Raw genomic sequence first — 128,229 nt, 5'->3', positions numbered from 1 at the left:
AGGGGTAAAAATTACTATTCCCACTCCAGAGAGTGTAACAGTAGGGAAAGTGTTGGATAGCGTAGGGGTAAAAATTACTATTCCCACTCCAGTGAGTGCAACAGTAGGGAAAGTAATGATTTAATATATAAATAAAAATAAATTAATTATCAATACCAATAAAAAATTAATTACCAATTACAAAATATTTAATAATGAATTATTTATAAATGCCAATTAATATTATCTATTAAAAATTAATTACCTATTATTAATTAATTAAAACCAAATTAATTTTCAATTGCAAGAATTAATAAAACAATTAATTGTTAATTAACAGTAAATTAATTACCAATTCACAAAAATAATTACAATAATTAATAAATTACAATTAAATTACTTCCCACCCTATTCACCAATAACCCCACAACCCGCTCTGAATAATTGATTAATACAATTAATATAATTATCAATTAAACAATGAATAAAGCTTAATTACTGGGGGCGTGGCTTGGCGCCAGTGACGATTCCGCCTAGCAGGGAGCTCTGCCGGAGCGAAGGCCCAAACCCCCTAAAATCCAGCACATAATCCTCAGGCAGCGCAATAAAGAGGTGGGAGGACCACGAGGTGTAAGCAGCACCAGGATTTTAAACTCGGAGACTCTAGGACGCCTCCGTTCTCACTGTGTGCCCGGTGCAGGCGACAGCGGCCTGGGGGGACTGGGAGCCTAGTGATGGAGGCTCCCTTCAGACGCCTACGCAAGATCCCGGCTTTGAGGCTGGTGGCGGCGCATGCCCTCGGGGGCGCGGCCGGGCCTCGCTGCTCCCACAAAACCCACCAAAGTGATCGAAGGGGTCACGCAGCGGGCCGCGGCCCCTGTGTATGAGCATAAGTAAGTGATGGGAGACACTGCAGCTTGGAGGCTGGGAGATGCCTCCAACATCATGACGTGACCGGTGCCTGCGGGGACAGCCTGGAGGGCATGTGGGCCTGAACACGGTCACCCCTATCTGCCGCATATGTGACGGCTCATAACTGAGGACTGCGGGGGAGCCCCGCTACATTGAAAGGGGGCCGCGAGGTGGGCCGCGGCCCCAAAGGCAGCAGGGGAGGACATTGCCATCTGGCTGCTGGAACCGGCAGGATCTGCAGGTGGCGACTGTGTGGAGGCTGCGATTGAAATCATGTGGGAGCTTTGCAGAGTGGCGCCTCGGGGCACCTGATTGGCAGCCGATCCTGCTTGGACCGTACCACCCACCTGAGCTCCAGAGATCTGCTGCCTGACGGGCCCTTCCCCGGAGGGAGGTGCCCCGGAATATCTAAGGCTTCGGGAGGGTCTGCCAGAGGTGGCTCCCAGTGGCCCACATGCCGGAAGACCCAGGTGCAGAGGCGGTTAAGAGAGTGGGGTTGCCCGTGACTCGACGAGGGAGCTGGGCCTTGCCCAGAAGCGAACCTTGCTACTGCACGCTGATCTGAACGAGCGCCATCCCCTCCCCCCCATGGCGGAAAGGGGCCAACTGAGGACACATCTGATATCCCTCTCTGGCTGACCCAAACGTGGGCTGGGGGCCAGAGGCGGGGAAAGGAGGCCCGGCTGTCGTGTGAACACGCTTGTGATTGGGGAACAAAGGCCCGCGGGCCTGCCAGTAAATATCGCACGGCGACCAGGCCAAGTGCCCGAAGAGACTATGGCGGCGTGTGGTACAGTGACACCAGGGTATGGCAGGACGACCTGGAGACTGCTATTAGTACTGGCCTGCGAAACATCCACGAGACGGCATCACAGGACCTCGGGGGAGGCCAGCTGGTGGCGGCCCAGACGACGGAGATCGCAGAATGAAGCCTAAAGGTGCTGCGGTGGCCCAGGTGAACAAGCTCGACAAATATGTGGTCCCGATGACAGCCCCGCAGACCGAGGGAGTGATGGGGGACCAACCTGCACAGGCTGAGCCATCCTTGGCTTCCATTATGGCGGCAATCTAAAATCTAGGGACCACCCTTGAAACAAAAATCGACAAGATGTCCATTGAGATGAACCTTATACGTGCCGATCTCAAAAAGACGTGAGATAAGGCCAGGACCAACAAGACGGACATCCGGAAGCTCCAGGCCTCCTCCAAGAAGCTCGAGCAGAGGGTTAACGAACTCGTACACCAGCACCGCCAGGTAGCCCTGACGCTCAAGGACCAGGAAGGGTGGGCCCAACGGAACAATATTCGCGTGGTGGGTGTTCCAGAAGGTTTGGAAGGGCCTAGCATGGACCTATTCCTTGAAGATTTGATCCTCAAGTGCCTGAAACAGAAATGGCTTTCTACTATGTTCACCATTGAGAGGGCGCACCGAGCGCCGATCCCCAGGCCCAAGTCGGGAGCTCCACCGAGGACCATCATTGCAGTTGGGAGACCTACAATATGAGAATGCAACGGTCAGATTCTTCCCAGACTTTACGCTTAAAGTGCAAGGGGAACGGTGCTCCTTTGATGGGGTGACAGCGGCGCTTTGGGAGAGGGGCATCAAGTACATGATGTTCTTCCCTGCAAAGCTCAAAATAATTGGCGGCGGGTCCCTCTTCTTCACGGCACCTTCGGAGGTGTAAGATTGGCTCGACAGAGGAGTGTCGCAGGAGTTGGCTACTGCTACCGAGGATGGATGGAGAGAGACGCTAGTGGACTCACATTGCTTGGAGAAACTGCACTCTTGAACCTCTACATGCTGTACTGTAATGTATAAATCTTTTCTGCATTATTAGGGGTCGGGACTTCCCGGGGCGGTACCAACTGGGAGGAAGGTGTACTCTCCCCACCAGAAACGGGCCAGGTAGGGCTAAAAATACTTCCTGACTTTGATTGTTTGCATTCCACGAACGGTCTGGTATGGCCGGCCACAAGACATTGCTACAGACATTTGGTGGGGGGCAGGATGGAACTGTGGGTACCATAGGGGTTTATTCGGAATTGTGTGCATATGCTTGACTAGCTATTAAATGCATGGGGGAATGCGTTCTGCAGCTGGAGTTTCCCCACCTCACAGTTTTTCGGGGGGGGAGGGTTCATCTCTCTTTCCTTTTTGGGGCGAAAGGCGCTCTGCTAGTTAAGGATGTGGGTTGTTTTAAACCTACGTGGCAGGGAAGCAGGGAGGGGCGAGTTGGGGGGACAGCAGTTACAGGGTTGTTTATTGAAGGTTGGCAATGTTTGGGAGGGAGGGGATGAGGGCTTGAATTGGTCACGCAGGAAATGTACGTGTGTGTTGGTGCGATGTTGGAGGAGCTACAGATTGCATGCTAAGATAGCTTCCAGCGATGGCTACAAGGTGGGATAAGAGTCTTAAAATCCTGAGTTGGAGCATTGGGTGACAAGCTCAAGAGGAGTATAGCTCTTCAATTTGTTAAACGGCACCTCCCAGATGTTGTCCTCTTGCAGGAAACACACCTTATCAACAACACCTGTCACGCACTCAACAAATGGGGGCTATACACTGGCGACGCATGCTGGATTCACTTCGGGGTTCTGCGGGGTGGGCATTCTGTTGCGCCGTAACTTCCCATTTGTCATTGAGCACTCGGAGACAGACCCGCTGGGGAGCTATGCGATGCTCTCGCGGAGGTGGGAGGGGCGCATACTCAACCGGGTGACGGTTTATATCCCCCCAGGTCTCCAGACTCAGTCCTACCATGATTTGGTGAACTTCTCCATTCCCTTCCTGAGGGACAACTTCTTCTGGGTGGGTACTTCAATGCAGTTGTATCAGGAGGACTGGATAGGCACCCGCCCAAAGACCTTATGACGGGGCAAATGTGGCTCTCCAATGTCCTGGACGCATTCGGATTAGTGGACCTCTGCGTATGCGCCACCCTAATCTACAGCATTACAAATTCTTCTCAGGGCCGCATCAAACTTTTTTGAGGATAGATTACATCCTTGCACCTCTGCAGCATGACACTACCATTCGAGAGATTAAACATCTAGCACGGGGTATCTGACCAATCTCCTATATGGGCACACCTCACTATTGGGGAAAGGAAAGTAGGCTGTGTTGCACCCATAAACTGGTTCCTTCATAATCCTGAGACCAAGTAGAAGATCACCCGTTCGTGGACCAATACTTCCAAGATAATGTTGGGATGGTGGAATACCCTGTGGTCCTTTGGCAAGTATTTAAAACTGTACTGAGAGGTGAAGCCCTCTCCACAATTTCCGGCCAATGCAAAGAAAAGGAGAAGCAAATGCTTGCCATTAATTTTATTTTCTTCGTTTTATTTTGACTTGAAGTGTATTTTGTGCTGTTTTAAAATGTAAATATTGACCAAATGGTGGTAAGCTCCACCCTTTTATGATTTTTTTTTAAATCAAATAAAAATATTATCAATCAATCAAACCCTTGAGAGTGATCTTCTCACTATATAGGGGCAGCGCAAGTTGACGGGAATCCGGGGGCTTTGCATCAAATACAGATCAAAGCGGCTGAATATAAGGCGTTAGCCATTGATGCCGCTAAATATCTAGGAAGAGATAGGGATGGCCGGTTATATGAGAGTTTGCAGCACATTTCAAAAACATATACAGTAGGGGGTCGGAGCGGCTGAAGGAGGTCTCTTCCTCACTTTTGGCCGACGTTAAGCTACCCACCCTTTCTGACGAAGACTGAGAGGTTTTGGAGGGTGCGCTCACCACTGAGGAGCTGGCCAAAGCAATTAATGAGCTCCGACCTGGGAAAGCTCTAGGACCCAATGGTCTTCCTATCGTGCTGTACAAGCTCAAACCCGACTGTCTGGGTCAACACTGTAAAAATATGTTTGAGGACTGTAAAGCTCAGGGGAAACTACCAAGAGACCAACGCATAGCCACATTGGTGGTCATCCCTAAAGAAGGAAAACCCAAAGAGCTGTGCTCCTCTTACAGGCCAATATCTCTGTTGAACGCTGAACCCAAAATCCTAGCAAAACTACTCTCCAATATGATCAAGCCGATAATTACCAAACTGATCCACCCAGACCAATCGGGCTTGATGTCGCACCACAACACCGCGCTTAACTTACGGTGACTCCATGGAGTGTTAGGACGCTGCCATACGATCCAGGAGGATGCGGTGGTGGTCTCATTGGATGCCACAATGGGATTCCACACGCTCGAATTGCCTTATATGATGGTGGTCCACAAGAAGATGGGCTTTGGTCAAAATTTCATTGGATGGGTGCGCCTCCTCTACACAGAGCCATTGGCCCAGGTGGTGGTGAACAATAGGATCTCAGAGATTTTCACACTGGGGAGGGGAACGCGACAGGGCTGCCCCCTCCAACCCCTGCTTTTTGCCCTATCCTAGAGCCTCTCACGGCTTGGATACAAGAAGACCTCTCACTACGGGGGCTCAGATGGGCAGATGGATGGGAGGACCGGATCTTGCTCTATGCGGATGACATACTCTTGTACCTTGCTTCCCCCTCCAAATCCCTTAGAGTTGCCCTAGATATATTCACCAGTTTCGGGAAAAACTCAGGTTACAGCATCAACTGGGGGAAATCATTACTGTACGTCCTACATGGCGCTCCCCCTTGAATACCGCGTGATTATCCGATCAATGTGGTCGCAGAGGGTTTCATGTACCTCGGAATTTTCATCTCCAGGGATGTGACGACCCGATACAGGAGGAATCTCTTACCACCTCCTGCAAACATTCAAAAGGGAAACCACCATTTGGAAGAGGCTCTCACTGTCCCTACTGGGCCGGGCAGCTCTTTTCAAGATAATGGCGCTGTGGCATTTCTTATATGCCCTCCAAAACTACTCAGATTTAGTCCCACAAAAGTATTTTGCAGATATTGAGGCCACCCAAAGGGACCTGTTGTGGGCCGGAACACCACGCATTTCACTCCAGAAACTTATATTAGGGTGGTACGATGGGGGTATAGTACTCCCTGACATTCGGAAATACTATAGGGCAGCACACCTCTCTGCCATAAATCAGGGCACATACAGCGGTGGGGATGATCCTGGTTACGGGATGGACAGGTGGCTCCTTCCGGGGGGGGGGGGGACTTTGAGGCAGCGCTCTATTCTAAACCTAATAAATATCCTCTCACAGGACCTACAAGCACTCTGTTCAACTCTGGCATATTGTGAACTGCAAACTGTGATCTGCTGACAGACTCACTTTAGCTACCCCGCTCTGGGTCTCGGAAAGGTTGGGTACAATGGGTCGAACAAAAGGGTTCCGCAACTGGGACCTGATAGGGATCTCCCGTATAAAGGACCTATGGGGACCAACTGGTATGGTGACATTTGCCTCACTACAGCAAACATATGTCCAAGCGCAAACGGAATACTTTTGCTACCTACAGATTAGGCACTCACTACAGGCTAACATTTCACCCAGAACAACGCTCCCGAGTCCTCCTCCCTAGAGGACAGATTGCTGGACGGCCATCTTCCGGAGAAGGCTATCTCCCTCACATATAAAAAAACATCTACACCACACCCCTGACCCCCTGCTTGCACTCAAGAGAAAGTGAGAGACTTACGGTCTCGAGATTGATGACGAGGAATGGAGGGAGGCACTCTCTTCCCCCAAAGAAGTGGCAATATCAAAATACTACACTGAGTTTACATCTCTGGTACACGACTAGTATTGATGGGTTGGAGTGTGGACGGACTTTGTAGGAGACAGTGTGGGGAGGAGGGGACATTTCTCCACATACTATGGGAGTGCCATCTAATACAAGACTACAGGACTACTGGAAGCGGGTGCACAACTGTATGCGTATGGTCTGGGGGGTTGACCTGCGACCTGAAATTAAAAGATGCCTTTTGAACATTTGGGAGCCTGCAGACTTGTCTGCAAAAGGCAGAATATGGGCGACACTCGGACAGGTAATTTCAAAACGCAATATAGCGCATTTATAGGGAGCCGGAACACCTCCAACGCTCAGTGCATGGAAGAAAGACATAGACCGGTGTATGCTGCAGGAGAAAACAGTTTATGTAGCCCGGGGTTGTCCCCGGAAATGGATGGCAATTTTGTCCAGATGGGATGAATATCGCGGCAACTTGTGAGAACCTCCCCGATCCCCTCCCTTGACGAGCCATTAATGCCTTAAGTGTTCTCTGTATTACTACCACCTTGTGTACTATGACATCAGAAGTAATATGTTTCTGGGACAATCTGTGAATGCAACACTGTAATAACTGTAAATCGCTGTGTAATGACCAACACTTTTCTATTTGCAATAAAAAGAGTTATTACAAAAAAATTACCAATTAATAAAATGTGATTACCAATTAATATTTAATTAACAATAAATTAATTATCAATACCAATAAATAAAAATAAATAATTACTTAATTACAATCAAATTACTTCCCACTCTATTCCCCCATAAACCCACAACCCGCTACAGAACTAAAACGCAAATGTAAATTAAAAATAATTAATGATTCCTAAAAAATTATATAAATTACTTCCTACCCTATTCCCCTATAAATCCACAACCCGCTAGGGAATTAAAATATGGAAAAAGTAAATAACTCAAAATTCATTACTTAAAAAAAAATTCAAACATACATTACAAAAATATTACATACTTTTAAAATTCGATATATTTAATAACTATATTATGACTGTCGATATTACCAACTTCGATATTATGAAAATCAATATTTCTTACCTGAATTTCAATATCCAGCACCACTATATTTTTGCAATTCGATATTCTGTCCATTCTATATAAAAAAACTTGATATTCTGTCCAGTCGATTTTTTTCTCTCAATATTGTATCTAGTCACCGTTGGGTCTGCAGCCAGATATTAGTGCTTCGGCATCATCTATGAAAATAAATGTGATCTTGCACACACTGTTAACATTACCATTCCCAAAAATGTTCTAGGCCGTCAGCCTGACGCACAAAAACACACACACAAACACACACAGTAAAGAGTTAATGCTCTCATGCTGGCACACAAACAGGCCTGACTTGTATGTAACATGTATGTATTACCAGGAACGCCCTGCCACACATGATAAATCAATGTAACATTACATAGCATTTTAGCATGTGCTACAGGCCGCATTCTGCTCTGTTGCTCATTGCCCACACTATGGTCCTATTCGAAGGCATGACCAGCTTCTGCATATGATTGTTTAAATTGATGCTTTAATGTATGCTTTATAAGTTAATGAAAGTAGAGGGCGCACAGCTATTTATTGTAATGTTTTTCTCCTTTGTTTTTACGTGAAAAGTTTTTGGCTTGGGTGCTCCTTAACAGGTAACGTGTCCGTCCAACACGTCTCTTAATAATACACCACGTGTCACCATGAATCTCATGACGACATCCCTGAAAATAGGGCACTCCTTGGGGTTCCCAACAAACGAGATTCCAAATATTCAAAACTGAATTTTATTCATTCATGATTTGTTTGTCAATTATTTGTGAAGTTCAACACTTTCATGTTTTGCAACGAATCCATTCAATGACAATACATTTCCATGCTCCAATGCATTTCGGGCTGTGGTGGGCCCTTCATCAGGGAGCCTCTGCGAATTAAATGAGACATAGCAATCGGTATAAAGTAGTACAGTGTGTGAAAATCATAATTATCAATGTTGATACTTCTAAGGTGACGGTGATAGCTTTAAGGCCCAACAGACATGGTAAAAATAATATGCGTGTCCAGTGCTCACCTAGCCATGAGAGGAGAATCATGAGTGAAAACTTATTAGCATGCATTAATGGCAGCGTAAGTGTAACAAGCCTGGCGGTATCCTACAACATCTCGTGGTGAAAGATGTGCATGCCTAATTTGTGAATATTATCAGAAAGCAGATAACAGCGGGATCACGGTGAAAACTCAAAAGCGCGTAGTGCGCAAATAACCATAGCGTGAACAAACATGCTTAAACAAATCGCGATAAAGATTTGACAACGTGTGAATGAACAAAAGCGAAATCGCGGTAAAAACTTAAACGCGCGTAGTGCGCCAATAATCATAACGTGAATGAGCATGCTTAAACAAATTGCGGTGGAGATTCAGCAGCGTATAAACATGCGGTTTAGTTAGCAGAGCTGTGGGTACTCACGAAGTATCTGTGTCGGTACGCGTGTAAAGACGCCGGTGTCGGTGAGACAGGAAGTTTGGTGAAGTTAATGGACATTCGAAAGTGAGAAATCAAAAGTGGACTAACAGACAGGTAGCCCAAATGTTCAAGAAAACAAGGTGGCCATCATGGAGTGGTGAAATTACAATGATAACGTGCTAAAACAAGGTGGCCATCTTTGAATGGTGAAATTTACAATGTAAACACACTACAAAGTAAAGGTAATCAAAATAATAACTTCTAGTAGCATATGGCGGAGCAGGGTAAATACAAATGTGACTCAGGTTTATACAAAGCATGCGAATTCCAAACGATCATTGAGACCAGCCGGCCTCATGGTTTGCATGCGGTAAATCCAGGCCATCTCTCTCTGAAGTAAGTGCTTAGAGTTGTCAGTTCCTTCCCTTTTCCGCACTTGTTCCAAAATCAGAAATTTGAGTTGAGAGATATTGTGTTTGTGTTCGTTAAAGTGTACCGCTACGTTGGATTTGGTGTTCTGAAGTCTGATGTTTGACTTATGCTCATTAATGCGGATTTTAACCTTTCTTTCTGTTTTCCCTACGTAGCATTTCCCGCAGGGGCACTTGATTAAATACACAACGTTTGTTGAGTCGCATGTGGCATCCACATTTAGTTTGATGGGGTTACCTCTCATCGGGTGACTGATTATAGTTCCAGGAATTATGTTATTGCAATTTCCGCAGTTTTTACACGGTCTGGTTCCTTTGGAGGGCGTTTTATCTTGAGGTTTGTTGGTTAAAAGTTCCTTCAGATTGGCACTGCGAGTGTATGCAAACAGTGGTGGATCCTTGAAAGTCATACCGAAATCGGGTTCAACACTTAAGATAGGCCAATGTTTCAAGATAATTTGCTTGTAGGTGGTGCTTATGTTGGAAAATTTAGATACCAATACCATTCTATTACTGGTCTTTGGGGGAACCTTGATTAGCAGTGATTCTCTGGAAGTGTCAATGGCTTTCTTTTTGGCTTCCTCAATGAGTGTAGGGGGATAGCCCCTAGCTAAAAATCTTTCACCCATTTCTTGCAATCTAACCAGTGTTTGATCTGGATTGGAAGTAATCCGTCTAATTCTCAACATCTGTGATGCTGGTAAATGTGTTATCAATGAACCTTGATGGTGACTCGAGAAATGCAATGCATTATTGCGATCCGTTTTTTTTTCGAAAAAGGTCTGTCTCCAAACCATTTTTTGTAATGGTAACTTTAACATCCAAAAACGTAATGGATTGATTATCTATCTCCCAGGTGAACTGTATGCGGTCATTCGCCAGGTTCAAGCTTGTGAGGGCCTGGGATAACGATTCTTTAGTGTCTTTCCATACGATGAAAACATCGTCAATGTAACGTGCATACATTATGGCATTATTCGTCCAAATGGGATTGTCATAGATCTGGGTCTGTTCGAAGTGTTTCATGTAAATGTTGGCGTAAGTGGGCGCCGCACAATTACCCATCGAGGTTCCAGACAGCTGTAGGAACCAGTCGTCCTCAAGTTGAAAGTAACTCTGGTATAGAGTAAACATGGTAAGTTCTATAAGGAAATGTTGCATATCCGATGATAGGTTGCTTTCCAAGATTGATCTCTCCATAGCTTCAATTCCACCAGCGTGGGGGATCGAAGTATATAGAGAACAGACATCTGCGGTACATAATAAGATTTGATCATCTTCCACGATGTTCAGTTCAGACAGTTTCCTCAGGAAATCAGCAGTGTCCTGAATATAGCTCTGCATACTTTTAACGCTCGGTTGTAAATACCGGTCAATAAACTTACCGACCGGTTCATGGAGTGAACCTCTGGTGGACACAATGGGCCTGAAAGGAGGATCCTCCAGGCTCTTGTGTATCTTCGGTATCAAGTAGATAGTGGGACTTTTAGGAAATGGTGTCAACAAGTATTTCCTGGTTCTGTCATCTATAGTGCCATGCTCAAATGCTTTTTGTACTATGTTAGTCAGGATTTCTTTAATTTGCATTGTTGGATTTCCTGGTAATTTCATATACGTGTGTTCATCTTGTATGTGTTCTAACATTTTACGATGGTATAAAGATGAGTTCATAATCACCAGGGCGCCGCCTTTGTCAGCCTTTATGCATTTGATTTCTTTGTTGGTTGACAATCTTTTTAAGGTATCCTTGTCTTTCTGAGTGATGTTTCTTTGGTTCTTCTTCTTGTAATTCAATTTCAAAATATCCTGATTCACTAAGTTTTCGAAGAGATCAATGCTCTTATGGCTTGTGGGTGCCTCAAAAGTGCTGGTCGGTCTAAGGCCTAACAACAAATCTTGTTTAGTCGGTAAAGGTGGTAGAACATGATCAAAATAATGGCGTAGCTTCAATTTACGTATAAATTTATAAGTATCAACTTGAAGTTCAAGAGGGTTAGTCCTGTAAGTTGGTACGAAGGACGTGCCTTTTGACAGTAGGTCCATTTCATGTTTGCTAAAAGTGACATCAGAAATGTTGATGATCAAATGTTCTGTTTCTTTTTCTCTTTCTGTGTGCTCCGAGTGCTTGGATGAGTAGACTTTTTCTCTTTCTCTCTTTCCTTTTCTAAGACCCCGCCTGGGTCGTTTGTAGTGTCCGTATTTTCGACTAAAAAAGGAACCGCAGTGGAAGGACCTGGTTGTTGACTTGAATCAGTTGGTTTGCTTGTGGCTGGTGGTACTTTCCTGAATGCGCGGTTAGATGTGTCACTCTCAGAGGAAGATGTGTCAGTTTGTGAGGTGGGTGGCTTGTTTCTCCTACGCTGGGCATACACATCAGCCCACGTATACACCTCTCACAGTTTATAATCTTGGGTGTCTCTCCTAAATTTTCTTATCTTCCTCTCGTTAATTTCACGAGTGTATTTTTCAATCTGTACCTTGGTGTCTTGTAGTATGTCATTCCATTCTTCGGTGCTTGTCATTCCAGACAACTCCCCTTCAACTTCCTTTATTTCTCTTCCCAACTCATTAAGAATGTTTGAAAGTTCCTGGATAATAAGTAATATCAAGTCCAAGCTACACTTATTCAACACTGCGTTCCATTTATCCTGAAAAGACTTGGAGTTCTTACACAACGACGGTTTCAATGCTATGCGCAAACCCCTCGGGATACGCTGGGCGCGATGGTATTTCAAAAGCGTGCTAGCGTGCATTTTTTGGTTCATTTCCCTCTTGGATAAGTACAATAATTGTCGTATACACTGTTCCTTGGTGCGACTAGAAGTGCTAGATGCTATGTCCTCATCAATTAGTGCATAGATACGGGCTGTTTCATCAGCATCAAATGCCAAGACATCCGCCTTGGCTTCTGTGGATTTGCTAATTTCATCATATTGCATGTTAAATCGATGCGTGCTGCCCCCTGATCGGGCGGATCAAAGGATATATAAGTTAATGAAAGTAGAGGGCGCACAGCTATTTATTGTAATGTTTTTCTCCTTTGTTTTTACGTGAAAAGTTTTTGGCTTGGGTGCTCCTTAACAGGTAACGTGTCCGTCCAACACGTCTCTTAATAATACACCACGTGTCACCATGAATCTCATGACGACATCCCTGAAAATAGGGCACTCCTTGGGGTTCCCAACAAACGAGATTCCAAATATTCAAAACTGAATTTTATTCATTCATGATTTGTTTGTCAATTATTTGTGAAGTTCAACACTTTCATGTTTTGCAACGAATCCATTCAATGACAATACATTTCCATGCTCCAATGCATTTCGGGCTGTGGTGGGCCCTTCATCAGGGAGCCTCTGCGAATTAAATGAGACATAGCAATCGGTATAAAGTAGTACACTGTGTGAAAATCATAATTATCAATGTTGATACTTCTAAGGTGACGGTGATAGCTTTAAGGCCCAACAGACATGGTAAAAATAATATGCGTGTCCAGTGCTCACCTAGCCATGAGAGGAGAATCATGAGTGAAAACTTATTAGCATGCATTAATGGCAGCGTAAGTGTAACAAGCCTGGCGGTATCCTACAACATCTCGTGGTGAAAGATGCGCATGCCTAATTTGTGAATATTATCAGAAAGCAGATAACAGCGGGATCACGGTGAAAACTCAAAAGCGCGTAGTGCGCAAATAACCATAGCGTGAACAAACATGCTTAAACAAATCGCGATAAAGATTTGACAACGTGTGAATGAACAAAAGCGAAATCGCGGTAAAAACTTAAACGCGCGTAGTGCGCCAATAATCATAACGTGAATGAGCATGCTTAAACAAATTGCGGTGGAGATTCAGCAGCGTATAAACATGCGGTTTAGTTAGCAGAGCTGTGGGTACTCACGAAGTATCTGTGTCGGTACGCGTGTAAAGACGCCGGTGTCGGTGAGACAGGAAGTTTGGTGAAGTTAATGGACATTCGAAAGTGAGAAATCAAAAGTGGACTAACAGACAGGTAGCCCAAATGTTCAAGAAAACAAGGTGGCCATCATGGAGTGGTGAAATTACAATGATAACGTGCTAAAACAAGGTGGCCATCTTAGAATGGTGAAATTTACAATGTAAACACACTACAAAGTAAAGGTAATCAAAATAATAACTTCTAGTAGCATATGGCGGAGCAGGGTAAATACAAATGTGACTCAGGTTTATACAAAGCATGCGAATTCCAAACGATCATTGAGACCAGCCGGCCTCATGGTTTGCGTGCGGTAAATCCAGGCCATCTCTCTCTGAAGTAAGTGCTTAGAGTTGTCAGTTCCTTCCCTTTTCCGCACTTGTTCCAAAATCAGAAATTTGAGTTGAGAGATATTGTGTTTGTGTTCGTTAAAGTGTACCGCTACGTTGGATTTGGTGTTCTGAAGTCTGATGTTTGACTTATGCTCATTAATGCGGATTTTTACCTTTCTTTCTGTTTTCCCTACGTAGCATTTCCCGCAGGGGCACTTGATTAAATACACAACGTTTGTTGAGTCGCATGTGGCATCCACATTTAGTTTGATGGGGTTACCTCTCATCGGGTGACTGATTATAGTTCCAGGAATGATGTTATTGCAATTTCCGCAGTTTTTACACGGTCTGGTTCCTTTGGAGGGCGTTTTATCTTGAGGTTTGTTGGTTAAAAGTTCCTTCAGATTGGCACTGCGAGTGTATGCAAACAGTGGTGGATCCTTGAAAGTCATACCGAAATCGGGTTCAACACTTAAGATAGGCCAATGTTTCAAGATAATTCGCTTGTAGGTGGTGCTCATTTTGGAAAATTTAGATACCAATACCATTCTATTACTGGTCTTTGGGGGAACCTTGATTAGCAGTGATTCTCTGGAAGTGTCAATGGCTTTCTTTTTGGCTTCCTCAATGAGTGTAGGGGGATAGCCCCTAGCTAAAAATCTTTCACCCATTTCTTGCAATCTAACCAGTGTTTGATCTGGATTGGAAGTAATCCGTCTAATTCTCAACATCTGTGATGCTGGTAAATGTGTTATCAATGAACCTTGATGGTGACTCGAGAAATGCAATGCATTATTGCGATCCGTTTTTTTTCGAAAAAGGTCTGTCTCCAAACCATTTTTTGTAATGGTAACTTTAACATCCAAAAACGTAATGGATTGATTATCTATCTCCCAGGTGAACTGTATGCAGTCATTCGCCAGGTTCAAGCTTGTGAGGGCCTGGGATAACGATTCTTTAGTGTCTTTCCATACGATGAAAACATCGTCAATGTAACGTGCATACATTATGGCATTATTCGTCCAAATGGGATTGTCATAGATCTGGGTCTGTTCGAAGTGTTTCATGTAAATGTTGGCGTAAGTGGGCGCCGCACAATTACCCATCGAGGTTCCAGACAGCTGTAGGAACCAGTCGTCCTCAAGTTGAAAGTAACTCTGGTATAGAGTAAACATGGTAAGTTCCATAAGGAAATGTTGCATATCCGATGATAGGTTGCTTTCCAAGATTGATCTCTCCATAGCTTCAATTCCACCAGCGTGGGGGATCGAAGTATATAGAGAACGGACATCTGCGGTACATAATAAGATTTGATCATCTTCCACGATGTTCAGTTCAGACAGTTTCCTAATGTATGCTTTCTCTGCGTTACTTCTAAAATTTGAGGAGGCCTAACTGCAGACAACCCAATTTCCCATATGAGCTCTAATGTAATCTGAGAAGTATAATTTTCTGTTAAATTCAACTTTATAAAAAAAAGCAACTTCCTATTAACCCTCTCAGGCCCCTGCCCTGTTGAATTCTTGGATTGTGCCATCTTTCACAAAAGAAGTGGCTGAGTGAAACACTGAAAGGCCTCAATCAGGGTTTTTTAAAGCATACTCACCTGTTATGGTCTCAAGGCGCTTGGGGGTGCGGCGAGGGTGGGGTGGGGGGGGGTGCTGCTCCGGTCATAAACTCAATTTATTATTATTGTTTTATTGAAAAAGAATATATAGGAACATCTTAATATCATAGCAAGACAAACTATTAGGCAATTTACCCAGGTTTTCTCCTGTGCAGTGTCCATAATATGACCCAACAGGCATTTAATTTACAATCCAAGCACGCTTTTTCCTCTTTTTATTCTAGCTCTGCCCCTCTAGTCCAACCACCAACTTCTACAAAGTTGTAATATCCTGCAATCTGGGGATTGCTGATTTTAGATTTTAACTTTGTCATTTTCCTAGCAAGTGGAAGGTTTTTTCCCAATTTAGTGCAACTTTGAAATTTGTGACATGGCCTTTCTACTGCCAGTTGGTCTTATGGTGGACAAATATATTAAATATCAGTGGAGCCTGAAATGAGCCCCTAAAGCTTGTGGCAGGCTTCTTGTTGGCAAAGGTACAGAATGGGTACTTCCTGATCATTAAATTATACTTAATTTTGACAAAAATGACGAATATATTTTCAAATTGAAAATGTGTAAAACTAAAAAGAGATTAAATGTTATCAAGCAAAAAAAATAAAAAGTACCTTACCTCTATTTGTTATCACTCAGGACACCAGGTTATTCGCAGTTACCCTCTATAATTCTCTATATAAAAATATGGCTCCCTGTTTTCCATTTTTACTGCTTTTAGAGCTAAATAGAGACAGAAAAACATTTATTTTCATACCTGTATACTTTTTTGGATACATTCAGAAATAGGGTAGCTTTTCGAGTTATTCTAAATACTGTTTGCCTTGACTAGCAGGCCAATAGCTGTGTGGATTGATAGGTAAGGGGGTTAAAAAGAAAGGATTTTGAGAAAAGAGGCTTAAACAGCAGTCGATATGCATAAGGCTGATACTGAAATTAGCATGAAGACGTAGATTCCCGGTCCCTCCCTCTTACCTCTCTGCCTCAGTGGAGCCGGTGGAGCAGAGCAGCCTGGAGCTCCGGCGCGGCCGCACGGCTCGGGGGCTTCTTCGAGGCAGGCTGGGCTGCGGCGGGGGGGGCTGCTGGTCATCAGCAGACCCCTTCGGTTCTGTTCAGCAACCCTATTGGAGGCGAGAGGAATCCTGGAGAGGATCAGGTGAAATACTGCACTGAGGTGGAGGTTTGCCGCATCCCCACTTCAACAGTGGATCTCACAAGTAAGGTTGGGGGGAGGGGGAAGACACGGAGACAGATAAGCCCAGCAGTGGGAAAGCCCCTAACAAGAAACCAACCTCAAAGAGCGTGAGCAGGAAACGGGGGAAAAGCCAGAAATCAGGAAAGAAACTACAAGCCCCAGAATGCCCAGCTATAGAGGGTGTTAAGCTTGGGGAAGGAACTACTACTGCCAGTATAGAAAGCAGTAAAACTAATCAGAGGGCAAGCAGCAGTAGTAGCGGTAAGGAGGTGGGTAAAGGCACCAAAACCAGGGGTAGTTCTCAGAAGGGGGCTAACACTAGATATTCCAATAGCGCCACCGGAAGGATAACCACCTCTTTGCGCTCATTCTTTAAAGTTTTGCCCCAGGTGTTGGATTTGCTACCTGCTACAGTTACAGATACATCTGTTCACTCGCCCACAGTTTTTCCAAATACACCTAAGCCTTCAGGCCCTCTCACTGACAGCACCATCACTACTACCCCCACACTAGCTTTAAAGATGGCTGTGTTACCCCCTCTCCCTGAAATGGGAGTTGAGGGCGATGCTGGCTGTGAGCAAGCTCAAACGGGTCAAAAGGAGGGGGCTGATGCGGATGGCAAGAGTGGGAAGGCAAACAGGGCCGGGAGCACATTGGAGGCACTAGTAGCGTCAATAGCATCTATGAGGGCAGAAATCAGGAATGATTTCCTGATATCTAAGACCAATCAGAGCGAGATACGAGCATCATGCGAGGTCCTGGAGAGGAAAGTAGATGGGCTGAGTGAAAGGACAGAGGTACTCGAGGGCTCTGTGGGGCTTTTGAAGTCTAGTCTAGAGGTTGCTGAATCCAAGATCCAAAACCTACAGCGAGAAGGAGATGCTATGAGAGATACAGTTGAATCGTTGGAAAACTACTCACGGCGGAACAACCTGCGACTTCTGAAGATACCGGAAGGAAAGGAAGGGGGGGATGTCAAGGCCTTCGTGATCAAAGTCCTGAAGGACTCACTCAATCTCGAGGAATCCATCGAGGAGCTTGATAAAGATATCCAACGAATACATCGGGACCCGTTCCGCTTAAACCCTGGCAGAACGAAGCCTAGGAAGATTCTGATTAATTTCCTTACGTATACACTGAAGGAAAAAATCTTAAATCTTTCATTAAAAGCAAAATCGCTAAAGGGCCCGACTTCTCTTTCAAAGTACGGTCTGATCTCTCCATATCGACTCTGGACAGACAGTGGGAACTGGGCCAGAGGATGGACAAGTTCAGGTCTTTCGGTGCAACTGTACAGATGAGGTTTCCCGCATTTTTGCGGGTTATGTACAACAACAAGATGCACAATGTTAGATCCCCTTTGGAGGCTGATGAATTGTTGGAGTCCATTAGCATTCACTCTCAGGGTGGAGTTTAGCGGCGCAACACTCAGATTAGGCTTCAATCTTGCTCCCATCTCCTCCCTCCACGGGTAGGATACATTAGTTGAGCTATAATTATCATGTTTTCTTCAGTCATTTGACGCCCAGATCCGAAAATCCTCTGAGCTTGTACGGAAGTGGGGTAGAATATATAGTGTTGAGGAGACAGAAAGGGAGAATTAGGGGTGTTTTAAAGGCACGAAACATTAATATAAAAAACATCTCTTTTCTCTCTTGTTCACACAAAACAGGGTGATGCATTGGGGTTTAAAAAAGGGGGAAAAGGGGGGGGGAAGTAGGGGTTTTTGTTTGGGTTCTCTGAAAACAATCCAACCGTGTTTGTTTGCTCCAAGAGGGTTCAAGGAGTACTAAGCGGTGCAAAAGGGGAAGGGTGTCGGAGGACGCAAATCCGGCTTTACATCTGGTCGGAGTAAGTATGGGAGGGTTCTTCAGAAGTGGGGAGGAGGGAGTGGGGGGTGGTAAAAAAATAAAAAAACCTCAGGAGTCAGACCTTCTTATTTCAGTTCTGTGTCCTAGCTGGGTATACTTTCAGCCTTGGGAAAATAAGATTATCAGGAGGAAGGATATGGGGAGGAGGACGGATATCAAACGATGACCTCTGTTCAATTTTTGTCATGGAATGTCAATGGTTTTCACGTGGGGAGCAGAAGAGAGCGTATTTTACAATATCTAAGAGACTCCCCCGCGCAGATCGTTGTCATTCAGGAGACACATCTTCTAAAAGCAGAGGCCACCATACTCCTAAAAAAGCAGAGATGGGTAGACAAATTTATATGCACTGACCACAATGCTAATATAAGAGGAGTACTCCTACTCTGTAAAAAATCAGCGAAGGTTCAGATTTTGGACTATAATGAGGATCAGAGTGGGAGATGGCTCCTGGTGAGAATCTCCATTGATGGTTGGGTGTGTATATTGGTTGAGTATTACGGCCCAATATTGATGACCTGTCTTATTTGGAGACTTTAAGGAACCATTTGATAACCTCCCAAGACCCTATTATTTGGGCGGGGGACTTCAACATCGTGCTTAACCCAAAACTTGATAAATCTACCAATTCTAGAGCCTGCACGTCTTCCAAATCCAGACAGATTCTCATAGGAACTATGATACAGCAGGGTTTGGCAGATTTGTGGAGGGAAAGGGCAGGTAATAATTTTGGGGTTTACTTCAGGAACCTCAAATATAAGCACAAATCAAGAATTGATTATGCGCTATTCAGTTACTGCCTTAAGAATTCCTTGTCTGGGATAAACTATCTTCCCTCCCACCTCTCTGACCATTCTGCTCTCTTATTCACTCTTAAACTTGAAGCCCAGATCAAACATCCATCCTGGTCATTCGACCGTACTATCCTATTGGAAGAAGAGGAAGTCAGTTTTCTGGCAATTGAGACCACCTCATTCCTGGAGACTAATCTAGAATCCGCGACACTAGTTACGGTCTGGGAGACACTGAAAGTCTTTTTGCAAGGATGTATTACAAACAGAGCCTCCCACCGGCACAGAATTTATCGGGAGAAGATTAAGAACCTGGAGCAGGAAATGGAGTCGATCGAGCAGAGGCTTGGGGCCTCAATAGGGTCGCCTGACGAGCAAAAAAAGCTGGGCGAGCTGAAAAAACAATTGGAGAACATCCTTCAAGAAAGAGTGACTAAGAGATGGGAGGCGAGTAAGATCTCCCATTTCGAGTTTGGGGTGGCAGCGGGCAGGTTATTGGCATGGAAGGTTAAGGCAGACCAAGCCCAAAATTATATCAGAGAAATCATGGTCGAGGGTGAGAGTGTAGCCAGGATGTCTAACCAGGAGATAGGTACTGCTTTTAGGGAGTTTTTTGAGGGGATCTACAGGGAAGACACCCCGAACGATCAGCTAGCAAGGGATACATGGTTAGACCAGCTTCCCCTACCATCTCTCTCAACAGTACAGAGCAAATGCCTGGAGATGGAAATGTCTGAGGCCGAAGTTAGTAAAGTTGTCAGGCAACTCAAGCATGGGAAGGCGGCAGGCCCTGATGGGTTGCCAGGTGAGCTATATCGAGCCTTGGGTGATGTTATCGCCCCTACACTGACAGCCCTTTTTAACGGGATCCTTAGGAAGGGGGAAGCACCCCCAAAATCTTGGGGTGAGGCGACCTTAGTTCTGATCCCCAAACCAGGGAAGGACCCAACTGAGTGAGGGTCCTACCGACCGATATCACTTTTGAATAGCGACTACAAGATCTTCGCTTCCATCATGTCAGCGAGATTGGGGTCAGTAATAGGGGAAATTGTCCACCAAGACCAGAGGGGTTTTATTAAAGGGCGTCAGCTATCTGACTTTACGTATGATCTGGTGGGGGCAATAGATATTGCTTCAGCTTTCTCTCTTCCATTGGCCACACTCACCTTAGACGCGACTAAAGCCTTCAATAGGGTCAATTGGCCATATTTGGCTGCAGTGCTGAAGAAGTTTAACTTCGGCGAGAAATTTTGTCGGGCCGTCACTCTTATGTATGATGCCCCATCGGCAAGGCTGCTGATCAATGGTGCCTTGACAGAATCTTTTTAAATCATGAGGGGCACGAGGCAGGGCTGCCCGCTCTCTCCCCTTCTCTTTAATTTGTACATCGAACCGTTTGCTCAGCTCTTACGGGAAGATGAAAACATTCCATCATTCAGATTTGGGGAGTGGGAGAGGCGGGTCGCACTTTATGCAGACGATATTCTCATCCTAACGTCTGATCCGGAGGCATAATTTCCTGCGGTTATCAAGAGGGCTGAAGAGTTTGGTCGCATTTCAGGGTATGAGATCAATGCCAGCAAAACTGATATCATGGCGTGGAATATCCCTAATTTACAGCTGGATGTGACCAACTCTATGCACTATCCGGGAATTCGGGTGACTAAAGAAGTAGGTGACATTGCTCAAGCCAACTTAGAGAGAGTTTACAATGAATGTAGGAAGTTACTAAAATCTTGGTCCAATCACCCACTTACCATACTGGGCAGGGTGAGTTTGATAAAGATGTATATCCTCCCCAAATTTACATTCATTTTCAATACTATTCCCCTGGCCTTTGATGTTAAAACCTTAGATAAGTGCCAGAGAGAGATAAATTCTTTCATTTGGAATTATAAATCATCGAGGGTGGCATGGAAGAAGTTGAGGAGGAGGAGGGAAAAGGGGGGGCTTGCTTGCCGGATTTGCAGTACTATGCATGGGCTTTTCAGGTGTCCCATTCTATAATGCTTTTAAAAACACCATCGAATGCATCTGCTGGGACAATGTTTAAAGCCATGTTGGTAGGAGCTGCGTTACCAACTGACGGATACCTGTTTAAATTTGGGGACCAACATTTTTTTTAAAAAATCAAGTTAAAAATTCTTCTGTCCCTGGCGAAAGCCTGGGTACAGATTAAGAAAAGATTAGGTTTGCCGTATTTCTCTAACTACGCACCTGTGTGGGACTCCCCGGGCCTCCCACTATGTCTAAAAGACAGGCTAGCGATCCCAGTGAGGGATGGAGGGATAACAAGATGGGGAGAATTGTTGGCAGGAGGGTCGCTGAGGTCTTGGGAGGAGCTACGGGAACAGCTGGGCCCTGGGTTCTCTAGATTTAAGTACCTACAATTAGACAGCTGTGCCAGGGTCTTGTGTAGGAAAGGGATACCACTTGGAAAGAGTAGTAGCCTGGAACAACAGTTGGTGGAACGACAAGGGGGGGGTAAAGAGGTGGCCCAGTGGTACTGGAGTTTGTTGGAGGAGGCTGATGGGGAGTTTACTCTTCCCAATGATCTGTGGGGGGAAGAGTTAGGCGCCCAGTGTGTAGAAACTTGGATAAGATCTTTCACCCTCCTATACAAAATTGTTATACCAGCATGGCTGAGACGTAACCAGCTGTTCACGACACACCCGGCCTACCTATCACCCCTGAGACTGTCTAAATTCCTCCCAGGCAAGAAATGCAACAAGTGTAATTACATCGAGGCCTCGGACGTGCATATGTTCAAGGACTGCCCTTAGATCGCCCGGTTTTGGGAGGAAGTGAAAGTAACCTTAGACTCTATCATAAATACATCTTTGTCCATCACACTGCCATTAATTATCTTTGGCTTGGACGCTAGTATTACTGGTCAGGCAAGATCTTTTCTGTTTTATGCAGTTTTGCTAGCCAGGAGACAAATATGTAAAGTCTGGGCGGAAAACACGGCGCCATCACACGCAAGCTGGTTGTCGTCAATGTATGAAACATCTAAGGTGGACATGGCCAGAACTTGTAGCAAACGTAACTTGGCTTTTTGGGACCTGTTGGTCCAGTGGAGATAGTGTCCGGGCTTTTTTTTTTTCCCCGGTCCTATGATTATGCCTATTCTACTCCAAGGACCCCCTCCGTTCCATCGTCGGTCCTACAGGTTATAAATACCAAGATGGAGTAAGTGCAAGCCCATTCCCATCCACACCCTCCATCTCTCAAGGTCCATCTACTGCCAATCCTCATAAATCGTCTCACCGAGCGGGTGATAGTTAAAATCTCGAGTATCTCGGAGTGCGACACGCTAGGTGGTTGGCGGTTACTTGAGAGAAAGGCAAGGCAAATGAGGAAAAAAAAAAAAAAAGAAAATGGTTTGTCTATAGATATAATTTAGTAAGAAAATTGATTATTATTTAAGGAGGATGTGAGTCGTTCCTAAGTAATAAGTCGGATAAAAGAAACAGCTTCAATAATTTAAAACTGTCCCCCACCATTGTAGCTGTGGCACAGAACAAACAGGCTTAATTTTGAAAATTGTGCAGGCATTTTACAACACTAATGGAGTCAAAACGTCTAAACACAATACAACCAAAAAAATCTCACAGCCAATTTCTAAGGATTATGAAAAACAATAATAGGAAAAAATAAATCAAAACCACTACAATCCTATTATGGGGGCAGGAGATATGAATTTAAAAATATTTGAAGACAAAAAAGCACCAAACAACAGTAAAGTGTTCATCAGAAATCACTGTTCATGGTTTACTGGGACGTAGGCACAGTTTCAGGCTGATTGTGATGGGGCCAATCGGGTCAGCCTGCTCAAAGTTTTTACTTTCTATCTTGGCCAATTATGCCGTGTTTTAGGAGTCAGAGCACATACACTCGAGAGTGAGCAGCAGTGCCTTAGTACACAGAGCTAAGGTTGTGCGAGTTCAAGTACCAGGATGATCAGCCCTAAAAACATGGGGGGACTGAGCAAAAAGTGGCATGTTCTCGGACATTTGTATTTTGTGGACATGGTTTTCCAAGCCTTGGCATTTCTCCAAATGGAATGTAAGTAGCCAGGAGACGTTGTAGTGGAATTTTCCATTTCAGAGTATTATCAGTTTGACGTAGGCCTGTCAAGCAATACTGCTTATAGCGACAACCAACCTCATGGCAGCATTTCTATTCCCTTTTATTTTACTTACGCCATTTATAAAAGAGACCAATCTTACGCAGACAAGTCAACCCTGCTGCGAAGCTGCTAGGCCACATACTCTATGGAATAAAACATCTCCAGATTCATTTTGTGGTAGTGAAAATACAATCTATAAGAGTTTATTAGATATTTCCATCACAATATTTCCCTCTTTTCTCTAAGTCTCCTAGCCATGTAGAAGTTCTGTCTGGCATGGGGGTCAATTGTCTTTGCCAGCTTTTTAGAATTACCATTCTGACTTGTGACTAACTCTACTATCGCTGCCCATTTAATCTCCATAAACAGCCCCAGAATGCCACTGATTCTTCTTTTTCCTACCAAACCTATTAAAGCCACTGGCATTACACACAGCTGATTTTTTCCCAGTCCTGGAGACCTCTAATTGACACCAACGTGACAGAACTGACTCTGTCCCAAAAAGCCAGAATTTTTGAGCCCCCAAGACAACATATACCTGAATTCTCCTGCTTCCTCAGCCTTTGAGAGGCACTCTAGTGTCATGTGACTGACTCTACCCCAGGCTTAAAGGGTCTTCAGTAGCTGCATCCGGCGGGGAAAGCTCTCAGTTTCCCTGTAGACTGGTTGGCCTAATGGGCAGTGAAAGCAGCACCTCACCCCAGTCCTGTGTCTGTAGAATGAACTAAAGCACTTTTATTATAATTTCATTTTGCCCCAGGCGCTGATTGACTCTGGTGCTGAAGACTATGCCGGAGGTCTGAAGGAATGGAGGAGGAAAAATGGAACAAACCCGCTGCATGGTGACTGGGGATTCCGGTGCACTGCCTGCAAATACGTATTCAGCTTTTTGGAAAAAAACGTGGCTAATGATCAGAGCGATGTGAGTGTTAAAGCATGAGGCTGTGCGTGAAGTCCCCAAGTCCCCTCAAAAGCCCAGTCGTAGGAGTGCCTGAATGTATCCCATCCCTGAGTCACGCAGGCCAACGGTGACTGGCCCTGTATTCCTGTGGACGCAGCACAAGGATTTTTGTGGGGTTTGGAAAGACACATTTCACAGTTTTTTGTGAACCCTTTCTGAAGAAGAAAGTTTGTTTGACATCATGGGGACTTTCATTAGTAGTAAAATTATGAACAGAGAGCCCCAAATATGTCCTGCCCAGGGCCCCAAAACTTGTTAAAACAATACTGGTTCCAAGTGTGTCCCCAGCTTTTGCAATACAACAATAGCCGTGTTCCGACCCTGTCAGCCATACAGCCCTATAGGATATAGGTCATATGTTCTGTACCACAGGACCTTGGGCTCATACAGTCTAGGAAGGCAGGCTCTGTTCACCTATATCAACCCCGGAGCAGCAACATTGTTCTAGAGGTGACTTTGTAACCCAGGCGCCAGTCACTTCAGCAATTCAGTCCAGGGTCTACCTCCCTTCTCTTAATCTTAGCCCCAGCCCTTTCAGTGTGCAATAAATCAAATTCATATTTCACAAATAAACACGTGCATTTGATTAACCCCCCCCCCTTTTGTTTTCTGTCTCCTTGTTCCCCCGACTCCCCCTCACCTGCTGCAGGAAGAGATCAGTAGGGCACTGGACGATTTGTGCAACACAGTATTTTTTTTAATTAGGATGCCCTGCAAAATGGGGATCAGAAGATTCAAGACTGCGATTATGAAGGCTTTCAAGGGCCACCAGGATTCAGCAACATTCTGTGCCAATGTGCACCTGTGCAGCAGAGCAGGTAAGCATCATTCCGGGGCCTTAGAAGTGATTCTCCTCCAGGAGTCAGAGGTGGGTTACTCAAAACATTGACCAGGTGGATAGTGCCACAAGCCGATGTCTCTGAGGCAACAGGTGCCTGTGTTCTTTCGCTCAATTTCTAGGCATGCTAACAACAACTTAAGGATGATGACAGAGGTAGGTGCAGTGTGCACACATATCTTCTCAGTTGTCTTAAACACTGCAAAACCTCTGGGTTCTGATGACATTCTCAATATAAAATCTGTTTAACCAATATTAATCAAGTCAGTTTTGTTGATTCAGCTTTACAGAAAAGCCATACAATAATAAAACATACAATACAAGCTGCAATTAATGCCCCAGCTGATGTAATCATTATAAGATTCATTTCCTCAATAATGCAGAAAGCTGAAAGATAAAAGGACGCTCCTGGGCACAGAACACAAATGTGTTAAAACAAGGATATTGCTCTCATACAAAAGGGATTTAGCCAAGGAAAATCTCATGTAACTAAGCAAATACTACTAATAAGTGCTTTAATAAGTCTAATAAGTAGTGTTAAGACTAAGTGGCCTATTACGATGTAAGGCAAAAGGCTACCAGACAGCTCATTGGTGCGGTCCACCCAACATCTGCTGCTGCGGCCAGACAACCGCATTACGATGCGTGCAGGAGGAGGCAGCAGTTGGAGGGACCGACCTATGCTTTCCAACGGGCTCCTTAAACCAATCGGACTGTCGGATGGACGGTAATCCCTACAATAGGGGCAGCGCCTGCTCAGGCACCGCCGTAGAGCTTATGATGTCCCTTTCCTTCTGCCTTTCTATGGTGGTCCAACCACCAAAGAAAGGCAGATGGAAAGGGACTTTGGGGGCCGCTAGCAGGGTCCCTTTCCCTCCAGGGCCTCCGTTATGGGCCCTGACGGGCACCTGAGGTACCCCAAAACATGGATGTATCATGTGGCAGGCACCGCATGATGCCTGCCACACGGTGCATGGATGTTTCAAAAGTGTATTTTTCCTATCATGGTTTGTGGTGCGGCCCGCAGCACAAGCCACAATAGGAAAGATACACTTTTTGATCACCTTGAAAATGGTCACATCATAATCAGGGAAAGGGGACCTCCGACTCCTTGTCCGGTGCTCCCGTTACTGAAACAATGACGATCAGATGCTCGTCTGACCTGCATAATAAGGATTTCTCAGAACCTTTTTGCGTATTTCATGTCAGTTGCGTATTGCTAGGTTTTCCAAGCCTTGACACACTGGGTTTGTATCGAATAAGACATTTGTAAGATTTTCGGGCTTCCATTAGTTGTGCCTCACCCTCCTGTATTCTTCTTCTATTTCTGAGGGTGACGGTAAGTGCTTTCTGTTTTTCAGCACATTTGTCGTCATACCAGTCATGATAAGAGTCTTGGACTACAATGCCTCTACTGGCTTTATGTTTGAATAGTACTTGCTCGGTGATTGTGAGAAATGATTTGAAGGATTCAGTCATTGCAAGGCCATCGGGTGAGAAGCTGTGCCAATGCAGCTACTATGTAAACCTTTTGCTCTTATAAATCTTATAGGTTTTTGGTTAAATTAATTTTATAATTCCAGAACTGCTGGGTTTGAATGGATCAATGTGCTCCTCTGTGAAAGGGCATAACCCAGGGGTGAAATGCTGAACGCCCAAAAAGACACATCTATAGGCTTTAGGGAGGGATACTACTAAGGTGATATTCACAAACTGCAATTTGAAGTATTTGAAGTAGTACTACACATATACTTCGAAATGCTAGTAACATATGCAGAGATCTCCTTCAAGGCGGCGAAGATCTCCACACACCTAAGGGTTTAATTTACGTGTGAATGCGGGGAGTGGTGGAAAAATGAGAAATAATTACTCAAAATATGAGGACTTTAGGGAAGCATGAATCAAAGTATATTGAGGGAGATGTAAATATAAACACACTCCATAAAAGAGTAAGACCATTGCGATTCACAAACTACACTTCTAAAGTTACTACAGTCTGAAAACAAGGTGTAAATATGCGGCAGTCTAGCATTGAGTTAGGTCCAGCAACACACATGACTGCTCACAGGTGCTGCAACACACTCCCATAGAAACTAATTGAGTCAGGGACTTGACATTCAATACCATAGGAAATAGGGCTAAAATGAATAAGTTTTGCAATTTTTAAATGAAATGATTATTTATTTTTTTACTGTTAAAAATTATATAAATTAATAATGAACTATTTTGAAATGTATATTGTTAAAATAGGCACACATTAAATATTATCAAGGAATAAACCATGTATGCAGATGTGTAGAATCTTCACCTCTCACAAATCCTGGCTCCTCCCCACACTCAACAATGGTAATGAACAGCGTATCATACTCTACTCATCTGCATATTGTATTTGAACCCGTATTTCACAGGGATCTGAAACGTTTGGTAAATATTTCACTATTGTCTGTGAAATAAGGATCCAAGACCACTCTGAAGAGCTTCAACATTTCTAGAGGTAGTAGGATTATATTGTATGGAGGACCAAACTTTACAGCAGGTTTATCAAAATTATGGAGCAAAACATGAAAATTATGTGGTACATTTTCTGTCAGTTTTTTATCCATTTGAGATAGATACAAAATTATGGTGAACTTTCCAAATTTGGCAAATTAAGTGGCAAACGCATTGAATCCATAATTATACAGTAAAAAGCTACAGCCACAGAATCACCTACATCCACTAACTAGAACCTTTACCCACTGATTTATTAGAAATTATTCCAATAAAAGTAAACAAAGCCTGAATATTCTAATTCCAATAAGTGATCGTTGTTAGCTATACTTTGAAAAAATAGCTTTTTAAATCTAACCACCCCCTAAAAAAGCAGTTAATAAATATATAACAGGTCCCATGTATACTATGGTTCTATATTGCCATGTTGGGATTCTGGTGGCATTTACAAACAAGTAGTCCTTTAACCTTGTGGGTTATTATCATGCCATCAGAGCCCCTTTATGGCAATATTGATCCATATTACCACATTGCACATGTATCCATTATGCATTCTCTCTCTCTCTCTCTCTCTCTCTCTCTCTCTCTCTCTCTCTCTCTCTCACTCTCTCTCTCTCTTTCTTTCTCTCTCTCTCTCTCTCTCTCTCTCTCTCTATATATATATATATATATATATATATATATATATATATATATATACATGCATATATATATAGACAAAGGTGAATGGCAGTTGCCTGTGGGCTCCAAAACACTATTGGTGCTTGGTGAATTGCGAGACTCCCACCAATGCCACCAAATATCCTGAGTCTCTTGAAATTTCCCATAGAGAGAAATTCCTTTATCCAGGCCAAAGTACAAACATTGATGTGTTTCGGATGCAACTAGACTTAGTCACAATGAGTGACGCCATTTTCCCTTGCTGTATATACAACTTTAGTGCAACATCTATCACCTTGTATGTCCCTACACGTCAGCTACGTTCAGCTCAATCTCATAACCTGGTGATCCCCAGGTATAAGAAAAGTGCCTGGGGTGGTAGACGTTTTTTGGTTGGGACAACTAAACTCTGGAATTCTCTTCCCCAAATGTTAAAAGACGAGAATCACCTGTTGGCTTTCAGGAAGGTACTAAAGACTTGGGGCCTCATTTATGAGAAATGACGCATCGCTGCGTGAAAGCAGCGATGCGTCACTTCTCAGTGCGCACCCCTTGCGACATACCTAATGCCTCATATTTAATGTATGACGCATCATGTTGCAAGGAGTTACAGATACGTCAGTATTTCTGACGTATCTGTAAGCGCAAAAATGACGCATTGTTGGAGTGTGTCACAAAAGTGACGCAACTCAAGCAATGCTTCCTTTCACATGGGGCAAGCCCCATGTGAAAGGGCTTGCGTCAGTCTTACGCCTGCTGTGAGGCAGGCGCAAGATTTTGACGCAACAGTGTCCTAGAAGTGACGCAGTGAAATCTCATAGATTTCACTGCGTCACTATTACGAGGCTTTTTGCGGGGGAACGCCCCCAGTGCATACATTATACCTGACGCAGGTATAATGTAGCGCAGGGGTTAACAAAGTGACGCATCTGCTTAGATGCGTCACTTTGTAAATAGTGCGCAACAGGAGGCATGTTTTACGCTGCCGATGCGTCACAAAAAGTGACGCATCGGAAGCGCAAAACTGACGCAAGGCCTCATAAATGAGGCCCTGGGCTCCTTAACCTCTGACTTTAGCCAAGATCTTATGACTTTCATTTTATCTGTTGAGACTAGTGCCTTGACACCTTCGGGTAATTAGTTTGCGCTTTCTAAATCTCTTTTTTATTTAATTTCATAGACATAAAAGGCATGCTTCCTGCTCCGATAAATATAAAGATAATTCATCCTCCAATATGTACCTTTCAAAATTGTATTTCATAAAGTCAATCATAATTGTCTTTCGGTTGTCAAATTTATGATCGCTCAATCATTTGCAGGGCAATCCTCCCATGCCAGAATCACATATAAGGGTAACTTGGATTCAAGAGCTCCCACTAACTCCTATATCACAGGGCCAATTAATTAAAATCATGCTCCGTAAGTATCATACTGACCATTTTAAAACAAAGTGGCTCATGTCTCAAAACATTGAACAAAAATAATGTAAAGCTTTGTAAATTACAATTGCTCAAAAATATCTATTTGTACATTGAACTTCTACATCATGCATTTAAATAGTGCACTTCCAAACTTCTTCTTTAGTTCTCAATAACACCCAAAAGGGCAAAGAAGAAATATATTATTTTCGTTCAATGTTTTCAGACATGAGCCCCTTTTTAGGTCGCGCCTGCGATTGCAGGGGCGAAAGCCCCTGCTGTCGCAAAGCGATCTATTGTAATCATTTCAGTCATTTTCCCTGTCAAGGACTAGGCAGAGACAACAGACTGTCACGAGCACGCAGCCGGCCGGAATCGGATCAGGTCACGCGCTCCGATCCCGGCCGGCTGTTCACAACACATGCACACGCAGGCACAGGCAGGCACACACGCAGGCACACGCAGGCACACACAGGCACACACAGGCACACACGCAGGCACAGGCAGGCACACACGCAGGCACAGGCAGGCACACACACAGGCACACACGCAGGCACACACAACACACACACACAGACAGACGCACGCACCCCCCCCCCCAACTCACCGGGCTCTTTTAGTGTGTTCCGTGTCTCTGTCATCAGCCAGGGGGTCAGTCTCGAACCTCAATCTCCCTCCGCAGCGCTGGTCTTCACCCGGGCCCCCTCCTGGGACCCGGGACTTCAGATGCCGCACTCCTCTTTGGTGCCGGGGCTTGGAGCGCGCACGCGCGGGCAGCTCCCGCCCTCTCGCGCTCAGCCCGGGCTGCTTTCAGATTGTGGCTTTTTGTCAACAGGAAAGCTGTGAGGCTACAACAGAGGCCAGCTAGTTACTCAGGCAGCTGAGTTATTACAATCATTTGTACCTCACAATTTGTTTCCGTACCGGTGTGGCCATAATATCTGCAAAGTATTTTCAATGTAAGGTTCTGAAAAGTGCTGCGGGCTCAAGGGGGAGATGGGTGCATGTACAATTGGTATTATACTCCCAGAAATGTGTTACATGTCTAGTCTAAGGGCCAAATGTTGATGTTCTGGAGGTATTGGATATGCTCTCCTTGGAACGGTTTGATTGGGTCAGAGAATTGATTAAGGTTATTTTAATTGTGTAATGAACTATTGCATTGATTCTACTAATCGTACCACTACCCCTCGTATGCCGAGAAATAGGGCCTTCTTTAACGACCTGACCCAGGTACATGGGCTTTGTGATGTATGGAGGATCTTTTATCCAGCCAACCCGAAGTATATTTTTTATTCATGTCCACACAAGCACTACTATGGGATTGACATGGATTTTGCTGGGAGGTTTTTAGTAGAAAGTGCAGAAATAGATGTAAGCCCTTGGATTGTTTCTGACCATAATCCAATTCTATTTTCAATCAGCTCTACTGAGGCTAGAGCTAGCAGTTTACAATTATAATTTCCTCGTCATCTTTGGTCTAATGGCGACTAAGGGAAGCATGTCTCAGTTTCCCCCAGCCCCTCCTCCCCTACCCCCTCCCCCCCCAATCAACGCAGGTACAGCGTCACCTCCAGTAGCTTGGGATACCATGAAGGCATACATATGCAGTATCGCACTTAAGTAAATTCTCAAATAAAACAGAGCTGCTTTAGAGGGTGCTTGTTTATTGCCCCAAGCTATTCATCCGCTTGAAGATCATTCAAGGAGTGGCAGAAGAGCATATTATTTATTTTCGGGTAATTAAGAAACGAACCTTGCTTGAACGTGGGGTAAAAAAAACAGATTATGGAGAAAAGGTGTCCCCTGGACTGATTGTGGGCTACGCTAGGCGACAATTGGATAGATGTATCAAACTGGCTTAGGCACTATATATACACCCCATGTATATAAGACTCCATGTGTCAAGGTGGCGTATGCTGGGTGGTACTCGCTTATTTCAGATCTGTTGCAGTACTTGACGGGTACCTGCTTTCTCCCCTTTTATTTGCCCTGTATTTGCAATTGCTTTACATGAACACAGGTATCCAGCCTTTGATGTTTGGTGGTCATAAGCTTCATGCATACGCAGATGAGGTTTCGTTTTCTTTCATCAAACCTGTTAGCAGCACTGGGACAGTTTGTTAATGAAGGCACTCGCATTGGAATGTTCTCGGGGTACAAGCTCAACTTATATAAGACATAGGTTCTCTTGAATTGTAAGCCAGATTCTCCAACTCCAGAGGTAACCTCAACTGCTGCATACCTTGGTGTCAAATTGTGCTCCGAGGGTGGGGATATAATTAAATGGAATTATGAACCTTCACTATTATCAGTTATTTCTGATGAAGTCATGGAATAAACTTCACTTAGAATTATTGGTCGATGTAATGTCTTTAAGATGAATATCTATTTGTTCAAGGCAATCCCACTGCAGGTTACGGATTCTTTTTTTAGATGGTACTATCAGGAGTTTCATCTAGAGTTACAAGCAGGCGAGAGGAGCAATTTGCTTTATGAAACTCACGTTTAGCAGGGCCACTGGAAGTATGAGATTGAGCGGCAGCTGCGATTTTCATATAATTATAGATTTGCCGTATTTGCCACATAGTCCACAATCTGCTGAATCATCTGCAGATTTTAACCCAAAAATCATTTTGTTTCTAGCTCAAACGGTTCAAAAGTGACTAAAACTGCAGTGACATGTGTTGCCCCACAGTGGAAGGCCCTTTGCAAAGCTGGACTGGTCACCTTTCTGTTGCTTAGTGTTCTATTTGGATTTAAACTGGTACTAAAGAGGTGCAACTAATGTCCAGATTGTGTTACCAAGTTTAACAAGCATTGGCATAGCCAATAGGTCTCGCCTTTGGGACCTAATAGGTTTGCCATGCAGCAGATACGTCCAGTGGGTTTCGCAGTGGTAACCGGGACAGACTGCTTCCCTTGAGCTCCGAGGTGTACAGTGCAGAAAAAATGCGTGCGGCCTCCCCAAGTGTCCGCCATGCTGTGTGCTAAAGCATGGCTGCTGCCCATAATAAAGCATGCACAATAAAGCGCATGAAACCGATGTGTAAACATGCATTAAAAAAGCAATAGGTCTCGCCTTTCATCAAGTTAAAGCCATTTGCTATACAATACCATTAGTAAAGCAAATGGCTTTAACTTAATCAAAGGCGAGACCTAGTGCATTTTCAATGCTTGTTTATGGTTGATGTTGCACTAAAGCTGGATATACACCACTGGAAAATGATGTCACTCATTGTGAACAAGGCTAGTTTAGCTGAAATGCGTCAATGTTTGTACTCCTTGGCCTGAATTAATTATGAATTTACTGAACCACTTCTGGAGTGCCGGTGTTTCTTTAGAAACATTTGAGAGAAACAGTAAGTATGTACATCTATCTATCTATCTATCTATCTATCTATCTATCTATCTATCTATCTATCTATCTATCTATCTATCTATCTATCTATCTATCTATCTATCTATCTATCTATATCATGTGATCAAGGCTCGAACGAGCCGAAACGCTTAATGGCGACGGGAGAATAAACACACTTTAAAAGCACCTACTTGGGTCTGTGTCCGTACTGTGGAGCTATCTTCAATATGCAGTGGAGAAACTGCGATATATATATATATATACACACACATATTTTAATACAGTTATGTTCAATTAGTTTGTGAAATGTATTAGCTTACTTATGTTTATTTTTGCCAACTATATTCATCTATACTAATATAATAGAGAGCCCAAACCTTTGAGGCGGGTAATCTCAGGAACCACAGCACCAATCACAACACCCAATACAGCGTTGGAAAGGGCAGTTGCAGCAGAAGGACATAGGCTATGCAGACCCCCACCATATACATTTAAAAGGTAAAAGAACCATGCCAGCAAAGTAGTCCCTTATGGGCGTGTCTGCATTGTGCTGTGGGCGTGTGCTGGGGGCGTAACAAATGCTGGGGGCGTGTGGTACGTTCCGCCCTTCATGCCATGTCTCATATTTTGTGGGCGTGTGCTGGGGGCGTGGGCGTGTGCGGGGCGCTGGATTACGGGGAAAAAAGCGAGTGTTGTGCCCAATATTTCATTGTTTTTTCTTCCCAGGTTCTGTACATTCCAGCTCCGGGTGTCCACCCTGCTCCCTTTAAATACCCCTGCACCCCATAATCATAACCCACCCTTACTCCTTAAAATACCCCAACACCCTTAAACACTAACCCATCTTAACCCTATAAATATACCCTGTACCCCAAAACCCAAACCTATCCCTAAACCCTAAAAATACCCCTGTTCCCCAAAACCCAAACCTAGCCCTGAACCCTATAAATACCCCTGTACCTCAAAACCCAAACCCACCCCTGAACCCTAAACCCACCCCTGTGCCCCAAAACCCAAACCTAGCCCTGAACCCTAAAAATACCCCTGTACCCCAAAACCCAAACCTACCCCTGAACCCTAAAATACCCCTGTACTCCAAAACCCAAACCTAGCCCTTAATCCTTAAAATACCCCTGTACCCCTAAACCCAAACCTACCCCTGAACCCTAAAAATAACCCTGTACCCCAAAACCCAAACCTAGCCCTGAACCATCAAAATAACCCTGTACCCCAAAACCCAAACCTAGCCCTGAACCCTAAAAATACCCCTGTACCCCAAAACCCAAAACTAGCCCTGAACCCTTAAAATACCCCTGTACCCCAAAACCCAAACCTACCCCTGAACCCTAAAAATACCCCTATACCCCAAAACCCAAACCTAGCCCTGAACCCTAAAAATACCCCTGTTCCCAAAAACCCATACGTATCCCTAAACCCTAAAACTACCCCTGTACCCCATAACCCAAAACTATATCTGAACCCTTAAAATACCCAAACACCCCAAAACATATACCTCAGTACCCCAAAACATGTACCCCTATACCCATACTTACCTTATCCAAACATTAAAAAAAAACATGCTTTTACCATTCATGCATTTACAACGAATTTCGTTGTAAATGTATGCGTGGTAAAAGCATATCAAATGTAATGCCATGCGTTATAATGGCATTGCGGAGTCATGGTACTTTCGTAATGAAAGTATGCGGAGTGATGGTATGCGGAGAGAAAGTTGCGGAATAATGGGTGTTTACCCGCCCCCGGTAAGTACATTGGTGGCACGGCGGCCCACATCTCCAGCAACATACTCATATTTTTTCACCACCGATTTGAAAAATGCACAGGTCTCTCTCATTGATGGCCAGCACTGACATACACTTTTAGACACACTTCCCGCAACAAGTTCTAGAATTGCGAACTTTAGAGCTGGGGAGCTACGTTCGAATCTCGGCATCAGCTTAACATCCTGTGATTCCAGGCAAATTGCTTTGTCTCCCCCTGCCTACCACAAATGAATGTGTTCTTCTGTATTGTAAATTGTGCTCATGCCATGTTGTCGAGTTTGCGCTATATAATATTGCAAGGAGAAATAAAGTAGGGAAACTCGAGTTCACACACTACTGAACGCGCACTCTTAGTGCATCAGCAGTGCACTGTGAATCGGAGCGTTTCACAGGCCTGTCACAGATAAGAAATGCTATCAAAACAAAATCCTACAAAACAATATACTACTGGCCGGCAGCAATTCATACCCGGACAACGTCGGGACGGGCTGCTTGTACTATATATAATAATGCTGGGGCCGATTCACAGAACTAACTTAAGACAAAATCCTAAACTTACTACTTTTGGTATTCACAGAAGTTAGGATTTTGTCTTAAGTTTGTCTTAAGACAGACTTAAGACAGACTTAAGTTAGGATTTTGTCTTAAGTCTGTCTTAAGACAAACTTAAGACAAAATCCTAACTTCTGTGAATACCAAAAGTAGTAAGTTTAGGATTTTGTCTTAAGTTAGTTCTGTGAATCTGGACCGCTGTAAGCATTCCGTACCTTGATACTTAGGATCTGACTTGGGGATCGGTGGACGGTTTACTCCATCACAAACGTGCCAGATATCCTGTCTGCCGAATTACAAGTGTTATTGTATATAATGCACGTGTAATTCGACGGACGGGATTTCCGTCAGACTTCTGATGGAATATCCTATCCGGCGAACTCTAAATCAGGCCCATAGTTTTAAAACTATGCTAGCCATCTCACCTCACCAATCTATGTATCCTTATTGCTGCTAGATAAACATTTCTGATACAGGTCTTCTGTTGTTAAATAAAATATTAAATTAATTTGCCTGATAATCATGCTGTTTATTCCTGTGTCCTCATTCGTGGATCGCTTATGCGTGTTCCTTTCTGTTTTGGCGCAGAGGAAACTGATGTGGAACTCTCCTATCAGGAGGACCCAAAGCTGTGCATGCAAGGCTCCGAATACTGGTGCCAGAGTGAAGAGACGGCCTCACTATGCAAGAAAGAAGATTACTGCATGGGGCTCTGGCAGAATGTCCCTGCAGAGGTAAGTGTTAACAAAATAATTCTCATCTTGAAAAGTTCTGTTTCGTTATTTTTTCATTTGGCACAGAGGCTGACTTAAATGTTTTGCAGAGACCAGTGCTTAATTTGAGCCACTGGTATCCGGTACTCAGCACCAGCACTTAATCATCGCACTGGTGCTTTTCATGAGCAGTTATGGACATATTTATAGTAGGCAGGGAGCAGTAAGTTATTTGTCCAGAATCACAGGATGATGAGCCAAAACACAGAGTCGGCAGCTCTGGCCATTACGCCACACCCCCTCCCAACCGTCATGGTTAGTAGTTTTTTTTTTATGGTGCCGCTAACAGGAGAGATGGGCTGGTGCAAGTTGCTTCCTGATGAAAGCCCCAACACATTTTTTTTTTTACAAATTAACCACTGGCACAGATGTATAACGGGCTGTTGTTTTTTGATATTTTATATGGTCATTCACAATTTGTTATAGTGACGTCTTTTTTTCATGTGGTCTGATTTAAGATGATGGTCAATTAAAGATTCTGACGTGTTGCCTACTCTGTGCTGCTTGTGAATGAAATGCAGTATCACAAAGGAAATGGTCTCAGAGGCATGAAAAAGTACTCCTGTCACCATTATTTGTCAAGGTGGGAATACTTCAAGATGGCGACCAAAACTTCAAACGGTAGTCTATATGTAGGGAAATATGTCAGAGATACACAGTGTGTCCTGGACAAGTGCTTTTTTTTGGCCTTACTATAAGGTATTAAATGATCAGGCAATAGATTAAAATATGTCATTCTTACATTAACACCTTGAGTGCTCATGATTGCTCCAGGCCGTCATGAATCACGCTAGTCATGTGCTCATGACAGCTGGGAGCCGTCCGAACGTTGCCGCTCCACCCACGCGTGGTTAATTCCCCGACTGTGTGGGAGAATTAATCAGTGGGCAGAGTTCGGATGGCTCCCGGCCATCATGAGCACACGACTATTGTGACTCCTGACGGCCGGGAGCCGTCCTCAGAATGGCAGCGCCACACCCAGCCACGCCCCCTCCCGCACCGTGGCGGAATTTGCTCTGCAGCGAAGGGGTTAACAATAATGGCACATTAAGCAAGTAACAAAGCATGCTACCATTTTTTTCACATTTTGCAGTCATAGGCACAAAACAAGTACTGTTTGATTGTGGCATGCCACAACCATATTCTTTTGAAAGCCACTGCCGTCACAAGCTGCACGCTGAAGTAAACCACTGGCAATATTCAACAGAATTGCTTTCTGTTTATTTTCATGAAGCAATTTATATGGCATATGATGCATTAAAACTTTCTAATGAGCATAGCTGACACACTGGCCAAGGAAATTCTTTAGGTCTCGTGCTGGCTACGTCTTTTCGATTTTACCAAAATGATATGTATAATAAACTTACTTATAGGGACTTTCAACCAGCCTTCTTCATACATTGGTTTGCTGGTGTGTCATTCACAGTTTCCTTCTGCCCACTACAGCATGGGGCAGTGCGTCAGCCCACTGGATCTATTGTCTAACAGTGTGAGTGACAGCATTCTGCCTTTTTACAAAGAGCACTTCCAAACACACAAAGTAGTTCCCATAAATGCCAGTGCCTGCTACGACAACAAGTTCTCTTTGAGCCCAAAAATGTATTTTTGCTGTTAACCAATGTGTTTATTTTGTTTTAGATTGACAAGGGCCCAGCAGCGTACCCCACAATAATGTTTTGTAAAAACCATGACAAAACAAAACTAGCACTGACTAAGCCATTAGGTTGACAGCCAAGCCCAAAACCTTTTGCCTATACCAATGGTTGTTTTTCAATATGTTTCTTAGAATTTGTATTATAGTGCACAACTTTGATAAACTCAGCTAGAATGGATTCTCTAAATGATATGCAGCACACAAAAAAGTCATGCGTACAGCATTTAATGGGAATAATAGGTCCCTAGACAACAAGTCATCTCAAAAGTAACACGACATATACATCCAGTAGTACAATTCTTGAAGAAAGAAGTACATATCAGTTAGAGAATTCATCCAGTTAGAGTCAGTCCATGGGGACCAGTGTGCATATTTATCTTAGTAACTTGGGGTCCTTGCTAGAATCAGGCTGGTGCTGTCATATTTCCCTCTTTGACTCACCACCTATGTTTTTCTTTTGTTTTACCCATTTGAATATGTGGTAAAAAATGCCTCTGTAAAATCACTTTGGAGGAAGCACATATGAGGTCTTGTTATGAGATGACCAGTAACTAAACTAGGAGAATGATCAATTCCAGGAAACAACCCAACTCCAGCTATCTTCCGTCACAAATTGCTGAACCCAGAATGAGGAATAACATTGCTGGTGCAATACCTCATACGGTTCCCGCCTGAGGCCCTAGAGCATTGCTCTGAGGTCAAGAGAGAGCCAAGTCCCTAAACTGATAAAGTCCATAAACTTGGAAGTCAGTCAACATCCAAAGTAAGATGTAACAGTTCCAGAGAGATTACTCACCATGATGATCCAATGAGTCTCCCTAGGCACCAAGGGGCATATTATCAAGCACAGCGTTAACATTATTGCCGCTTTAGCGGCAGTTAATGGGCTTGATAATATGCCGTAGAGAATTCCCATAGAAGCCCATGTTCACACCAGAACATGGGCTTCTATGGGAATTCACAAGGGCGTATTATCAAGCCCATTATCGCCGCTTTAGCGGCAGTTTTCTGCTGCTAAAGCTGTGATAATGTTAACGCCGTTTCTTGATAATATGCCCCCTAGTCTCATAGGGATTACATTTAAAAATGTCCCAGCGGCACATTAGGCAATGGAAGGTCTGAAGGGAAAGAAACACGTTTGATGAGCTTATTTAGGGCTTTGTGCCTTACAAAGGAAGTGGCGTGTGTAAAAAATATGATTAGCGATGCTGGCATCCGTTGCTTACCTATTGTCTTACCCGGAGAGGGATCTAATGACAAAGGAGCTGTTGCATAATATCTTGTCGAGAAAGGTGGAGACTACAAAGGCACATTCCTAGCAAGACAAGGGCAGGTATGGAGAGCTGTGTAATATATCACTTTGTCCACATGCACACAAGATGCAGACACAGGCACAACTGCTCACACAGCGCAAACATTTCCAACCACCCCCTAGCACTTAGGGCACGATTTAGAAGCAGAAAAAAAGAAGTTGTACATCTGCACCCCTAAATGTAATCCTGCTCACGGGTACACATGTATAGCTTATGGGAATTTACACAAGTTCCCAGATGCAGATCTGGAAAGCTGTACCAGTTAAAGCTTCACAAGTGTAGTACTTTGATAGTAATATGGCATTTTTAGGTTTCGTATTTCCAAAGGTTACCAGCATCTATGTGAAATTGTTCCGTAATTACTTGTCTTGATTTTATCGTAGATGGAAACAATTTTTCATAGTGTAGAAACCCCTTTCCTGCATCACCATGCAGCTTGCGGGTGCTCGGCCCAAGTTTATGAGATTACAACGCAAACATTTACAACGCAGTTTTTACATCTCAACTACCATTACATTGCATGATTTTACAACACATGCCATTATAACGCATATTTTAAAGCTACCATTACAAAGTATTCCCTTATAACACATACCATTACAATGCATACCATTACAATGCATAATACTTTTAGGGCAACAGTGGGGTAAGTGTTGGATAGTTTGGAGGTAAAAATGACTATTCCAACTTCAGTGAGTGCAACAGTAGGGAAAGTGCTGGATAGTGTAGGGGTAACATTTTCTATTCCCACACCCGTGAGTGCAACAGTAGGGAAAGTGTTGGATAGTTTGGGGTAAAAATTACTATTCCCATGTACCACAAAACCCATTCCCACCCTAAAACTAAAAATATCTCCATTATTTACTTTATAATGAATTGTAATGGCATGCGTTGTAATGGTATGCATTGTAATGGATTGCAATGTAAGGCAGTCGCATTGTAACAGTTGCCTTATAAAGGTAGTGCGTTGTAATGACTGCGCTGTAATAGATGTTTCCCGCTCTGTACCCTTCTTACCCTGTAAAGGGACATAAGTAGTCTTTGACCATTTTTTGGGTGAGAAAGGGCTTGAGAAGACCTTTTGAATGCTTTCAAACTTTGAGTATTGGGCGTCCACAAAGTTGAATCGCGCCCTGTGATATTCGCTTTCCACCCCTCACAGACTAGCTATTAACGTGTTATTGCATTTAATTATAGTGTATTTATATAGCGCTTACTCTCCTGACGAGGCATTGAAGCGCTTTACACTGGGCAGCACACTGCTCCAGACCCAAGGTTAGTGGCTATTCTAGTGGTATTGGTTATTGTTACCTACAGAAGATTTAAAGGATTTACACCTCTATTGTGTCACTTAGCAGGCATACATTCAGCCATTTTCAGCTTCATATGTTCATGACCAAAAATCACTTGGCCAATCGGGCTCATTCTGTACACTGATCTGAGTGAATCTCTTCAGAGAGGTGTGTGCACACCACCACTCACTATACATGAAGGGGATCAGAGAGAGAGAAGGCCAGTGAGTGCGGAAGATATCTTAGGCCCTTATTATGAGTCTGGCAGTCCATAGACTGCCAGACTAACGGTGGTTGTCTTCTGACCACCCTATTATGACTAGGGCGTCGGGCTGCCCTGGGACCAGCGCAGCCGTCACAACCGCCAGGAAACTGCCATTCCCTGCCGGTTGTGCTGGTGGTTGCGCGGCGGTCCTGAGGCGGAAATATTCTTGGCGGGCCGCTATGGCCCGCCAAGCATATTGCGAGTTTCCTCACTGCCACACTTTTCATGGAGGTGCGACTGTTATGAAAAGTGTGGCGGTGAGGAAACAAAGGTGGTGCCTCATGCCATGTGTAAGCACACAGGGGGGCACATCATGCACATCAGTACCTGCACGGCGGGACTGCAGTCCATGCCGTGCATGTACTGCCTTTGACGTTGCCATTGCGGTGCCTATGTCAGTTCCTACATGGGTTTGTTGGTGCAGGAGTGGGGTGGTGTCACTAATACACTGCAAAACTCATAATAAGGACCTCAGGGTGGATTGGATGGGAACATTCCTGTGAGAAAAAAATATCTTGTGCCTGCATTATTCGTTGCAATTAGGTCAGACTATAAGGGGCAGGGCCCTAGTAAGAAGGACCCTAATACAAGTTAAATCGGTCTGGAAAGATTGGAGACTGTGTGCATGTGACATATCCAGTTCATCAAGTACAAATTGTACAAGTGTTAAAAAAAAATGCATGACAGGGTCCTGTACCGCATAATTGCCCTTCACCCCAGTTCCTCCTTTTTAGCACGCCCTCTGATGTCTGTAAGGGGTTATTTACTAATGTGTTGCGTTTGGAACAAGTGGCAGGAATCAATGAAAAGTGATGCGAACCATTAGGGCTACTTACAATTAAAAGCAAGTTCCTTGTGCAGCACTTACTAGATCGAGGTCCATGTCTCATTGATTTGAACTCTTCTTTCCATCACTTTCCCAGCTCGAGGCCTCTTCACATGGCGCTCCTGAAGATGCTACGGAGGAGGAGGAGAAAAAAAGGAAGAAGAAGAAGAAGAACAAGAAAAGGAAGAAGGACAAGAAAAATAAGAAAGACAAGAAAGGAAAGAAGGGGAAGAAAAACAAGAAGAGAAAAGACAAAACTGACGTTAAATGCTCAGGCTGCACCCAGATTGTGACGAACTTGCAGAAAACCGTTGGCGAAAACCTTGATGACGTGAGTGCCCTAACCTTGATGTCAGACAGATCTGGGCTCGAGGTCCAGCTTAAAGTAGACTAAAGCATATCTTTTCATTTCTAACACTGTGTCCTTTGTGTTTGGAGGCCACCCCCACTAAGTGCACCAATCCGCCTATACAACCCTTTTCTCTGTAGTTTATGATAAGTATTTTTCAGTATTTTTGTCAGATAGCCCATTATCTATGTCTATGCCATTACTTATGTCTATGACTATTCCCTTCTTTGTTGAAAACGGCACAGTACTTATAAAATGTCCAAAGTAATGCAGCCTAATATAAATATCAAACTTTGCAAAGCTATCAGCAGGGTCTAAAAAACAATTTTGAAGGTCGCCATGAGATGTCCCATAAGGAGATTTCTCAAGAAACCGCTGAACGAAAATCCACTAAAATTGAAAGTACAAAGATACCATCCTCATTCAATACGTTTTTCCAATCTGCTGATTTTCAGTTGGGTCATATGTGATAAGAAGCAAATAAAGTAGCTGTTCAATACACATGCATGAGTTGTAAATCTGCAATAAATGGCCAAAGGTGGGGGAAATCAGTGACAGATTGATAGGTAATGTGAATTGATGAGTTCTGATTACTCTTTGTATGTTTTCCCTCGGTCATTCTTCACCTTGTGGAATGCCTTTTATACACATCACATTTCTTTTCATTTGTGTGTTTACCACATCTTTTGTTTCTATAGGACACGGTCAACGGAGCTGTTGATTCCATGTGTGATGAGGTTGATGAAAGTATCTCTGAAATCTGCACAACCATGAAGGAGAACAACAAGGATGACCTTGTAGAAGCTGTGAAGAATGGGGATAGCCCGAAAGACATCTGCACACAGATTCAGATGTGTAAGGGCCAAGAGTTGGATGACAGTGAGGGTAAGGCCATGAGATGGGCTTCCATCAGCATTTCGAGGTGCTATATCAAACCTAGACCCTAAAGTGATAAGTAAGACCCATTGAGTGCTGAGCTTCTCACATCATTGTGCATTTCACCTATCGAGCCTGGTCTCCAGAGATATGCCATTTACTATAGAGGAATAATTGCAAACACAACAGTGATGGACAGAATGTGGATCAATGTCACACATTCACCCCAGTCCAAAGATCTGGGCCCAAATCCATCGTTTTTCCACTCCACACCACCCTGGGTTAGACAATGGCGATATGCAAATCAGCGCTGACCCTGGGTCCCAGGCACTCCACACCACTTGGAGTCAAGCTAGCCGGGCTGAAGAGAGGTGTTACCTCGAAACCGGTCCGGTCCTCGGATGCTTGATTCCGGTCTGGGAAAGATATGGCTGTTGTAGTTCGGACTGGACTGTTCCCATGGGGCAACAGGGTCAGAGCTGATTTGCATAAAGCCATTATCTGACCCAGGGTGGTGTGGAGTGCAAAAAAACGATGGATTTGGGCCCAGATCTTTTGACTGGGGGAGTGTGTGACATTGATCCACATTCAGTCCATCACTTGTTGTTTTTTGCAATTGCCGCCCTAAGTGCGCTGGGGATGCCCAGACGTGGGTCCCAGGCACTCCACACCACTTGGAGTCAAGCTAGCCGGGCTGAAGAGAGGTGTTACCTCGAAACCGGTCCGGTCCTCGGATGCTTGATTCCGGTCTGGGAAAGATATGGCTGTTGTAGTTCGGACTGGACTGTTCCCATGGGGCAACAGGGTCAGAGCTGATTTGCATAAAGCCATTATCTGACCCAGGGTGGTGTGGAGTGCAAAAAAACGATGGATTTGGGCCCAGATCTTTTGACTGGGGGAGTGTGTGACATTGATCCACATTCAGTCCATCACTTGTTGTGTTTTGCAATTGCCGCCCTAAGTGCGCTGGGGATGCCCAGACGTGGGTCCCAGGCACTCCACACCACTTGGAGTCAAGCTAGCCGGGCTGAAGAGAGGTGTTACCTCGAAACCGGTCCGGTCCTCGGATGCTTGATTCCGGTCTGGGAAAGATATGGCTGTTGTAGTTCGGACTGGACTGTTCCCATGGGGCAACAGGGTCAGAGCTGATTTGCATAAAGCCATTATCTGACCCAGGGTGGTGTGGAGTGCAAAAAAACGATGGATTTGGGCCCAGATCTTTTGACTGGGGGAGTGTGTGACATTGATCCACATTCAGTCCATCACTTGTTGTTTTTTGCAATTGCCGCCCTAAGTGCGCTGGGGATGCCCAGACGTGGGTCCCAGGCACTCCACACCACTTGGAGTCAAGCTAGCCGGGCTGAAGAGAGGTGTTACCTCGAAACCGGTCCGGTCCTCGGATGCTTGATTCCGGTCTGGGAAAGATATGGCTGTTGTAGTTCGGACTGGACTGTTCCCATGGGGCAACAGGGTCAGAGCTGATTTGCATAAAGCCATTATCTGACCCAGGGTGGTGTGGAGTGCAAAAAAACGATGGATTTGGGCCCAGATCTTTTGACTGGGGGAGTGTGTGACATTGATCCACATTCAGTCCATCACTTGTTGTTTTTTGCATTTACTATAGAGGAAGCGCATTCTCATGGACGTTTAGCTATCACGTTGACATCTGCTGACTGTCGCTGAGAATGGGTGCTCTTATGGGTTTTTCACTGCCAGCCTGTACCCAGTGTCTCTTCTGGAGGATAGGGTTCTCTTAGATTTAGGACTGTCAACCTGGCCTCTGCTTTCTTCACCTGGGGAAGAGGCTCATATGAATCCAAGACAGCTAGCTCATAACTATTTCTCTGCTGTTTAGGTTGTAGGTAATGGCATCAACATTACTGCTGCCTCCATAGTCTCTGTTTCCTTCTCTTGGAGGTTTAAGGATGCTTTTCAAATGAAGCAGGGGCTTCCCAGGTGATGTTTGATCTCTGATTCTGTCTGAGAGTGCTTTAATAAGGCTTTTTGATTGGTAGCCTGACCTCGGATCCCTTCTTCTGGGAATAGATGATCTGATAAGGATTTATGACCACCATCTTGGTCTGTAATCTTTGCCTCTAGATGAGTGTTCTCCTCTTGGAGCTCCAGTTGGATGCGATCGGTGGTGGTGTCCAAGGCCTGCTCTGGGAAAAAGATGTTCTCATGATGTCAAGAACTAGTAGCCTCTTGTGTAGATGGTCTTATTCATGCAAGGCAGGTTCTCTAACATCTGCTTGACCTTCATTATTTTCTGGTCTCCAATGATTTCTCAGCAAGTTGGAACTTATGAATGTCTACTGAACTAGTAGCCTGGACTGCTATGTTCTGACAAAAATAGTCGCTGGCTGACAAGGCTTTGTTTGTAGGTGGTTCAAAACACTAAACAACATTCAGAAATCACTCTGCCCTCCACCCTCAATATCGAAAGTCACTTCTAATGTTCACCTGATCCACCTCATCCTTAATCATTGATGTCCCCTTGTATTTTCCTTCTAAGTACCATGAGATGCACCTGATTTTTTAAGTGGAGAAATTCACTCACCTGTGTTCATCCTGACCTGTACAAATCTGAACTTAACACCATCAGTGCTAGCCTTGATGATGCCAAGGTGCTATCAATTCTTAATTATATATCTTTGGATCCAAATAAAGCATTTGTCCTACCCAGTCAACACATTATTTTCCCTCCCTGCCAATCATCCTCCACAGACCACCATAACCTTATCCAACATCTTAACCTCTTGGCTAACTACTTTGCCATGTATTTCAACAATAAGATCACAACTATCAGAAACTTTTTGTCTGCACTACATTGTATGCTCTGCACTTTAAGCTTCACCACCACTACGTGCTCTAAAATGATACTTCTTATCCTTAAAACCAAGAACCTTTCTTTGCCCTCTCAGATCATCAAATCTGTGACTCTTTCCTCCAGTATCTTCAGTTCTCTCTAAAAGGCTAAAGTATTCAGTTCCTTTCTCCTCACTGGTGTTTACACACAGTGTTTCAAGAAGCCTTTCTGCTTAAAATACCCTTACCTATTTCTCGAATAAAAAACATAGCACTCATTTTGAAGATGTGGAGATTTGTCACCATTGTCCAAAATATTTGTTTGCCAACAACATGCCGAAATTTTAAGCCTTGAAGATATCACAGGATTTTGGTGAATATCTTTTTTTTAAGATAAAGGAGGCATTAGAGGGAAGTGGTTCAAGTACTCAACATAACTACTCTAGTTATATATTGGAGTGTTATTGTTACTGGGACCGTCACTGAGTGAGATTAACACAGTGTGATTGTCGATATTACATATTTCTTTTATTAAGGTTCACATAACTTCTAACCTTACCCTTGAGATGGTCGCCTTTAGTTAGAACTGGGTGCATTAGCCAACAAAACTTTGGATTCTTGGTGAATTATAGATTTGTTTTTATCTGTCTATCTGTGTAACTTTCTACTCTTGACCCACAGCCAAGTGATTGAGGTGATAGGCCATGTTAAGTCTGGAGCGCCTTCCAATCCCTGCTCGCCTAAGTTAGGTCATGGTGTCGCGGATAGTCTTGCCCCAGCTTTAACAACTTTGTTGAACATAATAATTACGGCAGGCAATTTTCCATCAGAGTGGAAAAAGGATTCGATCTTTCTTATGCTAAAAAAAAAAACCTTGCTGGACCCTAAGGAGGAAAATAATTTCCGTCCAATTTCACGGTTACCCTATTCCATTAAGCTTCTGGAAAAACATACTAACCCTATTTAATCTAGCTACCTGGAAAATAACAATCTGGACATTGCACAGTATGACTTCAGACCAGACTACAGTACAGAGACAGTTTGGATAGCGGTCTCTGAAAAAATCAGATCCATTAAGGACAACTTAGGGAGAGCTGCGGTGGTCCTCTTGAACCTCTGCTGAGCTGCGGTGGTCCTCTTGAACCTCTGCTGCTTTTTATATGGTCAGTTGTGTAGTTCTGTTAGAGGGCCTGACAAAGATCAGAATCACTGCTTCAGCATTTGATCTTCTGCCATCTTTCCTGAGGTTTAGGGAGCAGAATGTGACACTTGGGGAGTTTAAACCGAGGCCCTTCTCCCTCCCCTGTCGGATCCCTCAGAAATCATCGCTTAGCCCGCTTTTATTATTTACATGGTAAGGCTGGCTAAGCTGATTCACTCCTATGGGTTCGCCATAGTAGCTTATGTGGATGATATCCAGATTGTAGTATCAGTTTCGCGCAAGATGGAGGAGGTTGCCGGCAGATTCAACAAAGAATATAAATGCCTTCGTTAACTGGATGCCCACTAACTGTCTGAAATTAAACTCAGACAAAATATAGATTCTCATTTTTGGGAAGTATACTAGCTTCTAGAATCTTTCATGGTGGCCGCAGGCCCTCGGCCCTCTTTCAGACCCAGACTTCAGGGTAAGACATCTTGGAGTTGTTTTTTAATGCGGAATTGTCTGTTAGAGAACAAATTAACAAACTGGCATATTCATGTTTCTTGATGCTGAGGTCTTTGAGAATGGTGCTGCCTTTCATTCCCTTCCAGCCTAAAAAATCAGTGGTCATTGCTCTTGTCCTCTCCAGGATTGATCATTGTAATGACCTCTATATGGGCATCAATCAACTGGCACTCTGAAAGCTTCAGATATGGTAGAACACAGCTGCTCACCTTCTAAGAAAAACTTCCCAAACACGAGTCAGTGTCAAACCCCTTGCTGGAACTTCACTGGCTGCCTGTAAAGAAAAGGGACTCATTTAAGGCATTCTGTGTGGCTCACACAGCCTTATATGGCACAGGACATGTCTATCGTGCAAGCCAATTCAGGTGGTATCAATCAAACAGAAGTTTAGAACTGCTGCTTAATTTTCAGTTTCGGTCCCTCTTGTGGCGGCCTCAGCTTTGCACACACCACTTGCCAGGTATGGAATAAATCCCATTACATTTCAAAAGCCAGTCAAACCATTTCAGTTTTCGTATACAGTTGAAATCATGGCTGGTTTCCTCATCTCTTTAGCCCCAAAAACTCCTTAGTATGTTGATCTTATGATTCTACACACAGGAGCCCCCTCGGTTATTTGTTCGCTTTTAGAAACTTAAATCTATCTATCTATCTATCTATCTATCTATCTATCTATCTATCTATCTATCTATCTATCTATCTATCTATCTATCTATCTATCTATCTATCTATCTATCTATCTATCTATCTATCTATCTATCTATCTATCAATCTATCTATCTATCTATCTATCTATCTATCTATCTAACTATCTATCCTTAGCTATGTACATATCTATCTTTCCGTCAGTCAATAGTTACCTATAATGTTTTGGTATATAACTATGTAGATATCTACCTATGTATTGCTAGTTAGCTATCTACAGAAATACATGCATAAATACACACACACATACTTCATCTATATATATCTATATACATATATCTAGATAGATAGATACATAGATAGATAGATAGATAGATAGATAGATAGATAGATAGATAGATAGATAGATAGATAGATAGATAGATAGATAGATAGATAGATAGATAGATAGATAGATAGATAGATAGATAGATAGATAGATAGATAGATAGATAGATAGATAGATAGATAGATAGATAGATAGATAGACATAGATATATAGGAAAAAGACTATTCAATGTAAATCCTCATGAGGCCACTTGCAAGGAGGGGACCGGCCTTGTGGGCAGTTTCTTTTTTTTTACAGGATTTTCACTTGGAATGGTCCTTATGTCTCCTGTCCCAGGTGTTCCAGTTCCTGCTTCAAGTGTTGGTCCGACATGCATCTTCTGCCAAGAATTCATCAGCTTTGTGAAACCTCTGCTTACAGACAACGTGCACAAGAAAGACACTGGGTCGGTGCTGGCAGATCTCTGCATGGAACACTTTGGCAATTCGACTATGGTAAGTGTTGTTACTAGTGTGTTCCCTTTCAGTATTTCAAGATAAATGGGATTGTTGGAGGTAAGTGATGGCTTGACGACTCAATTTGGGAATAATTCCTCATACATACAGAATGCCACTCATGTTGTCCATATGCCTGTTAGACTTGAGATTTCTCCTCTTGTGGGGAGTATTCAGAGAGTAAATGGAATCTGTAAACCGCAGGCCAGATAGTACACATCAATGTTCAATTATCCCATTGAGAATGGTTTAATTTTAATAGCCATCTAAAAGCTTTTCACAGAAGAACTATGGTGTGTGATAAGTTCATTCAAAACATATTCCTACTGAATAACTTTGAAAACCAAGCTTTTTCTGAATTAAATATGATACAATACTTTTAAAACTTTTCATGAATAGAAGTGATATGCTCTACATAAATATAAATGTATAGATGTACATAATACACAAATATAAAGCAACAAGAAATACCCACAGACATGAATTTGAAAATCTGAAATTGACTAAAGAAGTCTGAACAATACAGGGGCAGGAAGAAATAAGGAGGAGATATGAAAGCTATAAAACAGATTTGTCTAGGAGTACTCTGGTGGTGAGTCTGAAAACTCTATGGAACCATGTTAGAACATCATAGACAGTGTCCTTCCATTTAATCTGGTAGTCACACTACAACATCCAAATCTGTGCATAATAATGTCAATGGGTTTTGGCTCTTGTATTAGCATTAGCAAAGTCTTCATCAGAACAATGAAGAAAATTAAGTTGCATGTAAATGTCTGGTGAAAATGCCAAAGTTAGATGTTTTGGTACTTGAGGAAAACGCGTCCACAATTAGTGTCCGCTGTAGTCTTTGGATACCACAATATTTTTCTGCCTAGAAGAACCTGAGAGTGGGGAATAAAACCTCTGAACAAAGATAATGATTATAGAAACTTGTGTTAATTTACTGGGGACTTGGTCAGGATTAGTTACCGTGAGACCAGGGAGTGTACTTTGAATAAGTGCCTCTTGGGAAGGCCTTAGAAGGGGCCCAAAGATGGGCAGAGTGGGCTAGGATAAGGAGTTTTTGAAAATGGGTAGTCAGTAGTCCGAATAAGGAGCTCTGAGCCGGGCATGTATGTACAGGTTGTCGGGCATTGATGAGGGTATATGGGTGTCACAATAAGAGTCTATGATACTGAGTGTGTGGTCAAGTTGAAGTGCTCTGAGATGGATTTCTGTGGGTAAGAGTAAGATCTTCTGACATTTGGGTGTGAGGTCAGGTTAAGGGCCTCTGAGATGGGTGTGTAGGTCAGAATATGTTACTCTGCCACTAGGATTTGAGGCCAGACTGAGGAGCTCAGACGATGTGCATGCTACAGAAAGGACAGGTCAGGAGACTTGTGAAGTGTTGTTTAACTGAGATTCACTGAATCTTTAGTGTGCAGTTAGACTTATCCACTGAGTCCCTCCATGTTTAGCTGTGTATATTACACTCTTCTTGTGCTTCTTATGTATATAGGTTCCTCTATTTGTCTCTATACTAAGGTTACATTCTACCTCTTTATGTTTCCCCAACAGTGCAACAACTTCCTGTCAACCTATGGCCCGATAGTGAAGCATGTCCTGCTAAAGCCCTGGGACGAAGTCACCACCTGCCAGGTGAGTGGTACGGCCCAAATAGGGGGCAGCATGGCACTGGGGTATGCTTTAGATCTCTGGAACCCCAGAGACAATCAGCACGAGGGAATGGCCAGTGAGTTTCTCATTATTGATTAAGCCAACCTCAGAACCATGAGCTGTTATGGAGACTGCCATGGTGGTCGCACCTCCCAAGCAATGCATCATTCATCTGTAACTAAGGATCTAGCCACAATTTCAGTGCTGTTTACATTTCCCAGGCTGCTTGGATCAATAAATCAAACCTTAGTGACTTTGGGGACCATTGGCCTGGAATGAACGGTACCTGGAGCTTGAGATGAAAGGGTGCTTAGTTATGGCATAACATAAGCACCCTGGAATCTGCCAATTAACTGACCAGAGACTACACCCTATGAAATAGATCTACCAGTAGAGGCTGCACTCTGATCATTATGGAACAAAGAGCATACCTTGGTCCATGTGGAACTGAGAACTGATGTGTTCCAGATATTGTGATATCTCCACCTTGCATTTGATGACAACAAAGTCATTCTCATATTCCCCAAATCTACTGTGGTAACAACCATCCTATTGACTTTTGCTCATGTGGGGAAGGGTATTAGGAACCAGACAAAAGTCTCAGAGAATCTCTTATCTTCGGGTGCAAATGTGGACTCCCTGTTCCCACCCCCAAAGTCAGTACGTATACCCAAATGTTTTACAACAAAGTGACATTATGTGTTATTCTATGGTTAACATGAGTGACAATCCTTACCATATCCATTAACAGGTAAGCATATAAAATGAATAAAAAAGGGAATCCTCATTACACCTTAGTGACATTTCATCACACACCCCTAAAGAATCAATCTAATCCTAACCTATGTTATAGTTTGCTGAGGAGTTAGGTGTAAATGGACTTTTGCTGCTTGGAAGCTCCCTTGTGCCCCGTGAGTCCTGCTTACGGACTGTATTGCTGGAGAAGCTGTGCCAAGGAATTTCCTGATTACGGGACTGCGAGGCCCACCAGGCTGTGCGAGCAACACCGAGCACACCTGCCGCCTCTTCCCGTAACCCCTCCCCTTTGGCTGACTTCCTGTATAACAAGTGAGGCTGCAGCGCGTTAGCGGGACACGCGTGCGGGACCTATCCCGGGACAAAGCCCGGACTAAGGGCGGACCCTCTGAGACCCTCCGAGAACCGAGGAGCCCGGCCCGGGCACACCCCCTTGCCCAACAGGTACTGGTTCTTTCATCATTGCCCATTCCTGAACTCTTGCACTGCCATCCGTCTGTAAATGTCTACTGTGATTATAGAGCAGCCCATGTCCGACAAAGCGGGTGTGTTGTTGAATGGTACTTTAGACAAGTATTTCTCCAAGTCCTCCCCTGACATTGCAAGGGAAAACATCTTGGCGGAGAAGCGAGCGGATCGTCGCCGTTCTGTGGAAAGTATGAAGAATGGGTCAATTCTCTTGCCATTATCTCCCGCAATAGGGCTGATTGACATTGTTACCGAAATGACACCTAGCGAGTCGATTCATTTATTAGATAATCACCCCTTGGACCTAAATGTGGTTGTGCTTACACCTAACATGTCAACTAAGATAGATGTGATTAGGCCAACCTCTACTCCCAAAGCAAATAGCGCATGTATGCCAAATTAACTGACCAGAGACTACACCCTATGAAATAGATCTACCAGTAGAGGCTGCACTCTGATCATTATGGAACAAAGAGCATACCTTGGTCCATGTGGAACTGAGAACTGATGTGTTCCAGATATTGTGATATTTCCACCTTGCATTTGATGACAACAAAGTAATTCTCATATTCCCCAAATCTACTGTGGTAACAACCATCCTATTGACTTTTGCTCATGTGGGGAAGGGTATTAGGAACCAGACAAAAGTCTCAGAGAATCTCTTATCTTCGGGTGCAAATGTGGACTCCCTGTTCCCACCCCCAAAGTCAGTACGTATACCCAAATGTTTTGCAACAAAGTGACATTATGTGTTATTCTATGGTTAACATGAGTGACAATCCTTACCATATCCATTAACAGGTAAGCATATAAAATGAATAAAAAAGGGAATCCTCATTACACCTTAGTGACATTTCATCACACACCCCTAAAGAATCAATCTAATCCTAACCTATGTTATAGTTTGCTGAGGAGTTAGGTGTAAATGGACTTTTGCTGCTTGGAAGCTCCCTTGTGCCCCGTGAGTCCTGCTTACGGACTGTATTGCTGGAGAAGCTGTGCCAAGGAATTTCCTGATTACGGGACTGCGAAGCCCACCAGGCTGTGCGAGCAACACCGAGCACACCTGCCGCCTCTCCCCGTGACCCCTCCCCTCGGGGTCCACCTTCATAACGCCTCGCGGCCCCCGCTTCGCGGGAGCCGCTCGCCGAGGAGTTAGGTGTAAACGGACTTTTGCTGCTTGGAAGCTCCCTTGTGCCCCGTGAGTCCTGCTTACGGACTGTATTGCTGGAGAAGCTGTGCCAAGGAATTTCCTGATTACGGGACTGCGAGGCCCACCAGGCTGTGCGAGCAACACCGAGCACACCTGCCGCCTCTTCCCGTAACCCCTCCCCTTTGGCTGACTTCCTGTATAACAAGTGAGGCTGCAGCGCGTTAGCGGGACGCGCGTGCGGGACCTATCCCGGGACAAAGCCCGGACTAAGGGCGGACCCTCTGAGACCCTCCGAGAACCGAGGAGCCCGGCCCGGGCACACCCCCTTGCCCAACAGGTACTAGTTCTTTCATCATTGCCCATTCCTGAACTCTTGCACTGCCATCCGTCTGTAAATGTCTACTGTGATTATAGAGCAGCCCATGTCCGACAAAGCGGGTGTGTTGTTGAATGGTACTTTAGACAAGTATTTCTCCAAGTCCTCCCCTGACATTGCAAGGGAAAACATCTTGGCGGAGAAGCGAGCGGATCGTCGCCGTTCTGTGGAAAGTATGAAGAATGGGTCAATTCTCTTGCCATTATCTCCCGCAATAGGGCTGATTGACATTGTTACCGAAATGACACCTAGCGAGTCGATTAATTTATTAGATAATCACCCCTTGGACCTAAATGTGGTTGTGCTTACACCTAACATGTCAACTAAGATAGATGTGATTAGGCCAACCTCTACTCCCAAAGCAAATAGCGCATGTATGCCAAAGGGTGACGCTTTGCCATTGGTAACAACATCCCGTAACAGGGTCACAAAACAAATACCCCCCGAGAAAAGCTATGGTCCACCGCCTATCAAGAAACAGCGGAAAAGGAGGGATCCGCTACAACCCAAGTTGAGTTGTCGAGACTTTGGTAAAAAGGCGATCACTGCCCTGAAGGTATCCCATACTCTTCAAGTGGAATCCGAGGGGATCTCTACATCGCCTTCATCATCACTCCAGCCTAATCCAGTGATAGATAATGAGGACAGTATGGACACCAGTGGGGTTGTGAATGTATCAATAGAGACTAAGGGCTCTGTGACACTATTAGATATAGAGAGTTTGATTAAATCATACTCTGCGAGTATTATAGAGAGGCTGATGGAAGTGGAAAGCAGGCTGTGTAAGATCGAACATGCATTAGGTAGTAAGGATGCTGCAACTGACCCTGGTCGAAACAATGTAGGTAAAAAAAAACAGAATACTACATCAACAAACATATCGACCCCTGTGCATGTGCCTAAACACATCCCAAATCATACTACAATTCCTCCTACAATTGTACCTACTGTAAAATCCATGGGGAATACGGTAACAGCGTTGGTCCATCACCATCCTCCTCCCAAGCCTCCTCAAATAAAAATCGTTGACCAACCAACTATAAGTGCCACAAACAAAACTGTTGATAACAATAATTCTAACACAATCTTGAGAAAACCAATGAGGGAGGTGGGAGAAAATAGACACACCTGGGGGAAGCCTAGAAGGACTCCCTTGCCCGAACTTCCCCCAGAGGCTGTACCCTATGTGGTAATTTTAACAGGGGTGCCTGTGCTTGGTCACAATAAGCGGGAGGGTTTTGCCCAATTAAAAAATAAAATCATGCATTGGCTGAGTATTTACAGGCCAATTGCAAATCACATTAATGGGGAAATCACCCATGTTCGTCGGCTCCAATGGTTAGGGGGCAAACCCAAAGACATTGAAGGTGATATAGTGGTCGTGAATTTTCGAGACCCCAATGCTGTACAATTCATTTTGAACTGGCAGATGGGAAGCTCTAATAATTCAATAATCCCTAAACCACTAACCTATTTCTATCCTAGGTCACTGGTGTTTCCATCTCAACACGACCCGCCCCAGTACTGCCCTCCACAGCGCACACAGCAACCACAGCTAAGTAATCACTTTAGTGTCCAGGACGCTGTGAGTAACCAACATGTTCTGCACCCCTCTTCATTCCAGAATGTAAACAACATGTATCAAGCACCGTACCCTGTGGAAATCCCAGATCCTAGGGCATGGAATTATGCAATGCCAAAAATATATAATCCCCAGAATGGAAGGATGGATCACCTAAAACCCTTCACCCCCTTAGAAACCTTTAATAGGTTCGACATCTTTAGCGGTCTAGATGATTGTGACTGATGCCATTCGACCAGGGGGGTTGAGGGAACAGATAAAATGCTTGTGGGTGATGCGGGTATTCCAGATAAGCTTGATGTACCTGACAATACTGTGCTTCCCTGCTTGGGTAAAACTGTATTCCATGATATGAATGTATTTGAAGATGTAAATGCTATGGAAGAACAGGTATTAGCCATGACCATCTTGGGGAGTACTTTAACCGTTGAAGTAGCGCCTCTGGCACCCCTACCTGTGTCCTTCACCAATCTTGACGAGATGCTTGGGGCTGCTGTTGAAAGGCCACCAAATCTCATTAAGTCGATAAAAATGGTTTGTTGGAATATAGCTGGAGTTGTAAAAAATCTGAGGGACCCTGAGTGGACAAACTTTATAGAGTCCTTCGATTTTTGCTTCCTCCAGGAAACCTGGGCAGTTGAGGCGCCACATAGGGTGGGCTACAAGACATATGGAATTGGCGCGACTCCCTCTAGAAGTGGAAGGGCATCAGGGGGACTTTTGATATGGGTGAAAATAAATTTAAAGGTAAAGATCGAGGTGATACCCACTAATTCTGTAGATATATTGGTGTTAAAAGCTACAGTATCTAACGGGAAAAATCTATTCCTTGTAAATATTTACAATAGGCCCTTACCCTCTTCCGGAGAATCGCCAACTATTGCAAAATTAGATTGCTTCTTGAGTAATCTGGATCCCAGGCACGATCTTGTTATTTTGGCCGGAGATTTAAATTGTAATTTCGAGCCAGTTCAGGGTCTTAGCGAAATTTTTGATGAAGAAGACCAAGTAAACAAAATCCCTACTCTAGAGAATGTTAAATCAGTTAAATGCTCAACTTTGGGTCTCCAATTGTTGTGTCTATGTACAGAACACTCTCTTAGGGCCTGCAACGGAAGGTTACCATCTGACAGCTCTAAGAAACCAACATTCACCAGAAACATCTACAAAAGTAATCTAGATTTTGTCAGCGCTTCTATCCCTCTCTGGCCAAATCTCCTGGACTTTGAAGTACTGGAACGGTTTGAAAGTGATCATTTTCCCTTAACTCTGACATTAGATGTCTCACTTTTTAATAATATGGTCGAACAAAGTATAATTGAGGAAAGGGCGAATACTAATCTTGAGATACATATTAGTAATAATAGAAGATCTCTGAAATGGCCACTCATATTGGACCATAGCGACATCCTTAATGAAATATATTCACTTCTGGCCGGGACGTTTGGGCCTTATTTGGCGACAACGGGCGAAGATGTAATAAGAACCGCATTTCTGCCAACACACCAAAATTTTTTTGATGAAATAAAACTATTAGTCACCAAGATGCCCAAAAAATCCCAACAGAAGACTCAGAATCTGTCCCATAGTAAACCTTGGTATGACAGATCCTGTAGAGAGTCAAAGAGGGAATTACTAATTGCAATTAAGGCCAAATCTCCTTTAGATGTAAAACAAGCAAGGAACAAGTATAAATTTGTTCAAAGGGCCGCAAAGATGGCATGGGAGGAAGACAAATGGGCCAATTTGCTGCTAGCAGCCAGGGCGCGTGACAACGTCGCTTTCTGGAGGCTGGTGGCAAATGGGAACAACGTGGGCAGGGTGGTCAAGGATGTTTTTCTAGATGAACAAACTTGGGTCACCCACTTTACGAACCTATATAAAAAATATGATGACCCAAATTTGGACATGCATGTAACAAACTGTGAATCCCCGGTAGACCAGCTGTCCTTTACTTTAGGCGAAACAGAGCTGGCAATAACCCAGATTAAATCAGGAAAAGCTCCAGGCTTGGACAAAATTCCTGGGGACCTATACAAGCATGATTTAGCAGTATGGGTACCCTATATTAATTTTCTGTGCAATGTATTTTCTTGCACTCTAGAATTTCCTGAGAGCTGGAAGGGAGCGGAAATTGTTTTAATTTTCAAAAAGGGAGACAGGATGGACCCCTGCAATTATCGGCCAATAAGTTTAATGGATATTTTACAAAAAATGTACTCACGCCATATTTTATTACGCGTGAATAATTGGCTAGATGAAAATGCAATACTGACCAAATTCCAAGCAGGATTTAGATCTAAAATCAGCACAATAGATCAGATTTTTAGATTCTGCTGCCTCTATTGGAAGTACGTGGTGATTAAAAGGTACCATTTATATGTTGCCTTTGTCGATCTAAGGGCAGCATTCGACTTGGTGCCTCGCAATCTCCTATGGAAAACCTTGAGTGCAGCAGGGATGCCAAATAACCTTGTCATTCAGATTAAGGAGTTACATGCAGGGAATTTCGCGAGAATTAGATGGGGTCCAAATGGTGAATTAACCCAGAAGATACCCATTGAGCGTGGAGTCCGCCAGGGCTGCGTCCTGGCCCCCACGCTATTCTCGCTTTTTGTAAACGATATTCCCCAATTTTTGGAGAGATGCAAAAATGACTCTCCAAAACTGAATGGTGAGAAGGTGACATCGCTACTATTTGCTGATGATACCATTTTGATTTCACAAACGAAAAACGGCTTGCAGACAATAATAGATACTTTTAATGAATACTGCAGCCAGAAGGGGTTGGAAATCAACGTGAAGAAGACAAAATACATGGCCCTAAATCCCATAAAACCAGACAGAGGTTGTCTAACATTAAACGGTGAAAAGCTGGAATCCGTCCCTCATTTTTCATACTTGGGGGTGACTCTGGATTCAAACTTTACCTGGAAAGCCTAAATGGATAAAAGCAAACTAATTTTTGCCCAGAATGCCAAACCTATTCTCAGGGAGCAAAGTTTAAGTACAAGTAAAGCAGCTTCCCCTGTGATGGAATTATTCAAGGCCAAGGTCCAATCAGCGGTCCTTTATGGGGCAGAAATATGGGGTCCCGGCTCAAAGGAAACTTTCAGTCTCCTAGATAACAACTTCATGCGCAGTTTGGCAAGGGTTCCGAGAGGCACTCCACTAGTGCCCCTGGAACTTGACCTAAACTTCAAAAGAACCGACCACCAAGTTTTGATTCGACCCTTGATGCTGTGGGTCAGACTATGGCATGTCCCTGAACTTCAAGACTATAGAGACGGGCTAAAAGAAGTTATGATACTTGATAGTCAGGTTGACATCCCATGGTTAAGGCATATCAAGATTTGGTTAAGTAATATAGGGCTGAAACACTTTTGGGAGAACCCTGAACAATTACCCGCCAACCCCAAATTAATATTAAAAAGGGCCTTTTGGAGCTTCATATTAAACAGGACCATAAGCAATAGAAGCAGTGGGACCCTGGTATCAAGGTTCCTAAATTTTAAGGACGAACCTTTGTATGAGACTTTTATGGATGAAATAGAGCCCCCGCTTGCCAAAACTTTATTTTTAAAGTTTAGATATGGAAACTTACAAATAAAAACTACCTTGGCTCGTTGGGCTAGGAACCGTGATGTAGGAACCTCGACAATGGATGTAAATTGCTCTATGTGTACCCATAACCAGATTGAAAACGAGCAACATATCCTCCTTTTCTGTCCTTGTTATACTCAGGCAAGAAAGAGATGGATTAAACCCATTTGCCTTCTTTTAGGCTTGAGGTCAAGTTCACAGGCTCTGAGAATCCTAACAACTAACACATCCCAACAAATAATATTTAGTGTTAGTAGATTCCTACTTTCCATATTCTACATAAGGAAAAAATTGGGGCATCGTTTGTAATGTAATTGATCTGCTTGGAATTGATAAGATGTCGCTCACTTTGACCTATGAATGTAATGTTTCCGCTCCAATTAGCTCCCAAGTCGTTCGTATTTTTTCCTTCTTTTTTAAACTAATGTTTTTATCTACTGTAATGTTTTATTATAACGAAATGTAATGTAATATATGCATTGCTCTTTTATGGCATCAGTGCCGAAATAAAGATTTAATGAATGAATGAATGAATTACATCCATGCCAATCACCTGCATAACTTTAAGCTATTTGGACTGAGTCAAGTCGGAATCCCCTTTCTCAACATCCCTGCAGTAACTGGTCCATCTACATTGCCCTGCCCCAATTACCTGTATCTTTTATACTTTTATCATACATAGTAGCCTATAGAGCGAGGAGGGGTTTACACATTCTAAGCACCAGCATTTTATTCTACAGGACAATAAACAGGGCCGTGCAGGGCAAGTGTATTGGCATCTCTGCTTTCCTGTCTACTGGATCATAGATGTTTAGGCTAAACAGCTGGCCAGCTAGAAATCTACCTCAGCAGCTTCTGAAAAGCCTGATTCGAAGCACTCTAAAGAAATTGTAGGAAGGCGGTTTTGTTAATGTTCCCCCATTACATTAACACTGTAGCACACAGAGCATGATGAAAGGGCATGATTTCCTGTTTGCTAGCACTATTACAGCTAGGCTCTGGCTCAGAATACCTTCGTTTTAATTACCCCGTTTTGTCTTTCATTTAATTTTGGTTGTCACTGTTATCCCCTGCTTTTAAACCCCCGATCGCATTCTTGCATTTTAATAGGCTCCTCACCGCTACTTTGGCGGGCCGGTCCCTCGCGCTCAGGATTTGGTGAGCGCCATCTTGGGTGGGTGTAGGGAAACGCTGGACTCTCCCGCGCTCTAGCAGTCAGGAGGACTGTCTAGAGACTGTTGCCGGGATTTGTATTTAAGCAGAGCAGGAGGTAGGCTCTCCCTGTTTGCTAGCACTATTACAGCTAGGCTCTGGCTCAGGATACCTTCGTTTTAATTACCCCGTTTTGTCTTTCATTTAATTTTGGTTGTCACTGTTATCCCCTGCTTTTAAACCCCCGATCGCATTCTTGCATTTTAATAGGCTCCTCACCGCTACTTTGGCGGGCCGGTCCCTCGCGCTCAGGATTTGGTGAGCGCCATCTTGGGTGGGTGTAGGGAAACGCTGGACTCTCCCGCGCTCTAGCAGTCAGGAGGACTGTCTAGAGACTGTTGCCGGGATTTGTATTTAAGCAGAGCAGGAGGTAGGCTCTCCCTGTTTGCTAGCACTATTACAGCTAGGCTCTGGCTCAGGATACCTTCGTTTTAATTACCCCATTTTGTCTTTCATTTAATTTTGGTTGTCACTGTTATCCCCTGCTTTTAAACCCCCGATCGCATTCTTGCATTTTAATAGGCTCCTCACCACTACTTTAGCGGGCCGGTCCCTCCCGCTCAGGATTTGGTGAGCACCATCTTGGGTGGGTGTAGGGAAACGCTGGACTCTCCCGCGCTCTAGCAGTCAGGAGGACTGTCTAGAGCTCTATTTAAAATGGTCATAATGACGCGCAGCGTGTTCGCCGCAGCCACGCCGGAGTCACGCCAGAGTCCAGCCCGTCTGCGCCCGTCCGCGCTGAGGACGGGCTGGATGGCTGGACTACAGGTCAGGATAAGGGAGGTCATCATTCATTGAAATATTCCTTGCAAGATGTACTACGGCTTAAGCCTCCACAAGCACCTTGTTTCCATAGGTGCATTCCTGAAGACTTCCTACTATCCATGGGATGTGGCTGCTTTCAGGTAGATTCGGGAGGTTCTAACTTACCCTCCCCCCCCCTCTCCCTTGGAGTCCTGTTCTGGTTTTAGTGCGCCGAGCGAAAACTGTCTTTTAATTAACGCTCGCTCACTCCTTAAAAATAATGTGATCTTTAAGGAGCTCATATTAGAAAGGAAACCCTCTTGGGTTTTTATAACCGAAACATGGGCTAAAGACTCTTCAGGTCCAGACCTTGTGGAAGCGGTTCCTGAGGGTTACTGCCTAGCACGGCTGGATAGAATGGGTCGAGTTGGTGGTGGGTTGGCTATTCTGTATAAAGACAGGTTCCAATGCCACACTATACCTGTCTCTGATCCCAAGGATGTGTTCCAAGCACTATACTTTTCCCTGTCCGATTCTTCTAACCCCGCGTTTAATGGGATTCTGCTCTATCGTCCCCCTGGCCCCAGAACAGATTTCGGGCTGGAGTTGTTCCAGGTTCTGGAACCTTATTTTGGCCGCCAAAATCTCACTATCTTGGGTTTTTAATTTTCACTTAGAGCTGTTGGTGGCCCATGACACTATTTCCCTGCTGGAAGTTATGTCAGCCTGTGGACTCACCCAACTGGTGGAAGGACCCACCCACCGAGCGGGGCACACGCTCGATGGAATTTTTTCTAACGATCAGAGGCTGACTGTAACCGACCCCTTCCATCTTTCATGGTCGGACCACTTGGCCGTTCCTTTCAATCTGACCCATCCGATCCAGGACATTTTTAGAAGGGTCCCGAGTACAATGGAAGTACGAAGGAATTATAAAAATATCAGGGAAAACTCTCTCCATCCGTGGACGTCTAGTTTGTCCGCTACTCAGGGGATGGATGTTCCCTCAGAGGTTTCGCACTATGATAAAACCATCTCGGAGGCCCTGGATGAACTGGCTCCTGCTAGGTCCTGTTATTCAGCCAGGAAAAGACCCTCAGCTCCCTGGTTCTCAGAACAACTAAGGCTCCTTAGACAAGAAGTAAGGAGACAGGAGCGCCTATGGCACTCTAGCTGGGACCAAAAGGATAGAGAAGTCCACAAGATCCTGTTAAAAAGATACAAGCTGGAAGTGATTAAGACCAAACAAGAATACTTTACGGTCCTCACATCCTCACTCTCATCTCCTAGAGAGCTCTTCAGGATTGTCGACTCTCTTACCTCTCTCCAGATCCCAGATCCGGTTGTTGCATCTCAGGAGCTCTGCAACAAGATAGCCTCCTTCTTCCAGTCCAAAATATCGGACATCTATCTTGCCTTGGAGTCGCAAAGATCCTCTACCGCTGAGCCTTCGGTGCCTGCTGTCCTGGGCTCTAATTCTGTAGAATTATCTCGGCACGTGGGTCTGGAATCCTTTCCCCCTCTCTCTTGCCAGGATCTTGAGACTCTTCTTGACAAAACTAAATCTGGTTCTCCGCTGGATGTCTGCCCGCTAAAGATCCTTAAGCAGTGCATAGAATCCCTCCTTCCCCCTTTGGTTGACATCATGAATAGGGCGATGAAGGAGGGCATTTTTCCCCAGCAGTGGAAAAATGCTGTGGTTAAACCATTGCTCAAGAGACCTTCTCTTGACCCTGGGGTATTAAAATTTTTTCGCCCCATCTCACTGCTCCCGGGAAGATGTTAGAAGCCCACCTAAATAATCATCTGGCTGCCTTCGTGGAGAGTTCGGGCTGCTTGGATCTATCCCAGCATGGATTCAGGAGGGAACATAGCACCGAGTCTGCCCTCACCATAGTGCTTGATAACATCCGCACACGGGTTGATGGGGGACAGACCTCCCTCCTGATCCTCTTAGACCTCACGGCTGCCTTCGATACCCTTTCTCCCTCGGTATTAACATCTCGACTGAGGGAGATCGGGGTTCGGGGGATGGCCCTGGGGCTCCTTTCCTCCTTTCTTGCTCACAGAGAGCAAAGAGTCATGCTAGGTCGGTTTCTATCCCCATCCCTGTCTGTGCAATGTGGGGTCCCTCAAGGGTCAGCGCTTAGTCCTACCCTTTTTAACATCTATGTGGCCCCCCTTGCCAGACTTATTAGATCTTTTGGGATGGAGGTAGTCTCCTATGCGGATGACACCCAGATCCTCGTCTCTCTCTCCCAGTCAGTTACGTCGACTGCCGCCAATTTTAGATCTTGCATGGAGGCAGTCGGCCAATGGATGATTCACAATTCATTGAAACTGAATGGGGAGAAGACTGAGGTGATGGTGTTTGGAGGAAAGGATGAGATCTGGTCAGCTGAGTGGTGGCCGGACTCACTGGGTGCCTGCCCTGATCCTACCTCCTCGGCAAAAAATCTGGGGGTTATGATTGATCCTATCTTTAGCATGTGCCAACAGGTCAACAGGACTGTATCGACCTGTTGGGGTATTATCCATATACTAAGGAAAATCAGGCATTACCTCTCTTTGCAGGCAAGAAAGCAACTTGCCGTCGCACTCCTGGGCTCTCGGTTGGTATACTGCAATGCGCTGTATACTGGACTGAATAAAAGTCAGCTGCAGCGCTTGCAGGTGGTCCAGAATGCGGCAGCCAGATTTGTTCTCGATCTACCCCGACGTGCCTCTGCCACCTTTGCCCGGAAGCAGCTTCACTGGCTTCCCGTTGTGGACCGTATCTGTTTTAAGATCTTGTGCATGGTCTACAAGGCTTTAGCTAAAACCAGCCTCACTGGCATTGGAGCTATTCTGTCACCCTATAATCCTGGCAGGAATCTCCGTTCCTCCAACAGACTTCTTCTTTCCGTTCCTCGTATTCGGAAGACCAGATGGCGGGGTAAAGCTTTCTCCAATCTGGCTCCTAAATGGTGGAATGCCCTCCCTCTTGAAATAAGATCTCTTCCCACTCTACAATCTTTTAGATCTGCCCTAAAGACCCACCTCTTTGTACGTGCATATCTGTAGTGGTGCTTTGCAGTTTTGATCTTTTTGATAGGCGCCTTGACACCTTCGGGCTTAGTTTGCGCGATACAAATTGCATAATAAATAAATAAATGAATTCTATCTGTCACTCATACTATTGCATCAAGAAACTGTCCTGTGGTCTCCATCCTCAGGCATGGAAATCCTAGATTTTATCTTAAACGTTGCAACACCTAACTCAGCTCTGTCCATTGTATGCCACTGTCTTATGCTTAGATGCATAGCTCTCATCCTCAGCATCCACATCTTCCTCCTTTGGCTGGCTAGCATGGTGTGCTGGGAGTGACAACTCCTGTGCCTTCAATGCTATGGCCTTGGCATGGTTTATGACCTATTGGGGAGAGACTGAAGCAGACTGTAACCTCATAACGGAGGAGCGTCGTCCCACTGCTGAAAGGCAGCAAATGAAAAAAAATGCAAATAAAACAATTTTATTATCATTTTTAGTTTTCACTTACTCGGCCAAGCTTGCCGAGCAGCTGAGGCTGCTGCACGTAAGAGCGGTGGGCAGTGGGGCCTGGTGGGGGGGGGGGGGGGGGATTTCAACAGACGATGACGAGGGAACATTAATTATTTATTTAATTTTCCCACGTCGTCATCCGTCGAAATCCCCCCCCACAGGGTCCCACACCCCGCTCCTCTTACCTGCAGTGGCTGCCTCGAGTCTAGGTAGCGTGGAGGCCATGCTTGGCATCAGCAGCAGCCAGGCCCAGGAAGGAGGAGTGGTAGGTTCTCTGTATGTGCGTATGTCGGTTTTGCCAACCCTCTTAGGATGGCCTAACCAACATACACACTTACATTTCTCCATCCCAGCTGTCTTGCATAGCCAGATGGGCAAAGAGGCGCATACTCTTTGTCCTCAACTGAGCGGCATTTCAGCCCACTCAGACCAATCCCTGTGCTTCTCTCATGCTGAGTAATAGCATGAGAGCAGTGTCTGGATTGGGTGGGGAGGGTAGCAGAGGAACACCGAGGCGGCTGGAGCAGAGAAGCACTGAGGCGGTGTCCAGGAGTGGTAGGTACGATAAGTCACTTGTTCCCATATTAAAAGTGACACACCGGCGGACCAAGGGGCTTCTAAATAAGCCCCCTAGTTAAGAAAAGCATTCTAAATACTTATTTCCCTAGGATACCCGGAAACATTCTAGTCACAACCTATTCCCAACACCACCTAATCACCACAGGGTAGTATACAGTTTATGGTTGGTTGGGTAAAAGGGTGGCATGGGAAGAGGCGATGCTTGCATGCTTGATCAGGCCCTGCTCCTGATTGCCCAGCGACTGACATCCCTGGCTCTTCAGGTTGGCTGGTTGACGGCTCTAAGAGGCTGCTGGTCACGCACCTATTGTAGATCATAATGTAGTCCACTATGTAAGTCTAGCAAGCTTTATAAGACATAATGGTATGACAACAACAAACAGAAACATACAAGTTTATATAAACAAGAGGCATTATGATTACCCTTCTCCAACAAAGGCAGGCAAATGTATAGGAACATTCCTAAGTAAGATGCCTTTTAAATGAGATGGGTAAGGTAGGATGAAATCAAAACATTTATGGAAAGAAAAAACGACTTTACAAAAACGTTTTTGAGGCTGAAAGTGATTTGTCTCATTCATGGGTGAGGATTCACACTCTTAACTCAAGGGCAGTAACAAGGAATGTGGAAGAAGAGGCTCTTGTGTCCTTATAAATTCAGAGACTGACTGATGATTGAGTGATTTAATTATGTGAAGAAGTCAACAGAATCCATGTTTGCCATATGGCCAGGGCACAGTTTGTAAAATAAAGAGCCCCGATGCCCGAAGCTTCTGTTGTTTCACCCGAGTTTAGGCTAGATTTAAGAAAGACCCTCAAGTAGAATTTAGGTGAAAAGGTAACCCCAAACATTATCTGAAAATACAATGAGCTAGGAATTTTGATGTTATTTCCTTATGTTTTTTTCTTCTTTTGGGAGTTGCTGTATTGGAATGTTTGGTTAATATTTCGTCGGAGATAATTTATTAGATAATTCCTTGTACCTCTGCAATGCCTCTTTTTCAAACATACTCTCAATCCAATTTGTTGTTGTTAATAGCAATAATGTACAAATTAACAATAGGCACATTTTATGTTCAAGATCTAATTTAATGTTTTAAGCACAAGATAATACGGGCGGGAGTTAAGGTTTAGTGACTACATCAAGGATGGAAGCGGAGAGTGAGGACATGCCTTAATATGTGAATTTCCTCCCTTTTTACTTTCTGTGGAGTAGCCACTATTAACGAATCAGCTGAACTTAACTTCCCTTTAAATGCACTTTATTTGGGGAATAGATGTATATAGGGTAAGTTCCATAGTAAAAGAGTATAGCACTTACAGGTAGATTCATCATCGGCATGTTTTGCGAGTCTGTAATAGCGATTATTAAGGAATCGCTATTACAGACTCGCAAAACGGGATTCATGTAAAAATCGCAATATTTATTGCGATTCCTACAGCTTCCTTATTTGCGATTAGCTAATTGCTAATCGCAAATAAGGAATAACTCCCCATTCATTCCTATGGGCCTAAAGGCCCATAGGAATGAATGGGAAGACATATCAACGTGCGAATCGCTATTGGCGATTCGCATATTGAGTTTGCGGTTTCAAGGGTGCAGGGGTGTCCAAAGGACACCCTGTTGCACCCCTGAAATGATATTGGATGCTGGAGTTACGCACACACATGTCCCAAGGACATGTGTGTGTGTGTAACATACAACTTAAAAAAATGCACTTAAGTGCATTTTTCTAAGTTTCCGCTATTTACCACGAGGTTTGACTTCGCGGTAAATAGCGGCCCAAAAATGCGAATTCGCAATTTGTACGAGGTTCATGAATAGCATTGAAGGAATCTCTAATTGAGATTCCTTAAATGCGATCGCAATTTGAGAAATCGCAATTATTTGCGATTTTTCAAATTGCGAGTTCATGAACCATTGATGAATTCCAAATGCCATTTTTGCGGGCGCAAACGGCAGAATTTTGCGATTCTCACCGTTTGCGCTCGCAAAAATGCTTGATGAATCTACCTGTATGTGACATATGACCCCATTACACAATCTCCCTTCAGCAGACCCCCTCCCCGTCATCCGCATGCCTCCCATATAGAAATGGAGACGCTGTCCGCAGCAATGGGACAGGCTCACTAAATGGGCATTTCTTAATAGAAGCGTGCAAGGTAGGAGGCATCGCTGGCGTAATGTGTAGATCCAATGGAAACTACAGTGTAATCTATCTCAGACTCGCAGAGGCCTGGTTGTTGTTCAGGGCCGGACTGGCCATAGCAGGCACTGGGCATTTGCCCAGTGGCCCGGAGGGGTGGAGGCCTGTTTTGTGCCTGTGGGGGGCGATTTCATCACTGGGGGCTGGTTTTGTAGCAGTGCTGCAATATCGGCTCCCTGTAACAAAAGCTGGAGCAGTGCTTTTTACTAGCACCAACCCCACCTTTGCTCCGCTCCCAGGGCCGGTCAAGCAGCAATCTGCCAGGGCTGGCTGCTGTTCCCAGTCCGGCCCTGGTGTTGTTCTCCATCACTAATCTAAAACCTGCTCCCTCCACCACTCAAAGCTAAAATCATGGCGATCATATTTGGCTTGAAACTTTCATTCAGCCCTCAACTCAATGCTAGGATGAAGGCTGTCAACATGCAACTATTCTCACTTTGCAGTGTCTTTCTCCTTCAAATCTTTCAATGAATTGTTCTCTCAAGATATCTCGAATTGGGATAGGTAGCCTACCACCTTTAGTGGTAGGGTTGCCACATATGTGGTGGGGGAGGTGTGCACGCTTTGTTGAAGACCTCTCTGTAAACATGGCTCCACTCTCACTCCTGCTCTCCTGATCCTTACCTTCTCTGGGTCCTTCCTGTCCAATCCACCTCTTCTGCACTGTCCCTTTCACTCCCATTCAAGTGACATCCACAATTCTCCTTGGACTTTGAGGCAGCTTCAGAAGTGCTTTACAAGCTATTAAAGTAAACCATAGCACAACCCTTTAGATACAGTGCTAAAAAGTAGCAAAACGTTGCAAAATAGTGACAGCAAAGACTATGTAAAAAGCAACTTAAAGTAAAATGGGCAGAAGCTAGCTTATATACGATAGTAGGAACCATTCTATATGGGCAAATCATCTTTAATATAAATATATTGTTGGGGAAAGAGGTTATGGCCTTTGATGGATTGCAGCCAGGGGTGTTCTTTCCCTAGAGTACCCCAATTTGTCATTCTTCTAGTGCTCCATTTCATATTTAAAAGGCTGTGGGTGAAATCTGAACGGAGGCACCCTCTTGTCTGACTCCCCCACCCACCAAGGCTCTAATGCCCTCATTGGCTTCTAGTGATGGTGTGCACTCGCCAGGCTGATGGCCTAAATTTTTGTTTTTACAGGAGGTTGGCGCATGTGAGGCGGTAATCCCGAAGCCACAGTTTGGTGTAAAACGTGAGTAATGTTAACCTGGTACACACACTTCAATTTATTGCTTATTTGAAGCTACCAAACAGCCCTCCTTCTATTCTACTGTGGTATATAGACAATGAAGTAAAAGGCGGGATTCTTTATTGTATTGTATCTGCATTCATAGAGCGCTTACGACCCCCTGATGAGGTGTTGAAGCACTTAATGCCAGGTGAGCAGCACACTGCTCCAGAACCCAGGGTGTAGTGGTTAATCCAGTGGTTCTTGGATATTGGGATAATTCTTCTGTACTAAAGTAAACCATTCCATGGATTCACTATGGTTGCTTTGTAGTAGATTTAAGTAATATGTGTTACGTGTTATCATCACTGGGGAACAGTGAATATGTGAAGATCATGCAGATGTTTTTAGGGGTAATAGATCAGCTAGAGGAGATTAGACAGTAATAGTTTTCATGGGTATGACTTTCAAAACTGTAATCCAGCTTCACCTCAACAGAACCAAAGTTCTCATTTTCAATGAGATAAAGATGGGAAACTTGATATGGAACAAAGTTCGCCTGCTGACAAGTTATATTATTGGCCTTGATATAGCAATTGTAGAACCTGATCCTTACTGATGACCATCTTTTTTCCATATTTCAATAGGTGCTGCCTCACGACGTAAAGACCTGGAAGATACGCGTTCCACTCAGCTGGTAATGGTCAATGCCTGAGATCAACCGGCTCTCCCATGAGCTTCATGAATAGCTGCGCTCAAGCTTCGCAAGGGACCTCTCATGTTGTCACCTGCAGTGCTGCTGATGCTTTCACAATGGAGATTAATAAAGTTTCTTCTTGATCACCTGTATTGTGGTTCCTGTTATTCGATGTAGTACATGTTAGAAGAGTACCAGTGATGTACATCATGCAAATCAGTTAATGGGTCTAAGAAGATCTATTTTGACAGCTCTTTAAATGCTACAGCAGCCCAGGTCTCCTTGAACACTTCTCGAATGTTGATATTGATCACAGTTTTCTAACATTGGGAAAAAATGTTCCAGTATGCTCTTCAATTACTCAGAATTCACCTCATACTACAAATATTAAACAAAAATAGTCACATCTAAGTTATAAATAAATGACACAATTTTTTCCATAAACATTGAGACATTTTTTTTACATAGTTTTATATAGCGCAAACTTGACCCGAAGGTATCGGGTATCAGAGTGCTTTACATAGGACCAGTTGTGTTACATGAGGACACATTCTTTTTTTTTTGGTTAGGCACTAACTCAAACATCTCTTGAACCACATCTTCCTAAAATGTTAATTAGTTATCCGCAGTTTACTGAAATATATAAAAATGCCATGTCTTTAAATTTAAAAATCATTACCAACTAGCTATTGATATTTATAGAAAGCGCTAAATATCTCCCTTTATCCTACTACTTGCACGTAAAATATTTGGCATGGTTCTGAAGTGCCAATTAATTACAACTTGTTGAAATTAACCTCTTGCGTTCTTAAGTAAATAAAGATTATTCAATGTATCCCTGACATGCGGGTAGGAGAACTCAATTCACCCCAAAGCAAATAGCACTGAACACAGTTCAAAATTCGGATCACAGCAAATTGTGACTTGCCCTAATTTTTCCGCACAGAATTACAAAAACGCATAATTTGGAATGTAATCAAAACAAAATAATTTATGATAAAAATCGAAGTAAAAGAATCACTATTTTGTAACAATGCAAACATGTTCTTAAAAGCCATTCACCCATAGAACAGAGTATAAATATTATCCTATCCTGGAACGTGGCGGGCCTGGGTTCGAAACTAGACCTTCCAGACTGGAGTTCCTATGTTGACACCCATGAGATCTGCCTGTTCCAGGAAACCTGTTTAAGGGTTCCTGCTAGTAGAGTAGGGTATGTAGCTTACCATATTCCAGCAACTCAAGGGATCAGGGGAAGACCCTCGGGTGGCTTAAGTATCTGAGTTGGAATCCACTTGGGATGCAAAATCAAAGTTCTAGATATGATGTCCCTTGACATTCAGTGCATCCTTTTAACATTCAATAATGTTATGTTAATAGCCCTAATAAATATATACTCACGCCCCGTGAAACAGGGGTTGACCTCTCAGGTTTTAGATTTTTTGACAACCTTTATAGGTACCTTGCCTGAGAGTGCTCACTTAATAATTGGGGGAGGCTTTAATTGCCATTTTGAACCTTTAAACGGCCTAATAACTCCTATTACCAGCGAGGAGGATTCTGTATTTATTTATTTATGAAGCTTGTAAAGCGCTCGGCTACCCCCGACGGGGGTGTCCCGGCGCTAAGGACCGCAGACTAGGAGAGAACGAAGCACTTTAGGGGGTGGTGAACTACCAAGTTTTAAGTTTGCTTCTGAACAATGATTCAGAAGAGATGAACCTGAGGTCTAGAGGGAGGCTGTTCCAAAGTTTCGCTGTCACTACACCAAACGCTCTGCCGCCCATTCTAGAACGGCGAAAGCGAGGGACAACCAGTAGACGCGAGTTGTTCGACCTCAAGGATCTGACCGATTGGGATACTATAAGTCTCTTTCTCTGGTATCCCGGACCCACCCCGTTGAGGGCCCGAAAAGCGAGAGTCAGAACCTTGAATTGAATGCGACGGGCAATAGGAAGACAATGTAACTTCTTACGATAGGATGTGACAGAATGTCGGTAAGGGATATTGCCAATCAGTCTAGCTGCCGCATTTTGAACGATCTGCAAACGTTCAATTTGATATAAAGGGGCACCGGAATAGAGACTGTTGGCATAGTCCAAGTGAGCAGTAATAAGGGCATGGATGATGGTTCTGCGGGCATCCAGCGGGATGTATGGGAAAATCTTCCTAATCACACGTAGCTTCCCGAAGCACGCTGCCGTGACCTTATTAATTTGAGCCTTACAGGAGAGAGCGTCATCAAACTGAAAGCCCAGATTACGTACTGTTTGGACTGGAATGGGAGGAGGATTAAGCACCATCGGCCACCACAAAGTGGCAGATAGTGAAGTTTTCTGATTAAAGAATAATACCTCAGTCTTATCGGTATTCAGCCTTAGATGATTGGAGGTCATCCAGGAACATATATTGCCGAGACAATGGCGAAAGCCGGCAAAACTGGAGTCAGAGTGATCTCTAAATGAAAACACCAGCTGAGTATCGTCAGCATAAGAGATCACTCTGACCCCCAAAGATTCCACCAACCTTGCCAGTGGAGCAAGATACACATTGAAAAACAGGGGGCTTAGAGCAGAGCCCTGAGGGACGCCACAGAGAAGAGGTTTACCCTCTGTTTCAAAAGGTCTGAGCAGGACCTTCTGGTACCGTCCTTTAAGAAATGAGCTAATCCAAGTCAGCACCGTGCCACCCATTCCAGTCTGCCTCAGCCGGTCCAGTAGTATCTCATGGGAAACTGTATCGAAAGCAGCGGATAGGTCGAGGAGGACTAACATGGCCTCCTCGCCCCTATCCACACACTCTCTGATCGTCTCTGAGACCTCTAAAAGGGCGGTCTCGGTACTAAAACCCGTTCTAAATCCCGACTGTGAGTCATGTAGCAGTAAATTGGTCTCTAAATATTCCGCCAGTTGCTTCTGAGCAGCCTTTTCTAGGATTTTAGCCGGTTTAGGAAGAAGAGAGATGGGACGGTAGTTACTAAATTGCGCCGGATCAGCGTCCGCTTTTTTCAGAATAGGCACCATCATTGCCTCCTTCCAAACCGTAGGGAAATGGCCGGTGCACAATGATGTGTTCCAAATCGAGAGGAGGGGACTGATCAATAAATGTGCCAAATTCCCCATTACTTTAGCAGGGACCAAGTCTAAAGGGGAACCAGATTTGCACTGGGCAAATAGGTTCAATGCAGACTCGATAGTAAGCTCCCTGAAGGACACTAATGACACTTTCTCCGGGTCCCTATCACTGGAAATAGGGGAGGACCGAGCAGGGGGAAAGAAGACGTGATATTGCTAATCTTATCTTGAAAGTAGTCAGATAGTCCATTACATAAGGCCTGACTAGTGGTGCTCCGAGGCACCATGGCAGGGGATTGACAAAATCCTTTACAATACTAAAGAGAGTTTTAGCAGAATTATCTGCATTCTTAATTTGTAAGGCATAGAAGTCTCTCATGGTAGAACGTTTTAGTTTTTGAAATTTTTTTAAGGCAATCTTGTAACTAATTTTAGACTCTGGGCAATATCTGATTGTAACACCTATCCGGCCAGGGGCAGGTCCCGCTAGTTCTCCAATTAAACTCTCTTACCCTGATACATATGCTAATGGCATGTAATGAGTGTTTCCATTCAGACAACCCTGCCATCCCTACCTACAATAAGATAGGCCAAACTTCAATTATAGATTATATACTGTTAGATGTGGAGCTATGGCATAGAGTCTTGGATTTCGCAGTTTACCCTCGCTGCAAAAGCGACCATAACCCATTGGTGTTAAAAATTAAACTGACGATTCTGGAGTCACTACAAGGAAATCCTATTCCGGCAAATTCAAATTTAGTAGCTACACATGGTGGAAGATGGGTTCAGTGGGAATCTTTTGCTAAATCAGATAACAAAAAGGCTGCTCTTTATGAACAGATTATTCCTCACCTGGAAGTGGCTTCTCAGTTTCCAAATATTGACCTTCGGATAGGCTGTTTTCAAGAATTAGCTAATAACCACTGGGAAATGTTTGGTAAAATGGCTGAGTTCTTTTATAAAATTGATGACAATCCTATTCCCCGTTCCAGCAATGCAAACTCCTGGTATAATAAACCATGCAGAGAGGCCAAAAGTGCCCTGCTGCTAGCGGTTAAAGATAAGGATAGCGTTCGTATTAAGGAATCTAGGTCAATATATAAACAAACTGTAGCAAAGGCTAAATCTATATGGGAGGCAGACAAATGGGATGCAATTAGATTGGCTTTAGACAACCGAGACATGAGGTCCTTTTGGAATTTAGTGAGAACTGGAAGGGCTGAAAACAAACTGGCCATAGAACCGAACCTGGGGGAGGAAGTTTGGAGGATGCACTTCCAATCCCTATACTCCAAATTGGAGGAAGGAGGAAAACCTTATGGACACCCAATACACCATGGTATTCTTGTGGTTCCTCTTTTCCCGGAGTGTTCAGCAAAAGAAGTTACTGTAGCTCTGGCCAAATTGTTTCCGGGTAAAGCCCCCAGATTAGATAACATCCCAGGGGATCTATTTAAGAATGAAAGCTTAGTCTGGGTACCATATCTAATGAAGTTTTTTAATGACGTCTTCCAAGGTATGGATCTCCCTCCAACGTGGGCAGGGGCAGAAATTATCCCTATTTACAAGAAAGGCTCCCTATGAACCCTGCTAACTATCGCCCTATAAGCTTAATTGACGTGACGCAAAAGTTGTTTGCTCACATCCTTTTGGGCAGGTTGCAGTCATGGATTGAGGAACATAATATCTTAACACCTTTTCAGGCAGGCTTCAGGACTAAAACTTCAACAATAGACCAGTTATTTCGCCTGCAAATAATCCATTGGAAAACCGTTATTTTGAATGGTAGCAGTCTGTATCTAACTTTTGTGGACCTCAAATCCGCATTTGACATGGTGCAGCGGGATCAGCTGTGGGATATCCTTCGGGATATGGGTGTTCCATCGTATCTATGCCACTTACTGAAACGTTTACACCATGGTACTTATGCGGGGATTAGATATGGGAAAAAGGGGGACTTAACAGCACCCTTTCCAGTGGAGAAGGGGGTGAGGAAGGGTTGTGTGCTTGCCCCAACCCTGTTCTCCCTCTTTCTAAATGGATTAATAGATGTACTGCTGGAAAAAAAGATATAGATCCCCCGAGGTTGGCTAATTACAAAATACCCGCTCTTATGTTCTTGGATGACACGCTGCTACTCTATATGGGTATGCAGCGGGTTCTAGCGGAGTTCTGTAAGTTTTGCAAGAATAGGGATTTGGAAATCAATATTGAAAAAACAAAATATATGGTTTTCAATGCAAAAATCATAAACTGCCCTCAGCCCCAAATGAATAGTAAGCTGTTGGAAAGGGTCTCCACCTTTGATTACTTGGGTCTTACCCTCAATGATAAGATGAACTGGGGTACCCAAGCTATGAAGGCCAATCTCAAACTCTCCCAAGCCATTGGGGGCATTCTAAAAGTGTATAAAAATTGTTCCCAAAAAGTCGTAGGACCGCCAGTGGAAATATATAAGATCCAGGCTAGGGGTGCTTCTTTATATGGTGCAGAACTTTGGGGCTCTAGCCACCCGAACGTCCTCACTACAACTGAGAACTCTTTTTTAAGACAACTTGTAAATTTACCAAAGAGTACTCCATTAACTCCTCTGAGGATGGACTTCGGGATTGGCCCGATAAGTGATCTAGTAGTCTCTCGCCCTTTGGCATTTTGGCACCGCTTATGGAGTATGCCTGAGCTCTCAAACTATAGGGAGGAGTTGACGGATGTACTCTCTATGCTGGGAGCAGGAAACTTACCATGGATACACATTAAATCTAGGCTCTACCGCGTGGGGTTATCAACTATGTGGTCTTCCCCGGAGGAGACTTGCCCCCTAATTTCTAAAAAAACTTTGAAACACATTATCAATGAAGATAATTTTTCACAACTCCTTCGGAAAATGAATATCAATTATTTGACCTATAGTTTTTTGGGCATTAAATCTCATTACAGGCTTGAACCCCAGGCAAAGGCCAGGGAAGGGCTGTCAGTTTTTTGTTAGGCCGGACTTTTGCCCAGCCACGGTTGAACGGAGGTAGCAGCTCTGTCAGCTCATCGCCCCTTTTCAGTCTAAAGGGGCACAGGTCTTTTTGCTTTTTCCGTCCAAACTTAAAATTATCCATCAAGGCCAGACTAGATTTTTTGAGTCTGAAATTCAGGCAAAGGCATTTTTGGACTCATTGTAGATAGATGTAATTGCATGAGTTTAATGACATATGTTTTTTCTCCTTTCTTCTTTAGCTGTTAGTAGGGATAATGCTCTCCCAGGGGATGTTCTCCGGTTTCCTTTGTATACACTTACTGTTGTGTTCTTTTCTACATCTCCGTGGGCATGTCCCCTATCTGATCTATCGCAAAGTTAGCTGCGATTCGGGGGGGTCCCTGCTCATACCAGCTCCTCCATCACACGGACTTCGGTTCTGACGCCTAGTTTGGGGGTGGTAGGGTGATGGGGGTGGCAGGAAGGGGTGGGGGGTTGGTTGGGGGCGCATCCCAAAAAAAAGCTTGGAAAATATTTTTCTTATCATGGCAATCAGGGATTAAAACTGAGAATTACGGCAACTGTTATGTTTTTTTGTAAGATTTTTAATGGCGTCAGGTAAAATGCGCATAGCCTCATGGAATGTCTGCGGCCTGAATAATGGGAAGAAGCGAGCCCTATTTTCACGTGTTGGTTAGGCTCTCCACTTAGAGGTATTGTGTCTGCAGGAAACCCATGTGCCCTGGAATAATCGAGACTGCCTAAAAATTCCTGGGTTTGACCTAATAGTGTGCGCCCATCAGACTTCTATGATAAGAGGGGTGGCTATTTTACTGAAACGGGGGCTAGGTTAATGTTTGAGATCCAGCCAAGATACCGGGGGGAGATGGGTAATTGCAGAGCTTCTGATTAATGGTACATCTCTGACGGTCTGTACTGTTTATAGCTCAAATCTGGATGACCCTGCAGTTCTAGACTATTTAAATGTAGAATTAGCCTTTTGGCCTCATCCGATTTGTCTCTGTGGCGACTGTAATATTAATTTACCAGTCAACTTCAACTTAGTAGGAGGGCAAAAATATGTAGGCCAGAAACCTAGACTTTTTAGGGCTTTGCAAGCTCTGGTTCAAGAAAACGTTATGATTGATCTTTGGTTCCACCATTGTAAGAACATAGATGGCTGCACATATTTTTCCACCCCCCATAAAAAAATGCTTTGTTTAGATTCGGGTTTTTTGTCAGATCAACTTGTAGACACTACCTCAATCTCAATTTCACCCAGAATTATTTCAGACCATAACTTTTTGACTATTAACTGCACTCTAAATCGCATTGTAAGAATTCCTAGACCATGGACCTTTGAGAGAAAATTGTTATTAGAACAAACATATCTAGACCATATGAGACCTTGGGTAACTGAATTTTTGAATATTAATAGAGGTTCAGCTCCCAGCAGTATTGTCTGGGACTCACTTAAGGCCGCTATCCGGGGTGAGACCAAAAGTTTTTTATTTTCTCATCAGAAGCTAATTCAGGAACAAAACAATTTGCGTATTGATGAACTACGCTGTGCAGAGGTCCAGTTTACAACTGCGATTAAGGGTGGCTGTGACATACTCCATATCCAACTACAGGTTGCACGCATTAAAGCCTCCCTACTTGAGTTCTTTGGCCAGGATCTTGCTGGTAAATACCTACAGTACCGCTTGACGATGTTCGAGTTTGGCGAGAAATCTGGCAGGGTCCTCGTTAAGCGACTCCTGCAGCGCGGTCTGGCTAATCGTATTACTAGGATTCAGGATTCTCAGGGGTATATTCATGATACACCCGCAGGGGGTTTGACGGTCTTTTCTGATTTCTATCGCTCTTTATACACTGATGAAGTTAACGATCTTACTATAGATCATGAATTTGGTGCTTTTACTGAGGAGCTCAATACTTTAAAAATTCCGGCTCATCAGAACGCCAGTCTTGCCACACCTATTGGGTGGGACGAAGTAGAATTAGCATTAAATTCATTGGCTAATGGGAAGGCAGCCGGTCCGGATTATATTCCCCTGGAATTTTATAGCATATTCCGGTTGATTCGAGAGGATCTTTTAATAACTCTTAGAGATGCTCAGCTCGGCATTATTCCAGACTCCTGGCGTTATACAACCATTATCTTGTTTAAAAAAAAAGATAAGCCGGAGCTGGATCCTACCTCATTTCGTCCGATATCATTAATCAACACGGACAGTAAAATCTTTTCAAACATTTTGGCTGCAAGACTAGCATCGGTGATATCTCCAGTAGTCTCCATTCATCAACATAGATTCATTGTGTTATAGCACTTCTGGACTGGGCCCAAATCACAAGATCTCCCCTCGGTGCAATCCTGTTGGACGCCGAAAAGGCGTTTGACAGGGTTTCCTGGGGGTTTTTGTGGAAAGTTCTGCATTGGAAGGGGTTTTGCTCAAACTTTATACACGCTTTACAGTCACTATATATAGTCCTCCAAGCAACTTTATCAATATTAGGCCTGCTCTCAAGACCATTCGATATCATCAGGGGCACTAGGCTGGGATGCCCCTGCTCGCCCCTGTTATTTGCTCTTTATATTGATCCATTCATAAACAAAATTGAGCTCTCCCTAAATATATCTCCAGTCAAGATTAATGCGTTCGAATTCAAAGTTCTGGCATACGCCGATGATATCATTGTTTTACCCAGCGATGTGTCATCCTCATTTTTAGCTATCAAGAATTTGGCGGAACTGTATGGTCAACTTTCAGGTTATAAACTTAATGTCCAGAAAACCCAGGTTGTTCAATCTACTACTATGGGTCCTTCGGATGCGCCAGCTGTGCAAAGTGCAACGTATTTAGGTGTGAAAATTACAGCCGCAGTAGAAAAGCTATCAGAAATGAATATTCTACCTATTATAGCTACGCCTAACTCCACTCTGCGTAGGTTGGAGAATTTACATCTTTCTTTATTTGGTAGGAGGAATGTAATAAAAATGTTGATTTTGCCAACATTTTTGTATATTTTTAGGACCATTTCTTTGGAATTTGCTCAGTCTAGTCTTGCCTGCACAGAAAGATGCTGCAACAGGTTTTTATGGGGCTATCGTTCTCCCCGCAGGGACGCTAAATGGATGCATTTGCCATTAGACAGGGGTGGGTGGTCAGTGCCCAATTTGGTACTCTATAACTGGTCAGCCCTACTGCAACATCTTGCTTTGCCACTCTTTGGTGTGAGAGCTTCACTCCTACCATCATGTAGTCCCTCTATTTTTGAGATTGGCTTAGGGGAGGATGCGAAGGGGATTCTATTGTCGGTTCTTGAACCCAGTTATTACAAAAAAACTGAGTTCAAGGTTATTTTAGCAATGCACTCAGTCTGGAGGAAGGTGCGTTGGAAATGGTTAATTTCTAACATCAACTATTACACACCTTTGGCTGCTGCTAGATTATTACCCTTCATTTTTCAAGATCAGTTTACAATCAGGTGGAGGTCGCATGGTATTTCGATCTTGGGGGACTTAGTTTATGAGGGGAATATGGCTTCTTTTCTTTTTTTAAAATATAAGTTCGCCTTGGATACACACAAATTTTTTAAATATTTACAGATACCCAGTTATACTGACAAACTTCTCCATGACACCCCTACCATGCTTGCCAAAACACACACTTATGGAATTGATTTTGAGGAAGGCCCGAATTGGGGCCCTTTATCAAAACCTAATACCGGGCCTTCCAGATGATCTTTCTTCTCAGAACACCAAATTGGATATCAAGCTAGGCAAGGTGAGCATAGATATTTCCCTGGCATTGGATCTATCAAATTCGGTGCTAATCTCTGGGAGCTTACGCTCCCAAAGCTACATGGCCCTTTTCGATCTTTACTATACTCCGGCCAAAATATCTAAATGGGGAGGTAGTGGTGCTCATGGATGCCCAAGATGTGGTCTAGCAGCAGCTAACGATGTACACATGTTTTTTTTTGCCTTAAATTGGATTTATTTTTTCATGATGTTCAATCATTAATCAATATTTCCCTTAAAATTCCGGTGGCTCTATCTTCCGAATTAGTAATAACTGGGTGTGAAACTGACTGTCTGTTTGATTGATCAGCTCATGAATCCGCCTTTTTGTGCATTGCTATGTCGCAAATTCGTTTATGTATAACCTCTGAATTGATCAGCTTGGTTCCCCCTATCTTTGTAAATTGGAGAGAAAGGATCTGAGCGCTCCATAATTTGGAATCAGCCGCGTTTCTAAGAGGGGGCAAGAGGAGGCGTGAGAAGGGCATGAAAATATGGGCCCCATTTACACAATGGTTGAATAATTGAATGTAGGATTGTCAGGCTACAGTGCTTCTTTGTTATGGTACATGTTTTCTCCAGACAGGTACGTTTTGCCTGACCCATGTTTTTATTTTCTTGAATTTATTGCCATGATTAAGTTGTTTGCTATTACGTCCTTGTTCAAGTTGTCAAGCTGACCAATAAAAAAAAAATTCAAAACAAAAAACAAAATTCGGATCACAGCAAATTGTGACTTGCCCTAATTTTTCCATACAGAATAACAAAAACGCATAACTTGGAATGTAATCAAAACAAAATAATTTATGATAAAAATCGAAGTAAAAGAATCACTATTTTGTAACAATGCAAACATGTTCTTAAAAACAAAGCAGCCACATTTCGTCACTTGGTGGGTTACATATTTAAAGCCAGTGCATTAATTCAACTCTTTCTCAGTGCTACAAATCAGCAAATTTTTTCTGATAGTCAAATTCATTTGCAAAATGCAAAGCGTTTTAATAAACCTTCAATGTGCTGTACTTCCAATATGTAGGAAGTATTTACTGCATAGCAAATGCTTATTTATTTAGTACTGTTCCAGTAACTACATGAAACATATTGAAGGTGTACACTGCCCACTGCCTCCCTAAAATATATAGAGCTGGCCATCCATTTTCTGAAATCTACAAAAAATTGCCCCATATGGTCTATAAATGTCTTTATGTGTCTGAGAAGATCATCCAAATGACTGCCTAGTTCTGTGAACTATATAGCCCTTTATCACGCCTAAATTTGTAGTGATTAATACATTAGTCCTTGCAGGTTATAGAAATAAACTATTCCTCTTCAAAAGGTATATACATATCTCTACTACCATATTGTGGAAAAGCTCATATTTCCCTCATGAAATGCACATGAATCATTTTATCTATCCTTGAAATCTGTAGAAAGTAATGTCATCCTGAAATTTATATATCATCTTCAAAAAAAGGAAACAAGAATATTTCACATCTTGTAGTCATTTTTCAAAATGTGGCTACTTGCACTGAAATAGTACCTATCACCTATAATCATCTGAGTGTGATGCAGTAACATTTTTCTTTTGACTGATACAATTGGTAGCAACATGGGAGAGTACATTGCATTTTGAAAACAAGCAAATCTAATTTTCAGAGGTAATTGTGTCAACTGAGCACAAGAAATTGAGTAAAATCGAAGGAATTTCATGTGTTTAAGATATTGATTTTGTCTTTTTGAAGCTTCGTAAAGTGAGTATATATGTTAAATTTACACATGAGGGCATCGCAAATCACAGCTAGAAACATACAGCATTACCAAGTTCATATTGCGAAATTTTAGGCGATGACCCTATGCAATGATTTAACCAATAACGTCAATCTCAAATTATTTTCCTCAAACACTTCAAAATTCTGCAGCAAAATTGCTGTCTGAAACTTCTTGCTTCAAGCCATATTTCCCTAGGTCTGAGAGATTGTCACTGAAGCAAAGTGTAACATTCACAGCAGCACATGACGGGGATAAACCTGCGTGCAGCAAATGGCTGAACTCTCTTACTCTACAAACGTGTTCTTGGGCGATTTCAGCCTCTACTTGGTAGTAAACAAAAGACGTGTAACATGCCCTTTGTACTTTCTTCCTTCTAAGAATAATCTTATTTAGCACTCCTTGCCCCGACTCACAATACGGGATTGATCCTGGAACTGGTGATTGCAAAATGTGGTTTAATCAAAAGGATTTACCCAATCCTGGTGGACTAGTTTGACCACTTCCTTGTCCCAATTGTCCTAACATCCACAGGAACTATAAACAAAAGACAAGGCAGAAAGCCCGCACAATGGATCAGAGTCTATAAAAATACAGTGGCCCTCTCATACAAGGTAACCGGTTCCCTCCATGAAACATGATTGCATTATTCACAAATCGCTCTATTCCAAACTCCAAATGGTCTCTCAATGAGAGTGGAGAAGTGTGGCTCACCGGTTAGAAGCAGCAGACCCTGAAGCAGAGGTCGGCCCGGGACCAGGGTTCAATTCCCGACGCGGCAGGGTCTTGGGTCAATGTCCGCGGACTCGATAATTCTCGCTTAGGTGCCTACGCTAACCATGGGTCCCACTCTGCAACTCTGGGCAATAGCTTGCTTAATCTCCACAACGGCCCCAGCAACGCCGGGGATGCCTGGCTTCACCTTGAGGTGCCCTCTCACAGGGAAAACCAGGACTGGTTCCCCAGCGGTATACAGCGCCAGGACGCCACGTAACGAGGTAACAGTGCGCTTTACAAGTATACATACATTACATTACAATGAATCTCGCCACCTCAGGCAGACAATGTCATCCATGCAGTACACATTCCCTCTGATTGGAGCTCTTTGTAAGAAGTAGAGGACTCTCCGGATCTTCTCCCAAACTATGGACCTGTATTCCCCATTGTGTCAGGATGAACCCATTGTTCAACATCTTGAAAGTGCAGGTAAAAAACTACTTTCCAGGCGTTATTTCTCAGCTTAACTGCCCACGCTCTCCTTACTCTATGATTATATGACTTCAATTTTATTTATCTCTATCTGCCCTTTTTGTATCCTATCTGAATTAGTGTCTTCTAGAGCTTCTGGAATAAAACGTTGTGATCCAATTTTAGATATAAGACCATGTGTTATGTGAATACGAATCATATAACTATTCTTTTGTGAATTGCTAAGCTTAAAACCTCATTCTGTTCCCCAGCAGAGTTAAAAACGATCTAATGCTTATAGTCCCGAGATCTTCAAAGTGGAGGTCACTCTTGGCGTCATCTCCTGGGGGGCAGGCTCAAGGTTCGGCAGCTGTGTTGGGCCATAAGGTCAGGGGAGGGACAGGAGGAGGTTTAGTGTACCGGTGCCTGTCAATGAGAATAGGCTGGAAAGCGTCCTTGCTTGGGGGTTTCCGGGCTGCCTCTGTTCACAAATGGAGCTGTTTGGTTGTACGGCGGAACAACACAGGGAAATACATTGCATGCCTTAACCATGCATTTCTTACCCTCATTGTTTTTCAACGCATATGCTTTTATAACCTATGCCATTAACATGCATTGTTTATTATATATAAAAACAATGTATTTATGGTGGGAGACCACCACACCCTCCAACTTACCTCAAATGTGTGGTAAAGGCATGCGTTGTAAAAATGTACATGTGGTAAAACGTGTGCTAAAAATGCGTGGCAAAGGCACAACGAGGTAAATACCTTGTTGTAAAGTCTGTTTCCCAGCAGTTCAAGTGTAGTGGGAGCACAAGTGGAAGGGACTGCTGGGCTGATGGGCTACAGCCTGGATGGCAACCTTCACAGAGAAAGAAATTATTTTTGTGTTCTATGTATTAAAGTTTGAGTTAAAAACTTAAAAACAAAATATGAACTTTTCACTTGGTAGTTTTTGAACGTTTTTGACATGAATAGACATACCAGCACTGCCAGTAACTTACTGACCAGGTACCACCCCTAGCTGCAACATGAGCTAGCAAAATGGCTTAGTGTCTGGACTCCTTGGGGCCTCTGAACAATGGCCCAGGGCAGGGAAGCCAAATGTAGGAATTTATTCAACCTCTTTTCTTTACAACATAGGAATGGTGGGCAGCGTGTAGAGCAATGTAGAACAGAATCACAGGAGTCGAGGGACGGCTTATAGGGAACCCTAGAGTAATGGTCTAGGGGAGAGAGCAGAGACAAAAAAGCCTTTTAATGAGTTATTTACAGTGTCTAAAAATGGTAGGCAGTATGTAGGGCGAGTGGAACATGATTATAAAGGAACAGAAGGAGAACCTACTTGGGACCTTGGCGTGCTGGCACAGGGCAGAGTAAAATTGCACTGACACACTATTTTTAATATATGTGCTGGGGCATTGCAATAAATAATGCAGGTTGTCCAGTGGTACCAAGAGTGCAAAGGATGTGCTGCACCTCCATTGTGGCTGTTTTTTTGCCTAAACATGGGGATGGAGGGCCAATTTTCCTTACTTGTATTAGGGCCAGCAGTAGTCTTTGTATGCCACTCCATCTGTTATCTATAGTGCTCATAAATGGCAGGCCGTATGTAGGTTTATATAGAAAATGATTATAAAGAGTACTCGCAACACCTCACCAGACATACCGGTTGGCATTTCCACACATTACCAGGTCTCTTCTGGTACTACGTCCTTGTGTAGTGCCTTAGATTCTTTTTAAATGCTATTCCCTTGATCCATTGTCTTAAACCTCAGCACCGCTGGAATAGGCTCCTGCTAAAGTTTTCCAGGTAGTTCTGGTGAGTTAACATTCATCACTGAATCTGCTTGGATATGCATGTAGTGAGTTTGAATTCTGGCATGCCTATCGTACCCCGGCATCCTTTTGAGCTCAGTAACCACAGATTGAATGCTGGAAGACCAGATCTTCTTGCGCCTCACCCTTCAATTGCCAGGTGGGAATATTGGGGTGTGCCATCTCCCAGTTCAGGTGCAGCAGCACCAGATTATAATCCAAGAGTGTTCTCGTTAAATACTCAAAATCCTGTAACATCCCATAGATCTCAATAGAGCGCAGGAAGGCCTCAAGGAGCACATGGACCTGGTGCGTCTCTCAGTGGTGGGTGTAACCTATCCATCACGAGGTCAGCCACACAGTTTAAATCGCCTCCCAGCAGTATTGAGTGCACCAATACCCTGAACTGCTCTTTTAGAAAGTTCAGCTGATCTACATTTATGGCATATATATTTACTATTGCCAGCTCCATGAGTCTCCCCATACCCTTTACATATCAACCTGCCGGGTCTACCAGTTTCCCTGTCCTCTGGAAGAGAACCTCTGGCGCACACATATGAGGACCCCCCTTGCGAAGGCAGAATACTTGGTGCAATAGGTCTGCTCACACAGTACCTCTCAAGCACTGCACCCTCCTTGTCTGTGAGGTGAGTCTGCTGTAAGAGAGCGAGATGGATCCCCCTTCTTTTAAGATAGGAATAGACCCTATACCTCTTGGACATATTTTTCAGCCCCCAGATATTCCAGGATAGAAATCTGTAAGTCATAGAAACAGCCACACTAAAACAATCAGTGTTCCTTCCAGCGGGCAAATGGCAGACTCACTGCCACCTGGCACCACACTCCGCTCACCCCAAAACCAGTATTCCTGCACCCTAATGGCACAGCCCATGAAACAAGAATGACCCAAAATCCCAGATCCAAGTACAAAAAAGCAACATCCCCTCATCCAAACAATCAACACAAGAACAACCACATGAATGCCAAACATACGTGAACCTCTCATTGGGGTATGCGCCACCTGGCCAGTCATACCGTCATCCAGTATGGAGATTCCAGTCAGCTCGTGCAGCCAAGGAAGCCACTGTCATCCGTGGCACTGCAAACCACTTAGAAATCCAAAGGCCCCTCATATATGGCAGTCTAATGTCCATGGAGGGTTGCCCACCGGTCAAATCAAATTCTCTACTGTTCATGGCGTCACTGTTGGTACGACAATGTCTGAGGCCATCGTCAGGTGTGACCCCTGATCAGAGTCGGAGTCATCATCTCACCCTGCTTTTGATGGGAGCTTGTTCCAGCGCCACTCAAGGCTGCTGTCACCTCTACAGCTTGCAGTTGTTCTTGTTTGGCCTCCGACCAGGAAGAAACCGCCTTGCTGTACCCTTGTGTGCGTCACTGTGATTTGTTCCATTTGGATTTGTGATTCGGCGGAGCTGGGGCCCCTACTATGGCAGGCCTTGGTCTCAATCCAGATCTATACTTCCTGTGGTGAGTGGAAAAACTGTGCTCCTCATCTGTGACCACTCTTAATCTGGTTGGATATAAGATTGCATATTAATAATAATAATAATAATAATCCACATTTGTATAGCGCACAATCACCCGTTAGGGTCTCTAGGCGCTGGGGGGCCGTCGGGAAGATTAAGCAAGGTATTGCCCAGAGTCGCATGGTGCTGGGCTAACCTGCCGCCGGAGCCGGGGATCGAACCCTGATCCCCAGATTCCAGCGTCAGTCACCCTGGTCGCGGCGCCACACCTCTCCCACTATTGTACTCCCAACTGGAGTAAACACTGCTTAGCATCTAAGAAGGTGGTCCGCTGTCTCTGGACCTCATGGGCAAAGTCCGGTAAAATCATAACTCTGCTGTTTTATACCTTCAGATGACCTTTCAGTTGAGCCTGTTGTACGATATGGTCCCTGTCCTTGTAGTGAAGCAATTTGGCGACCGCAAGGCGTGGGCCGCTCCAGGCGGTGGTGGCTTCACCAGGACTCAGTGCGCCCCTTCCAAGGCAAAGAATGAAGCAAAGCCTTCCGGTGCCAGCTCTTCTCACAGCCTTTTTCCAAGGAAATTCAACATATTAGGCCCCTCAATTGCTCAGGCAATCCTATTAGACAAATATTGTTCCTCAATGGTCTATTTTTGGCATCTTCAGCCCCACTAGGGGTCTTCAACCTTTTTGGTAGTGAGAGCTACTTTTGATCAGTCAAAATCATCATGACCTACTAAACGCTAAACAACTCATGCATTGGTACCTGACACACCCAGCTTTATTGACTTTAAGTCTAATGTCCATAGAGTCAGATACTATGGTTTGAGCAAAATACTTTGACTAGGGGCACTATGAGAGGGCTGCCATGTGAGAGCATTGTCTTTGGGGATGTATGAACATGTGTGCATTTGAATAGGATATCTTTGTATGGTTGACTGATAGCCTGTGGCATATATACTTGCAGCATAGGACAAACCTTTTGCCATATATGGCACCATTACATGTATAAAACAAACATACCATTTTTAAAATGGTGGAAATTTAAAGTGCAGAAAAACATTCGTGAAAAATGTTTATAATATGAAAAAAACTTTACATTTCTCTCATTTAAAAATATGGCCGAATTTTTCAGCTATACTGATGAATTTTACAGCTATACAGGCCACTGGGAGCAAGAGTCCTGCTGTTTGTAAATGCAACACTTTGAAATGGCAGAAAATTAAAATAAAGTGTTAACTTAATCATTTAGGTAACTTTTCATTTACATTTTTTCCCATCTAAAAGCAATCAGAAACATCATTTTGTTCATGGCTTCAATATTGAGTTGTAAAAGATTTTATTTACGAGTTAAATACCTCAGTGCTTCAGTTGTTCACATCTGTTCTCCAGCTCCAGCAACCAAAGTTAAGTAGAATATTGAGTGCTCAATGATACTTAAAATTCCCAAACATTTGGTTTTTGTGGGGTAAGATTTAGTATTCTAACTTCAGTCCTAAATAATTAGCCGAAGGTACATACATTAACAGGGGTCAGAATATTATGCTAACTCCAATCCCACTTACATTGGGGAAGATGGTGGGGTTAGATTTAGGGCCTGAATTAGGTCTTGGCAGACTGATATCTCATTCGCCGAAATATAAATTCCAACATATTCTATGGGATCTATATATCGGTGGACAGAATATCCATCACCATTGTAACAGAGTAACACGTCTGCCAAGATCTAACTCAGGCCCTTAATATTCTATCTCTAGTGCAGCACACATTGGGGAAAGTACATATAGTGGATGAAGGTTTGCTTCATTTTTTTAACACCAGGCCAAAAACACTGGGAAAAGTGCGTAAATTGATGGGGTGAAAGTTTTACTATTCTAAATGTAGTTCCATTAAGGCAAATAGATGGCCTAGGGGCAGATTTACTATTCTAACTCCAATTTAAAATAATTGGGTAAAGTACATAAATGAAAGGGGGCCAGATAGAGGGCATGATTATGAGTTTGGAAGTGTGGTAACAGGGCAGCCCGCCACTGATAGAGATCGTGGGTCACCCGACCAACAATTTCACCATATAGGTTTCGGGCCCATAGATTTCAAATCACCATATACATTAATCAGGTGACCTCACAAACCTACCATCAGCAACCCTGATTCCTTCCTATAGAATTCTAATGTACCAGACTTACCATCCACCGTTACGGGTACCTATAACCACGATAGATCAGGGAGCTAGCTGTGAAGAAAAGGTAGACAAAATACAAAACCCAACTTTGAATATCTTTTGATCTTCATAAAATGACCACGGACAACTGAGAAGTTTTAAAGGTTTTATCTAGAAATCAGTTTCTGAGAGCATTAGGCTTACAGTTAAAAGGCAATCGATAATCAAGATAACAGAAAGAACATAACCATACAAGAAAAGTGTAAGGGCAATCATTTAAGTTGTAAATAGTGCGACAGGGAACACGCTAAGTAGACTTAAACTGAAACTCAAGAATAAACATCTATAAATGAGCAAACTTATTGCAGGTACTAGAATTATACTATTGGGACGTACTTCATGAAAATGAGTGGAAAATTTGGAATCCTATACATCTATCGAAAGGGTGAGAAGTGGAACACGCTATAATTCTAATATTATTATTTCAAGAATAGAATTCAGGAGAAACTATGAACCACATCTAAATTCATAAACCGTATGGAGAGAATTGTGCTCTAAAAGGTAGGGTAACATAGGAACATGCTATGAAAAATGCAATGATCATTCAGATTGCGAAAAACATGGAAATTATAACATGTGCAAAGGTATGTCTTTATTGAAGCAAAGGCAGAAAATAGAGATGTGCAGTATAGAGTTCTCAGCCCTATCTATATATTTACCTAGAACGGTGTGGAAACTAACCCTGGCCACGGATCAGTCAAGGACAGGAAATACCCCAAGGAATAGCAGTCATCAATGGGACAGCAGGTGCAGAATGGACACCCCAGGACAGGACAGGAAACCCAGATTAGGATCAGGACAGGACCACCAAGGCACGACCAGCACCCGCAGATTGGAAGCAACGCCTGCGCTCCACCCTCTCTGCAGCCTGCGCTCCACCCTCTCTGCAGCTATCAGTCAGAACCCCGATTGGGTTAGCGAACTCCCCAGCAAAGTGCTCCGCCAGCACTTAAGGTTTAGTAAAACCTTTAAAGTCTAAGGTCAAATTCGGACAGAGTGCTCCGCAGCGCTCTGTATTCAGTCACCTATTGAGTGCGTTGGGTCAGTGACAGGTCAGCTATTCAGACAAGTCGGACAATTTCTCTAGCTGAACCTAGGCTAGATATACTGTTTTCGGGTCAGTGTACCACCCCCCAATGTTGCAAAGTGTCAGAATCCCAAATTTCGATTGGTCCAAAAGTAGGCTAGGTTAACACACCAATCAGAACAGACTATTGTAAGCCCAAATTTACATTCTAGGGATCCGCCTAGCAGGATTGGGGTTCCCACGAAAAGTTTCACAGAATACAATGAAGAATTACATTTGTTACAAACGAAGAACAAATTCTGCTCCATCCTCCTAGGTCAGAGGTGGCTTTCGCAGGAGCATCTTGACTGTGGCTGCCAGCTGGCTGAGTTCCACTGCTCAAGGACATTTCTCCCTGGCTGCGTTGACATGCGCAGAAGGGACTGTCAGAATGGTTCTCATCACAGTCAGACCCCCCAGTTATCGTGGTACATGAAAAGTAAGCGAAAACAAATTAAAACATAGAAATAAATGAATATACTACACATCATGATTGTATACTTATGGTTTATCACTATAAAAATATACTATGTGGTTTTATATAAGTGCAATACACAATAACACAAGAGCATCTGCACAAGCTTCACCATGTTAATACATAAGCAGCCATCTTGTGGCTATTACGCATGCGCACCCTTTCCCTCCAGAATTACAACTATGTCACGTCACGTGAGTGTGACTAACGCATGCGCAGAAGCAATATTCCAAACGGCGGCCATTTTAAGGACACAGATTAATCGTATTAGTAAAACACATAGGCAAGCATCACTAAGATACACGCGCATTCAAAAATAAAGGAAAATTAGTACAACATACAATTTTGTTACCGGGTTATAACAGATTCGAGGTTCATGACTCAAGCAAGTCGCGAAATATGCGAAATCTTGCTCTATCAATCCCCTCTTTGATGATATTTACTATCATCACAAAAACTGGAACCAGATGCCAACTTTTCTCACACCATATGCATCTCAATCTCTTCCAACAAGCGATTCAATTTCTCTTTCACATCTTTATCAGGGTGAGAATTTTTCACCTTTTTGTAAATCTGATTATTCATTTCTTCTAATTCAAGCTCATCCACACTCTGTTTCACACCTCTTCTATTCATAGTGTATTTCTTTGTGTGTTTGCGACATTTGCAACAGACAAACATGAGAAAGATTAGGATACCTATCACTCCAATTGGCATCAGTACCTTGAACAATAAACTTCTACCTAAATTAGCAAACCAATGACCTACATTGGAGAGACCATCAACAAGTCTCTTCCAGGCACTGTCAACCTCCAGTGGTTTGAGTTCCTTTTCCAAATTAGTAATGTTTTTCACATATCTTTTGATCTGTACACTTTTGTCCGGTATGTAAGTGCAACAATGTTGCGCCTTCAGCATCCGGCAGACTCCGCCCTCTTTTGCTAATAAGGTGTCTAGCGCAAGTCTGTTCTGCAAAACCATTGATCTGATCGCAACCATTTCGGTATTGACCAGCAAGAATCCATGAGCTGTGTCAGTAGACAACACATCCACTATGGTGGATAATTTGCAAATTCTGTGTGTGTTCAGAACCACTCCAGGTATCAGTGCACTAAAAATACTACCCATTATTTCACCTACGCTTTCTCTTTTACTACGCACTAAGCCATTAGTGTTTTCATTGCTTCCAGCAATTTCTTTCACATGGTATATTTTCGGGAAAACAATGCCAAAGTAGCAGCTTCCATACCAGTGATCCGGCAATTTGAAATAAGCCTTGTTTCCACATATATAATAAATTCCGGGAAACACAGGTTCTGACCCATTTTTGAAACCCCAACCTCCAATTACCTTGTAATTGTGTTCACATTGACTGGAACCAATGAAAATGTTATTATAATAACTAGTCTTCTCACGGTGAAGACAGAGTTTCCCTTTCCTTTCGAAATCCAGCAACAAAGCAGGACCACTCCCACCATTTGAGGTGCCTTCAATGTTTTCAGCCCATTTAGAAGTTTTCTGTCTCTTATCATTTGCCTTTCTTTGGAAACTCTCCCTTCTTTTCTCTGCCATGTTTAAAAATATTTTTTCTTGTTCATGTAATGAACAGGTCAAGTTATCTCTGTGTGCTTCATTTAAGTCTATAGTACCTATTGTCAGAAAGTATTCTCCCATATAACGTGTAACGTCACTTTTAGTATGTACAGGATTCAGATTTCCACGTATAGGAAGTTCAGAAAATATTACGTCTGAATTAGAATAGTAATACTGTAACGGTCCTCTTTTGTAAAATAAACTAGCTAAAATGCTACAGGAGATCCCATAGGTCAAAGGTAGGTGATGATAAGTCACGCCTTCAGCTACAGAAGTAGGTAGCTTCATGCAGACATAGCAGTCTTCTATTTCCATAGTTTCTACATAGTGCACTAAAAGATTTGCAAAAACATTTAACTGTGTCTGGTTTCTAACTCCATGATAATGTAGTCCTTCCTCATCTGATGCTTCTAAGTCTCGTTTTGTTTGTCTGAGTGCTTTTTCACGTCTTTCTACACTTCGTGTTGTCAGTTCTTCAGTGTCAGTAGTCACAGTCTGAGTAGGGTCAATATTAGTATTTTTACTTACCATATAAGGAATGAAAACTGTTAGTCCTATCCAAATTATTATCACTATTACTATGCTACATATGCATACTCTGCAGCATGTTTTGCAACAACTGCGTCTAGGCCTTCCATTCACGTTTGAATCAGACATTTTTGTTCAGAAGAAGATTTCTCAACCCCTCTTTGTAACTCTGCACAGGTAGCTTACTCGTGCAAATTCAGGTTAATTCGTCTTCTTCTTCTGTAGACTGATCAGCAATCGGTTCTCCATCACTTTCGTCAGTTATATCAAGATCCTCAAAATCCTCCAAAATTAAAAATGTCCATTCAGGATCTTGGTATTTTTCGTTCAGTCTTTTTATTCGATCACTCCTTCTTTTGGAACTTTCTCCAGATTGTTCTGCAATTCGAGGACTTTTCCTTCTTTCTGCAAGTTTTTCTTCTACTGTTTTTATTCTCAGTCTCAATCTTTTAATGTATCTTGGTTCGATATGTTTCTTTTTCTTGAGTCTTTTAGTTGGCACTGTGGTCTGGCTTTCTTCTAATACTCTTTTATTTTCGTTTGTTTGTGGCACTTCTATCTCTCTTTCTTCCCTTCCTGTCTGACTAGTTCCAGGTCTTATATCTGTTTCTTCTGCCTGGTTACTAAGCTGGCCTGGTTCAGGTGAATTTTGGGTTTGGCTTTCGAGTGTCTCTGTTTCTGAGTCCTGAACACGTTCTTCTAATTCTATCTGATCCTGTTCAAGCACTTCGTTCTCTTGATTTTCTTCTGCTCGAACTTTTGTACTAGTTCTAGTCTGACCCTTTCCAATTTCAGGAGTTAGTGGAGGTGTGTCAATCACCTGTTCTGTCCCTGTCTGACCTTCCTCTTCGTCCTCAGACTTGACGTGAATCTCAATGATCTGAGGGTCTTCGCCTGTGCCTATCTCTTCCTCTCTATTCCACTCTCTATCTTCTTGGGTTCGCTCTCTTGTTCTGATTGGGTCTTCGGTCAAGTCGATTAAGGGTATCCAATCATCTGGACTGGTGCTCGGTTGTTCGTCATCAGCTACGTCAGGACCAACGTCTGCAGACCCCTCAGCTGGACAACCTTCAGCTCTAGGTTCCTTGTCTGGAATCACTTTCTGTGTATGGCTGGCATGGATCCACTTGGGAACGCCTGCACACTTCACTGCTGTCGTGGTCACCAGTATTATTTGGTGCTTTTCTCCCCACCTCGGTGCAAGGCAACTCGAACGAGTATGCTTCTTGATTCTAACCCAGTCACCAGGAACCAACTTGTGGACTGGAGTTGTCGGGTTGGCGACGGCGTCTTCCCCAATCTGGCGAGAGATAGAACGCACTTGGTCACCCAGTTGCTTGCAGTACTCAAGTACCAAATCATCAGTAATGCTTAACAGTTTGTATCCTGGTACCCATGCTTGTCTCATCACTCTTCCCATCAGGATCTCATGGGGGCTTAGGCCTGTTTTTCGGTCTGGAATACTTCTGAGTCCCATCAGTACAAGAGGCAAGGCAGTTATCCAGTTCATGCCAGTAGAGTCACACATTTTTGCTAATCTCGATTTTATAGTGCCATTTATTTGCTCTACTACTCCAGAAGCCTCTGGACGATATGCACAGTGCAGCTTTTGTGTGGTTCCAAATGCTTTACAGAGCTGATTGATTACCTCATTCTGAAAATGTCCGCCTCTATCTGATTCAATAGTGACTGGAACCCCGAACCTAGGTATTAGTTCTCGTAGTAACATTTTGGCTACGGTTATGGCATCATTCTGTGTGGCAGGGTAAGCTTCCACTCATTTTGAAAACAGGCAGACAATGACAAGGACATACCTTTTTCCTTCACAACGAGGCATGGTAATGAAGTCAATCCGTATTCTCACAAAGGGACCCCCTGATTTTCCAATTTTCCCCAGTTCAACCACTGTTCTTTTACCAGGGTTGAACTGCTGACATGTTAAGCACCTCTGGCAGAGTGATTCCGCTACCTTCCTGAACTTCGGATTATACCAGGTCTGCTGAAACACCAGAACCATGGCATCCCTACCAGTGTGTGAATTTCCATGTATCAATCTGGCCATAGAGGCAAGCAGGTGTCTAGGTAACACAGGCATACCATTTGGGCCCACAATGACACCATCCTCACTTCTTGGTCGACAACCAAGTTTTCTCCACTTTTCTTGCTCTTTCAATGGCATAGCATGCTGCCAATCTCTCACCTCATCCCAGGTAGGCACTTCTTCAAACACCGTAAGTTGGCAGCTGTTTCCAGTCCCTCCCAGGTTGATATTTATGGACATGCGATCTTTAGCACACTGTCTTGCCACTTGATCAGCAAAATAATTTCCCAAAGATACAGCGTCAAGGCCTTTTTTATGGGCAACACATTTGACCACTGCTAATTCCTTTGGTAATTGGATTGCTTCCAGTAAATTTTGTACAACCCTCCCATTCCGAATGGGGGTACCTGATGAAGTCAGGAATTCTCTTTGTAGCCATAATTGGCCAAAGTCATGCACAACCCCATAACAGTACTGACTGTCAGTATACACTGTTATTCTTTTGTCTTTTCCCAATTTGCAAGCTCTTATCAATGCTATCAATTCGGCTACTTGTGCAGACTTTACTCCAAATAAACATGATGCTTCTTTAATGCTCTCTAAAGAGACTACAGCATAAGCAGCGCTTAGGCCTACAAGTTCGTGTCTCATACATGAGCCATCCACAAAGAACTCCTCATCATGTACAGGCAAAGGTGTTTCCTTAATGTCTGGGTGGGGTTTAGTACTGAATTCTGTCAGGTCAATGCAGTCATGCTCGTTCTCTCCTTCATCTTCTACAATCATTGAGTCAGGGAGTAGGGTGGCTGGGTTCAGGATATTACACCGAGTAATAACTACATTTGCAGCACCCACGAGAATCCTCTCGTATTTAGTCAGCCGACTAGGGGTGAGATACTGAGTCTTGGTTCGGGTCAGTAAAATTACAACTGCATGTGGAACATACAGTTACAGGATGAAAAATATGCCACTGGGCGCCTAATCCACCCATGCTCCTGGGTTAAGACTGACAAGGCACAATTGTCTCGTGTGTCACAGAACAAGGCAAACTCCTTAGAATAGTCAGGCATGCCTAAAGCAGGGGCTGTACACAAACAATCTCGTAATTTGGTAAATGCTGTTAAGCTTTCATCATCCCATTCAACTGGGTCCTTTGCTCCTTTCTTTGTCATTTTTATCAAAGGCTTTGCTAGGACTGCGAATCCCACAATCCATTGCCTGCAATAGCCTACAACCCCAAGGAACATTCTGATCTCTTTCTGAGTACGAGGTAACTGCATCTTTTGAATTATTCTGACTCTCTCTGAAGTGAATTTTCTGATGCCTTTTTCTATCTGGTGCCCCAGATATTTCACTGACTTTGAACAGAATTGCAATTTTTCAGGGGCCACTTTATGTCCCTTTTCACCTAGGTGATTCAGTAAGGCAATGGTGTCAATCACACAGTCCCTATGACTTTTAGATGCCACCAAGAGGTCGTCAATATACTGCACCAAAACAGACTTTCCAGGTAAGACTAAAGATTCAAGGTACTTTTTCAGGATCTGATTAAAGATAGAGGGACTTTCGGTGTACCCTTGGGGGACCCTATTCCAAACGTACACGTGACTATTGAAAGCAAATGAGAAAATAAATTTGCTGTCTGGATGCAATGGGATCGAAAAGAATGCGTGACACAGGTCTATCACAGTGAACCACTCAGCATCCCAAGGAATCTGATACAGAATCACTGCGGGGTTCGGGACAATAGGACAGCAAGGAACAACGATCTTGTTTACCTTTCTCAGGTCCTGCACTACTCTGTACTTGCCACTAGGTTTCTTAATTCCAATTATGGGGGAATTACACGGGCTGCTCATCACTTCCTGTATGATGTTTGCTTCTAGCAATTTCTGTATTTCAATGGCAACTCCTGCTCTCACTTCAGCACTCATTCTGTAAGGCTTGGTATTGGGGTAAACTGCATTTTCTTTCATGGCTATTTGTATGGGATCTACATTTGCCATTAATCCTACATCCTTTCCAGTAAAGTCCCATACTTCTGGTTTCACTGTCTGTTGAAGTTCTTAAGGTAAGTCTTGTATAGTCATTCGTTTAATTTCTGAGTCAGGTCTGATTAACATTAATTTGTAGATGCCATCTTCGTCTGGGGTCTGAATGTCGACGCCCTTTGGTGTGCAAAAGATAGTACAGTTCATTTTGCACAACAAATCACGTCCCAGTAAGTTTACTGGACTAGTGTCACAAACGACAAATCTATGCATTTCTTTAAAGTTCCCTATTGTAATCTCCATGGGCTCAGTAACTGGGGTACTAATCAATTGATTAGATACACCTACTACCTGGATTGCTTCTCCCGAGAGGGGTAGGTTTGGAACGTCCGCTGTTCTCACAGTAGAACGGGTAGCACCAGTATCCAACAGAAAGGTGACATCATTTCCATCAACCTTTCCTTCAATGTATGGTCCTGACTGGTCTACTGGCAAGGAGGCGCCAAGTACACACTCCTTGTCCTCCCCTCTCAGGCCCCGTCAGTACTGGTTGTCACATAGAAAAGTGTCATTTAACAAATACTGCGAAGTTGCTGCATTTCTGTTCTCATTGCCTCCCCCAGATCTCTATGTCGTCACCCTGCGGTGATTTTCCCTTAAAATTAGGTTTTGGCGTTCGGGGCACTTGGATTGTTTTTACCTGCTGTTGGGTCTTTCTTGGTTTTTCATTCTGCGTCTGTGGAATTAAATCAGGGGTTTGAGTATTATCATGCTGTAAATATGGACACTCGTCTCGCCAATGTCCAATTTCCCCGCACTGGTGGCAGGGAAATTTCTTTTTAGCTTCTTCTCTGCTCATTTTTACTTTGGGCTTTCCCCCACCCCCAGGGCCTTGATTTTGGGTACTCTTACTAAATTTACTAAATTGCTTTTCCTGTTGTTCTGCGAGCTTTACTTGTGCCCACATCACCTTTTCCTTGAGTGCTTTTTTCTTATCTGCCATCTCGTCCTCACAGTATTTTGCATACCGTAGGACCTCATCTATTTTCTTGGAGTGCCAACAAATTTTATTATCTTTGATCCACTGACAAATTTCAGGTCTTAAACCGTTTACAAACCTGTAAATGAAGTGAGTCATATCCTTCATCTCGATGTTATCTATGCCACTGTATGTTTTAAACACCTGTAACAGTCTTTCATAAAAGGAGTGCACAGTCTCGTCCCTTTCCTGCGTGGTTCTATCTATTTTTGTCCAATCAGTTTCCTTTGCGGGCACTTTTAGCTTCAAATATTGAATTACTTGTTCATATTTTCTCATCACTTCTTTAGAGGGTTCCCCTGTTCTAGAGTCCCTCGGGTACTCCTCACTAGGCCAAGCTATGGCTATTTTACACTCGTCCATAAGTCTACCGGAACCACAATATCAAAGAACCCATCCAAATCTTTCCACAGGCATTTTTGAACCTTTACAAACCTTTCCACCTGCCTGTACCAGTCCACAGGCTTCTCTCGTAATTTTGGGAAATCATTTGTAAAGGACACAATATCCTGTCTGGACCATGGAACATGTACGTATTTTCCACCTGGCACTTCACGCATAGGACATAACTGTTCTGGTTTATCAGCTTCCTTTAGAACGAATTGAGGAGTCACTTGTTTAGATCTAGCCTCATCTTTCTTTTTGGCCCACCTGGCTTTCCACTTGTCCACATCTCCCCATTTCTGTAATACTGTCAATAACTCTTTGACCTGTGCCTTCTTCCCTGACATGTTCAGGTTTTCCAGATCCTTGTCTGAGAAATCTGCTCTGTACGGTTTTTGCAAAGGTTTTGATTTCGAGATATCTATTCCCATACTAGCTGCAGTGTCAGGTAGTTTTTCATGGAGTACCCTGGCATTTCGAGTAAGGCTCTTGCAGATGAACAACAGCTCTTCTTCTGAGTAGGTATTTAATCGATCTAATCCTACATTTCCTGCCATAAGTTCTTCTATTTCTACTCTCAGTTTGTAGAGATCTAGAGGTTTCGACTGAAGAGTTTGTTTTTCTAATTCTCGACTCCATCTCTCAATTTCTTCAGGAGTTACTACCGTGACACTCTTAGTACCCGAAGTTGATTCAATTTGAATCTCCCTCGCATTGAAAGGATTATGTCTTTTCTGCATCCTTTTTCCTGGTTCCCTAATGGGCAGATCCATTAGCGACGCTTCAGACTCACATTCACTTGTTAAGTCATCTACAATTAAGGGCTCGGATCTCGGTTGGGCTACAACTGGGGTAATAACTGGAGTTCTTGGACTTCCCTGTCGATCCCCATACAATGGAACCACTGGTCCAATAGTAACCGGGATTGTTAAAGACTCAGGACTTGCATTTAACTGAGAAATCCTCTGAATTATTTCAGCTCTCTGCTTAGCTAGTGCCTCTCGTTCTCTGTCCTCCAATATCCTTTCGACTGAATTGTCATGTAATACTTGTGGGGTTAAAGTTGGAGCACAACTCGGGGCAGTGGGAAGTGTCTCTCTGGGTCCTTCGTTATTACTAGGTCTTGGGGGCAAAGTACCTGTGCCTAGGGATCTTGGTTCTTCCTCATATGGAGGGTTTAGGAACGGCATTCCTGAACTGGATGATTTTGCCTCACCTTCGTAGGGAGATCTAGAGCAAAAGTCTCTTTCACGGGAGTATCTTGCGTTCCCACTAGCTGGCATTCTTGGATAAATATCCCTGGCATCTACGGGACCTAAACTCTCGGTATAGGGAGGTATGAAGCAACCCCCTCCCACACTGGCAGATCTGGCCTCTTCCTGGAAAGGAGGTCTTCGAGAATTATCCCCCTCACTGGAAGGTCTATTTCTTTCATTGTAAGGAGGCGGACTTCTCATAAACAGGTCATCTAATAATTCATCATCCGACTCTCCAATAGGTACCCAATGTTTGCACTTTTCTGTCTTCTTTTCCCCCCCAGGAGGACCACCCACCGGCATCATTGGAAACAGTCCTTCTACTATCATATTCTGTCTCCATTGTTTCATCTTTTTGTCTCGAGTCTCCTGTTTTAATTTCGGATAAAATTTAGTTAATCCTTTATCCATTCGGGGCTTATCTCTTTCGAAAGCCTTGATCTCCCATTCTTCTAAAGCTTCGTACTGCGTTAATCTAGGTCTGGGATGTAAATCATTCATTCAGGTTCTCAAATTGAATAGAATTCTGCCGTTAAATGTACCCTCTAACGGAAAAGCCAATACTCCGTCATCTTTCGTGTACTCCACCCAATTTTCCAACCATACACACGAGTGGTACCCTTTATCGAACATCATAAAAGATGCGGGAGTATTCGGTGGCGGAATGACAACACCTTCTCTGGTTCTAATTGGTTTGTCCTTTTTGAAGTAATTCTTTACCTTATTTACAAGGGAATATTTTCTTTTGTTTCCTTACATAATGTCATTTTTAACACCTTTCCACTGATCGTTCTCAAACCCCAAATGTCGTGGATCAGGTCTAGTATGCGGTCTACACGAATGCCACATACGATTTCTGCGAGTGACTTTGTTTACAAAATCACTTCCAATCCAAATGCGTCTTTTATTTTCGTGCAACCAATAGAGTGCACGGGTTCAAATAATCTCGACCCATGGGTGCGCGGCCTTTCGTGAGACAGTTCTCACGCTTCAGCACTCACCCCTCCTTTACAATTCCAGCTCTGCTACTCACCCGCTGCGTCTACCAATCCCAGCGCGGCACAGAGTGACGTCAGAGCAGCTTCGCGACTGACTCCCTCCTTCACAAGGTAACAGAAACTTTATTTCTTTCTAAAGTGCTAGTGCTTGGTTATTTAACAACGAATACACATTCGCCACTGTACTCAAGTGTCTAGACAGGAAAGATTTGTTTCTCTGCAAGTAAACTCCTTCTGTCTACTTTTCACACGCTACGGATAGATCTCTTCTGCCTACCCTTCATTCAAGCATTAGGGAACCTGCTACTTCTTTGACTCATCCACTTCTTTTCGGGATATATTCTAAGCCCAAAGTTTCACCAGCGAACCCTTTTGCTATCACTCAAGCCCCGACGAACCTGCTACTCCTTCCGCTGTGACCCCTACTAGGTTATATCACGATAGACTTTTTGCCAGTGATCTCGTAGCTATCATTTATTCAAACATACATTCAGAAAAAACCCTAGTTAGTGCTTCCAGTTCTGCCTAACCTGCACCAACTTTCCTGGAATCAGTGACCTCAAAGCAAGTGGATTCTCTTCATCACTCGCTATTCAATTCCCCGGGGATTCCCAACAAACATATAAACACTTTACTAACGAGTGGGTTAATACATATATCAGTATAATAATACGAATTTTTTTTAAAAACATTTCATAATTTTCAAAGCAAAACATTTCACGTGGGTGATCAATCCACGAAAACGTTTATTTTTAGCAGCAATAAAATGTTATCATAAAAAACTTAGCACCATCCAACCTATCTAGCTTAACTAGTCCTACCTAACTTTAACTAGTCCCTAACCATTACCTCTGCTACCAGAAAATTACTGATAGAGATCGTGGGTCACCCGACCAACAATTTCACCATATAGGTTTCGGGCCCATAGATTTCAAATCACCATATACATTAATCAGGTGACCTCACAAACCTACCATCAGCAACCCTGATTCCTTCCTATAGAATTCTAATGTACCCGACTTACCATCCACCGTTACGGGTACCTATAACCACGATAGATCAGGGAGCTAGCTGTGAAGAAAAGGTAGACAAAATACAAAACCCAACTTTGAATATCTTTTGATCTTCATAAAATGACCACGGACAACTGAGAAGTTTTAAAGGTTTTATCTAGAAATCAGTTTCTGAGAGCATTAGGCTTACAGTTAAAAGGCAATCGATAATCAAGATAACAGAAAGAACATAACCATACAAGAAAAGTGTAAGGGCAATCATTTAAGTTGTAAATAGTGCGACAGGGAACACGCTAAGTAGACTTAAACTGAAACTCAAGAATAGACATCTATAAATGAGCAAACTTATTGCAGGTACTAGAATTATACTATTGGGACGTACTTCATGAAAATGAGTGGAAAATTTGGAATCCTATACATCTATCGAAAGGGTGAGAAGTGGAACACGCTATAATTCTAATATTATTATTTCAAGAATAGAATTCAGGAGAAACTATGAACCACATCTAAATTCATAAACCGTATGGAGAGAATTGTGCTCTAAAAGGTAGGGTAACATAGGAACATGCTATGAAAAATGCAATGATCATTCAGATTGCGAAAAACATGGAAATTATAACATGTGCAAAGGTATGTCTTTATTGAAGCAAAGGCAGAAAATAGAGAGGTGCAGTATAGAGTTCTCAGCCCTATCTATATATTTACCTAGAACGGTGTGGAAACCAACCCTGGCCATGGATCAGTCAAGGATAGGAAATACCCCAAGGAATAGCAGTCATCAATGGGACAGCAGGTGCAGAATGGACACCCCAGGACAGGACAGGAAACCCAGATTAGGATCAGGACAGGACCACCAAGGCACGACCAGCACCCGCAGATTGGAAGCAACGCCTGCGCTCCACCCTCTCTGCAGCTATCAGTCAGAACCCCGATTGGGTTAGCGAACTCCCCAGCAAAGTGCTCCGCCAGCACTTAAGGTTTAGTAAAACCTTTAAAGTCTAAGGTCAAATTCGGACAGAGTGCTCCGCAGCGCTCTGTATTCAGTCACCTATTGAGTGCGTTGGGTCAGTGACAGGTCAGCTATTCAGACAAGTCGGACAATTTCTCTAGCTGAACCTAGGCTAGACATACTGTTTTCGGGTCAGTGTACCACCCCCCAATGTTGCAAAGTGTCAGAATCCCAAATTTCGATTTGTCCAAAAGTAGGCTAGGTTAACACACCAATCAGAACAGACTATTGTAAGCCCAAATTTACATTCTAGGGATCCGCCTAGCAGGATTGGGGTTCCCACGAAAAGTTTCACAGAATACAATGAAGAATTACATTTGTTACAAACGAAGAACAAATTCTGCTCCATCCTCCTAGGTCAGAGGTGGCTTTCGCAGGAGCATCTTGACTGTGGCTGCCAGCTGGCTGAGTTCCACTGCTCAAGGACATTTCTCCCTGGCTGCGTTGACATGCGCAGAAGGGACCGTCAGAATGGTTCTCGTCACAGTCAGACCCCCCAGTTATCGTGGTACATGAAAAGTAAGCGAAAACAAATTAAAACATAGAAATAAATGAATATACTACACATCATGATTGTATACTTATGGTTTATCACTATAAAAATATACTATGCGGTTTTATATTAGTGCAATACACAATAACACGAGAGCATCTGCACAAGCTTCACCATGTTAATACATAAGCAGCCATCTTGTGGCTATTACGCATGCGCACCCTTTCCCTCCAGAATTACAACTACGTCACATCACGTGAGTGTGACTAACGCATGCGCAGAAGCAATATTCCAAACGGCGGCCATTTTAAGGACACAGATTAATCGTATTAGTAAAACACATAGGCAAGCATCACTAAGATACACGCGCATTCAAAAATAAAGGAAAATTAGTACAACATACAATTTTGTTACCGGGTTATAACAGATTCGAGGTTCATGACTCAAGCAAGTCGCGAAATATGCGAAATCTTGCTCTATCACCACCGCCCGCTCCCACACCACCAAACTCCACCGCCAGAATACACGTTGTAATCTGGGTGGACGATCCTGTGGTGGCTGGCCCACTGCGCTGCCTTTCAAAGGTTCATAGGAGAGCCTTAGAAAGGTAGCAAACTTGGGATCGCCACAGTGCATTCCAGCACGGCATGGACTATAAAGTCTATGCTGTGCTGGAACAGGAGTGCATAAAGAAGGGAGGCACAACATGTGCTGCCCTGCATGCATCCCCATGCCCAGGGGCAATGGGGCGCTTGTAGGGCCCCCTTAGTTTTTTAGGACTGCCACACTTTTCATGGCAGCATCACCACCATAAAAAGTGTGGCGGTCTGGAAACTCCTAAAGTGCTTGGCAGTGGCGTAGCGGCACCACAATCATATTGCTGCCCTAGACCACTGCATCACGGCCGAGGGATCACAGATCCCCTGCAGTTGCGGCAGTCCTAATGCGGTCTGACCGCCGTACTTATAATACAGCGGTCGGACCACTGGTGCGGCAGTTGTTGACTGCCACTGCACCTCCACCAAGGGTTTGGCGGTCTGATGAACCACCAAACTTGTAATCAGGCCCTTAGAATTCTAACTCCCGTGACAATATTATACATTATGCCCAGTGGGCGAAATAGGTGTATGTCCTTGCTTTATGCACTCCCAGGGCACATTAGTGTTACAATAGGGCTGCAGATGTTTGTGTGTGGCTCCTTCTATAATACTGATAGCGCTGGTACACATGTAGTACCAGCAATATCTTGAGAGAGCGTTCCCTCCTTTGCATGGGTGCACAGCCCCATGCAAATGAGGAATCACTTTGCCTCCGCACCTGTGCCCTGTGCCCTGTGCCCTACTAAGGATGGGAGTGCAGAGGTAAACAGGGCAATAGGAGTCACACTAACAGTGAGCTATAAAAATGGTGCCACATTGTTAGTGCTACACCGGAGGGCAGCCCTCTGGAGGAGACACATCGGGTCTCATGGATCCCTCCCACCAGAAATCGCACAGCAGGTGGGTGCAGTCAATCCCTCAAAATGCTTTTAAGGAGTTGGGTGGGCTGAACCCACGTTCTGTGCTGTAACGATCGCTGGGTGACCTAATCCCACCCCAGCCGGTCAAAAAGACAGTTCGCTGGCACGTTTACGGCCTCCACCGTCCTTGAAGAGTTCTTTCCGGTGCTGTGGAAGCACAGCAAAGGCATTTGAGGCATCAGGAGTGCTGGCCCTGCCTTCCTCGCCATAACGATTGCTGTAGGACCGAGCCCAACCCCAGCCGGCTAAGAAGATAGCTAGTGGCGTAACGAAACTTGAGGGGGCCCCCCTGCAAACTACATGGAGGGGGCCCCCCTCCCATTCTCCGTGCCAGTCTAGAGCTCTCAGGCCAGCGACCCGCCATACTGAAGGGGATGCGGGGCTATTGTTACGCCACTGTCACCAATACAGCCGTTATAAGTAACACTTGATGGTGGAGTTAAAGGTTGGGCTTAGTCTGCCCGCAGGTTATCATAGGTGGTGGTCTATTCATTGCAGGGTCCCTGCCATCAGTAGGCCGGGGAAGTTTGCCCAATTTTAGGTTGGTTTCCTGATGCAGACTCCTGTCATGATATACATCGGGTCCACTCATCATTCAGTTTTGACAAAAGTGCATCCACTGCTCCTTCTCGTTTCCGTTTTAAAACATTAGATAATGCGACAATGCTGTATTTCAAAAGCAGATGTAACTACAAAGAGCACATTTTTATAATACATTTTTATTAGCAGACAATAGCAATCTTAAGAGGCATTGCATAGCTACATACACACTCTGACCCCAATTCCATCACAGTCTCTCTCTCAGTCAGTCAGTCTCTCTCTTTCAGTCAGTCAGTCTCTCTCTCTCAGCCAGTCAGTCTATCTCTCTCTGTCATTCAGTATCTCTCAGTCAGTCAGTCTCTGTCAGTCAGTCTGTCAGTCTGTCAGTCAGTCAGTCAGTCAGTCAGTCAGTCAGTCAGTCAGTCAGTCAGTCAGTCTGTCGGTCTCTCTCTCTCTCTCTGTCAGTCTCTCTATCTCTCTCTCTTTCTGTCAGTCAGTCTATTTCTGTTAGTCAGTCAGTCTCTCTCTCAGTTTTTCAGTCTCTCTCTCTCTCTCGGTCAGTCAGTCTCTCTCAGTCAGTCAGTCTCTCTCTCAGTCAGTCTCTCTCTTTCTGTCAGACAGTCTCTCAGACAATCTCTCTCTCTGTCAGTCTCTCTGTCAGCCTGTCTCTCGGTCTGTCAGTCTCACCCTCTCTGTCAGTCAGTCTCTCCCTTTCCATCAGTCAGTCTCTCTCTCCGTCAGTCAGTCTCTCTCTCCGTCAGTCAGTCTCTCTCTCTCTCTCTCTCTCTGTCAATCTCTCAGTCTCTCTGTCAGTCAGTCTCTCTCGGTCAGTCTCTCTCAGTCAGTCATTCTCTCCCTACCTCAGTCAGTCAGTCTCTCTCTCTCTCTCTCTCGGTCAGTCACTCTCTGTCAGTCAGTCTCTGTCTCTCTCTCTGTCAATCTCTCAGTCTCTCTGTCAGTCAGTCTCTCTCTCTCGGTCAGTCTCTCTCAGTCAGTCATTCTCTCCCTACCTCAGTCAGTCTCTCTCTCTCTCTCTGTCAGTCACTCTCCGTCAGTCAGTCTCTCTCCGTCAGTCAGTCTCTCTCCGTCAGTCAGTCTCTCTCCGTCCGTCAGTCTCTCTCCGTCCGTCAGTCTCTCTCCGTCAGTCAGTCTCTCTCCGTCAGTCAGTCTCTCTCCGTCAGTCAGTCTCTATCTCTTTCTCTCTCTGTAAGTCTCTCTCTGTCAATCTCTCTCTCTCTGTCAGTCTCTCTCGCAGTCAATCAGTCTCTCTCTGTCAGCCTCTGCCTCTCTCTATCATTCTGTCTCTCTCTCTCTCTGTCAGTCAGTATCTCCCTACCTTAGTCAGTCAGGCAGTCTCTGTCAGTCAGTCTCTCTCTCTGTCAGTCAGTCACTCTCTCCGTCAGTCTCTCAGCCAGTCAGTCTCTCAGTCAGTCAGTATTCAGTCTCTGAGTCAGTCAGTCAGTCTCCCTGCTCTCTCTCCACTCTCTCTCTCTACTCTGTCCACTCTATCTCCAACGGGTCACTCTCTCTCCACTGTCTGTCTCTCCAATCTCTCTCCACTGTCTCTCCACTCTCTCTCTACTGTCTCTCCACTCTCTCTCCACCGTCTCTCTCCAACCTCTCCACTCTCTCTCCAACCTCTCCTCTCTCTCTTCACTCTGTCTCTCTCCACTTTCTGTCTCTCCACTCTCACTATCTCTGTCCAACCTCTCCACTCTCTCTCTCTCTCCAACCTCTCCAATCTCTCTACTCTCTCTCCACTTTCTGTCTCTCCACTCTAAACTCTATCTACTCTCTCTACACTGTCTCTCTCTCTCCAGACTCCACTCTCTCTCCACTGACTCTCTACTCTCTCTCCACTCTCTCCACGGTCACCCTCCACTCTCTTTCTCTCTACTCTATCTCCACTATCTCTCTCTTTAGTGTCTCTCTCCACTTTATGTCTCTCCACTCTCACTCCACTCTCTCTCTCTCCACCATCTCTCCACTCTCTCTCTCCCTCCCCTCTCTCTCCACTCTCTCTCCACTGTCTCCCTCCCCTCTATCTCCACTGTCTCTCCACTGTCTCTCTCCAGTGTCTCCCTCCACACTGTCTCTCCGCTCACTCTCCACTCTCCCCACTCTCTCTCCACTCTCTCTCTCCACTGTCTCCCTCCACTCTCTTTCTCCTTACTCTCTCTCCACTGTCTCCCGCTCCACTCTCTCTCCACTCTCTCCACTCTCTCTCTCTCTCTCTCCACTGTCTCTCCACTCTCTCTCAACTCTCTCTCCGCTCTCTCTCTTCACTCTCTCGCCACTCTCTCTTCACTGTCTCCCTCCAATCTCTCCCTCCACTCTCTCTCCAATCTCCACTCTCTCTCTCCAATCTCTCCACTCCCTCCACTATCTCTCTCTTCACTCTGGCTCTCCACTCTCTCTCTCTCCACTGTCTCTCTCCACTGTCTCTCTCCACTGTCTCTCCCCACTTACGTCTCTCTCCACTTACGTCTCTCTCTCGCTCTCTGGGGGGGGGGGGGCATGGTTAAATTACCGGCAAGTTATGCAGGCCATTATGTTGCACCCTCATTCTGGTTAATTAAAATGTTACGTAAATATGAGAATTTTAGGACGTTAATCACCTTGACATAAACCATTGCTTGCTAAATGAGATAATTGACATTTCAATATATATATATATATGTCATTCAGGCATGTGATTCATTTTTGAACACTCACTTTTTGTAAAACCCTTTATAAATATAACTATCAAAAGCAATGTTGAGTAACGGTGACTCAAAAGGCAGCATTGTTCTTATATAAATAACTTTTTGACAGCACACTGTCGTCTGGAAACATTTTAAATTCGTAACCACAATACAATACCTCACAAATATCTATGTATTCTCAGATGGAAAATCCCTGATGGGAAATCCATCTGGCTACCTACTAATGTTTTTACTCGGGCCAGTTACAGAGCATGAGATTTAAAAGGGAGTACACTGGAAAATACAACCCCAATAAGCAGTTACAGGATTGCAGTGTTCCCCCAGGAACACATCAGGTGTCAAAAAAGCAATATGGTAGCTACTACGTCTAGCAGAAACTCTTTGCAATCGTCCAACGGCGTTTTTCACTAGGGTTGTGAAGAGGCACCCTCAGGGTTCAATCAATACAGAGCAGGGAGCATGGAGGCCACGGGCTCTAAAACACACACAAATTAAGCTTGTATTAATTATTCTACTTTGTCGAAAGTCACGTGCATGCGCTATATAGCTCAAGGTTAGGGGTGGTCAAGACACCAACTGTAAAACCTTTACCACACCAGGGTTTTTCAACTGCAGCTATCAGGGTATTTTGAAATGTTTTACTTATGCAGGACATTGTAATGCGTGAGCAGACCACCGTGGCCGCCCATCAAATACTAACTCCACACAATATCTGCGATGACAAATAGAAGATTCAGGTGGAACTGAAGTCCACAGAAAAGCATCCTCGAACCGTAAACCCCTAGTTCATCTGCCATACCAGCACGGCAAAAGTACAACTTCGCTCTCTTGAGGCCTAGGTGAGGCTCTTTGCAATTTTTGAATTAAAAAATGTTTTCTAATAAATTCATTCACAAAGCGCATACTGGCGCACACACGTATAAAAAATGTATGACAAAAGGCTTTCAAAACTAGAAAACGCTTTGAAATGTAAGCATTTTTTTTCTTTTGTGTTATTCTTTAAAGAATAAACATCTGCAACAGAGTGCGTGGAAAGGGCACGCCTCTGGAGTGAATCATGAAATAAACACATTAAAAGGGTGAATCCGCCTCAACGCCAGTCACCGCATGATTCCTCGGGATCTAAAGCCCTGGACTTTGTGAATTACATCAGAGAGATGTGTTTCTAGATTTGAAAAATACTCAATGTTTGCACATTCTGCAGGCTATCTGCTCTCGTGTGCATCCCGGCCCTGCCCCAGCCCTACCAGCAGCAGTGCAGACAACCCTGGGGGCAGAGCCCCCCTCTCCAGGCGCCCCCTCCTACTGGTGCCACGCTCAGCAAATACAACCCGAAACCTGTGCCACCCGCAGCCAACACAAACCGGGATCCAGGCGCCCCATGGCGTGAACCCCCTCACACCAGCAGCCTTCAACCACCAACACCCCGTCCTGGAAACCCTGGCTGGCACCTGAGCAACCCCCAGCCCCCCCCCGCATCCTGTCAGCAGCGGCATGCTGCACCCCTTCCCTTCTCCCCTGTCCACTCCATCACTGGGAGGACCCTCCAGCAGCAGGGAAGTCGCCATGCTGCCCGGACTTCCTCAAAGCTCAGAGTTCACCGGTTTGAATGGACTCCGTCACTGAGCCCAGCCCTGCCAGTGCTAAAACGAGGGATATTTCTATACCACCTGTCACCTGCCACCAATGACCAATGCTGCCTGCCCCCCTTCCCCCTGCCCTGAGGCTGAGTGCACCATTGCGGGCACTGACGGGGAGGCAGGGCAGACTTCCTTTAAGGACTCTCCCCAATCCCCCCAACCCCCCCGCCCTCCTAGCGTGATACGATACAAAATGACATTAAAGCTTTGGAATATGGGTGAAACTGACAACACAAATGGACATCGGGGAGACCTGTTTGGCCACAAGACGACATTCTTAACACGGTCTGTAAAGGCTCATGGCGGTGCCAGACGACATTCATCTTGTCTTACTAGGAGAGCCTAGGACTGCCAGCCAAGTGCCTGGAGGCGCATGGTCTTGGACTGCCGGCCACCTCCCCCCTTGAACACCGACTGAATTACCCAATTCAACCAGTCAACACATGGGGGTCTTTGGAAGTCAAGGGGGGGTACGGGGCCCCCCCCCTGGCCGTATTTATTAAAATATAAAAACAAATCAAAAATTTTAATCAAATAAACATTTCTGACAATTATTAAAATGCACACTTTTCAGAATATTAGATTGACATCCGTTTCGACATGGTATGATGGGCTAACCTTAACAAATAGCTAATACAGCGTGTCTCCTAACGTAATCTAATCATCCTGAAAATTAAACTGCATTCTAATATTTCCAATACTTTTTAATAACTTTTTACTAACTTTAATAAAGGCCTACGGCAAGGTCGCCAACCGGTGTCAGATCCTTTTACAGCTGCGCTCTCACGTTGAAGATGCGCATGCGCAACCCAGGGCACGTTTCACCCACGTGCGCTCCCGGAACTCCATTTAACCATAACAGGAGGGCCCAGACACTCGCGCACCTTAGTGACGTCTCAGTGTTGTGAGGGGTGGCTACCAGCCTGAGGAAAGCGTAGACTCCCTCCCCCGCACCCTTTACAACGGGATATCATATCCTGCCCCTGAAGTTCTGAGAGAGACCAATGGCCCCTCCCGCGGGCGGCCCCTTTCGTGAATGGGTCCGCCCCCCCGTAAGGACCTTAAAATGCTGCTCACCGATTAATGACCTTACCGCCAGACACACATAATAAATACGACATTGCTATTCTAAAAGGAAAAAGGCCTAAGGAGAAAATTGTTAATACACAGCAAAGCACAAAACATATACATATACAGATACTCCTGTAAGCGGGAAAAAGGCCTAAGGAGAGAATTAGTTAAATATCATGGCACTGCACAAAATATTTACTTCTGTTCTACCTTCCAGTAGACGGGAACTTCAAGGCCTACTGGATCAAACCCCCTAAACCTATAGTCTGGCACATTGACCAACCTGATTCTCACCATTTGCCAGGCCCCAAGGTCTGCTAACAAGGGATGGAGGGTGGGGAAAATTACACGGCCCCACGGCGGGGCGAGGAGCGAGCCTGGGAGCGCGGGCACAAAGAGGCCGCTTCCCGCGCTCCCCAGGCTCTTAACCCCTTCGCCGCCGCGACCCCGCCCCCTCGCCCCGGAAGCACACCAGTACTTCCGGGGCGAGGGGGCGGGGAACGCGGCCCCGAAGGGGACGGGTTGTGGGAGGGACCGGGCCCCGCCATGCTTGCGTGGGGGCCTATTGGCCCCCCCTTGTATCATGGTCTTGGACTGCCGGCCACCTCCCCCCTTGAACACCGACTGAATTACCCAATTCAACCAGTCAACACATGGGGGTCTTTGGAAGTCAAGGGGGGGTACGGGCCCCCCCCCCTGGCCGTATTTATTAAAATATAAAAACAAATCAAAAATTTTAATCAAATAAACATTTCTGACAATTATTAAAATGCACACTTTTCAGAATATTAGATTGACATCCGTTTCGACATGGTATGATGGGCTAACCTTAACAAATAGCTAATACAGCGTGTCTCCTAACGTAATCTAATCATCCTGAAAATTAAACTGCATTCTAATATTTCCAATACTTTTTAATAACTTTTTACTAACTTTAATAAAGGCCTACGGCAAGGTCGCCAACCGGTGTCAGATCCTTTTACAGCTGCGCTCTCACGTTGAAGATGCGCATGCGCAACCCAGGGCACGTTTCACCCACGTGCGCTCCCGGAACTCCATTTAACCATAACAGGAGGGCCCAGACACTCGCGCACCTTAGTGACGTCTCAGTGTTGTGAGGGGTGGCTACCAGCCTGAGGAAAGCGTAGACTCCCTCCCCCGCACCCTTTACAACGGGATATCATATCCTGCCCCTGAAGTTCTGAGAGAGACCAATGGCCCCTCCCGCGGGCGGCCCCTTTCGTGAATGGGTCCGCCCCCCCGTAAGGACCTTAAAATGCTGCTCACCGATTAATGACCTTACCGCCACAGGCCAGGTAGTTTACCGACTATCTGGCCCCCCCCCAACCGCCTACACTGGAAGGTCATAACTTCCTAATCCAGACCCCTCTACCCCTGCTATTTTTTTTTTTTTTTTTTTTATTTTATTTTTTTTTTATTTATTTTTTTTTTTTTTCCTACCCCCATGACATCCCTGACTCTGTCCACTGGACCCCCCACCCTGTGAGTAGAGCCTCTAATAAACGTCAACTCCTCATTATCAGCCGACTGTTAGTCTACTTGGTCCTGATATGACCCCTTGTGGGATATTCTGTCATTAAAGTGTCCTGATATGACCCCTTGTGGGATATTCTGTCCTTAAAGTGTAGGAAATAGTTTCTCCAACCAAGTGTAGATCCTCTTTATCGAGTGATTCTTCACCGAGTGACTCCGTGCACTCGCTTAATTCCCCCCCCCCCCTTTTACGTGCAGCCGGGGGAAAACGCAGCCCCCCCCATGGTGCAATCTGGGTCCTATCATCGTTACCCCATGTCCTAAAATGAACGAGGGTGTGGGGGCATGCCTCTCGACGGTCCCTGCAGATGCTGTGACCGGGGCTATCCTGGTACTCCCATCCTACTCTTCCCACTGGCCTACTGTACAGTCTGCTAACCATCCACACCCAGCCACTACGCTCTGGAAGTGTTTAAGTGTATGGTACTACTTTTACCCCACTTCATGAACCGGGGAACTGAGGCGTTGCATAGGCCTATCAATCCTGGGGTTGCCGAAGCTAGGAATGTACACCCTTGTGTACTATCCCATCTCTACCGTTGTCACCTACCATTCGGTGATCTATGCATATCATGCTGACACTGGTGGCCCTGCGTGCACAGGCGCCGTTACTGTAGGTATACATTTTCCTGTTACGGCAAATACTGCCATTTTTGTGAAACCACATCCTGCTACATTACTGCCGCCAGCCCAATATACGGGCTTACACACCGAAACAATCCACTCTGTGTAGGCACCTCTTGTGTCTTTTGATCGCTCGCCCATCCCACTTGCGTTGTTGTTTGCCATCTTGTACCTGACGTCAGCATCCCTTGGGCTGTCCACCTGTAGCAGCTGTTGTGATGCGGAGCACTCCAGATATCCACCATGGACCCGGCCATACATAAATGAAACAGATAAACACAAACCATTAGTGTTTCTGGCGATAACTGCAGTACATGTGCTAGTTTTACATTGCCATCCCTTGCCACGTTTGAGATACGATTAGCGTCAGATGCATACTCCTTAATACTTCCGACTAAGTGCTGAGCATAGCTCAGTTTGGGTTCCCTTGTAGCGTGACTGTATTAGTGTTACGAGGAGTGCCCTGTACAGTGGCCTTCCTTAACAAACACTACCCAGTGTGCAGTGCAGTGACACAAAGCATGGAGTCCCCAGTGCATACCATAACGCCCTCATGACCCCTTAAGGATAATTAGGATCTCAGCTCAAAAGGAACAGTCCGTTTGTAATAGCACCCACCCAAACATAACTTGATGGGATATACGTATTCTAAGTCTCGCACCCCTCGTGCCTGACTGTTGGCTTGGACCGTAACGCGTAATATAACTCAGGGGCAACCACAAACTATATATATTATTCTTAAGGTACCTGACTGAGCATCATTCCCTTAACCAGTTGCAGTAACCGGTGGCCCTCCAACTGCCACACATGATTTTCCACAATTCATAGTATACCGCCACCTATTCATGATGCAACATTAGTTTCAACCGCTCAGGGTTTAATGTGTTACCGTTCATTAACCCATTCTGCTTCCCCCAGTTCAGCCCTGTTCCTATACACATCTGTCTGCCCCTCCTGCCCCTACAGGAGCTCCATCAGTATCAGAGGTGGGATTTAGGCATGGGCACGATCTTCCACTTTAGATTAACTCTACAATAGTGAGTCCTTCGCGTGCTCTAAGGCCTCTGAGTAAATTACCTGAAACTAACAGGCCTCCTATGGAATGGCTATTTCCTGGCTAACATCTGGTACGGCTGACTTATTTAAGCAATAAAACAGGGGAGGAAGAATTAAGTGCGAAATGCTGTTACGTAAACACGCAAGTGCACCCAGGTGACCCAGAACTAGTATTGTCAATATTCCAATGGATGTATCCCCTACGTAGCCCCTTTACCATGGTCCCGTTGGTAAGTAGCCTTACCTCGGTTGGGGTGTCAAAGGTTTTCTTCCACTGTAACCAGGCTTACATCGCATTGTGACGGCTAACCTGTGCTACACCTTTGATAGATCTGGCTAGATCAATGTTTAACGCATTTAGCGCCCTCTACAGAGCATCTCAATGAACAGGAGTACCACTATAAATCAACTGTAAGTGATGTAGGCAAAACAGGGTTCTTTGGCTCGTAATTTCCTAAAGGGACCCGAGGAAAGTGTTCAGAATACATACCTATATACACATCTATATCCACCCGGTGTGGTAGTACTTTACTTTCCTCACTCGTGAGAATTTTTAGACTGGTAAAACCAGCTGCTTTTCCTCCCTAGCCGCTTGAGCCTGACGGCTGCTAACCACAGCTACCCCTAGGGTGGCTTTCAGATAAGGTTGTCCTTAATCTACCGCCAATAAGGGTCGCCTAGACTGGTGCAGTGCGCCCCTTATAATGTCAATCCACTCTCTCCCACTATGCTCACATAATCTGGCTCCCTGATCTGGCCAGATCAATGTTTAAGGCCTTCTGAACCACCACGGCTACCACTAGGATAGCTTGTCTAATAAGGTTGACTTTAACCTACCATCAATGAAGGGTCGTTTGGGCCGGTGCAATGTCCCCCTAAAGTAGTGAACAGCACCTCAGATGTTGATTACCTTCACAATCGCTAGCAAACATTAGTCATACCAGCAAAATAAATCTGTGAGGTGCAATATTAGACCTCAAAAATTCATACAGATGGTTGGTAACTAAACCAGAATCAAGGACTATCAGAGACTTGCGCAGGGAAGTTATTTTTCATTTGTGCAGCGCACTATTTGATTTTAAAACAACATCTATGTTAATTGTACCATTGATGGGTCAGTTGCCAAGCACAACATTAGGAGTTTGCACTTCGGTCCAACTGCAATTGGCAACTTAATACTAGGTGAGGTTCAATGTAAACGTTTAACACAAGCCAAATGTTGCAAGCAAAATATATCTTGTCCAATTCATAAAAACATGTAAAATCCTTGCCAGCAGGATTATCATCCTGTATGGCTGTGGCTCTCTGATCTAAAGGAATTCACAATTACACGCGTGCATACAGCATGCCACAGTCACCGGTTTCCAAGAGTACTCCTGGGAAACCGTTGATGTGAGCAATTTCCCCCGAGTTGGGGGCCATTTAGTACAAGTTTGATTGGGCTCTTGTGAGGAGTTAAATATGCTGTAATCAGTTGTAGGTTTGAACAGCCTAGGCCATGGTTAGATGGGCAGTCTGAGCAAGGACGCGGGCGTGGTAGTGCCAGTGCCAAAACGTCTGCATAACTCTGGATCTTTGGGAAGGCAGATTCGAACACAGGATCTGCCTTGGTTACTTGACAAGGAAGACATCTATGGGGGAGCATGATCTAGGTGTCAGGGAAATCAACTTGCAACACATCCCTCAAGTACTGAAGATCCACATGAACTGTGATGTATATATATTTCCTACCACTCGCATTGCACATCATGGTCTCTGAGCAACAGTATTTACCCCCCAAAAAGTAGATGTGTAAAATGGAGTTTCTGTGGTCCGGTACACATTCTGAAATCTCCACAGACAGGACACACAAAGGATGCTCACCATTTATCAACTACAATGAAACTGAGACACTGCTGTTGTACACCTAAACTACTTTCCCCAGAAGCATAAAGATGGAGGTCTACACCTGTAAAGCTCTGCCACTTAGGAAGAGTCATGCTGATTCTTCAAAATGTTTCCAGGATCCCAAAGGAATTACTTTTACGTGAATTAGAACAGCCAATGAAAACCTGATCCAAGACTCTTTGGAAAAGCTGCATGCCCGCTTTATATTATATATCATATTTAACAGATACCAAATATCGCAAGCATGCCAGAAGTTGGCGGGTACAATTAGTGTTCAATTAGTTAACTTCATTAGATGATATTAGAAAACGAGATTGAAAAAGTGCTAAATGTTCAAATGTGATTGAACATATAAACACCATATGTGGTGCTGCATATGCATGTTAGTTAAGAATTCATAAAGCCACAACATAGTTAAGGTTGCTGAAGCCACACTCCTCCTTTAACCCATCGTATGAAAACTTGAAAAGATTCCCTCAGGAAGCCACCCTACCCCGCCTGGAACGGGAAAATATAAAAGATATGAAAAATTCTCTGGTCAGGCATGAGGGCAAAGATGTTTATCCACAACCTGTGCATGCAACTTAAGGGTTGGGGAATACTACATTATTTTAAATCAGCTGTTGCATCATTATAAGTTTGACAGCGATGGCCTGATGCTCTTTCATATACAAATTACAGTTCAAGACCAAACTTTTGTAGCGGAGGCAAACCGGGATTGGCCAGATGCCTGACAGGCAAACTAGATAGTTCCAACGTGGTCTAAGGAATAATCAAAACAGTAAACATAGAGAAAAACAAACAACACCACTAGCCCAAGTCTGTAAACACATGATTTACAAAGGAGTAAAACTAGGGTAAACAGGAAAGATCCCACAGTGATTTGAAAATATTAATATGCAGGTGGAAAGTTTTGGGTGCCTCTAATATCCAATGCCTTAAAGTCAATTTTAAGGCAGCTAGTACGGAAACGTTTTCGCGGGAAGGGAGAACCTCCAACATCACTGCATTTCTTATAGGCCCATCACGGACCTGCGGGTTTGCAGCCAACTGAGCTCCAAAACTGCTCGAGGTTCCTTTGCAGTTAATGTGTATTCAGTGGGTACAAATCAACTAGCCCGCGCCCTAAGCACACACGGAAAGATGTGGCAGCCTTACATTGCTTGCTAATTCAAGGAAAGTATGTACACTAGAGTGCTCGATTCAACCCAGTGCGCACTTTGGAAATCCGAAATTGCAAATGAGCAGCCAGCGTTGGCCCCGCGCCCGCTCGCGGATCCATCACAGTAAAACCGCAGGCATGTATGTGGTCATCAACTCTCCCCTACAGCGAACATCGTGAGGCATAGAGTGAAACCATAAATGCGTTAAAAGGTAACCAATGAAATGAAACCACTTATCCATGAAAGCACACACTATTAGATCTGCCCTAAAATCGGTGTAAACAAGTTCACTCTCCATTGTGTGGGGATCGCTGGAAACAAATGCAACGAACAACTTTGCAAATCAAACTTCATAATCGAAAAAGAAACAGAGCCCCGCAGTTACCTGCGCATTTCCAATCGTCACGACTATCTTGTTTACAGAGATCTGGGCCCTCATCTCTAAAAACGAGCAGAGACCCTCATATGACTTCTGCCTGCTGCTCAACATAAAACACTCGACATGACCAAAACAATGCGACATAAATTACGCTGCCAACCAGGCGCACGCTCACCATCAATAAAGGGGGAGAGTTGGGTGGAGGCAGCCGCTCGCACCGCCGCCGACCGACGCAGCTCTTCCTCCAGGAGAGTTGCTTTCTCCGCCGACAAGCCCATCCACTGTATTGGTAGCACGCCAGGTCCAGCTGGTTCCGATTCCTCCGCAGCGACCAATTCGGAAAACTCCGATACACGCGGCGGTCTGGGCTCCTGGAAGCTCCGAAGTCCTCCGGCGACACGGGAACCTGAAATAAAGAAAAAAGAAAATTACACGGCCCCACGGCGGGGCGAGGAGCGAGCCTGGGAGCGCGGGCACAAAGAGGCCGCTTCCCGCGCTCCCCAGGCTCTTAACCCCTTCGCCGCCGCGACCCCGCCCCCTCGCCCCGGAAGCACACCAGTACTTCCGGGGCGAGGGGGCGGGGAACGCGGCCCCGAAGGGGACGGGTTGTGGGAGGGACCGGGCCCCGCCATGCTTGCGTGGGGGCCTATTGGCCCCCCCTTGTATAAACAGTCCTCACTGCAAGATTTCAAGTAGGAGTGGGTTTCTGCAATATTCTGTTCTCACCATACGTTCACTCACAACCTCGGGCCACACTACTACAGATCTCTCTCTTGTTGTCGTGGATGTAGGAACCGTTTATTGTAATACCTCTGCTGACTTAAAATTCTTATGTCCATTACCACGAGCGTTCAGTTGCATTTTAAATGAAAGGTGTAAAGATTAGTCCAACTGGGTTGTTCTATCTTTATAGGCCTCGGAAGACAGAAAGATGATATTGCACTTAAGTGTTAGGGTGACTGCTGTAGGCGCATCATGAACCCATCTATCTAACACAGATAGATGCAAGTAAGGATTCCCCCCTTATCATTGATCCATCCTCCGTTCCAGTCCGAATCCGACAGACTCCGAGTCCTGACTGAGCAGGACACACACACTTTACCCGAAGGTGTCAGAGCGCTTTACAATAGGAACATAACTGATACATGAGAACATTACAGATGAACAAATTAGCACACTGTACACTGTTGTCGCTCTGCCAATGTTCAGTAATACGCAACTCGTGCCATGGCTGTCAGACTGTTATTGGCAGGTTACTATCAGCACTTACACTAAATGTCAGAAGATTCAACCTGTATTTCCGGTATAGGGGAAGAGGGCATGTGCAAAGGTGTACTGGTGCGCTGTGTAATCTCTGGACATTTCAGGTCACAGTGATCACAATGCAGATAGTGCCTGCCTACAGTGACCCCCTTGCTGACTCATGGCCGACGGACACTGCCCCAGCCCTACAGTACAGCAGGGGCACTGGTATATTCAGAAATATAGTACAACTGCTATCAGATCAGGAGCTAAGCTGCAGACCCGTGTTCCAACTCGAAAGAGAACAGTCAATGAACTAATGACTGCAGTTCTATATTTAAGCATCAGCACACACGACATACATACTCGCTCACCTTAGGCCTGGATGACGGCCTGCAGCTAAGGCGAGCGGGGCGGGCACACTGCACTGGGCAGCAGAAGACAGGGGACGACTGACTGGGCGAGGGGCTTGAAGTTGCCACCAGAGACCAGGGGGCTGCCTAATACTAGTGCGTACTACTCTTTAGTACCACGGCGGCCGCACCCGTTCTGGTCCGGTTCTTCTTGCTTCTTTGTTCTTCTAAAGTCACGCGCTGCACGCACTACAATGCGGCTGCGCATGACAAAATTGGCACCCTGGTCACGAGGCGAGCACCCCCCTCCCCCACTCAAAAGACCGCGGCACCGCGGCGCGCAGACGCACCCTGATAGGCTGATACTCAACTGCGCGCCGCCACGGGCCACGGCCACGCCCACGAGCACGGACCATTTATTTTTTTTATTTTTAAATTATGTTGTTGTGAAGACAAAGAGCCGTCCTGCCCAGCACAGTGCGCGTGTGCCAACTATTTAATTAATTTAAAGGCTCGGGCAGACCGGCACGGAGTGCGCACGTACACCATTGAGTTTAAAAAAAAATAGAGGCATGCACTCTTTGGCCTGGCTTAGCTAACGGAGTTCCTTACTGTCAGTGCTGATAGTGAGAGGGCCCCTGGCTGGAGCGTGGGGGCCCCCTGCCTGTGCCTGTGATACGCCTCTAATTTTTAAATACAGGCAGTCCGGGCCGGCACCGTCCCTCGTGGTGTGCTGGCTGGCTGGGGGGCTGCCGAGAGGAGAGACGTGAGGGCGGGGCCCCTTGGAGCGTGCGTGGGAGCCCTGGGCCTGGGGGGGGGGGGGACGGGACTGTGTTAATACAGTCAGAGTGTTTCATTTAACCTGCTACTGTCTGCTAGCGCCTACGCCCAATGCTGCATTGCTTGAACTGCAGCCGTCTTCTTCCCTGCTGAGACTAGTGAGGCCAGGGGGGCCCCCTGACCCCACCTGACCCGCGTGGCCCCCCCGCACCGCGGGGCCTGCGGGGGCCTGTGTTACGCCCTGTAGGAAAGTTTAATGCCTCCAGCGGCCTTGCAGAGTTCATTCCAACAAGTGTTGGAATGAGTGAGTGTGAGATAGGAAGAAAGTGCCAGAGTACCAGAGAAGTTTAGTAATGGAGAGGAAAAATATTTTGGTTTCTAAGGTAATTAGCAAATACTCCATAAAGGAAAAAGGTGAGATTATGGAGAGTACAAGATCGCACCGAATGGGGGCATTCATAGGGGAAGGAGACAGTGGATAAAGCCAGATTTTTTTAACATATGTTGGAGGCAAAATGTATTAGGGGTACATATATCTGACTTATCAATATTTAATTTGCATCCAGATACTGAAGAGTAGGAGAAAAGAAGATCAAGAGAAATGGGAATCGAGGTGTGGGGGTCGGAAATGTATAGTAAAATGTCACTAGCATATGCTGTGAATTTAACTTCCAAATGGTTCGGAGGTGGTAGATTTATGGATTGATTCAAAAAATTGTTTCAACACTACTTTATGTAAAGAGCATTTTGTAAAATGAAATATATATTATATACATGTACCTCAATATCATATCAGAAATCATATAGTGTTTTAAAATATTTTTAACACTTGTTCACAGTTAATTAAATAAAATACAGTTACCCCAATAAAAAGTTCAAAATTATTTATTTGATTAAATAACATTTCAATAAAACGAAATGAAATTTCATATTTACATATTCTTAAAATATACCCCCACAATGTTGAAAAATAAAATTGGACCAATTAAAATTATAATAGTAGTGAATCTGATCCCAAACCGCTTGGTTCTGGTCCACGGAGGACCTGGCCTGGCAGTTCAGGCTGGACTGCTCCCATGGGGAGCAATGTCGGGCAGATTTGCACATGGTTGGGTCCAAACTGGTGTGGCATGGTGAGCAAAAGAACGATGGATTAAACCCAGATCTGTGACTGGTGGTGAGTGTTTGAAAAGGTCCATCATCTTGTTGTGTTGAGGCAGCACACACAGCATCCCTCCAACACCCCCCCAGGTTCCCTCCCAAACAAGGCAACAGACTACCCAGAAGCTCAAAAATGTTCTCAAGAACGGCCAAAAAATCCAAAATACAGGACATACCCTCATCACAAAAAAAAACACTTTGGCAAAAGGGTGTTTTACTCCCTCTTAACATGTAAAGCTCATTGCTGGTGTTTGCAGAGATACTTGCAACCAGATGCGCCACATTGTCCTCCACCCAGCATGTACCATGATAAAATGATCTCATCACATGGAGATTGTGATTTCGATGGAGAAAATCAGAAACAAGTATTTGCAAAGTCAATGGGTGTTGCCTTTCTAATAAGCGTGCAGAGCTGTTGTCTTTGCTAATGTTTGTCTCTAAAGTATTGTTTAAAAATTGTAAAAGAAAAGTAATTTCAAAACACTGGAGGGAAAGCAAACACGTATTTTATGGAGTCTTCAAATTGACAATGGAATTCAATGTATTCAATCTTTATAAATGGCATGTCTTTTTTGTAATTCTTTTTAGTGTTTCCAGAGTAAAAGATAGTCCTGGGTGGGGAACGCGGCTCTGTTCGCGGAGATTTCCACACTCCGCGGAACACGTGGAGTTCTGAAAAAATGAACATTAAGTTGGCGAGCAAGGAAAATCCAATGCTAGACCACCTCCCAGCAAGATTTCTCAACGCGTGCAATCGCAGATGGTCGCTCCCACTCACGTAGAGAAACTATCCATTTGCGTTGAGGGAGCTGTCTCTCGAGTAGAAAATCTACTCGAGCAGCAGAAAGAAGCAGCGCCCTCTTGTGCTGCGCATGGTGCCGTTTGCACTGATTTTCCAGCACGTGGCAAACACCTGGCGCTAAAAATCAGCGCGAACTGCGTGACCTAACTCACTCTGATACTTGTGGAACTCCACGTAGAATGGAGGAGTTTTTGGTCACTTCGCGGAGTTCCGCATAGTGGAACAGTCCCCACGCCTAGTAAAAAGTAATTGACATTATGTAAAGAAAAATGCTCCTAAAGGCCTATTTACTTTTCTCAGGATTCAGTATTTTGGTTTGGTAGTAGCCTTGGGAACAGATGTATGGGCCTCCAGGAGCAGTATCATGATAAGAAAACTGTTGTTCCTCAGAAACAAACTGAGTTCATCAGATAGCCCTCTGTAACTTTAATTAGGACACATTCTCAATGGAAATAACATGCCCGTTTCATGGAGCATTTGACCAGGCTCTTGTGATAACCTCTTTCAAGCGATTATGAGAAGTGTCAGGGTCAGTACACCTTCTGCCTTAGAAGCCAACTGAGTAAGTGCAGCAGAAAGCCCTATCCCCAGCAACACAAAACACGTTGTTTGCCAAAACCCATGTTTAGTGTAATATGTGGAATGCAGGAGATAAAGCAAACGCAACCCTTAATATATGTGCTTCAGTGATATTTCAACAACAATAGCCCTGTTGATGTGCTTGTAAGGCACCCTGGGAGGGGTGGTGAGACCACAGTGTGGGGAGACAGTATTTGAGAGGGGAAGATGCACATGAAGGCGAGAGCTAGAAAACATGCTCTCTCATGAAATACTGAATGAAAAGAAAAACAAGCGTTTACAATGCAATGGTCTCGGCATTATTAAAGGTAGAGCTATTGGCATTGCTCATGACATTTTTTTTCTATTTTTGTTAAACATAAATAAATGGTATTGTCATTTACAATGGCAATAGGTGAGCATTAGAGAGTATTCGCGGACACAGAGCCACACACACACACACAGACAGAGCCGCGCACACAGACAGAGCCACGCACAGACACAGACAGAGCCACGCACACACACACAGACAGAGCCATGCACACACACAGACAGAGCCACGCACAGACACAGAGCCACGCTCACACACACACAGACAGTGCCACGCACACACACAGACAGTGCCATGCACACACACACACACAGTGCCACGCACACACACACAGACAGTGCCACGCACACACACACAGACAGTGCCACACACACACACAGACAGAGCCACGCACACACACAGAGCCACGCACACACACAGACAGAGCCACGCACACACACAGAGCCACGCACACACACAGACAGAGCCACGCACACACACAGGCATACAAAGCCACGCACACACAGGCATACAAAGCCACGCACACACAGGCATACAAAGCCACGCACACACAGGCATACAAGACATAGAGCTGACCAACCCACTGAAGTGCCAGAGACACCAAGAGGGAAGACACAAGCACCCACCACCCCCGCAAGCACTGACTCGTAATGGTGACGCCGACCCCGTGCCCCCTGGCCTCCAGTACTCACGATGGTGACGCTGGCCTTCAGATATATAAACTGTTCCCTCTCACTGGGACGGCGGGCAGGCAGTCAGTCTGTCACTCTCTCCGAGGCGGCTGCCAGACTTTCGCTCCTGTGCCTTTAGGGAGGGCTAGAGGAGAGACCTTGGCACCAGCGCTACAGGGCTCTACGTCGATTCTTTCACCGAGGCCAGGCAGGTGAACGGAAGCATTGGGTGCGGTAAATCCGGCTGACGTCATTGTTTACATTGTCTGTGGCTCCGGATTCACTGAGTGAATTATCTGCGGATTGTTACCAAGCGGGGAGCGCTGGGCGCTGGGTTGAAAGAAGGGGCTTTGGAATTCCAAGAATAGCGAAAGCGGAGGCGCCCTTTTAAAATCAATTATTGACTAACAGCATCACACAGCATCTGATCTTTTGGCTTTTCGTAAAGCTCTAAAAACTTTTTTGTTTGATTAAATTTCCTTTGTCTTTCTCTGTTATGTTCCCTGTAGGTGTTGCTTATTACTTGCCATGCGCCAGGACGCCCCTTAGCTGGGGCAGCTGTGCGCAGTACAAAAGTTCGTAACACAGGCTCAATGCGGGACATACTACCCTGTTTGGTGCTCGTTGGTGCAGCAAATATCAATATATGTCCTCCAAAATGTGATGTACTCTATTCATCGACACCGGGAGGATGAAGAGTTGATTGAACATTTGTGACTTATTAACCGCATTCAGAAGCTACAACAGGTGAATGCGCCAATGAGCTATTATCTGGAATAAGAAGGCAATTTAATCGGTTCACAGCACTTTTACACTGTTTATAATATAAAGAAATGGAGATATACATTGTATTTAAAAGTTTATAATGAACACAACACAGATATACAGACGTAACATATTTAATACACGATTTCTAGCATTCAGCTGCTGTTTGAATATTTTTCAAAACTCAGTAAATTCTGAGCGAAGAGGTGGTTTGGTCCAACGTGGGCGCTATATAACTAAGTGACGTCAGTGACAGCGAGTAAAGACAGCCAGTCACACCCGCTTTTATAAAACAATCGTGGGTTCCATAAATAACACAAACCTTCTCCGGCACTGTTTGATTTCCTGGTAAAAGGCTGCGTCTTAATTGCTGGGGGTCTGTGGGGTGGAGAAGGAGGAGGGGCACATCTGTTTTCGAGCGCCTTACTGCAGAAGGTGATGGCCGCTAATTGCCCCCCACCTGCAGCGAGAGCAGAGCACCCCATGCAACTCATACCCCCACAAATGAACGACAAATAAAAGGCCGCCTGACATTAACTGCACATTGTTTGTTCGACTCTTTCATTGTGAGAGGAGGATAAAAGCAATTGTTAAAAAAAAAAAAGATAGTCCAGAACTGTGGTGAAACGAGACGAAAAGGTCAAAGGAGGAAAGTTAAAAAAATAGCCTTTTGTGAACGATAACAAAACGAGACTAGTTGCTTTTGCCAGTACCGCTGAAAATAAAAAATCATTGAGATGCGAATTTTGTTGCTAAGAACGTTTGATGTTCATTTGTTTTAAGAGGCTTAGGAGAGGTGTGTTGCCTACTTTTACGCCCTCTCCACAATTTCCCGGTACCCAATTTCTCAGCATGTTTTAGTGTTTGTGGGATGTTTTTATGGAAATAAAGTTGTGAATGACTACATAACTGCTTTTAAGAGCTTTGAGGTACAGGTTTAGTAACTGACTCGCATATAACTTCAAACGCTGCCAGGGTTGATCACCTTTACACCTCTATGACTATCAAGCGTTAATTAAAATGCAGCGCACTGGCCCTCCTTTTATCAACCTCAGAGGAATGAAAGGCTGAGTAGAAGACTTTGAATGGCAACATACTATCTATACTTTGAACACAAATACAAGCAGAACTTAACAGCCGGCGCTTAACCTCCTGAGCTATTTTAACCAGTCCAAGTCAATTGCGAACTTTTAATTTGTTTCATCTGTGAACTGTATTCCCGAAACGATGTTATCTTTAGGAATGAGCAAAGGTTTCGATTTCAAGAAAGTTTTTGCAAAGCGCACGATTATACTTTAGTAAACAGTGAGAATGAAGTGGAGACGGTGGGCCTGGAGGGAAGATCCCAGTCAACTGTCCTGGAGGTTGAGATAGCTGATTTTCTCACAGATAATTATTGTCTACAAGTAGCTGCTAAATGCACATTTCAGAGATGATTTATGAGTCGGCAGAGGGACACAATCTAATTTCTTGCCGAACCTCAGCCACTCATACAAATGGTATCAGCGCAGATGTGAGATGGACATGATTAATGAACAGTGTGTAAACACGCCGCCGTGGAGGGTGCTGGTCTAATGACGTGCTTGCTAGTCAGGATCGAAAATGGCGCAGGCACGCGGCGGTGATGATGAGCTTTTTCACTCACATTTTCAGTCGTACATTAGCTTTACTGAGTGACTAGAGGGCACCTGGACTTCTACTGGTAATTGATGAACCACAGAGATTTGTGTTACCCCCTCCATGTTTAGGGCCAACCCCTAAAAAGGTGTGCCTAGGGATCTTCTACAGAGCATGCCTTTTTGAGAAACAGATGCAAGTACTCCAAACAGCTAAGGAAGACCCTCATTTTACCTGTATCCCCCCAGCGACAGCCCAGTGAGAAGCCACTGAGAACAGCAATATAGGAAAACTGGAAGTGAGGTGCCCTGTCTGTCTTGTATCAAAGACTACACCACAGTGACAGTGTTTTTGGGGAAAATACAACTTCCCCAGTTCTCATACGCACTACTGAGGCAGAATATTTGGGGGACCAGGCAAACTGACAGTTTGCTAATTGAGTACTTACCCTCCCCTAGCAACAAGGCAACATTTGAGGCCATTTGTTGCAATCTGGTGCATACTTGTGACCTGCTGCAGTTACAACATTGCACTTATGGTCAGTATGTGATACCACGCTGCACACTCATTTTTGATTAAATGTGTTTATCTATAACAAGAAAGGAGTGCACTGGCATTTGCTGAACGTTTTTCAGAATTGAGACGATCAAATTATTCAAGGCTATAGACAAACCTAGCAGACATATTTTCGAGCCACTGAAATTTTGTGACAAAGAACTCTGGAAGTTCAAGACAAATTGCAATGCTAAAACTTAAATTGGGAACACACCCAATATACCTCCACTGTAATATGCTAAGAAGATGTAATAAAAGGATGAACATTCTTCAACATTTTCTTTAAAATAAGGTCCTACACATCAACATAGCTTTTCTTGAGGCATTTGTCACCAGAATCAAGCTGCAAGGGTTAACATATCCACGGAGGAGCACAGTCTTTTACCTTCAGTGCTTTGAAGTAAGTGCTACAATCTAAACAGTCTCACTTTGAAAGTGATGTTGAAACATAACAGACAACACTCAAAAATATTCTACAACCATTCAAGTAGCTGCCTGTACGTTCTTGTTGCTCAAATGTAGTTGACTGCCAGTGACATAATCGGAGATTGAGGCTCTACAGGCAGTAAAAAAAAGACCAAATAAAGGGTGTTAATCAGTAAAGATTTTAATACCAAATCTCTTCCTGGGCTCTATTATATTCCCTTTTCACTGCATCTTACCAATGCAACTACTTGTCTCCCATACGCATAAAAACACTGGCATTTCAGGGGGCAGTGTACTTGGTAAAATATTGTTGTACTACAGTGCAAGGGACTGCAGCTAAATAACACTGGCTGGCACACACTGCCATATCGTGACAACATGTGAACAGGTATGTTGCAATAGCACAATACGGCAGGTGTTTAGGAGAAAATAACTTCTTAGCATTAGTATCAGTAGTTGCTAGCAAAAGCATTTTTAACACAAAGGCTTCTGGCCTCTAGCTCTATGCCGGACAATTACGCACCTGTGCTTCAATGAAGCAGTCAATAGTGCACCTCTGCCTCAGTGCCACCGAAATGTCACTGCCTAGCGATGTAAGAAAGTATTTAACCAGCAATCAAGGCTTTAAAGTGCGAAACCCAGTTAGCAAGAGTCAACCTAGGAAGAGGCTAAGAAGCGAGGGACGAGGGTATACGCCATTAGCAACCAGATGTCTGTAGACCGCGCCGTATGTACCAGCCAGACACAGGTACCCGATAAGACTCCTGGGATATAGGGGTAGTGTAGAAGGAACCAGAGATGTAAGACAATAAATGTACCAACACTGAACCACACGCTTGGGTAGCACACGGCAACACTGCACCACATACACAGGTACCACACGACAACCCTGAACCACAGAGGGGTCTAAGGTGGGAGCTGCAAAATGCCCCCAGCCAAGCCCCATGTGGGGGAAGGCTTTTGTGCCACGTAGCAATCAAGGAAGGATGGGGGCTTGAAGATGTAATTGCAGCATGTCCCCAATCCCATAATGTACCACACACAGAGCGGAAAGGAATCTTTGGATCAGCCACAGGAGCTGCGCATGGAAGTCCTCCTGCAACCCCTGACAAGAGTAGTAAAAGCCTCTTCCCCCAGCACATCTCAACCAACCCCCCCTCTCCCCAGTGAGAGTAGTGGAAGACTGCCTGTACCTCCTTCCACAAGGGTTATGGAAGCCGCCCGACACTATTCGAAGGGGCTAATCATTGGCGGCGTTGGAGTCCCTCTCAGGGGGGACTCGAAGTACCAAATGTGCAACCTTTAGCCTCTCTGGGCTCAACAACAAATATGCCCCCGGAGCTGGAAGAGCCTTGTGGGCTCTGAAAACAAAGGCTCCTGCTTCGTTGGAGTCCCTCGTGGACTCGAGACATCAATGCGGCTCTCAAAAGCCTCTCAGGCGCTACGGGCCAGCCTGGAGCTCTCCCCCTGCCCATCCACACTCACCGGGCTCGAGGGCGGAGGCTCCGACATCGCGCTGGCTCTCTGCGGCGTCTCCCTGCTTCTCCGGACTGTCAGGCGGGACGGCGGACTCTGCTCCTCCGCACCTGCAGCTGCAGGGCTCTCCTCGACACCGGAGCCCCGCCTGCACCTACAGCCGCCTTCAGAGTGGAGCGGCAAGGCTCCTGGTCAACTTCTTCTCCGGGGCTCCCTCAGCACAGGGGAGCCCCGCAACAGCACGAACGTCTCCTGCCTCGGGCCGGCGGCGGAGGGTGAGACTTCCTGCTGGATTGCAGGCCCGCCCCCATCCCGGCAGAAGTTGCCTGTCTTCCGGTTTCTGAGGGCCGCCAATAGCAGCGCGGCCCTTGGAAGGGAGGCGGGCGCAGCGCCTCCTCGAAGATCCCTGGACCGGCGGCGGATTCGGGGGCGTGTTTAGGCGTTCTGAGTGACGGCTGACGTCACATGGTGAAAGAACGCCAAAAACACGCCCTCGAATCCGAAAGAGACGGGCTTGTTTCGAGTGACTCCCTTCTCCTCCAATGGCTGGCCTCCGTTTAGGAAGCCAGCCAATGGAGGAGAGGTGGACTACAGAGGCGGGTTCAAGCCCCGTACTCAAAATCATTAAATCTCCGACCGAAAGCTGGCAAGCCAGCATTTCCGGTCCTCAACCTAAAAAAGGAAGTCCCTCAATGTGAGCAGTGAAAGGACATAAGTCAGTCAATCTAATGGATCCTAAAGAGGCTATGCTCCAGGAGAGTGACAAACACAAGAAGAGGATGGCACCCATTGAATAAGAAACAACTAAGCATGGGCGTAAAATCCGTTCCGCTCGCGGATTTTGCGGATTTTCGGTAAATTCGCGATCCGCGAACTCCCGTGAATTTACCGAAAATCCACAACTCCGCGAGCGGCGGATCCGGGGGGCAAAAGTTCAAGCCTTCAAGCTTGAAGTTGTTGTAACTATTTTAGGATGGCGCCGGCAAACTGCCAGCGCCATCCTAAAATAGTTACTAAGTTAGCTTCAACAGGAAGCACAAATAGATAAAATAAAGCTGGTGCTCGAGCACCTGCTTTATTTTATCTATTAGTGCTTCCTGTTGAAGCTAACTTAGTAACTATTTCAGGATGGCGCTGGCAGCTTGCCGGCGCCATCCTAAAATAGTTACAGGATGATGGACAGCTCACTCAAGGGATATGAAGGGCAGGGTTCATTCTGGCACGATGGTCCTGTAACAAAAATTAAACCTCAACAGGAAGCACTTACAGATATCAATAAAGCATGTGCCCTAGTTGAAGCTCAAATTCAGTGACGCATTCATCAGCCCAAAAACAATCGTGAGCATTGTCGAGGCTGGGCAGGTGTGCTTTCTTCTCAAATCAACCATCGAAAATCAGCTGTGATGCTGGATAGAGGCCTTTGCATCCTTGACTTTCACGAGCGCAATCCCCTGGCTGTTCCTGTGACCAGGAGCTTCTTTCTCTTCATCTGCTGCTCTGATCGGTCTCTGACCTTTTATACACACCAGAGGCATGTGTGCTTGCATGTAAGGCCCGTCTGTTTGGCCCCGCCCACACACTTGCGGTGTGAACCGTCTCCCCGCCATTTACCCATTATGATGGACAGTTGAAGCTCAAATTCAGTGATGCATAAATCAGCCCAAAAACAATCGTGAGCATTGTCGAGGCTGGGCAGGTGTGCTTTCTTCCCAAATCTACCGTCGAAAATCAGCTGTGATGCTGGATAGAGGCCTTTGCATCCTTGACTTTCACGAGCGCAATCCGCAAAAAAAAAAAAATCCGCATATCCGCGGATTTTGCGGATCAACAATACGCAAATCCGCAAAATCCGCGGATCGTGGATCCGTGAAATCCGCCCATGCTTAGAAACAACAAATGAGAGTGACAATAAAGCTAACCAATGGTAAGCAATGTACGCCCATTGTAAGTTAACAATAGGAGTTTCAGAACTGGACAGCTTATTCTGTCTGGTAGTCAAGACCTTAAAATGGCAGGCCAACAGGAAGCGGGTATGTTTGAAGTCTATTCCTGTTTAAATAGAGGCAGGAAGCAGAGATGAGAATGCTTCAAGGTATTCTTTTATTTCTTTTAATTATCCGACAGCTAAGCAACTCCAGTACAGTCAACCAGGGAATAATCAACACAATTGGAATACCTCCAATAAATTATCCCATAACATTCCTCAGTGCCACCCGAGATGCGGAATTTAGTATAATGTGCAGACAAATTATGCTGATGGATAACAGGAGCCTACACCAACTAGCCAACCATAGGGAGGGCTGTGCGTGCTCACATACGTTGTGGGTAATATATAATGGATAACCTGGTGACTTCAAGAGTTTCAATGGCAAGTGATCGCCACACTAGGGTAGACAATGGCAGGAAGAACGGGGCAAGAGAGCATCAGTCTGGTAAATTGATGTTCAAAATGAATAAATGCACCTGGCCATAAATATTACGCAGCAATTTAGAGCAACCCTGAAAACCTGCAAGAAGCATCACTCCCTGAAGTATGTAAACAACAATAATCCCTTATTACCCAACGCACAAAGACAAAAAGCATAGTGGATATATGTATCTATAAGGTGTAGTGAAGTTTACACAATACCATAGATTAAAT

The 128,229-nt window shown here is 44.5% G+C and overlaps 1 protein-coding gene across 1 annotated transcript; it reads left to right on the top strand.

Moving 5' to 3' along the window:
• The first annotated feature begins 20,829 nt into the window (after window positions 1–20,829).
• On the top strand, window positions 20,830–68,636 carry LOC144790896 (uncharacterized). The gene is made up of 10 exons (XM_078665540.1): window positions 20,830–21,006; window positions 24,129–24,290; window positions 24,979–25,147; window positions 36,021–36,166; window positions 41,653–41,886; window positions 42,603–42,789; window positions 48,567–48,724; window positions 50,285–50,365; window positions 67,766–67,817; window positions 68,441–68,636. The coding sequence occupies exons 1-10, from the start codon at window positions 20,830–20,832 to the stop codon at window positions 68,506–68,508; spliced, it is 1,434 nt and encodes a 477-aa protein (XP_078521666.1). The 3' UTR covers window positions 68,509–68,636.
• The last annotated feature ends 59,593 nt before the right edge of the window (window positions 68,637–128,229 follow it).

The sequence above is a fragment of the Lissotriton helveticus genome, chromosome 11 (assembly GCF_964261635.1).
Source record: "Lissotriton helveticus chromosome 11, aLisHel1.1, whole genome shotgun sequence".
Taxonomy (NCBI): Eukaryota; Metazoa; Chordata; class Amphibia; order Caudata; family Salamandridae; genus Lissotriton; species Lissotriton helveticus.
Note: the sequence above shows the minus strand (reverse complement) of the source record. Positions and strands in the feature narration are given on the sequence as shown.

Bases quoted from the DNA above. Each gene is read 5' to 3' on its own strand.
- LOC144790896 (XM_078665540.1), top strand. From the start codon at position 20,830: ATGGCGTGGAATATCCCTAATTTACAGCTGGATGTGACCAACTCTATG. The intron at 21,007-24,128 runs GTGAGTTTGATA...ATTTTGCCCCAG, and splicing joins CACTTACCATACTGGGCAGG to GCGCTGATTGACTCTGGTGC. The intron at 50,366-67,765 runs GTGAGTGGTACG...TTGTTTTTACAG, and splicing joins ACGAAGTCACCACCTGCCAG to GAGGTTGGCGCATGTGAGGC.